A 144,179-nucleotide genomic window follows, 5' to 3' on the forward strand; every position below is an offset into this window, starting at 1 on the left:
TTATTAATTAGGATCCAATAAGTGTGTGGAATGAGGTACAAACAACGAAAATGGGGAGGAGCATTGAAGAAGGGAAAACACATAAAATTTTTATCCATATTATTACTACAGTAAAAACCTCCTTTTTACTTGTTTTCTTATCTCAAATCTTCCCTACAAATCCAAAGTTCAAGTAAAATTTTCTAGTTATTAATCATATCCAAAGGTATACTAAACCTTTTGATCATTTATGAAGTGCAACTCATGGGGGATAATAGTTTTTTAGAGATAGCAAGAGGACCGTCCTTCTTATATCATCAGAAGAGGAAAAGGATGTTGAATGGAAACCCAAGGTGTGACCGAATGAATGTTACCTATGCACGAACCTAGAGTTGTCAAAGTTTCCATGGTCACATCAAAGCTCAAGAGTGCCCATAGATACCACAATAGAATTCTTTCAGGTAGCTAGTCAGAGAGTTTAAAAAAATTGTGGAGAGATTGTGAATATTTGTATTCCAATGGACAAGGAGTCATACCACCAAAATACAATCAGTAGCTACAAACTAGTACAAACCATTTGATCTCTTGCGATGAAGGAAACTCTTAAATTTAACTACAAACCTAAATCTAATCATCATTGTCACAAAGGGATAAGTGCATTTTTGTAAGAAGATTTGTAGCCTAATAGTTTGAAAGGAGATGTGTGTTTTCCTTTAATCTAGTATGTACAATGATATTAAATAATTTTCCCAAGTTGCTACATCCAAGATAGAGGTTTTCTATACAAAAGACATTTTTGTGGTCTTAAAAGGTGAGACCTCTATTTGAATATATCAAGGCCATATTCGGAAGTGATTCTAATGCATTTGAAGGATGGACATTATAAATTGATAAAGAAAACATAAGGTGTATTGAGCATTGATATTATTGGTTGAATGTTTCTTTATGTCGGAGATAGGCCCAGCAGTGACAATCATAATCATGCTTCTTTACAACTCTCCTTCCTCTCAATCTCGAAAAGCAAGGAGATGATGCCACTTTTTACATGAAGACCATCCACAATATTTTCCATGTTGTCACTTATTCCTTGTTGAAAATGCCAAGAGAACGTGGAAATCTTCTTACTAGAACGAGTCTTGCTAGTGAACATGTGCCTTTTGTTATAAGAAGGGAATTGCAATATAGAGTAGGATCCTTACTAAACACTACGAGATCTAACTAGAACTATTATCGACTAGATGGTTTAGCAAAAATGGAAGAAACCCCCCCTCTCCATGCTCATTTTGTGGTAAAGATGTGTTCTGCTAAATCACATCCATACCAGTCTAAACACAAAACAAGGGGGAGGCCATTTCAAGGTAGTAGACTCTAATAAAATAGAGAAAAATAGTCTAAGGATTTGTCTCACATTGCTTAAGTGGTGAGTACTTTAGTGTTTTAAATATAAGGGAACACTTAATGCAAATGTCTAAAGCACTTTTCCTTATATGACAAATGAGACACATTACATGCATAAGCCCTACCCTAGTTTGATGCCTAAAGAAATTTTGAACAACATGCCTCATGAGGTGGATCCAAAATGACCAATCAGACAAATAAAATAGAGACACATGTCATACAAATGGGTAAATCACAAGGCACCACCTATAGCAGACCTTGAGGAGGTCACATTGTAGTTTCAATATGGACGCTCTAGATGTTGACACATGGCAAGATCTGATGACTGGCATTTCTATGGAAATTGAAGATCTACACTAGTTAAAAAAAGTGGGGAAGTGTCATGCTACCATGTGGTAGTTAGCAATGACATGGAAGATTCTAGGATCAATTCACTAGATGCTAACACATGTTAGATTTAATGACTGATGCTTTTGCAAAAGATGAAAATGCTGGTCAGATAAGGAATTTGGGGAAGCGCAAAAGCACTATGTGGCAATGGGTCTAGGTGGTGGATAATATAGCACATAGAAGATTTGACAAATTAGAAGATGCCAGATGGAAGTGATGTGGTGGGGCACCTAGTAAGTGATGATGTGGCATAGTGACCATGCATAGAAGATCAAATGAGAAGCTACCACATGGTAATATGTTAGGTGACAAGTGGCAAACTAGTGGACCAATTAGAGGGTGCCACATGGTGCCCAAATGGCAATGACAATATAGAAATAGATGAATCACATCATGCCACATGTCAGGTCAGTCAACCCAAGTTGACCTGAATTGGAAAATAAAGGGAAAATGAAAAATGAAAAAAAAGGTAACTTTTAATTATTTTCCTATAAAAATACGTGTATAGACAATTTTAAATAAACTCTAGTTTATATGATAAAGTTTTAACCTTAGGTGCATAATTAAATTTTTGAAATAATGTAGACTTGAGAGTTAAGATAGGAGCCTAATCTTCAAATGGACATTTTGGGCATCCCCAATATGCCAATATAGGACTATCATATATTATCAAAAGCTCTTGGAACAAGCTTTGCTGATTTGGAGTTTATTTTTTCATAGGAATCCATATGTTTGAGTTATTTAGATTTTTGTCCCAAGTACTCATTTTTCAACCACATTCAAGTATAGCAGTTTAAATTTGATTTTGGAAAAATGGTGAATTGGCTGTGTGCCAAAGGCAGTAAGGATGCAATTAGTGATAAATTTTTCACTTTCACATCATTTAGTAGAAGATTTTATCAAAATTTTAGATGCATACCTAATTTTTTTGTCAATATAGTGTTTGTGATCAGTTAGAAAAGAAATTTTGAGTTTGTTGAGACAATATGAGATTCCTTTCAAATTTTGATTATAGAAAGATGAGAGATGTTTTATAACAAAAAAAATGGAGAGTCAAGTGAACACATGTCCCTTTTATATTAGATCCAACTTCTTCTACCTTTCTTATATCTTTCTCTTTCTCTCTCATTGTAATGTTGGTTACAATTTCTTGGAGAAGGTTCCAATTTGTCTATGATACCACCTAGTTGGTTCTCGTTCTTCGAGATTCTTCACTACTATGATACCACAAGGATGGTTCTAATTTGGTTGAGATTTTTGTCATGACTAGGTTTCCACAATTTCTTTAGCATTTTTCTATGTTATGAACAACAATTGTAATCTCTTAAAAGAAAACAAATTATACACTCATTTGTTTCATGTAATTTGAGTCTAGCACACATTTGATATATTGATTTCAAGGAGATTAATAGAAAGATTTATTGAAAGTTTCAATCTAAACTTTGTCTCCATCTTCATGGGTTTGTAATTTTCTATTGATATATGTATAAGTTAATTATTGTCGAATTCCAACTTGGCTTTGAAATTGTATGCCACTACATCTTTTGCTCTTGGGTCAAGGGCTTGAGTAAATTCCTTAACATGCATTGAAAAAATAACATGGATCATGGAAGGATCTAATAAGTATGAATTTCCTTTTGAAGTTAGATTTATGTTTACAAGGTCAATGGATAGATTAGATATCTGAATATATCACTAGTACATTTGACCCTATTTTTCGACCAAAATTTTTGACCATCTATTAAAATGTTTTAGATTGGTAAAAATATGGAAGAAAAAACATCTTTTCTTTTTTAATCCATTCTCGTTTTGGTCAAAATTTTGACCAACACGGGCTTCATAATGTTAAACTGAAAAAGGGATTTCGCTATTTCATTGTTATGCATTTGCCTGCACGCGGGAGCTGCATGCAAAAATGGTTTTTTCTCTTTTGAATGACTCAAAAAGATTTGTCCTCACTGTGAAACATCGGTAGATGCTCTTTGTAAGTTTCTCTTGTCTTCATTCATCCATTTTCGTTTTGATCTAAGATCAATTGGTGGAGTATTGAGGAAGAATGACTTGCTATAACAGTGGAAGCCATGGGCGTGCCCTAGTTTGTCATTTTTTAAGCTTCAAACTTCTATTTCTTCCAATGAACTGATAGATGTCTTTAAACTTTAGGGAGGAAGAATGTAACATTATATTTTTCAAAGTTTGTTTTCTTTTTGTTAACTCCTGTTTGAATATTGGTGCTCGAAGACCACAATTTGGGTTTGAAAGACTTACCTCGAATCAAATCCATCATGGCCATGAGTAGGAGCCAAGTCTAAGACACCTTACTACATGCCCTTGGATATTCAGATGCCACTGAATGTAAGAGATTGTGGATAGGAAAGTATCCAAGTCCCACCGAGTATATACTTCCAGAATTACCTATATATATTTATATTTATCAAAGAAATACAAAATATATAGTAAATAAAATTTGGGTAAATTAAACACACTGCATTGCAAATGATAACAGAGCACATTTATTTTTCTATCAGTAATGGATACTGTGTGTTTACTTGCAAAATGACAACTAAGAAACTCAACAAAAGAAGGAAAAGATTGGATGCAAAAGATGAATAATTTTACAAGTAATATATCCTGTGAAGTGCACTATAATGAGACATGTCTATTCAAACACCCCACCCTTTCTGAAACTGTTGTAGTTGCACCTCTCTATTCTTATTGAAAACCATAACATCATTAAAATATGAACCAAGGTAAGGACCAAAAATATCATTCATGTAGTTCATTTATATTCTTAAATTTAAAATGATACCATAACACATATAATTAATATCAGCCATATTGTGTGGTCAATTTGCTTCCTTCACATTCTCTTCGTGAATTGTGTGTTTGCAAACATTCTCTTCTAAGACTCTATTGAAGAAAATATTAACCATTTTGATGGAATTCAAAACAACCTTATTTCTCAGAAGATGGCACTTAACCTCAACGGTTAGCTTAGCAAGTGTTGACAAATCCATTAAGAATAATCATAAGCAATACTCATATATTGACAACATCCCACACTCAAAGTCAAGTTCAATTTCTTAAAAAAATGAAAACAACTTCAATTCTCAGAAGATACCTTTTAACCTTTATGGTTAGCTTATCAAGTGTTAGCAAATCCATTAAGAATAACTATAAGCAATGGTTATATATTCGCAACATTTTACAAACAAAGGCTATCGCATTTTCTTAAAAAAAAAAAAATCTTCTTATTTTATTATATCTAAAGAAAGATTATACACACTTAGGTGCAATATGAACTCTTTGAGAGAAATAGATTACCTGTGATAGTAATCAATCACTCAGCTTTACACATGATCATGTATAAATAAGCCTATATGTAGTTATCTTGCAGTTAGAACAACAATAACTACATCCAACTGTCTTTATCAGCATCATCGTTTGTAACATTTTGTCATTTGAACACTCATTTTACTAGTTAATCATTTGAAAATTTTGTCTGTGGATTAGTATCAATACATTAGATAGAATGAGTGCATTAATTGATTCAGTAAGGCAGCTGGCTCTAAGCAATTGGAGCTGAAATTATTCATGCCACATGTTGCTGCCACTTTGATGTACTATTATCACCAACTGTGCAAGTTGGATAACTAAGACGAGCGTATAGCCATTATATTTCTAAGTGGTCTTTGGATTGAGAAATAGGTGATTGAAATTCATATTTGAGCTCTAAAATTTGACTTTTAAATTTGTCAATTCATTCTGTATGTATCTTTGTGTGAGGGGACTGCTATCCTTGGCTCCAAAAACTTGAACAAAAAGAGATCAACTTGTTCCTAAAAGACTATTTCTATTATCTGTTCAGTATTGGTTAATGATTCATTCCATGACCTATCATTAAATTTTCCAATTTAGGGGATATCTCCTACAAGAGCAGAGGTAACAAAGTAGTGCTCATTAAATCCAAATTTAATGTCTAGGTTGTATAGGCATATCCATGTAACTAGTACATTTGACCCTATTTTTCAACCTAAATTTTCAACCATCTATTAAAATGTTTTAAATTGGTCAGAATATGAAAGAAAAATATCTTTTTTTTTTAAAATCCATGCCTATGTTGGTTGAAATTTTGACCAACATGAGCTTAACATGAGAAAACGAGGTTTCGGATTGGATGTTATTTAGCTCAAATTTGCCCACGCCAAAATCTCTCTTCTGATTATGCTATTGGGGGGTCGACTTATCAAGACCTTATTCGAGTGTATGATATGAGCTAACTCATCTTGGAGACAATAAGCTTCCCTCTTCCACTTAGCAGTGGCAACCATCGAATAATTTTAACACGAAGCACGTGGGAGCTGCACAAGTACAAGAATTGGTGAATGTGATTGACTGTATTTTGGGGTTCTTAGCATGTGAATGAAGGCCATTAATGTTCAAATGATGATGAATGGAAATGAGTTCTTTTTCTCACACTTGCAGATGGATATATGGATTTTAGATTTCAAAGTGGTGATTTTTGTGCAGAGCATTTATGATTGATTTCCCATCTTGACAGTATGGAATCACAAGGTTATGGATATCAAGAAATCTATCATCCAAAGGAGTTTGAGGTTCATCGAGAGGCTTATGAGTTTCATGGAGAATGGATTTCTAACTGAAATTATTGCGGTTAGAGTTGGAGACAGAGGATGCAAGAACATTGCCACTAGCGAAGATAGGATTTCACCAACCAATGGGGTGTGATGAATCCGGTCCTTCCTCAGCTCATCAGGGACCAGAGTAACCCTGATCTCTTTCTTTTTATCATTATAATTAGTAAATAAAATCATCTATTTCTATTACTAATTATTCTTGGACTAATTATCTTGGAGTTCTTTTGCAATGCTGTATTGATATGTGGGTTTTGTTTTCACCCTATCAGTGGATCTATCACTTAATTATTACAAATTGTAAACCCATGACATTGAAAATTACAATAAATGAGCCCCAAATATTCACTATCTATGATATATATCTAGGACATCAAGGATTTATTGAGGGTTCTAAAATTTATTGTAACTAATAGGAAGGCATAATGAGTGGCTGAATGTTTCTCTTGGACCTGAAAAAATACTTGATACCTATATCTTGTTCAAGTTTTCAATAGCTATACTCATTCTAATTTTTTTCTCAGCTTTAAGTTTTTAAACAATCTTTAGAGATTAGATAGATTTGTTCAATTATGTAATAGTAAGTTTAACTTGGAGTGTCTGGTTATTGCTTTCCATGGGAGATCAATTGTACATTGTGAATGAAGCTGCTTCACAGGCTTCTTGTTATATGTCTCAAAATTCAATATAGTGGCAGCGTTAAATGTTTTGTATAGTAAATAATACTTCATACATTCACTTGTATGATAACCTAGTGTCTATATACTGTGTAGGTGATTTTATCCCGCAACGAAGACCCTCTAGTTGTTAGAATAATGGATTACAGGTAATCTCTGGTAATATATTGTTTTAAAAAGACAAATGTTCTTTTGCATTTTATTTGATGAAAATAAGATCTACTATAAAGTATGGATTTAATGACGACAGATATCCATATTGGTTCTCTATAATGATAGCATTTGAAATTGATATATCTATTTCTTATAGTTCCCAACATAGTCAGAGATACTTTAGGCACTCATCTTTCTATTGTCATTGTTGGCTGTACTTTTGACTAGACTTCTATTTATCTGTTGGTCATTCATAAACATCAATACAATTTCTTTCTTTCTATTAAATTATGAATTGTTATTGTTGTTACTTGCCCAAGGTAAAGTAACAATAAAACAAGGACAATTAAGGTCCATACAATTAAAATGGCACAATAATATGTCTTCCATAACTTATTGTTTGTATATGGTTTTGTTAAAAGTTAGGAAATTGATGAGAATGTGGCTAAGAAAAGAGATGTACAATTATATGAAAAGTGCTTTACCTAAACAGGTTAGAGGAAAGATTTAATATATAATCTTTTATAGATCAGTGATGTCCAAATCTATTAGTAACACATAATTTACATTTGGATGCAGATTATGTACCATAGTGATTGAAATTTCATGTTTTAATAAACTTTTCACAGTTCTACATCTTGAAAGCTGAGGCAAGATGGTTAAAACATATGTTAAGCACTATTATTCATTTTATTTGGTGAATTCCCAATGAGAAATAAGAGAAGCTAAAAATGATGATTGGAAGGGGTGGAATCCATTGCTGGTCCTCAAGACCAAGTCCACATACCATGCATCAAAACAAGTAAAAGCTTGGGAATAACTCTATTTAAATGCTACACCCACATATTCAAGTTTCCTAATCTTAGCTCAGTCAAAATGTGAAAAGAATAAAATTAGTAGATTTCATTTTCAACATTCCATATTCAAGCATCCCATCTTGAGTTCCATCCATCATAAAAAAGAAGAATGGGTAGAACTCAGATCAAAATTGATATTTTGAACTAAAGATCATCTGTTAATTGACAGCCTATGGGATTTCTGTTAAGTGTAGTTAAACAAGGATATGAAAACATTACATTCTGCTGCAAAATCTGGGATTCGATAGTAGACAGCCCAAAATTATTTTTCCATTTTATTGTTTTTAGGCCTTGATGATAAACTTTGCAATTTGCATAGCAAAAACAAGGCTATTATAAAACCAAAAGGCAAGTGATTCTTAGGGCTATTCTATATATATTTCTTATTTTGTGTGGGTGGGTAGTTAGTGTTTAGGACATGTTGATTATTTATTGGCTAACTAATCATTCTCTATTGAAGATAGTTTGCAAAACTCATGCATATCTTTAATTTTTACTTTTAAAATCAATACAAAACTTCTTAACTTCATCGATTTATCAATCCAAAAAAAACAAGGAAAAACCTAAAATAGAAAATATTCATTTAGCAAATGACTTATACATAATGATTACAAGGTCTAATTTTGAATTTAGAGTATGTGATAGATAAGTTGAAAATGAGGCAGATGGCATGATCTTTTACTTTCAATCCGTCAAGTCGATTTGAATTTCATTCTCTACTCTTTCATTTTCTCTTTTTTTATTTGCTTGGTTGACATTGATATCCCTTATTACTATCATCTCCATCAGTGCTATGAGATTTTTTGCTATCTCCAAAGCCTTTCTTATCTTGTCTTCCTGGAATTCTCTGGCCCACTTGTTGGAGTGTTTTATCAGCAAATCTGGTAAATGCTAAACACAACCCTAAATAAGCTCTCTGAAGCAATCGATCATTTCATTTCCCAAGCCAGTGATTACAATGTTACCATCCTTAGAATTATTATCATCTTCCAATTCAAAGATGTAAGAATCCAAGATAGGGATATAGACAAAATGTCAGCTTTTGTTTAGTGCATGTTTCTTATAGTATCCATGCTTTTCTTTTTCATCTCTCTAGAGGAACATAGTTGTTATTGCAATTGGGACAAATAACAGTATGTATAATATCGTTATTACAATTACGATCATGCAAATTAGAAGTAGGACTCCAAGGCATCTGACCACATACCCAAGACACACTGCAAGATAGTCAACCACATATCCATCTACACCGGTCAACAATTCAATCACAGGTCTTGCGATTCATTCACAAGATCCTGTGATTCATTCTAAGGCTCCTACGACTCATTTGGAGGCTCTTGCAATTCATTCATAGGCTCCCATTTTGCTCCCATTTGTGCAACCATTCATCTAGGCATTTCCACATTTCCAGAATCAAGATGAATGGCCAAATGAATACGAGAATGAATCCTGAAAGTGTCACATAGGAAACATTATCTCCAATTTTACACTCTGAGTTTTTCATCTCCTTCTCTAATTCTTCTTTCTCTTCCTTGAGGAAATAAAAAAGGTGTTGACTCATTGTAGTCCATTGAGCATCTCCTCTTGCATGCTGCTCAATTTTCTTTTCTAACCATCTCATGTGCTTGTCACTTCCAAAATCATCTCAAAAGCTTCAAAGTTACATGAACCAAACATATCCATTAGTTGAATGGCTATGTTCTCAGGGAATTCCACAAATTCTAACAGATCTTGTATTTCTTTATAAGCTTTCATCATATCCTCTAGACCAACATCTGTCTTCAAATCCCACTCAAACTTTGTCAGTAGCCTCACCATGATATCGATTAAGGCCACTGAGATGCCATCTTAAATGACCAATTGGAATTCTGAAGCTGATGTAGAAAACTTCCACCTTTTCCACCAACATTTAATACCTTGAACAATTCCTAGCTCTCTCAGATTTCTTGATAAACTTCTTTCATGCAAGGCTTTCTTTGGTTATAACATTTCAAATGATATTTCCATAAACGGTAGAATTTTATCACTTATTTTATCACTGCTTTTGGTAGAATTTTGGTCTTCATTAGAATGTTTTTGAAATCACTTTTGTGCTATTAAATTGCTTCAAAGACCTCTTTTTGATCTTGAAATAGCAGTGGGGATCTCTTCTAAGTGGTAGATGAATTAGGGCATTTATTGCCACTTAATGAGCACTTGAACTGATATTCTTAGTTTTATTGTGTTTTGAACCATGGGCAAGATGTATGCAATTGCAACGGTATCTTATTTGATCAATCAGTTTATCTAATTTAATTGGAATTCAATTTTTGTTGTGGAAAATTAATTGGGGTCATGCAATACTTGAAATCTTGCCAGTGAGAAGTTTTGAATCTGATATTAAGGGCTGATATTACTGGTAGTCAGTAACATGGGGAGGCTATTTTTGGTACAGCTAAAGGGGCGCATTTATGTCTGCAAGTCCTACAATAGTCATCTTGCAAATATTGATGAGGTTGTCTCTAAGGTAGGCAACTTGTACTTGTAGCTTGGATTTTGCATAGGAATCACATTAATCTAAATTTTATTTGGGCTTTAGTCAGGTCAAATGGAGGGGCATTCAAGACTTCTTTAAAGTGGATGACTATGCTTTTGATTTCTTATGTGTCTAAGTTGTCAAGTATATTGTTTGAAATAAGCCCATGCATTCATTGATTCTGGACTTTCACATTTGCTGAGGTTATTTTACTTGTGTGTTTTTAAAGCATCTTAATGCAACCTCCACAACTAGTCATTGAACTAAGACATATCTTCCTCATGTATGTTGATATTAAGGACAAAGGGACCTACATGGCAAATAGTCATTTAAAGACTTTTTGACATTTTTTTCGTAGGGGAGTAGTGAATGGTATAATCCTCCCATGCTGAGATTTTCACTGTCTAGCCACTTGTCCTATTGACAAAGCATTTTGGGACATGTGATGCTCTATATGTTATCCTTGTTATTTAATTTTGACCAATGTAGGATTTAATTCAACGACAATCCAATTATATATTTGTGTCAAGTAATTGAAGGCTTCTACCAGTATTAATGGTTACATTTCATTTAGAAATTTGATTGTATTACTATGAGTTTTCATTTCAGAAATTTCATTTTTCCACATATATTTTGCAAATAACTACAAGAAAAGGGGTTACAATTAGCACACAAGCACCTTTAGTCATCTGGTAGTAGGAGGAAAGGATGTATAATCCATTACATTTACAATTTCACCCTCTTTCTTGGGTTATATATTATATTCATGGGTCAATGGGTTTGACTCAAAAAATGTACAGTTGAATCGTGATAGCAATATCACAATTTGGCTTGCTGTGGAAAATATCTTAGGCTTATCTATTGATGAGCTCAAGGGGCTTTCTAATGAATGGTTCATAAGGCACAACACTTGTTGTAGGTTTTGCAAATGGGATTCCAAGTAGAGTGGTTTAAACCATGGAGGAAACTCCATAGTTAAGCCTTCTTGAGCTGGAGTAGTACTGGAATGGCTGAGCCTTTGAGCAAGTCATGGTGCTTCATCTTTGTGAGCACTCCCTCGATGCAATGAATGCAAAGTGTTCATTCACTCTCATGAGAAATGAGTCTGTGTGAACTACTATGCATGAATCATGGTTCAATGATTTTGCCTCAAAAACTACACTGTTGAATCTTGATAGAAATATCAGAATTTGACTTGATGTGGAAAATATCTCCTACTTATCAATGATTTATGTGTCTTAAGTTTTAACATATTACTTCAATAATAAATACACCTTCAAAGTTCAGAATTCAGACAATTCTTCTTTTCATCTTCCTACAACTTTTTTTTAACTTTTTCTATCTCTAGTCCCTTGTGGACATTAATATAATTTTCTTTTCTTTCTATACACAAGGTCTAGTTTAACTATTTTCTTTTAAGATTTTATCCTGAAGTTCATTTGGTAATGCTAAACTGTATCGATCTTTAAGCTTCCTTTGGAACTCAATGATTTCTTTTTTGAGGGTGATTTCTATTTACTTGTTCTGCCCACAATTTCCATCGTCTTCTTTCTCATGGGACATGACAATATTGTAGACATAATCTTCTTGGTTAATTGGAATGTGCCTTCTGATCCATGCCATGGAGGATCAAATTTAAGTCCTTTGTATGATGGTAACTTATAAAGTGGCTATAAACCCTAGATGTAATTCCTTCAAACAAAGAGTAGCACAAGAAATTTATTAAGTTTTGTCATAATCTGTACAATATTTATTAATTATTGTGCATTATAGTCTTTATTAATTATTGTGCATTATGGAATATGTGTAAATAGTATTGCATCTGGTCCAATTGAAGGTATTCCTAGAATGGACATACTTTCACCCAAGGAATTCCTAGGTGATCTTTAGAAAAACCAACATCTTTATAAAGAAGGAGAAAAATGGGATGTTTCTATGGTGATCATCTATTTGGCATCTGACACTGGTTAGTATCTCTTGAACCTATCTAATAATCAATATTCAAATCTACAACTCTGGCCTCATGTTGATATTTGCCTACAAGTCTACAAAATAATGTTTGAATAATATAAGAGGGCATTTGTTGATTTCAAAGTACATCATTTCAAAGTATATCTCTTAAAACTAGCTGACAATGGTCAAAGCTCTTGGTGCATAGCAACAAGAGTATAGCCACCGATTGTTCTTATTCCTTAGGGGTGCCTGTATCAAGTAGCTCTGCTATAGTCACGATGCAACCATCAGTATTGGAAATCACTATTCTTCCATCTTCAATGGTAGCTAGATTATATAAGATGCTAATGCAAATTTCTATAAAATCAACTTCACAGACAGTGAAGAGATGAACAATCTTGGAAACGACATCTACTGACACCATTCTAGACTAATTTTCAGCATTTGTGGATAAATGATATAACGAGTTTAGAGCATCTTGTCTACATTGGTAGGAGTTTGAGCTTAGTATTTTAATTAGGCAAGGAATAGCTCCCAAGGAACCAATGCTTGCCTTATTGTCATCCCAACTAGATAGCGCTAGTAAAACTGCCAATGCTACTTCAACTACTTTCGAATTGAGAAGATTCAATAACAATGGTACTACACCTGAAGATAGAATTGATGCCTTGTTCCTAAAAAATAAAAATTTCAAGAACACTGTAAGAAATTTTTCATAGATATTACATAAATACATTTAAATAATTGATTGCTAAAGATGGTTGAATGAAATGCCAAAAACTGTTTAAACATTTCAGATTAAAATTGTCTACCTATTATTGTTCCAAGTTATTTTGAGAAGTGCCAATGCCCCTACTTCTTGAGCCTTTGTATCTAGTGCATCTATAGAAGACTGCAAAAAATTCACAAGAGAAGAAATAAAATGGTTGGCACCCATATAAGAGCAAGAACCATCATCCTTACATAATAATGCAACTTCATGTGCAGCTGCACACTGTACTCCTAAACTTGATGAATTAAGGTTTGCAAGCAACCTTTCATACTTTTCAGTACTCTTCTTTTCTAGATTTTGAGTGTCCACCATATTGTAAGTCAAAGAAGGGTCTATACCACTGATTTGTATCAATTTTCCTTGTATAGATAAAATTGTGGACTCAAAGGAGATGTTATGTTCTAAAGTGGGAGTTGATAAAGCACCAACATCTCCCCACCAAAATTTGCAACTTGGTCATCGTCTAATGATCCCACCTTGACTCTTTTCAACCAACCATCAACAACACTTTTCTTGGAATCTGACCACTCCTATCTCCAGTATATCAGAGGAAAAGAAGTTGGGGGAGGTGGTTCTGGAACTCTGATACCATTTTTCTCACACCAACTCCCAATTAATCCCTTCACACAGTAGTTAGGATAATTTTTGCTATGTTTTTGGGCATGTATCATTACCCTCACTGAACCATTTCTCTATGCATACTCTTTCATATGTTTGACCAGAGAAAATGATCACAGGATCTGACATTAACTATAAGGAAATTGGACATCTAAATTCTTCAGGAACTGCTGGCAACATTCCCATGGAACTTCTAAGAGTTTCCTTGGAACCCAATTTGAGTGACTGGATTTTAGAATCATCCTAGCCCCTCCTCCTTCTATTAACATGAGCTTCATCCAAAGAACTACTGACTGTAGGAGAACATGGATCGGAGTACTGAGAATCAGCATCATCCATACATTCATTTGTGAAAATCTTGTTGTATTTTCTCAGGATGTGTAGGAGGTATAAAATAATTGATTCTTTTCTCTTGTCATCCTCACAACGAGATTTATCAAGTTGCTTCCTCAAACTTCTCTTCTCCATTGAAATTGTTTTAGGAGATACTATTCCCAACCTTGTAGTTTCTTGATGGAAAGCTTCTAGTTCTGATATATGATTTAGACCACTGACATCCTTGTCCTACTGCAACAATGTTATAAGATCCCTATTGATTTCCTTTTCTGTGGGTTCAAGAGCAAATGTTGCTTGTTCAAGCTCCTTGAAAATTTTAGTAATCTACACAAAAATATGACCTTTGGTATATATTAAATTAATAAATACTAAACAATATACCATTGCGTAGGATTTTGACTGCACTTTCTAAAAAGAACAAGTATAACACATTATGATAAAGTTAAAGTTTATCTTTCCGATCACATTTAATATATATTGGAACAAACCACTTGAACAATAGAATTAAAACATAGACTTACCAACAAAAGGAAAACTACAACGCATAGAATTTACCAAAATATTTCACTTATTCATCAACATTATTTTATTCATAGCATAAAATTTCTCTATTTTGAAAAATGTTAATTTAATTTTTTATTTAAGGCTGAGTCATTTTGCTTTTGGCCTAGTATTATTGAAGTAAATGCTAAAAATCACTATAGAAATACAACCCAATCTATTAAGAAATATAACCTGTACCATACCCACATAGAACTGTTCTTTCTTTCTTGAATATTTTAAGCTACTAAGTCTTTTAGGTCTCAAACATGAGTGATTTTGATGTGTATTGTGCACAGTGTTAAATAGGTTGTACACTTCACATCCAAGTATCCAGCTACTGAGATCATCACAAAAATGGAGGAGCATGAAAAGCCTCTTGGTTTCAATGTTAAAAGAAGAGATTACAAGGTTATGTTTTTTCCCTAAGATTCTTAATTTTAGTATAGTCTTATTAGTTGATTTGGTGATATCTGATCTTGGCCATATTAACCAACCTATCTTATCCGTCCAGGTCAAATATTTTTCTTTTAACAAACATTCTGTAGTACCAATTTCATGCTCACATTTCCTTTTGAAGGATGATTTTGTGATGTGGTGAGCTTGACAAGAAACTTTGGTTGAAATGGTAGTCTTCCAGCAAAAAATTGGTGGGATCAGTATGAGAATGGTTGCATTTGTCAGTTTTTGACTCTATTAGCAGCATGCAGTGAAGGATAAAGTATCTACATGGGATATCAAAAGACCCTTGTGATTAAAAACTTGAATATTTATATTCACTGGAAATGGTTTCTTCAACTATTTTGAACTCTTTAAGGATCCAAGCACAAGCTCAGGTCACAACTGCCCAAAAATTTAATGCATTGAGCTCGAGTAGCATTTTTTTGAAATGATATTATTGCTTTTAAAAAAAAAGTTGAGATTGAACTGAATCTACCTAGTCTAAGGTAATTAAGACAGCAGAAGTAGCACTCCATATTGATTTAGTAATTGGTTCATTAACCAAATCACTTCTTCTCATGATGTTGATGTGTATTGACTGCTCTTCAACTTCTTCCATGTATGATGCAGATTGATATCTTAGCTACTAGTGATAATAGTTATGAATGATGATTTATCCATAGTTGTGATTCTCTAATACGAGTACTTTCCTTCATCTAGGAATGATTGCTCAATACTAGATGTCATGCTGAGGATCCTTCACCGTTTGATCATGGATAATCTTGTGATGGTTATTGCTTTAAAATTTACATGATGACTAGTCAAAGAGTTCAAAGGGCCTTGGGAGAGAAAAGAAGAAACTTGTATCCATTCATAACACCATAATGATACACTTGAATATTGATGCCAATTTAAATTCACTCATTTTGTATTTCACTAGTAGGAGTAAAAGATAATATTGCATTGCTATTTACATTGCTTGTTTAAATTATTTGTCAGTGTACTGGTTTCATTGTTCTACATTTCTGAGTGCCATGATATGTTCTTTTGATACTTATTTTGTGCAGACAATGGCTTCCTATTTAGTATTTGATGTAGTTGCAACATATTACCTTTACATGACATATGTACACCCTTTTATCTTTTCTTTAGCAACAATAATCCCTATGCCCCTTGATGAAGTTTTACACAAAGGCAGTGGAACTCTTTGTGAAATGTTGCTTATAGTTTAGGTGACTAATCTTTCAATGGCTTGAAATCTTTTATAAATTGTTCCAATCTAATTTAGGGTCACTTAAATCTATCAAGGTTTTGGAATATTCACACATCTAGAAAACTGAAATTCAATAATGTATACTTTTAAAGCTTTTTTGTAAATGAAATGGCTATTGAAATAATTACATTCCTGGTTGTTCCCTACTATTTTGGTACAACATTGGTTAAATCCAAGCTAGATCTTATTAAGTGTTATAATGCATAAATTCTTTCTTCAAGTCCTGGATTTTCATTCTAGAAAAATATGTTTATTTTCTTTAGCGATTTCATCTTTTTTGTTCATAGGTTTTTTGAAAGGTGCTTTGAGGCTTAAACATGATTATTAGTGCTTTGGTGATTATAATATAGGGTTTTAATGATATTATTGTTGGATTTTTATTAATGGATGAACCTTTGCAGGCATTCAAGGCAAACATCATTTGTTCCAACAAGCGTCAATCTGAACCAAAAGAGTTTTACAATGGGCATCTACTTGAGAGTGAAACATATATTGGGGGCCATGTTGAATGTCTTGAAAGTGGTGTCTTCCACTCTTATCTTCCTACAAAATTTTTTCTTGAACCTTCAGCTTATCAGGTGCCTTTCTGGTCAAAATTTCTTTTGAAAGAATATATTTTGTAGGAATTTTTCATTGAGTACTATGTTATCAAATTCTTCATTGGCAAGCCCAAAGTCTGGTCCCATTCTTGCAAAAGTCTAGTCCTTATCATATTCTTGCTAAAGTTTTTCCAAATTCTATTAAACAAACCCAACACAAATTTTGTAGATAATGCTTTGTCATATAAGACTTAGCTTTGCAATGTGTTTGTAACATCTGGCTCTGAATTTTTTGGTTCTTTGGTGTCTGCTGATTGGTGTAGGTATTGTTAAATGAGCATTGTGGAAGCAAGTATAGTATTTAGGGAATATACATCTAGAATAACAACCGTTGTTGGGGCAAAGAATGGTTCAAGTATTATAAGCAATGTGCTTTACTACTTGGCTACAAGGAATGTTGATTGGGGTGTTAGTTATTTCTTCAATATAGGAAATGTTAACAGTAACCGTGCTAGGATCTGTACAATGCTGGAGCTAGAAAGTTCATAGTAGCAGTGTTGTCGATCTTGGGATGTTCACCTTAAAATAGAACATTTCTTGCTATGGTAGGGAGGCCATGCAATGTAAGAATAAATGATGCATCACCCTACTTCAATAGAAACTAGGCACCTGCTCTCTCCAACTTGGAGAGCTCACTGCCAGGATCAACTATTGTTTACTCAAACATCCATGACATTGCAGTGGATGTTATTTCTTATCTATGACATCTATACAAGTTTTTCACCATATAGCTTGGATGGACCAGAAGATTCATCACTAAAACCTTGTAGTTCTGATTCTGATTGTGGATGTTCTCAAGTAAATCAGAATTCTGCTTCTTACCAGTGTAATCCTTCCAAACTTTGAAATTTCATATCAAACCAAACATTGAACTGATTAAAAATCCAACCTTGCTGATTGTGTGAATGTGTTCCATAAAGATAGAGGTTTCACACATCACATATCCTTTTGTTATTCATTGATTACACAATCAATAAAAAAGTTAACTAAAATCTCTACATTTCATGTTATATCCATTTGCAGCATGTGCCTCATGGCTATGTTTTGGTGATGGGCGATAACTGGAACAACAACTGTGACCCTCATGTTTGGTAAGTAGAGTGGAAGCTTAAGTTTCTAATAGACTGTGTGCCACCTATATTTGTATATCTAACTTTTAAATGGACTGACTCTGATTTGTCTTATTTTAAAATAGGGGATCTCTTCCTGTCAAGAACATTCGAGGAAGATATGTAATGTGTTATCTGCGACCGTCACAATTGGGATCTGACATATACAGACATCATTAGAAATTTAGAGGCACAAGATTTGCCAGGATGTTACTAGATAATAACTTTTATAACAACATGAATTTCTTTTTGTGGAGAAAATCCTAGTAGTATTCATCCATCATATGCAACCTTCGAATATTGGCAGGGACCTTGGTGGACAGAAAACTAGTGGTTGTGAGTATGTGTCATTGGAGTATCAATTCCTAACTGGGGTAAAGCTTCTTAGGAAAATGTTGTCTATAGTAAAATGAGCAACTACAGACTCTACAAACTCACTTCTCAGTTACATAATTTGGTGGTTGTAATTTCCTTATGTTTTTTATTACGAGATACTACTTGAATTCTTCACAATTCAATAAATATAGAAATAGTTTCTTGTATTAAAGTAATATTTGAATGATTCTTAATTCCAAATCCATATACAGTATGGTTCAGATCAAAATAATTATGATTGCATAACAATCAAGATGATATATATTTTCTATTTCTAATATACAGGAAATTACATGCAATGATTGAGGAAATTCTCAATACCTTGTACTATTCATTGTGTCTGATATACAAGTAAGAATTTGCAAATATGCAGGTCGTCTCTAATATAACTTTATATTTATGCTCTAAATATTGTGATAAGTTTTCTGATATGACAATATAAATATACTCAAAGATGATGCCATTTCTGATGGTAGACTTTATATGCCTGGACTGAATGGGTGCCAAAGGCAATATGCTCTCTTACAGAGTGATCATTGTGAGATACAAATATAATAAGTTCTTCCAATCATCCTGAGTTGAATGATAGAACTACCTTTTTATAGCTTTCATTAGAAATGATTGGTCATGTTGTAAATGACATGAGTTATATCTCTTTTCAATCGCACCCTTTCATAATAATCTCTAATCACTTCTCTTATGATCTAGATTGGTTTGTTCACAATAAGCACTAGGTGGGGGTGACTTGGTGAGCTGACCTAGGGGGTGGACTTGGTGAGCAAACATAAAGAATCCACTTCGTGAGCATACTTGAATTGTCAGCTTGGCGAGCTGACTAGGGGAGTTGGCCTGGTGAGCTAACATGGCGAGTCGACTTAAAGTGGCGAGTTGGTGGGGCAAGTGGGGGTGACTTGGTGAGCTGACCTAGAGAGTTGGCCTAGGGAGCAAACTTGGTGAGCAAACTTAGACAGTCGACTTGGTGAGCTTACTTCAATTGTCATCTTGGGGAGCTAACTTGGGGAGCCGACCTGGCAATCTAACATGGTGAGTGGGCTTAAAGTGGCAACTTGGTGGGGCAAGTTGGCGAGTCGACTTAGTGAGGCTATTTAGAGATGCGACATGGCAAGCTGACTTGGTGAGCAAGCTCCATGAGCGGACCTAAAGACTGACCTTGATGAGGCACTTTGGTGGGGTAACTTGATGACCGAACTCAAAGAGTCAACTTGGTGAGCATACTTGAATAGTCGACTTGGTGGGGAAAGTTGGTGAGCCAACTTAGCGAGTCCACTTGGTGACGTGAGAGGTGAGTCAACTTGGTGTGACGACTTGGCAAGCTGACTTGGTGAGTAGACTTAAAGACTGACCTTGATGAGCAAACTTCAAGAGTCAACTTTGTGAGCATACTCGAACAATCAACTTGGTAACATGACTTGGTGGGCTGGCTTGGTGAGCCGACTTGGCATGCATACTTGAATAGTAAACTTGGTGAGCTGACTGAAAGAGTCAACTCATTGAGGTGACTGGGTGGGAGTGACTTGGTGAGCTGACCTAAAGAGTTGACCTAGGGGATGGGCTTGGTGAGAAAACTTAAAGAGTCAACTTGGTGAGCGCACTTGAATTATCAGTTTGGGGAGTAGGCTTGGGGACTTGGTGGGACATGTGGGTGAGCAAACTTGGTGAGGTGACTTGGTGACATGAATTGGTGGGCTAGCTTGGCGAGTTGACCTTAAAGAGTTAACTTTGTGAGTGTACTCGAACAATCAACTTGGTGACATGACTTGGTGGGCTTGGCGAGCCAACCTGGTGTGTGTACTTGAACAATAGACTTGGTGAGCTGACTTAAAGAGTCAACTTGTTGAGGTGACTCAGTGGGGGTGACTTGGTGGGCTAACCTAGAGAGTTGACCTAGGGGCAGACTTGGTGAGCAAACTTAAAGAGTTGATTTGGTGAGCATACTTGAATTGTCAGCTTGGCGAGCTGGCTATGGGAGTCGGCCTAGCAAGCTGATATGGTGAGTCGACTTAAAGTGGTGACTTGGTGGTGCAAGTTGGTGAGCTAACTTATTGAGGCCACTTGGTGAGGTGACTTTACGAAGTGACTTGGAGAGCTGACCTACTAAGTGTACTTAAAGACTAACCCTGATGAGGCACTTTGGTTGGGTGACTTGATGAGAAAACTTAAAGTGTCAACTTGGCATGCCGACGAAGTGAGTTTATATGGTGAGCAAGCTTAGAGAAGCAACTCTATAGGGAAAATTTGTAAGCACATTGAGTGAGCCCACTTACTAGGGCAAGGTGGTAAAACCACTGGGTGAGTCAACTTCATGAGCTGACTTAATGAGTCAACTCGTTGAGGTGACTAGGTGGGGATGACTTGGTGAGCTGACCTAGAGAGTTGGCCTAGGGGTCAGACTTGGTGAGCAAACTTAGAGAGTCAACTTGGTGAGTGTACTTCAATTGTTAGCTTGGCGAGCTAACTTGGGGAGTTGGCCTGGCATTCTAACATTGTGAGTGGGCTTAAAGTGGCAACTTGGTGGGGCAATTTGGCAAGCCGACTTTGTTAAGCTCATAATGGTTTTTGACACTTGAGTGCCAACACACTTAACCACATTCCACATTGGAGCTGAGTACACCATGCATGCTGAGCCACAATAGATGTCGAGTTAGGAGTGATTACAAGTGCTGAGTCTTAACAAGTGCCGAGTGATTACAAGTGCCAAGTGTTAACAAGTGCCAAGTAACATAAGGTGCCGAGCTATTCAGGAAACAACATGTGTCGAGTATCAACAATACTTCAAGAGTTGAGTAACTCAGTATATCAGAATAAGAGTTTGTAATTGCACAAACTATGATTCAAACAATTTTTACAGCCGACATAAGGTAAATCTTGAAGGATTTAATGATGAAATCGAATCTTTTATTTTTCCTATGCAATCAACATGCAGCCAATAAGAAAAATGATGAAGGCATGCAACCAATAGAACAAGTGAAAATAATAAGCAAAAAATGAAGATTGAATATGGATCGTAGATCCATACCTAACCCTAAATCCTCAAATGTCTTTATAAGGAAGACCAAATTTCATTGTAAAATATATGAGTGTATATAAAAGGTTGCATAGGGAAATTTATTTTCAAAAGTGAAGGTTATCAAAACACAAAGGATCAAGATCAGAGAAAGCAAAAAAGGTGCCTGAATTCAGCAATCAAGGATTGTAATTTATCAGGTTCATTATACCTAATACTTTCTAGCAATTGTATTAGAATGAAAATCCTATGGTGATAGGTTATCTTAACAGCTACTTCACAAATCCTTTATTGAGGTGATTAAATCCCTTAACAGGGTGACACTTCATGTTAAGTGTTTGTAAATCCTCTAACCAAGTCACTATTAATACAGTGTAAAGCCTTTAACAGGGCAGACCATCAGAAGTGGTTGAACAATATTGCTGCAGTAATTTTTGTGGGTATCATCCCCACCCCAATTTTACCTTCTTATTCCTAGAGGGTTTCTAAGTTACCAAATTCCAGTGTTATGAGTTGTTGATGCATGTGTTTAGTTTCATGTTTATTTGATGTATTTACATGCATGCAATTTACTTTTAGTTAAAAGTTTTATTGGCTAAAGTGTGATACTTATGATTCACCCACCTCCCCCCCCCCCCTCTCATAAGTACTCTTTCCATATTTGAATATTCCAACAATGGGTATCAGAGCTAATCCAGGTTCTCACAAGGAAAATCCTAACAGCTTGGAGGAAAAGATCTAAAGATGGAAGCTTTCAAACTTGGAAAGATTATTGAAAATCAAGTGATAGATGTGCAACTTGCTCTGCATAGCTTGGAGCAATTTAGAAACAAGTTGAAAAACTCATTAAAAAAAAGGAAGGATCTAGCCATAGCTGAAAATGATATACACTACAAGGAGATTGATACCACCAACATATTTTCTAATGGACATACACAAGAGTTTGATGCAGCAATAGAAAAACTGATGGAGAAAAAAAAAATTAAAGTAGAAGAGATAAGATCTCTCAAGATCGAACATGAGTCACAGGCTATAATGATATGTGAAATCACTGAACACAAGAAGAGAGCAGTTGAAGATAAAGTGATGATGGAAAATGACAAAAGAAATCTTACAAAAAGACTTGAAGAAAAATGTACTGAATTGACAAGGATCTCAAACATGCAGATAGATACACTTGCCCAAATGATGAACCTTCATCATGAACTCAATGTGAAAGATATTGAGATCTCTACTTTGAAAATGCAAAATGAATTGAACAAAGAAAAAGAGGTAGCAGAGAATCTCAACAAGTCAAGGGAAGCCATCAAGTATTTTGAACAGTTGCTGAAATCCCCAAAATCTACCCATGATACATCAGGATTAGGATACAATAGCACTGAAGTTGGAGAATCATCAAAGAGTGCTGAACAAAGAAGTGATAAAGGTAAGAATTCAAAACCCACTTGTCATTAATGTAATAAGAAGGGGCATACAGCTAATGTGTGTAGGAGTAGAAGATTCAATCAATCAAACACACCCAGAAATAAGAATTTCTATCACAAGTGCAACATGCAAGGACATATGACACAAAATTGTAGATCAAATGTCAAAAGGACTCAGAAATTTGATGGACATTGTTATAATTGCAAAAAGTATGGATATAGGGCATTTGAGTGAATATCAAAACCTATGTGGACATCAAATCATCCAGCAAAAATAGAAGGGAATGAAAGTCATTATCATTGGGATTACAACACCAAGTATAGTTGTCATTATTGCCAAGAATATGGTCATATACCACAAAGCTGCATAAGAACACATTTCAGAGGAAACTACAAAAGATGGCTGAATCAAACTACATGTTTCAGTTGTTTGAAAAGTGGTCATATCAGCAGAAACTATCCTACAAGATCAAAGGCACCCAAGACTAAAGAAAACAAAGGAAAAAAAAAAAGATTGATGTCAAATAGATAAGGGGGCAAATGAACAAGACTTGGAAAAAGAAAGATGAGTGCAAAACATCAAGTGGAGGGATCACTTCACCCAATGGGTCAAGTGATCACACTTCATCAAACTAAGCATGAGAAGTACACAGGACTGATATACAAAGCTATATCACACATCAGTCCTAAGACAAAGAAGATAAGCAAAGTATAAATCTACATGAAACAAGATGTCAAGACAAAAAACTAAATGTTGTTGCCGAGCTGACTTTGGATACCGAGTTAAAACTCCAACAGATGTTGAGCTCCTAATAGTGACAGAGCTGATAACTAATGCCGAGTTGGATAACTCCAATGGAAACCAAGTAAAGTGGAAATATAGTGGAAGCCGAGTTAGGTTAAAATTTCTTCAGAAGCCGAGTTGGCAGTTGAGCATTTAATGTGATGGAAATAGGGTATATTATTGTAATTTCAATCAGTTTTACTCATCGCGATCAAGAAGAAAAGAAGAAGAAAGAGAGCTGAGCAACTTCATAGCAGGAATCCAACATTTCAAGCAGATTGCAACCTCATCCAACACGTTTTTCATCGATCTTGGGGTATTTTCATTTGTGCTGAGCTACGTAGTTTCGTATCCTTTCGATTGTAAAAACCCTAATTTTCATAAATGGCATCAAGTTCGAAGAAAACCAAGGTAAAAGAGTCTTTAGAAGTTTAGTTAGTTTCAAATGAGGTCAAGAAACCTAATTTTTGTCCTATTCCTAAAGTTGCCTACAAAAATGACCCAGCTGGAGCTCTCTCCCAAATTCCCCAAAAAGTTATAATGGTTCAAGACGTAAGAAAATGCTACAATTGTAAGATAGGTACTCTAGGAGACATGGAAATAAGACAAGCCTATGAGAAACTGTGTGTAGATGGAGTTTTGAAAGAAGAATTCAAAATCGTTGAAAGAAAGGCTTTGACTTGAGTTTTAAGTTTTCCCACCGTATTCAAAACAGAATGGATTAGACTTGTACTAAGCAAAATTCATGGTGGAAATTTGTGGTTAGAAGATATTCCCATCAAATTGACCAAAGAAATTATACATAGAGTAACAGGGTACCCAACCCTAGATTGGTACAAAACCCTGAGAAGTGAATCAAAGGAGGCTATTGAAAAGAATACTGGTGCCCAATAGAACAAAAGAGGAATGAAAATTCACACCATAAAGGATCCTCTAGTTGAGTTTGCTATTAGAGTCATTGCCCATAAATTCTATCAATCCAGTAGACTCAACAGTGTACCATGTATTGCAGTGGATGTGGGCTACAAATTGGTGAAAAATGATCATACTTATGATCTTGTTGAACTGCAACTACAACAGATCAATGAAAACTTAGCTGCCATAAGAAGAACAAAGGGCACTCAATGCAAATTTGGAGCAATCCTAGTTTGCATATTCTTTTATGTTTAGAATGAGTTTCCTTCTTTTGGCAAAGTGGCATGGAGGAATGACAGAACCATCATTGCACAAATCAATGAATATATAGAGCAAATGGGAGAAAATTTTGATGCTTTGATGACAAGCTATTTTGAGGATTTCAAGAAATCCATGAAGCAAAGATCAAGGATACCAGCTTCCTTAGTAGAAAAATATACTAATGATATATCTTTCTTAGTTGACATTGATTTTACCTATATTCAAGCAGTGATACCAAGGGTAAGATGGCTAAGGCCATTTAGATATGAAATTAATATTGATGAGACATCTATAGCAATAACTGCATTATTAGCAGAAGAAACAGATAAAAGTGCTCCACATTTTGGAACTTATGATGTGGTAAGATCAAAGATAAACATGGAATTAAAAACTTTTTCCACATTGAAGAAGAAAGACAAATTATTAAAGAAGAGTAAGAAGAAATTTGGCAAAGAAATTGAGGCTGAGGCAGAAGAAGAAGAAGATGATAGTGATGATGAAGATGAGCAAGAACAAGGGCCAATGGAATTAACAAAAGGTCTTGGAGAAGACAAGGAGGAAGGTGCAGAGGAAGAAGAAGCCAAGGAAGCATCGACTGAAGTTGAGCCAAAGAAGAGAAAGGAAACATAACAGCCTCTAGCCAAGCCCAGATCAAAGAAAGTTGCCACGCCATCACCTCAAAAGCCAACTACATGAGCATCAACAAGGGCCTCCACTCAAAAGGCCAAAGAGGAGGTTACAAAGAAGAAACAGGTCAAGGAAACACATGAAGAGCTAAGGAAAAGAAGAAGATATGTGGCTCAACCTGACACTAATGAAGAAGACCAATTTGAAAAGGTAAACCATTCTTCAGTTGATATCTTATGTAAAAAGATTGGAAATGGTGACTTGAGTAATTTAAATAAAGTTGATTTTAGTAAATTTACAAAAGAAGAACAAAATAAGATAGAAGAAATAGTGTATGGAATGATGGCACAGTTCAAGTACACTCCACTTGAACTAGATGGTCAATCGCCAAAAGAACTGTCAAAAATTGTAGAAGACAGATGGCATTTTTTCTTAAAAATGGAAAAGGAGATGAGAGAATCAACCCTAGCAAGTGTATTGCTGGATTTGACTAGGGAACAAGTAAAGAATGTAGTCAAAAGACATAATAATAGGTTTACACCTAAATACAGGGCATTCTTCATACTCCAAAATAGGATGGAAGAAATTGTTCAAAGAACAATGAAATCATGGAAGAACTTGTACAAAAGGATTGAAGACTTTCTTGAAGAAGAATACAAGGAAGAAGTTGTTGTACCAATAGAGGAGAGGAGAAAAAGGAAAGAAGATGAAGAAAAGAAAAGAGAAGAAGAAAGGAAAGAAGAAGAACAAGAGAAAAGAGAAGAAGAGAAGAGGGAAGAAGAAAAGATAGATGGAAAGGAGGAACAGACACAAAAATAGGATACAATGGCAACAGCTGAGCAAGAGCAACAACCAGATCAGAGTGTGCAAGACACACAATTGCCACCCCCTAGCCCTCCTCAAGCATCCATCTCACCTGAAAACACTATAACTATTACTGATGTTCCTGATACTTCTAGTCAGAATATCAATCCATTAACTATAGAAGATCTGAAAAGAATTCTTGGCTAATCTACACAACAAGCAATATTATGTACAGATCCAGTATTGGTCAGTATAGATGAATTGCAAAAACTAGTAGAAAGTACAGTCAAAGATAAGGTGAATCCACAAGAACCACCTTCTATCATCTCTACAACTACTAGTAGTCAATTTCAAATACCAACAAGCATAGTTGATGCTGCAAGACAGAAGCCAAGTGCAGCTGTAGAAAAAGAAATAGAAAAAACAGGACAGACTATTACATGTGATCCTACAACACAAACACAAGGTGCACTTCCCAAGCTTACAATAATTGATCATGGTAGACAGAAGGAGGAGGAAATAGTGAAAACCCCTAAATAATAGGAGGCAATACAAACATTAATAAATTTTCCTACCTCGGGAACTCATTCACACCAACTATTGAAAATATATGTACCATCATCTAGTACTACCAGAGTTGGAAAGGTACTTCATTATGGAGACCCTGAATTAGATGAAGAGATAATCATACCAAGCTATGACTCAAAATCAATAACCATTGATCAAATCAATGAGGTGCAAGAAGCACTAAATAGGAGGAAAAGATAGGAAATACTCAGGAAGGAGTATAAACAAAACCAAACACTATATGAGATTAAGGACATCTTTATGGATGCCTTTAGTTTGCAATCACTAGATGAGTCAAAGCATATCATGGAGTGACTAACAGATATTGTTGACTAGGTGAAAAATGAAGACCTAGAAACAAATGCAAAACTTATGGAATGGTCAGAAATAAAATTTCAAGAGAAAGTGAATGAGAAAATATCAAGTCAAATCACACTTTCACAAGTTGAATTGGCAAAGCTTATTGACAAAGTGAAAAAGGTACTTGAGAATATATTCTCATTGTACAAAAATTTGTGTGATTTTTCTTACTTCACACAAAAAACAAGCCAAAAGATACTGAGCTTGGAAAGAAATTTAAACATTTCTAGCATGCAACTACCAAATGATCCAGCTCAAAGTGAGAAGCATTTTGCTCAATCGCTTCACACTCACAAAGAAATAGCTATATTAACAGCAGATGACGCTAATATCAAGGCCAAATTAATATAGCTCCAATCCTCCATTACCCCACATTTAGAGATACTCCATAAAGAGCAAGTATATGCCGAAATTGTTCTCAAGAAAGACCCAAATCTTTCCACATCAGATGGACTTATTCATCTTGCTGCCGAGATTGCCATCCAGCATAAGTCACTGGAAATTGCTTTGAACAATTGGGGTGCAGCTCTCAAAATGATTATGGAGGTAAACAATACATTTTTGGCTAAATATGGTCTTAACCCTTAAACATTCTTTGACATAAGTGTCAAAAAGGGGGAGAAAATAGACATATTAGGGGGAGTTACTACAGAGATGAATTAATGGGGGAGAAAATAGACAAAGGAGAAAAGGAGGAGCTTGATATACAGATAAGGCACAATCAACTTAGGGGGAGTTACAAAATTTTTGAGGTATATATTGTAAGATTGTGAGTTACAAATTTTAATCAAGTTTTCTTTAAACTCTGTACATACCAATCAGAAAAGGTCAGTTAAGTGTTTTTGTCACTCATGTCAAAGGGGGAGATTGTTAACCTCATAATGGTTTTTGACACTTGAGTGCCAACACACTTAACCATATTCCACATTGGAGCCGAGTACACCATGCATTCTGAGCCACAATAGATGCCGAGTTAGGAGTGATTACAAGTGCTAAGTGTTAACAAGTGTCGAGTGTTAACAAGTGCCGAGTGATTACAAGTGCCGAGTGTTAACAAGTGCCAAGTAACATAAGGTGCCGAGTGATACCATTTTGTTTAGGTGCCAAGCTATTCAGGAAACAACATGTGCCAAGTATCAACAATACTTCAGGAGCCAAGTAACTCAGTATATCAGCATAAGAGTTTGTAATTGCACAAACTATGATGCAAACAATTTTTACATCCGACATAAGGTAAATCTCGAAGGATTTAATGATGAGATCAAATCTTTTATTTTTCCTATGCAATCAACATGCAGCCAATAAGAAAAATGATGAAGGCATGCAACCAATAGAAGAAGTGCAAATAATAGGTGAAAAATGAAGATTGAATATGGATCATAGATCCATACCTAACCCTAAATCCTCAAATGTCTTTATAAGGAAGACAAAATTTCATTATAAAATATATAAGTGGATGTACAAGGTTGCACAGGGAAATTTATTTTTAGAAACGAAGGTTATCAGATCACAAAGGATCAAGATCAGAGAAAGCGAAAAAGGTGCCTAAATTCAGCAATCAAGGATTGTAATTTATCAGGTTCATTATACCTAATACTTTCTAGCAATTGTATTAGAATGAAAATCCTATGGTGATAGGTTAGCTTAATAGCTACTTCACAAATCCTTTATTTAGGTGATTAAATCCCTTAACAGGGTGACACTTCATGTTAAGTGTTTGTAAATCCTCTAACCAAGTAACTATTAATACAGTGTAAAGCCTTTAACAGGGCAGGCCTTTAATAGGGCAAACCATCAGAAATGGTTGAACAATATTACTGTAGTAATTTTTGTGGGTATGATCCCCACCCCAATTTTACCTTCTTATTCCTGGAGGGTTTTTGGGTTACCAAATTCCAGTGTTATGAGTTGTTGATGCATGTGTTTAGTTTCATGTTTATTTGATGTATTTACATGCATGCAATTTACTTTTAGTTAAAATTTTTATTGGCTACAGTGTGATACTTATGATTCACCCCCCACTCTCATAAGTACTCTTTCCATATTTGAATATTCCAACAGACTTAGCGAGGCCACTTAGAGACATGACATGGCGAGCTAACTTGGTGAGCAAGCTCGATGAGCGAACCTAAAGATTGACTTTAATGAGGCACTTTGGTGGGGTGACTTGATGACCAAACTCAAAGAGTCAACTTGGCAAGCATACTTGCACTAGTGCATTCGAGTTCATTTTTTGACCTTCATTGATCAAATTTTTGACCCAATTTTTGACCAAATTTGACCAACCCATTGGTCAAAATTTATCTGGTCAAAATTTTGACCAAGTCACTAGTACATGATTTGTCTCAATCATATAACTAATTATATATTTTTCATATTAGTTACTATTATTTTTTTTTAGGCATTCTATAAAATAGTTCACATGCCTTGCATATGATATAACATTTTGCATGCATCCTGCAATCTCTCTCATCTAGCTAATGATGGATTGCGTAGACTGATCTAAAACCATGATGTTAAAAAACACACAATCAAATCCAAAATGAACTTGCACTACAAATGGATTGTGGAAATCTGATATTGGTAAAATTGCATGCATGTCTACTAGGACAATCACAATTTAAATATATATTTGTCCTAGTAGACATGCATTCAAAAGTAACAATATCAGATTTCCACAATCCATTTGTAATGCAAGTTTGTTTTGGATTTGATTGTGTGTGTTTTTTAGCATCATGATTTCAGATCACTCTCTGTAATCCATCATCAGCCAAATGAGAGAGTGCAGGATGCATGCAAAATGTCATATCATATGCAAGGTATGTGACTGTTTTATAGAATGCCTGAAAAAAAATTTACACCCCTGTTGGTAGAAATTTCTACCTTCATTGGTCGAAATTTCTACCTTCATTGGTCAAAATTTTTGACCTTCATTGGTCAAAATTTCTACCTTCATTGGTCAAAATTTTTGACCTTCATTGATCAAAATTTCTACCTTTATTGGTCGAATTTTTTTCGTTCATTGGTCAAAATTTCTACCTTTATTGGTCAAAATTTTCTACCTTCATTGGTCAAAATTTTGACCAATTCCTGGCAGAACTTGCACCATGGCTATGGAGGTTTTTTGACTAGAAAAATTCTGACCAATGGGTTGGTTGAAGTTGGTCCAAGTTTGGTCAAAAATTGGGTCAAAATTTTGACCAATAATGGTCGAAAAATGGTCTCAAATGTACTAGTGTATGAGTATGTCTTGGGTATCCATGTGTATGTTTTGACTTAGCTTATACCTAATGGATAAGGGACTCATCAACTCTGATATTGCATGTGTTTGTTGTTCATACCTTGGGTTGTGCTGATATTCAACAACATTAATCAAAATCTTTTCCCTTTCATGTTGAAGAGCTTAAAAGTGTTACCCTTACTTAGCTTATGTAGTTTATATGTCATGATTCTAGCTATTTCATGTCTATGTTGTCTGAATAAGTGTTAGAAGATTAAGGGTATTATCTACTTTCTTAGATTCAAGTGCATGCTTTAACACCAGTACAATATAAATGAATCTAAGGTACACCCTCCTAGGTTTTGCAAAGCCTAAATTAGAAGAAGGGTTTTGCCTTATATTTGGCCCCAATGTCTAAATGAGTATGTTATAGATGGGAAGTAGTTGCCCATAGATGTATTCTTTTCTCATTGGATATTTTGAAACATGACATTTTAAATCACCAACAAAATGGTGACTCTTTTGGGGAGTCTATGAATAAATTCACTGTGAAAAGTCTTGGAATCTTAGGTATAAATTTCATTTTCCACATCTGTAATATAGACAAACCTTGAGAATTTAAAAAAGATTCAGTACAATAGGAACAATTTTCTATAGCAGCAAGGCCATGAAGTGTTTTTCATTCCTTTTTTTTAGATTCATGTCTCCCAGTAATGTTTTATACATTTTTCAGCAATAGATATGAGAGTTAAACGTAAATTGCATTGTTACTGGTGTCTTCATCATCAATCAGTTCAACCAGATTTTGTTTTCAAAGCACTTTTTTAAAATCATATTCAAGAATGAACATGATTTGTTCTCTTTTTTAAGTTTGTAAATCTACAAGAGTGGTTTGATGATTTGTGTTTTTTCCATAATCTAAAAGTCTTGTTTAGATTTGTCAAGTGACAAATTATGTTTTATTTCTCACATTTGTGAATGGTGACTCTAAATCTCTAGACTAGTTTTCCTAGTTGATGAATTTTAGTTTATATGGGTAGATCTAAAGCTCTTAATAGTGGTTCTTCAAAAAGAAGTACAAGTTCATGATAAGCTTTAAAGTTTCAAGTATGTAATTTGTTGTTCTAAGAATTTAAATGTGAAGAAGTGAATCACAATAGTGATTCCATTTTTCCTCTTCAAGGAGGTGGCAAATCTATATGTTTTGATGAATGGTGTGATGAAATTAAGTTTGCACCTGTACCAAATTATCAGATAAAGTTTAACATCAACACTTGAAAGTGTTTCAATTTTCATGTTTTCTTTCCATTGGAGTTAAATGTTAGAAATGGTTGCCTCTATTAAGAGATTCTCAATAGTAGGATAATGAGGTAGAGAGTTTGTTTCAAAATGGAACCTAATCTCAGATCTAAGGTTATTCTACCAAGTTATGAAAGTGTAGTTGAAGATATTGTAGAGATAAGAAAAAGAACTCCACAATCAAATTTTCATATTCATAAGAAATATGGTAGGAAGTTTTCAAGGTCTCAGAGATAATCATATTTATATAAAGTTCAAATCAACACTCATAGAATTGCATGTGTCTTTAAGACCTAAGGAATCCTCATGGCCTATTACTTTCCTAGATGTCATTATGCCTAATTCAGTTAACTAGATAGCACATTTGAGAATACAAAAGATTTTTCATGTTGAAGGTCTTTTCAAGAAATTTGGGAGTGATTTAAGTAGCAATGAATTATGTACTGAATCCTCTAATAGAAAATATGAATGTGTTGAAAGTAATAGCGATTCTAGTGAATCTATAGATAATGACAATGTGTATTGTGATTATGGAGATATGTATTCTAGATCTACTAAATTAGATGATTTTTGTCGATGAGATGAGGATCGTTATTTGACTAAAAATGAATCATGTGATAGTATGTGTGAGAGTGTAGAAAGTTCTAACAGCAGTATGGATAACTCTTTTTGTGATGAAAATGAAAATGATACACCTAGTGAAGAGGTATTGTGGAAAGAAGAGGTAATATGTTGTAGTCATGATTCTGACTTTTTAGATTGTCATACTAATAGTACTACTACTATAAGTTCTTTTGAACAACTAGATTATGATCAGAGCTAGGAGGAACAGACTTCTAATGAAGTCTCATTGAGTGTTGATAAAATTTCAAAAATACTAGCTCATGATCTTGAAAGGTATGCAAACATTTCTGATGGGGACAAGAGCCCAAGTACAGAATGGACACAAAAAGAAAGGGAAAATTTTATTAACCATGAAAATATGCTAGTACACTTAGTGTAGAGAAACAGACTCCAAAACATGCCCTATGGGCTTACAATAGCATAAATCTGGAGATAATTTCTTCTCCCAATACCTTCTCTCAAACTCCACTTTGAACTACATTTTACAATGCCAGAAATGTCCTTAAATAGACTCCAAAGGGTTAAGGATTAGGAATAAATTTTAGAAAGTGCTATTTGGCATCCACCAACCAAATAGAAGGCTCCAAAAGCCACATTAGAAGTCAGCGTAAAATTAGAAGAATCCAAAAATGGTAACCAAACTTTCGGGAGGCATAACGTCTGAACCGTAGCTCTGATTGACAAACTGTTTACATTTTTGAAAACCTCTCAAAGTGATCTATAGCCCTATAGATAATATTTGTTCATCCCCCATTTTTCAGCCCTATGTGAGGTCATTCAATGACCTAAACTTGACTTTGAAGCATTCTTAGGAGGTCTCCAAAAATTGAAAAACTGCGATAACTTTCAAACCGTGCAACCTTTTGACCTGATTCTTTTTTTAGAATATTCTAAATTATAATTTGAATCCTCCCTCCAATTTACACCCTCTAATCCACCATAATTATGGCTCAATTACATGGTCCTATTTTTCTAGCATTTACATGTATCCCAAGGTGCTCAAATACTCTAACCTAGAACACTAATAGTGGTACTGTGAGAGTTGGAACCTTTATTTGACCCAAATGGGTATCCAGAAATGAAAACACATGAAACAAAAACTAAGTCTAAGTACATTTTTTTTGGCAACACAAGATTGCCCTTATACCTCTAGATGCTCCTGCATCAGACACCTAGGGTAGATTGAAAAGTGACCCTATCACTTTATGGATGGTAGAGGAAATCCCAAATGGGAAACCTCAGCTGCTAATATCCAAGTTAGTCCTTGATTAGTCGACCTTTCCACTTAACCAAATACTCTTCATACTGCCTATTTTTGGTACTCCTACCCACACAATGATCCATAATGTTTTCTATCTCCTCCTTCTTAGAAGCAAGAATTGGACATGGCTCTAACATCAGCTCCTCATCTACACCATCATCATGATACTCTATCAAGTCTGCAATGTTGAACATAGGAGAAATGTGAATTCCATCTGGCAACTCCACCTCATATGTATTTTCTGAGTCATGTTTCTTCAAAATTTTGCAAGGGCCAAATTTCTTCATCTTTAGCTTGTTGTAAGTACCGGCTAGAAATCTCTCCTTTATTAAGTGTACCATGACTAGATCCCCTACTTGGAACTCCTTATGTATTCTCCTTTGATTAGCCCTAACTTTATACTATTAGTTCATCTTGATAATGTGTGCCTAGACCTCCTCATGTTGGTGCTTGATATGTTTAGCAAACTCTTCTACTTCAACACTTGTCCTCTCCCCTTGCTCCATCTTCCTCAATTCTATTGCAGTCCTTGGGCTACTTCCATATACAATTTGGAATGGTGATTTACCAGTACTCCTATTTATAGAGTTATTGTAAGAAAATTTCTCTTGTGGTAGAATCAAATCCCATCCTTTGGGCTTATCCCCAACTAAACATCTCAACAAATTGCCTAGATTCTATTTACTACTTTTGTCTGGCTGTTAGTCTACGGATGATGTGTGGAACTAAATTTCAAGTCTATTCTCAACTTCTTCCATAATGTTCTCCAAAAATACCCCAAAAATTTAGTGTCTCTATCAGAATCTATACTCTTTGGGAGGCCATGTAGTTTTACCACCTCTCTGAAAAACAAGTTTGCAATATGGACAATATCATGAGTTTTATGGCATGGAATGAAATGTGCCATTTTGGAGAACCTATCAACCACCACAAATACTGAGTCATTACCCCTTTGTGTCCTCAGCAATCCAAGAACAAAATCCATACTTATGTCCTCCCATGGCTTTGATGGAACATGCAATGGTTGATAAAGTCCAGTATTATGACTAAATCCCTTGGCCACTTGACAAATCTGACAACTTTGTACAAACTTCTTCGCATCCGGTGAAATTTGAGGCCAAAAATAATGTTCTCTAAGAATGGCAATGGTCTTATCTTGACCAAAATGTACTACCATCCCTCCACTGTGTTTCTCCTTAATCATATTTTCTCTCATGGAACTCCTTGGAATACACAATTGACTACCCTTGAACAATATACCATCCTAAATCAGATAGTCTAACCACTTAGTTCTATCTATAGAAATAGGTGCTTTACAAGCTTTCCATGCTTTAGCAAAATCAAAATCCTCAAGGTATAGATTCTTGAGTTCAGCAAACCCAACTACTTCAAATTGCATTATTGTAAGCAACAACTTTCTCCTACTTAATGCATCTACAACCTTGTTAGATTTTTCATTTCTATGCTTCAACACAAATGTATAGCTCTACAAGAACTCTACCCACTACATATGCCTCTAATTCAATTTACCTTGGCTATTTAGATACTATAATGCCTGGTGATCAGTATATAAAAAAAATTCCTTTGGCAATAAATAATGCCTCCATTTCTTTAAGGCCTGAACTATTGCATAGAACTCTTGATCATAAATAGAATACTTCTTTTTTGCATCATTCAATTTTTCACTAAAATATGCAATAGGCTTACCTTCTTGGCTTAATATAGCTCCAATAGTGCTGCCACTAGCATCACAATCCACTTGGAACACCTTTCTAAAATTTGAAAGTGCCAATAGAGGTTGTTCTATCACCTTCTTCTTCAGCAATTCAAAACTTCTCACAGCTGCCATAGTCCATTTGAACTCTTTTCTATCCCCTCTTATTGTGTCAGTTAGGGGTGCACATATGCCATTGAAATTCTTAAGGAACTTCTTGTAAAAACTAACCAAACCATGAAACGATCTCACCTCAAAAGCAAACCTTGGAGTAGGCCATTCCAATATGGATTTTACCTTCTCTGGATCCATTTTGAGACCTTCAGGTGATACAACAAACCCCAAGTAGACTAACTCTTTTTTAGAAAAGCTACACTTCTTTAGATTAATTAATAGTTTCTCTTCCCTTAACCTTTCAAGGACACTATGAATATGCAATAAATTTTCTTCTAAAGTCTTGCTGAAAATTAAAATATCATCCAAGTAGACAATAACAATTTTTTCCAAGAACTTCTTAAGTACCTCATTCATAACCTGCATGAAGGTGCTTGGGGCATTCGTCAATCCAAAGGGCATGACTAGCCACTCATAAAGACCCTCCTTGGTCTTGAAGGAATTTTTCCACTCATCTCCTCAAATCAATATCTGATGATAGCCACTCTTGAGATCTATCTTTGTGAAGTACTGAGATCCACTCAAGCAGTCCATAAGATCACCCATTCTTGGCAAAGGAAATCAATACTTGATGGTTATCCTATTTATAGCTCAAGAGTTCGTACACATTCTCCACTCTCCATCTTTTTTTGGTGCTAGTAGTGTAGGTACTGCACATGGACTCAGGCTCTCTCGAATCAAACCCTTCTTCAATAGCTCCTAAACCTGTCTATTTAGCTCCTCAGTTTTAGTTGGAGTCATCCTATGAGCCACCTTGTTAGGCAAACTAGCTCTAGGGATTAAATCTATCTAATGACTGATTTTCCTTACTGGTGGTAGTCCTTCTAGAACATTATCAGAAATGATATCTCCAAACTTACTTAATAAATTTGAAACTTCAAATGGTATTTCACTACTGCCTTCCTTATCTTTTCTAGGAATCAAAGCATATCACATACACTAATGTTTCATGCCATCTAAAAATGTGCTTCCATCAACAAGACAGATCCTAGCACTACTGCATACCTTTTCACCTTCCTTTACCATGGGCTTCAGTTTGTGGAAAACTCCATCCTTTGTTAGAGAGTATGTGTTTGCATGACCATCATGTACTACATGCCTGTCAAACTACCATGGTCTTCCCAACAATAGATGGCAGACATCCATTGGAATAATATCATAGAGAACTTCATCATGGTAACTCCCAATTTTGAACTTCACTAAACATTGTTCACTTACCAGGACCTTATGATCATCTTTCACCCAAGTGATTCGATAGGGCTAGGGGTGTTTCTCCCTTTTGAGCTTCAACTTAGAGACCATCTCTTCTGACACTAGGTTGTTAGTGCTACCACCATCAATGATCACATCACAACATTTATTCTCACATTTGCACATGGTATGAAATAGACTCCTCCTTTGTCCTGGTTCAATTTCCCCACTTAGTAGAACCCTATCATTTACTAAAGTCTCTCCTCTTTCTACATCCTCTGAATGTGATGACTATGCATCCTCATCCACATGAGCAACCCTAGCTTGTCCCTCAGTTCTCCTATTTGTTCTTCCTTGTCATTGAGGCCATTCAAAGGCATGATGGCCTTATTCATTGCAATGGAAAAAGGTGCCACAAAAACCTCCTCTTCCTGAACCTTGTCCACATCCTCTACCTCTTCCTCTCTAATCTCCAAAGTTTTGATCATGGGAGTGATTGAAATCCTTGTTCCTCTGGTTCTTGCTAGTACCCACATCTTCATTTTTCCTTTGGGTCTCATTTCGACCTCTAGATGACCCACCACTACCCCTTCCTCCTTGACCACACCCTCTTTGTCTCCCTTCAAACTTTTTATTTAGTTTCTCTTCAACTCATAGGGAAAACTAGTATGCCTCTTCAATGTTCATCATTCTTACCAGACTTAATTCCTCCTAGATGCTAGGTCGTAACCCACTGATATAATGAGCAACCTTCTCCTTATTTTCTTCTACATGACCAGCTCTAATTAGAAGTCGATAAAACTCCTCTGTATATTCCTAGACTAATTTTCCTGCTTGTTTTAACCCATGTATCTTCCTAAACAAATCAAGCTCGTAGTCAATAGGAATGAATTGCTTCTTTAGTTCGTCCAACATGTGATCCCACCTTGTGATCTTCTCCTTTCATCTTCTATTTCTCTTCAATTAAACCTCTTGCCCCCAAATTTTGGCATGGCCTTTTAGTTTGGCCTTTGCAAACTTAACCCTATCTGGATCCCTGATATCCTCATACTCAAAGTACTCTTCCAGTTCATTAATCTGGTCGATCAACTCATTTGGTTTCAAATTTTTGAAAAATACACCCACACCAATTGTAGGTCTTTTCCAAACTTAGTAATGGCCCTAAAGGCCTCTCCTCTACCTGATTCTAAACTCCCCCTTCAACTTCCCCTTCTAGTCTGATTTCTTCTTCTTCATTGTCATCCTCACTTTCACCACCTGCAGTAACATTTGTTCCTCTATGGAGCTCCTCCTGCAACACTTGAACCTACCTTTGGAGGGCTCTAACCTCCTCAAGATTAATAGCTCTGACCCTTCCACCATGTTCTCTTCATGCAGGAATCTTCTTAATTCAAACCCACAACCACACAGTCTGGGTGCAAACTGCCTCACAGTCAATGCTCTATCTACACACTCAGGAAAACCCACACTGGTACCACTTGATGGGGACAAGAACCCAAGCATAGAATGGACACAATAGGAAAGGGAAAATTTTATGAATGCTAGTACACTTAGTGCAGAGAAACAAACTCCAAAACATGCCCTATGGGCTTACAATAGCATTAATCTAGAGATAATTTCTTCTCCCAGTACCTTTTCTCAAACTCCACTCTGAACTACCTTTTACAATGCTAGAAATGTCCTTAAATAGACTCCAAAGGGTTAAGGATTAGGAATACATTCTAGAAAGTTCTAGTTGGCATCCACTGACCAAATAGAAGACTCCATAAGCCACGTTAGAAGTCGGCGCAAAATTAGAAGAATCCAAAAATGGTAACCGAACTTTCGAGAGGCATAACTTTTGAACCATAGCTTCGATTGATGAACCATTTACCTCTTTGGAAATCTCTCAAAGTCCTCTATAGCGCTATGGACTAGCTTTTCTCGTCCCCCATTTTTCAGCCCTGTACAAGGTCATTTAATGCCCTGAACCTAACTTTGAAGCATTCTTAGGAGGTCTCCAAAAATTGAAAAACTATGATAACTTTCAAACTGTGCAACCTTTTGACCTGATTCTTTTTCTAGAATATTCTAAATTACAATTTTAATCCTCCCTCCAATTTACACCTTCTAATCCACCATAATTATGGCTCAATTACATAGTCTTATTTTTTGACATTTACACGTATCCCAAGGTGCTCAAATACTATAACCTAGAACAGTCATAGTGGAACTGTGAGAGTTAGAACCTTTATTTGACCCAAATGGGTATCTAGAAATGAAAACACATGAAATAGAAACTAAGTCTAAGTACATTTTTTTTGGTGACACAGGATTGCCCATATACCTCTGGATGCTCCTACATCAATTTCTTTAGTTGCTCATGTTGTCCATTGTTATGTTTCATCTGAAGATGAAGTCCTTTCCCCAAGGTTTGATGCTGAAAGTGATATAAAATCAAAATACTCTTTGTCAAGTTTTGGAGGTGTATATGATATTATTTTAAGTGTCAATACACATGATGACTTTTCTTATGAGGAGAATACCATTAGGGAGAAATTTCATACTATTTCATATTCTTGTCATGCTAATAATGTTGAAGTTGTTTTTTATTGGCCATATGACAAAGAGGAAAAGACTAGAAATGGTAAATTTTATATTGAGTTCTCCATATGTGTTGATGAGTTTTATAAGTTCAAAGTCTACTCTAATGAGTTGTTCGATGGAGATTATAATCAGCATATTTTATGTTTACACTTTCATGAAAATTTATTGAACTTGGTGACTAATCCATTATTGAAGTGTGAAGGAGTTCTAGCATGTGTGCAATCTAATCTAATGAGTATTATGACTGTTAATGATGAGAAATCAGATTTGAAATGTTCTTTACACCCAATTACACAAAGTGAGTTGCAATCTTTTGATACATGCAACTTTTTGAATGAAGTAAAATATGAAGCCTTCATGTTTCTAGTTGATAGCATGCATCAGTCATTTATAGATGATAGTTTTCATATTTTTTCTATTTCATGTGAGCATGCTAATTTGATTTCTCATAGTAAGCATGATGTAGAAATAAATGCTGATTTGTATATGCATTATGATAGTGAAGGAAGTTAATTTTCTTTTCCAAATCAACTAATGGAGAATGTTGATTATGTTGGTGAAACTAATGCAAGAGATTCTTTTAGGTTACCTCATGAAAATGCAGATGAAAATCAAATATATGACAGATGCAAGAAGTTTTGATGAGTTTCAGTGGCCCAAGGCCATCATTTGTATATTTTAGGAGTAGTTATTTTTTCTTTCAATAAATTTGTTTGAGAGAAATCTTTGTTGTTAGGTGTGTGGTATTCTTCTTCTATTGATTTTGAATCCTTTCCATGCTTGCAAGGGACATGCATCCCAGATAGAGCCACTAATGAGACTTAAAATTGCACTCATAGTTTGAGTACCATTCACACCTTGCATATCTTCCTTTTTTCCTTCAGGGTGGCTTCCACTAACTCTAGATCTAGGTCGATCACCATATTTCTAGAGAGAATCAGGTGTATAGATGTTGTACCTTAGCAAAGGAAGAATTTGAGATCCATTTCCTTTTCAGATGCCCCATATACTACGAGATTAGAGGGAGATTTTATTATCCATTTTGGTACATAGTTCAACATTGCATTAAGCTCTATCTCTATTATTCCTTATAGCTCCAAGACCATACTTTATAGCTATCATTTCCTAGGAGTCTAACCCAAGCACAACTTATTACGACCTTCTTCTCACCCTTAGGTCTGGCTCAGGGTGTGAAGCAACCATGCAATTCCCCTAACATGGGCCATTCCAGATCTATGAGACCCCATAGGGGACCTCTTCACTAGAAACACTCATCTTGTAGCACTTAGCCTCACCATAGGGCCTCTAGTAGATGCTAACCATATCACTTGTTGTTGGACATTTTATGTTTAAGGATGGATACCTAATCTTCTCCCTAATGTCTATTGCTTTCTTCTTCATTTATTTTACTTGTTCTTTATTGGACACCATTTTGTGCTCCGTTTGTTAGTTATCTTCTTAGTGTAAGTTTCTAGTTCCATAGACCCAAGTTGAGGTCTTATTTTGGACACTAATAAAATCATCTTATCTTGTCTATCTTATCTAAGCTTTTGAGCCCCTATAAGCACATTTAATGCATTTTCATCTGGCTATCCCATTGAGTCTATGAAGTGTTTAATGTTTCTAACACCTTCCATATAGTATATGCATGCATCTTGTATTGATAAATTATCATTCTAAGTCATTCTATGAAGTTATGTTTTGAGAAATGTCTAAATCTTCTTTTTTCGTAAGTGTCAAACAATGATAGGAGGCATAGTTTACAATTGAATATATTATACCCAGTAATGTTTCATGACTCGCCACTTTGGAAGTATTTATTATGCATATCAAAGAACTTATGTTTTATATTTCAAGTCATTTTGATATTTTTGGACCAAGTTTTTAATCCCTCAAAGTTGATTGTTTACTGTTGTCATGTTGATGTAAATTGTTCAAAATTATGGGAGGCCCTATTTGACTAGTTATAACTTTGACCCAATTGATCAAAATGAGAAAATTCATTTTGCATTGCATTGTAGAGGTTAGACACTTTTTTTTTTTCTAGTTTTGAGATTATGATGAATCTATTTGCTCAATTTTTGAACGCGATTCTAGTTACAATTTGTGAAGTTTTACCAGTGTCATAAAATGTAGATTGATCAGTATCCTCAAGATTTCATAACTCTAAATCCACTATTTCCTAAACCAAAAAAAATATACCATCATGTTCTAACCTAAAAATTCTTTAAGTATTATAGTTTGCAAATATTGATGAATTTGTCTACATACTTTCCCAGGTTCATTCCTTTTGTGAAAATTATTGTTTTGCCACTGTTCCCAATTCCACAATTCTAAGTACTACACTTTGACCACTTGCAAAATTTTCCTAGTTATTCATCACTAGCAAAAATCATATATTTATACTCTCCTTGTGACAGTGAACTAATGCCCCAATTTTTGTGTCCCCAAGTGTCTGTTTGACCTATATTTGAAGCTTAAATAGAATGCATTTTATAGTTTTTTGACATGTTTGTTTGCAAGCAATTTTCAAAAAGAAAATTTGATGGTTAATATCTTTTGACCCCAAAGTCATCAAGAGAAAAAATCTGACAGGGTGCAAGACTGTGGAACAAAGAATTAGTTTATTTGATTTTAGGGCTCAATTAGGTGTTTCTATTAGTTTTTAAGTTCAGTCAGATGACCCCTTCGCACAAAAGTTATAGTTTATAGAAATGTTAAAATAAGTTTTTAATGATTGTTTCTGATCTAGATTGAACCCAATCAATTTAGGAGCTCAAATTAGTGGGTTCCAAGAATTAGGTGTTTTAGTTCAATTTTTTTTAGATGAATCCACTTTGGGGCCCAACTAATTCCATCAAATCAACAAAATGCTATGGAGGACAAAATATCCAAAAAGGTTAAATGACTATGATCACCAATTTTGCATTCATTTTACACATATTAGCATTAATTAGGATCCAATGGGTGTGTGTAATGAGCTACAAGCAATGAAAATGGGGAGGAGCATTGAAGTAGAAAAAGAACATAATATTTGTTTCCATATTATTACTAAAGTAAAAACCTCCTTTTAAATTGTTTTCTTATCTAAAATATTCCATACAAATCCAAAGTTCAAGTAAAATTTCTAGTTATCACCTATTCAGAGGTGTACTAATGGGTGATAATAGTTTTTTAGTGATAGCAAGAGGATCATCCTTCTTGCATCATCAAAGAGGAAAATGACATTGAGTAGAAACCCAAGGCATGACCAAATGAATGTTACCTATGCATGAAACTAGAGTTGTCAAAGTTTCCATTCTCACTTAAAAGCTCAAGAGGGCCTATAGATACCACTATAGAACTCTTTCAGGTAGCTTGTTAGAGAGTTTCAAAAATGTGTGGATAGATTGTGAATATTTGTATTCTAATGGATAGGGAGTCATACCACCAAAATATAGTCATTATATGAAAACTAGTACAAACCATCCGATCTCCTATGATGAAAGAGACTCTTAAATTTAACTACAAACTGAAATCTAATCACCACTATCACCAAGGGATAAGTGTGTTTCTGCAAAAGATTTCTAGCCTAATGGTTTGAAAGGAGGCATATTTTTTCATTTAATCTCATGTATACAATGATATTAAATAATTTACCCAAGTTTCTATATTCAAGGCAGAGGTTCCTATAAAAAAGATGTTTTTTTTGTCTTAAAAGGTGAGACCTTTGTTTGAAAGTAGCATGGCCATATTCGGAAGTGATGTTGATGTGTTTGAAGGATGGACATTATAAACCAATAAAGAAAACATAACGTGTATTGAGAACTGATATTATTGGTTGAGTGTAGCTTTGTGTCAAAGTCAGGCCCAATAGTAATAGTCATAATCATGCTTCTTTACAAATCTCCTTCCTCTTGAGTTTGAAATGCAAGGAGATGATACTGCATTTTGCATGAACAACACCCACAATATTTTCCATGTCATCTTTTTTTCCTCATAAAAAATGCCAAGAGAATGTGAAAATATACTTATTAGAATGAGTCTTTCTAGTGAACATGTGTCATTAATTATGAGAAGGGAATTACAACACAAAGCATGATCCTTGCTGAATGCTAGGAGATCTACTTGGAATTGTGATCTATTAGAGTAAATAATTAATTTACTAATTATTTATTCTATTTACTTAATATTACTTAGGTAAATGCATTTATTAATTAGTTCTAGTCTAGGAGTTTGTTATAAATTTTTGACAATACGAGAGTTTGTTCTCTCCTAAGTCATACTTATCTGCTCACCTTGTTCGAGGACTTTCCACCTTATGTGGATGTATGCTTAGTTGTCAACCTTATCTCCTACCTCATTCCAGCTTGTTCTACAAGCTTCCATGAGGCCTTTTTATTTGGTCTCTCACTCATTGTAAATTCATTCCATTTTCACATACCAATTCTAATTTCCTATTGTGAAATATTCTCTTATGTGGTATTTGCTTCAAGCACTTTGCTCCCTAGGTTTCTCTTCAGCAAGCTATTTGCATTGTAGGTGATCTTGGGCATCTTTGGAGTTGGATTCCATCAACTTCAACATGGTATCAAACCCTCCCTCTTGCTACTTCGTTGAAAATTTTTTGAAGCTGTGATTTGGAGTCACAAACTCTAGTTTGTTTGTGCATTTTTCTTCAAATCAGGAGAACAGCAAATTTTTGGAGCACATTGAGCCCAAACGGACACTGTCATTGGATCTGAAAGGTCATTTCCAATTAGGATTCATATAAAACTTTTCATGTTTGGCTACAAGCATTTTTCTCAAAAAAATTTAGCCTCCCAGGTAGCTGTCATATGGATGCAAAAAATAAATAAATAAATAAAAATTTAAAAACTGTGCGCTGCCACAGCCTGCAATAGTTGTGTCGTCGGTGGGCCACCTACCATCCACGCCCCCAACTTCCTCCACTCTATTTTTTAGTGCCACTCCAGGGTATAGTCAGTGTCGCTCCCATCCAGTCACCAGCCCAGTCACATTTTGCAGCACAATTGGCAGCTAGTGGGGGTGACACGTGGCCTAAGTGTCATGTCGCACCTTGCCACATGGACCTACCATGTCACCCCTACCATGTCAAATTTTTCCATGTGGCATGCCACGTGCCATTTTTTTTGCTATGATATTCATTTAGCCATCAATTTTGATCCAGCAAAATGCTGATGTTAGCATGATGTCAACACTACATCAGCATACCTTGCTTGCACATTTCTAGGGTTAGTTTTTCACCTACCTTCAATTTTTTGGCCATAACTTGAGCATACGAAGGTATTTTTTTGATCCAAAAGAAGTGTCAAAAAGCTAGTTTTGAAATGGAGACATTGGTGTAGGTATTTTAGGTTTTGATGCATTTTTGTTGCCCAATTTTCTAGTTGAAGTCCAAAGTTCTATTTTTGACTCTAGCATGCATATCTTTTGCATCCCATGCCCATTTTTTGGAAAATTTATATTTTTGGAAAGTTGGTTCTGTGTACTTTTTAGAAATGTAGTCCTTTTTCTTAGTTTTTGGCCCATCCTATTTCTATCATATTTTTAGCATTTTTTCTATATGGTGGATATCTTGAGCATTTTAGGCCCGAGGATCATTTTCCTAGCATGTTTTCTTTTTTTTTGGGCTATACTTTATTTTTTGCAGCTTGTTTTTGGTTTTGATCATTGTAGCTATCATTTTGAAGCACTTTTATGTATCGCACTGAGATAAAGTGTCACATTGTTTTGAGTCAATTGTACATGCATTATTTTCATAGAGCACCATGGGGGGGATAGTTGTTTGCTATTTTAGGCATTCTCCCTTTGTCAAGTGAGTTTCCCTTCCATGACATTAGCCCCATGTAGTGTCAGTGTGACCGTGTCTTTATAGGTGTCTATAGCTCTTCCTCTCTAGTCATTCTTGGTTCGTCTGCAGGAGACTTTGGCCCACCTTCTTAGTTGCCTATCATCTCACCCCATCTGCATTAAGAGGGGTTATGTTTTTGTTCTAATGCATCCTTGTTTCAATGGTTTGATAGTGTGAACTATGTATTTAGTGGTTGATCCTATATACAAGGTGATTGCAATGGCTGGCTACCTATGCATTTTGGTGAGATGGATCATCTACCATATAGACATGTTCAATTCGTGCCTCCTTCTTCCATGGAGGTTCTTCAAATCAATAGTTTTCTTTCTGGTGGTAGATTTGTGGCTTCTTCATGCTTTAGTGATGCTCTTCATGATCATTCCTTGTTCCTATTTTAGGGGACATTTCCCTAGTTGGAGGCTTCTTCAGTTCTTCACTAGGTTACCTCTTTTTGGGAGAGGATTTTTCCCACATGGTTTTCTCTCTTTCCCGCTTTCAGAGGTTGCATCCTTTGCATTTGTACATGGGTACCTAACATGGCCTCATTACTGGGACCCATTCTGTATTTCTTAGTTTTGTGAGCTTAAGACATTTCCCTAAGTTGCACTTAACAGGGGGTGTTAGATTAAATAATTAATTTACTAATTATTTATTCTATTTACTTAAGCTTACTTAGATAAATGTATTTATTAATTAGTTGTAGTCTAGGAGTTTGTTATAAGTTGCTGACAATACAAGAGTTTGTTCTCTCCTAAGTCATACTTATCCTCTCACCTTGTTTGAGGACTTTCCACCTTATGTGGATGTATGCTTAGTTATCAATCTTATCTCCTACCTCATTCCATCTTGTTCTGCAAGCTTCCATGAGGCCTTTTTTTTTGGTCTCTCACTCATTGTAAATTCATCCCATTTTCAAATAGCAATTCTAATTTCCTATTGTGAAATATTCTCTTGTGCGGCATTTGCTTCAAGCTCTTTGCTCTGTAGGTTTCTCTTCAGCAAGTTATTTGCATTGCAAGTGATCTTGGGCATTTTCAAAGTTGGATTTCATCAACTCCAACATGATCGACTAGATGGTTTAGCACAAATGGAAGAAAATGCTCCTCCTCATGCTCATTTTGTGGTAAAGATGTATTTTGCTAAATGGGTCAGGACAAGAAGTTGGGTCTCACTTTTGGCCAAAATGTGGAAGTGTTTTTCCTATTTTTGAAATATATTCTCAATTGATGCCAAAATTTGAGTCATTCAGAGATTAAATATAAAAAAACTTTAGAAATAAAAATTATAGTGCTTGGGATCTTCTTTCTTAATATGTAATTTATTTGTATACCCATATGATGGATTAATTTTTTTGGTATGGATCTTTAAAAACCATTTTTTCAAAATGCCTATTTTAGGACCATACCATGCTCGTGTACGGACACCATAATTTGACACAACTAAATGAATTTTTGTGAATCCTTTTAAATGAAGTTACCTAACACACCAAAAATTGATGAGAATAATTTTTAAAAATTTTTTAATGAATAATTTTTTATTAATTTTTAATTGACAATTTAGCTAATTTCTAAAACCTCTCATGTATGAATGCCATAATTTAATCAAAATTTTATTTTTTTTATTTTTTTGAACTTTAAAAGAATTGTGTGAGGATTGATGACATGTAGATTAATTTACAGAATATGAAAAATTTAAAATGTTACTAAAGTTTTAGTGAATGTCACTATTTCATGTTTAAGAGATACTTTTGATTAATAAATAATGGAAAAACAACAAATGAACTCATAGCACTATAAAATTTACATTAATAAGAATATTAAGACCTATAATGGGCTTTTTTATTGTCTAAAATTCAATGGAGACAACCATATAGAAATTATGACAATCCCTAAAATTGTAGATTAAATGCCTTAGTAAAAAATTGGTTCATAAAAGGCATAGGCTTCATGGGACCAAGCCTATGCCATATCTTTCCCCAAGGTAAAACCCCATGAAATTTTGCACTCATTCTAAATTTCTACCCATGTCTCTAGAATCAAGCATCCAATTTGCAATTCAAAAATTAGGTGCTTGATTTGGATTTAAACTTGTTAACCAAATTGGGCACCTGATATTTAAACAATCAAGTACCCAATTGTTTAAAAATCAAGTGTCCGATTTATAATTGGGTGCCTGATTGTTCAAAAATCAAGTACCCGATTGTTTAAAAATTTGGTACCCAGTTTTGATCTACCTATTGGGGTCCAAAAGATGCCCCATAGACCATTTTTAAATGATTGCAATGATTGAATGATAGTTTCAAACTGCAATAGTGAATTTATGTCATAGTTATTCTATTTTTCTTGTCTTCTTCTATAATTTGCAATCTATTTATTCAAATTCAAAACTAGTTCAAACATAGGATCAAAACAATGAAGAAAGAAGAAAATAAAAGTTATGGAAAATGAGGAGATTGCAAAAAATAAAGAGAATGAAGCATAACATCAATGTGAGAGAAGACAAAGAATTAGAGATTTAAGTAATGTTTCAAAGGAGAAAAACATTAAGGATACCACAATGGATGAAGAAGCTGAAGAAGAGAATTCAATACAAGGAGATTCATGTGCACATTCTAATCAAATATTCAATATACATGTGTCTCCAAACCCTCAAATTTTTTCTTATGATGAAATTGGTGATTTTTTAGAAGTAGGTTACAATTTAAATAATTTAGATTTTCTTCATGAGAATAGATTGCCAAATGATCATGCACAACAAACTCTAATGGAAATGCATGCCCCAAAAGAAATGCCAAGAAAAAATAAAAATGAGATTCAAACTCCAAATAAAAATGAAAATGAAATGCCAATTGAAAATAACAATTTTATGAATGTAGACATGGAAACACCAATTACTAAACAAACATGTCAAAATGATACTAAAGTTCTTGAACATAATTTTCATTTTCCTAATGATGTGTTGGATAATCTTAAGGGACTGGCTTCATGGAGACAAATTAGGACACATGCTAATAGATTATATAGACATTTATTTTATAATAAGAAATTTGGGTTTCAATATCAGTTGATGTTGCAACTAATTAAAATGTCTAAAATGCAAAAAGTAAGAAAAATGTTGGGAATGTAAACCCAAGAATAAAAATGAGTCTTTAAAACAAGTTGTATCCATTTTATCTAGTGCATTTGATGTTATCGAAAAGAGAAGTCACTCTAAAGATAAGAATGCAACATGATGAGCAATAAAATAGTAACATAAGTAGATATCTTAATATAAATTGTAAGACTTTAGAAAGAACTATAAAGAGAAGGGTTAATTTTGAATGTGATCCAACAAATATTTTGTGGACTTGTAGTGATAGACTCTTGAGATGTGATATAAAACTTACTAGTGAAGTCAAAAGTTTGGTTGAAAATTTTTGGCATGATAATACAAGAGTATCACCTAATTCAAGAGATGTTCTTAATTTGATAGTTGGCTTAAAAATATGTGATCAACATCCTAGACACCTTTTGGACATGACTCAAATTGAATTATTCAGAAAATTTGTAGATGGTAAGGTGTTAAGTATTACGATTAGTCAAAGGTCTTTTTAAAAGTGTAAACCATGATATGTAAGGATTAACAAGGAAAGAATCAAATGTTTTTTGTAAAACACATGTTCAATTTCATTACCATTATGATTTATTTTGATGTATAAGTGGTACCATGCATAGTAAAGAAATGTTGCAGGAATGTGGTATAAAAATACCACCTCAAACTATAAAGGATTTCATATCAGGTTTGTTTTGTAAGCCACCTAATGATCAATACTTTCTTTTCAATGCATGATTTTCTAGTACATGTGATATTTTTGGTAATCTTTCTTTTTTATATCAATTTTTGAATGAAAATTCTTTGACTACTTTTGGACAATAATTAGTTGATGTAAAAAGATTCAAAACTATTGAATATCCATTGAAGGATGGGAAGATTGGAAAAATGAGTGATCAAATTATAGATAAAGCTATTTTTCATGCATTTATGGATGAGTTTAAGAGTGTGATCATACCAAAATATGTTAAACACTCTTAATATGCTAGATAGCTTGATGGAAAATTTTGCATATGTAAGAATTCATTTCCAATTGGTATTATACTTTCAGTTGTTGACTTTGCAATGAACTACACACTTGTACCACAAGATGAGGTACAATCACAATATTACAATTCAGTGCAAGTAACAATTTATGTTCATATAGTTTAGAGGCATGCACCTAATAATACAAAGGAGGATCAAAAAATATTGAGAGAGTACCATTTCTATATGAGTGATAATAAACTTCATTCATCTAAGTTTTTCCAATACTATTTCAAGGTCTTTTATGATAATTTAAAAGAGAGATAAATTCAAATGACACAATATTGGATATGGTTAGATAATTGTACAAGATAATTCAAGAATGCTATAATGTTCTATTGGTTGAGTAGGACACATAGGTGAACTAATATCCAATGCGTGTGGAGTTTTCTTGAGGTTGGACATGGTAAAGGAGAACATGATGGTGCTAGTGCATGCATGAAGAGAGCCCTTAGTAGAGAGCAATTAAAATCTAAGAAAAAAGCCAAATTCAAAAATGTACATGAGATTGCCAAATAGTGTAACAAATATTTGTACACAAGATCAAGTCAGAACTATTTGATCAAACATTCTTCTACCCAGTTGAAGAGAAGAATATCCTTTCAAGATATGACTATGATACAATTAGTAGGTCAGCTAAATTGCATTCATTTAGGAGGTCAGATTCTAACAATTGGACTATATGGACTAGGGAGCTTGCTTATTTTTGTTAGTTTCTCTTGTAGGTGAATGGGAAGAATGTGATAATATAGAATGGGTTAAAGAGTGACAACAAAAATCATTAGCACCTACTGACACACATTTTCAAGATGATATAGGAAATGAAGGCTAGAATATTATTTTTGAATGAGAAGACTATGATCATATTTTAGACCTCATACAACCTGGTATGCATATTTAAATTAAATTTTGTTGTGATCATGCTTCAATTTATATTATTTATTTATGTACATGTCATCAATATAATTCAAGTACATGTCTTTAATATATTATTTATATATGTACACTTGTGATTAAAGTGTTTATGTACTTTATCATGTAGGACATGTTTATGCTCTTATTGCACCTAATGATAATGATGAAAAGACTAAGTATTGGCTAGCTAGATGTGTGAAAACTAAGAATAATTTGATATTTCATTAAATAGTTGATGATGGTTTTGAGTATCCAATAGGGTCTATAGTTGTACCTAGCACCTGGCTACATACATACCTAACAAGAAGAAATGGCTTACCAACATTTGAAGACTATGAATCTGAAAAAAAGATTTTACACTATGCTCATTTGGTTGTGGTAACAAATATCAAATTAGACAAATACAAAGGGAGACCCGACAATAAGGTATTATGGACTATTTCAATGGATGAACACGAAACAATCAGAGATGCATTGCAAAAGAGAGAGGATGCAAATGGTACAGTGGGATGAGTATATTTAAATCAAACACGTGTAAGTTTTTTCTTTATTGTGCTATTTTTATATATGTACTTATATAATTTAATTACATGTATGTATGTTTTGTTAATAGAAAATTAGAGAACTTATATATACCTCTTATTCAGGTCACAATTACAATTTATTCAAATTTAAATGTCAATGTAGATCAAACATCAACATCTTGTGCAATTACACATAGTTAGTACATAAAAGTTACACATATTTACATAGTTCAAATTTTAGCTCATATTAATTTATGCTTAATTATTAGCATGTGTTTTTGTTTTACAATTTTATTTTGCAAGACCTCATTTAAAGAAATGTATTGAGCCAATTTTATATTTTGAGTTCACTTCTATTTATGGCATTGACATTATCTTACATATATAATGAAACATGTTGTAAACATTTAAAAACAAGAGTTTACTTCTATTTGAAAGTTAAAGGTGTGCACTTGATATTATAAATTAATTGTCAATTCAAGTAATGACCTCCTTTTTTTCCATTACTTTTACATTCAAACATGTTTAAATTAATGTTTCTATATAAATTATTAAAATTATTGTTCATGTACCATATACTTACAAAATGTGTCATAACATGAATAAAATATGTCACAATAAAGAAAATGGTTCATACTTACAATATGATAACATAATAATCTATACTACATACACTAGCATGATAAGAAGTTGTAAAGAAATAGTACATGGTCTAACATGTCATAACATGATATATGAAGTCAAAAAATACATATAATACAATTAACTATCCTAATACAAAGTGTATCAAAATAAACAATGTGTGATAAAAACACAATCCAAAGGTGTCAAAAAGACTTAATCTATCTAATCTATAGTCCTCTTTAGTCCATGCGAAGAGGACTCAAATGGGTCATCCTATGTAACATGAGTTGTCTCATCATGTGGGACACTCTGTGGGGTAGATAGATCATCCTATATAACATAAGGTGTCTCATCATGTACATGCTTAATTGAAATGGTTTTCAAAATCTACCTTGAAAATAAATTAAATATTTGTGCCACATAATAAAAATAACACCACATGAGATGGGTGTCCCTCTATAATGAGAGGAGGTGCACTATAAAAGCTACCAAATGTGGCAGTGGTGAGGTCCTATAATTTACAATACATACATTTTTAAAATTTGATAACTTAGAGCATAATGAACTATGTATGTACATAAATCACTTGGTACTAACCTCAAAGGATGATGTAGGTACCTCCATTTGGCTTAGTCATGTACTCTCAGCAATACTCATGGTGACATAGTCCTAAAATTATCAATACATAAAAGTTGAGTCAAAATTATATATACATGAATTACAAAGTATGTAAACAAAAAGGTACACAATTTACACTACATTTTATATCAACTATAAAAACATGTATATATATCATACCTAAGCAATAGCCAATGTCACAGATGTGTCTAAAGATAAGCTACCACAATGACTATTAGCATGTCTAACATGGTCAAAAGATGGAGTCAAAAATAAACTATACCAAGGCCTATATGGATAAGTATGATCCATCTCCTGTTTGTAAAACCAAAACATATAAATTATATATGAATCAAAGTTGAAGATTATAAGTTAATAAAAATGTTTGCATAAAAATAGTAGAAAGTATTTGTCTTGATTCAAAAGTTCATATTGTATGTAGTTGAGGTTATGCCTCAATGGTCAATGGATCAGGACCTGTATAAACATCAAACTATGTAGCAGATGACAATCCCTACAAAACTAGATAAAAAGAACATATGAGCACATGTTATTAAATTCAAGTTCTAATGTACATTATTTACAGTGTAATTCAAAGTGCATACCATATGAGGGATGTTAACATCTATAGGTCTTGAAGAAAGACTATACTGCCTCCTAGGAGGAACAATATCATTTATCCTCTATTATTTCAAAATCAACATAAATTAATTTGGTTAATACAATTACACATGTATGTAGAAAGTAAATAATTATGTACTTTATTTAAATTTTAATTAAAATTTTACCTAATGCTCCTGACTAACTCTGTGTTATCCCTACAAAAAGTCGACAAAAGATGACACATCAATATCATCACTACCATCACCCTGGGTAGCATATGCATCATCATCAAAATCAGCACGCTCAACATAATGGTCATCATGTGCCACATGAACATTGCTCTATGGGCCTCTACATATATCTCCACAACTAGTACAAATGTGTCCAAGTGGATGAATATCTCTCACCCATGTCCATTGGTCTACTAAATTTCCCAAAAGGGCACTCAATGAGGTAAGAGTAGATGAAGCTACTCGATGATGGTGTGGCTCTGGGACAACTAGTGTAGGAAGAGGTACAAGAGGCTAAGGTCACATGTGATTCCTCATATTATCTCCTAGCTTTTCCCTAGGCCTATCTTGAGGCATCCCTCTACCAACCCCTTGAAATGATCTAGTATCAAAATAATTAGGTTTCAAACCCAATTCAAATTCAGCCCATAGCTTCCTAAGGTAGTACATGGGCACCTCTTGATTTGTGTGTGGTGGATGGTCAAATACCATCCACCATTTCTCCCAAAAGTGTGTTGATATACGTGGATGCATGCAACATCTAATAGAAATACAAGGCTTCTTCTCGCTAATCTCAAGACCCATCTTAGGGTTTATAAAATATCTTGTAAAATGTAGTTTATTTATTTTGAGCTTATGGATCTCTTTATAGGATATGCCATCAAAATTAAAGCCACACATGTTTTTCCTCCATAATCTAAAGTTATCGATATCACAATCCAAATACTCAATAGAGTGAACAATGCCTCACACACTATCTGCAAGGCAAAGTAGAGGGGGGTGGGGGGGATGGCCTCACACCTAATGGTCTCAACATCATGCATGAAGTCATAAATATTATGCCTCATGCTCTTCCTTAGATCCTCTATAGTAGGTGTTGGAGGAGGACTACGTGGTCATGGAGGTGGGGGTGGAGGTGAAGCTGGAGATAGAGGGTCAGAGGCAAAGGCTGGGGTGGGGGAGGGGGAGGGGGTGGGGATGTGTCCATCAACTATAATTTTCATATATGTTTAAACAACATAAAAAATCAAAAAATTAATATTTAATAAAATAAATCTAAAATATCAATTATATAAATGCACAAATCTTTAAAACCATATAAATTAAATAAATAAAGTTAAATAGTAAGTAAACTTTAATATTAACAATAATTGAACATTACACCAAATTTAAGCCTAATCATAAAATAATACTCCAACAAACTATAATAATAAATCAACTTAAATGTGAATTCTAAAAATATCTTATATAAATATGTTTATGTTTATGCCTTACCAAATTTGTACAATTAAGGTTCAATATTAAAATAATTAGGATTGAATGTATATAAATAAGATTGTGGTTTGGGTTAGGATTTAGGGTTATCCAAATGACTAGAGTAATTACCATTATAATTGAGGCACAAAATATAAGATTTCGAATTGGCATTATGATTGGGGCTACTCTTTTGTGGTTAAAATGAAGGATTTTCCTTAATGCTAAGTCTGTGCATCTTGAATGAGATTCGCTCATCACTGCTAATTCTATGTAATTTATAATATCACACAATTATTTTTTTAGAAAATGGTTAAGACCAATCACAAAGATAATGATAAAATCTTACACAGGTATTTACATTTTCCATATACACCAAAAGGTAATGGAAGTTGAAATGTCCTAGAAAAAGGGTTGAAAAAAGAGTCATAAGAAACAACATGGACTAAGAAAGCATGGCATACCATCTTAGAAGTATAGATGGTGATCAATATCATTACTCAAAAGTGGAGATAATATGGTGATACCACTAAATGGAAGAGGGAGGTTTTATGACATTTTATTTCCCTTAGTGGCCATATCCAAAAGTGGAAGGGCAGTATGCATTGGTAATGTAAAGATGGAAATGACAAATTCATTTTTTTTATTGTTATGGAAAACATGGCTTTATAAAAATAATATAAATTTTCCTTTCCTTTCTAGTAGTGATACTCTACACTTAAGGTGTCATCATATGGAAATGTTGATTAGGATTACTCATATAAGAGAAAAAAAAAATGCTTTTCTTAGGGGTGATTTTGGAGAATAGTATATTAAAAAGGTTTATTTTTGGACATGACCTAGTAATACATACAATGCTTGTGAACACTATCATTGCCACATTTTTATTACTCCTATTAGATCTTAGTAAACCAAAGGAAATGACATGTGCTCTATGAATTAAACTATCAAAAGGATTTCTCAAGAGGTTTAATGGATGTTAAAGAACTATCAAGTGATATGTAGAAAACAAAAGGAGGTTAAATTTTTTTCTCTTCTCAACTAGGTGATGTTTCAAGAATTAAATAGAGGTGTCCATGGTGGTAAGATTTGGTGTCCATGCAAAACTTAATATGGAAGGAACATGCACATCAAAAACTCAATATGTAAAGCACATGCACAACCTACTCTTTTCATAGAGCCTTTTTACATTTTACCACATCATTGAATTATTTCTTAATATCAACTAAAGAGGTCCACAAAATACCATTAATAAAATGCACATAAATAATTACACACGAAGATAAATAAATAATCATAACAAGAATAATAAAAGATTGAGATAGTTATTTCTGAGAATCTCTCACTCATTGGATATCTTTTAAGATTCAACTAAAATAAAAAGATATCTATTATTAGGGTCCATGAGGCCTATCAACTCTAAATGCCACCTAAACTTATGTATGCTCAAAGGGTTTTTCAAGGTAGTTGTACAATATTCACCTAAGTGTCAACTTTCTCCAATTTTACATTTCTATCTCTACCATGTATTGTGTGAGAAAAATGGTATTGGATGTCCATGTGTTTTTCTTTCTTATGGAAGATTAGATTTTTTGTCAAATTTATGACACTCTAGCTATTACAATAGACAATTATATGTTTTCAAACATAGGATTAAGATTACTTCCCATTATGGACCTAAGCACTATTATGGTTACCTAGTTAGGGATCGAGTGCTAGGTTTAAGATTTGAAGTTACAATTAGAATAAGGGTTTAACATTTAGGATTAAGTTTATTAAAGATTAGGGTTAGGTTTCTCAATTTTAATTATATAAATTGGTTAAAATTTTAATCAATGTTAGGGTTAGGCTTAGAATTATGGTGAGAGTGAGATTTTACATCAAGGTCAATACTATGTTTATGGTTAGTGTGTAGTTTTATTTAAAATGATATCGTCATCAAATTATTGAAAATTTTGTTGTAAAATTTATCTAACTAAATAATGAAATGATAAATGGATATGATGGTCTAGATAATTTGGAGTAGGGGATTAAAAATTACATTTGATTTGGACCCTGAAACATTAAGTTTATTGAAAATCACAAATAGAATTTAAGATCTCATCTACATTTAAATGTCATATGTAATTAGGGCTAAGGTTGTGTTAAGGATAAATGGTTATGTATGATTGTTTAGGATTAGAGATTTAGTCAATGTTAGGATTAAGAGTTGAGCTTATGATTAGACTTACATGAATCTAGGGTTTAGAGTTAAAATTGTGGTTTTAAGGTAAGGGAGCACATTAAATTATTTAGGTTATGATTAGGTTACTCGGTTAGACTTAGGAGTATAGCTAGTTCTACTTTCTTTGTTATATGGTTTACAAACTAATTTATAATTAATTACTATTTAGTTGAAATAAATATAAAATATCAATGTAATTACATGTTTAAACAATTAATTTACATATATCTAATCATTCAACATTGTAAATTTTATTAAATACATCAAAACATGTAAAGATAAAACTATTAACAATGGAACTTTACAATTTTATATATTAAAAGTTAAAAAAATACAACAAATTGATGGAATTATAAAGTGTAAAATTGAAAACCATGAAATAAAATTGTGCAAAACAAAGTAGAATACCTAGTACATCAAAAAAGAGCAATAGGGGGTCTATAGAAATCTAAAAATGGGCTCCTATTTCTATGCTGAAATTGGGATCCCATTTTGCACTAAGTAAAAATGGCCAAAAACCCAAAAAAAGTGGGTTTTGTATTTTTCTTAGAATTGGGTACTTGATTTCTTTACATTTGGGTACCTAATTTTTTAAAAGTGCTTTGGGCACCTAATCCTATTCAAAAATTGGGAACCCAATTGTTTGAATATGGATTGGGTACCCAAACCATAATGGGTACCCAATTTGTTCAAATTGGGTACCCGTTTCTGGAAAGGTCTTGTTCCATGGAATTGACTTCCACAGAATTGCAACCCAAGTTTGTGCTCTTACCCAAATCATATGCATGCCAATTTTCTCGCAAAATAAGGGGGAGGTCATTTCAAGGTAGTAGACTCTTGTAAAATAGAGGAAAATAGTCTAAGCATTTGTGCCACATTGTTTAAGTGGTAAGTACTTTAGTGTTTTAAATATAATGGCATACTCAAAGAAAATGTCTAAAGTGCTTTGCTTTATGATAAATAAGACACATTACATGTGTGGGCCCTAGCCTAGTTTGACGCCTAAAGAAATTTTGAACAATGTGTCCCATGAGGTGGATGATGAAGTGGATCCATAATGACCAACTAGATGAATCATAAAGAGACGCATGTCATCCAAACAGGTGAATCACAAGGCCACACCTAGCATAAATTTTGAGGAGGTTAGATTGGAGTTTTAAGATTAACACTCTAGATTCTGACACATGGCAAGATCTGACTGTTGGCACTTCCATGGAAATTTAAGATGCATACCAATTAATGAAAGAGGGGAAGTGACATGCTACCACATGGTAGTCAATGATGATGTGTCTTATTCCATCAGTATTTCACCAGATGTTGACACATGTTAGATCTAATAGCTAGCACTTCTCTAGAAGATGAAGATGCTCAGAAGATAAGGAATGTGCCAAAGCATGGAGGCATCACTTGGTAGTGGGTCTAGGTGGTGGATGACATGACATAGAAAAGAAATGACAAATCAAGAGATGCCAAATGGTAGTGACATGGTGGGGTGCCCAGTAAGTGATGATGTGACATAATGACCATGCATAGAAGATCCAATGAGAAGCTACCATGTGGTAGTGTGTTAGGAGACAAGTGATAGGCTGGTGGACGAATCAAAGGGTGTCACCTAGCACCTAAGTGGTGGCGACAATGAAAAACCTAATGAATCACATCATGCCATGTATTGGTTGACCCAAATTGGAAAATAGAGGGAAAATTCAAGTGTAGAAAAACGTAATTTTTAATTATTTTCCTCTGAGAATATGTGCATGTAATTTTAAATAAAATCTAGTTTATATGATAAAGTCTTAACCTTAGGTGCAGAATTAAATTTTTGAAACAATGTAGAGCTTAGATTTAAGATAGGAGTTTGATCTTCAAATGGACATTTTGAGCATCTCTAATATACCGATATAGGACTATAGTATACCATTGAAAATATCTTGGAACAAGATTTCTTGATTTAGAGTTTTTTTTTTTTTTTTTATAAACACTAGAAATCATATGTTTGAGTTATTCATAGTTTTGTCCCAGGTACTTATTTTTCAACCACATTCAAGTATAGTAGTTCAGATTTGATTTTTGGCAAAATGGTGAACTAGATGTGTGCCAAAGGTAGTAAGGATGTAGTTAGTGATGGTTTTTTCACTTTCACATCAATTTAGTAGAAGATTTTATTAGCATTTCAGATGCATACTAGATTTTTTTTTTAGGATGGAATTTCTCATCAGTTAGAAAAGATATTTTGAGTTTGTTGAGATACAATGATGAGATTCCTTTCATATTTTGGTTGTAGAAAGATGAGAGATACTTTACAACAATACGGATGGAGATTCAACTAGACGTTTGTCACTTTTAGATCAGATCTAGCTTCTTCTTCCTTTCCTATATCTTTCTCTTTCTCTCTCATTGTAATTTTGGTTCTAGTTAGTCTGTGATACCACCTGGTTGGTTCTAGTACTTCGACATTTTTTACTACTTTGATGCCAAACGAATGGTTCTAGTTTGGTTGAAATTTCTATCATGACTAGATTTCCACCATTTTTTTAGTATTTTTCTCTATTATAAACAACAATTATAATCTCTTATAAGAAGATAGATTATACCATCATTTGTTGTGTATATTTTGAGTCCGGCATACATTTGATGTATTGATTTATAAGGAGATTAATAGAAAGATTTATTGAAAGTTTCAATCTAAACTTTGTCTCCATCTTCATGGGCTTGTAATTTTGTATTGATATATGTATATGGTACATATTGTCTAGTTGCAACTTGGCTTCGAAGTTGTATACCATTGCATGTTTACTATTGGGTCAAGGGCTTGAGTAAATTGCTTAATATGCATTGATAGAATTGCAAGGATCATGGGAGGATCTTATAAGTATGAATTTCATTTTCAAGATAGATTTTTGTTTACAAGGTGAATGGATAGATCGGATATTTGAATATATGAGTTTATCTTGGGTATCCATGTGTATGCTTTGACTTAGCTTATGCCCAATGGATAAGGGACTGATCAGCTAGGAGATTGCATGTCTTTTTTGTTCATACCTTGGGTTGTGCTAATATTAAACATCATTAATCAGAATATTTTCCCTTTCATGTTGAAGAGTTGAAAAGTGTTACCCTCACTTAGCTTATCTAGTTCATATGTCATGATTCTAGCTATTTCATGTCTATTTTGTCTAAATAAGTGTTAAAAGATCAAGGGTATTATCTTCTATGTTATATTCAAGTGTATGCTTTAACACTAGTACCATATACATGAATCTAAGGTACACCCTCCTAGGTTTTGCAGAGTCTAAAGTAGAAGAAGGGTCTCACCTTATAGGGTGCCTTGGTGTCTAAATGAGTATGTTGTAGATGGAAAGTAGATGTCCCTACATGTATTCTTTTCTCATTGAGGATTTTGAAACATGACATTTTAAAACACCAACACCATCTACCTTCAAACAATTGTCATGGGATCTATCCTTTTGCAAACCTTCCACAATCCCAAGAACAAAGATGCAAGCATTGTCCCCAGACCACCATTGCACCATTTTTTTCTCACCACATGATTCAAATTCACCATTGCTATTCTCCACCTAGCTAAAATCACTGTGGATACTTTCCCACACATAAATATCTATATATAGTATAATTATAAATAAATTATGAGCTCAATACTACATACTTGGAATTGGGGGCTCATTTCTAATACAATAATTAATGTAGATATGATCTCACCACTTCAAACATTCAAACACATGCCTACTACCAAAGTAAAAAGATACATAAAAGAAGTTGTACATGTAAGACTCAATTCTTAGGAAATCAATATGAGGACAAGGTGGTAGAGTGATTTTTTCATATTAAATAAATATAGCCAAGGTAATATGGCATCACATCTTGGTAAAAATAATTCTTATATCTATAGGCATGCATACAATGGAATGTCCAAGATATTATTTAGCTCACTATGATTGGAAGAGAGTGTGATAAAAGAATAATACAAGATTACCACATTTATGGCTAAAATAATAGGCCGCTATGCAGTAGGAAAATGGAAGCAATGCAAATAGTTACACCACTTCTCCTTTTCAATTTTACACATTCAAAAAGAAGATGTCCCAATAGGTTAGGATGGATCCAAGAACTAAATGGTTCAATTATCTTTCACTAAATATGAAAAATTAAAATAGTAAATTATTATAAGAAAATAATATTATATTAGGAAAGATCTATATGCACCTAGAAACAAAATAGGAAATACGGTACATTAGGTCTAAATAATGGACAAACAAAATCTTAGAAATACTTGTAACTATAAATATAAGATCCTAAAGTTGTAACCTCTCTTCTAGTAAAATATGAGCTAGATTTATGAATTATAGGGAATTTGAAATGTTTTATACCTAGGTACATGAAATTTGAAATATTCTATACCCTATCGCTCTTCTTGAAACTTGTAGGGATGTTTTGACAACTGCTGGCATATCTAGAAAATTTCTAGTAGCTCTATAACCTACTTCTGTAGATAAAAAATTTGGGAAGAAGGTTTGATAATTCCCAATTTACCTAAATCAAACACCTATTTAGGAATAAACATTGACTCTAAATAAAATAAAATAAAGATTGCTTCCATATAAAAGCAACTAGATATAGTAAATATAGTATATGATACCTTGTAAACGAAAACACTTATTTGAATATGATCAAATATGATGATGCGATATCTTTAGATTAATGCAAAATCTCAAAAGAAAATCATGAAAGAAAAATAGGTCATCAAATAATTTTTGTAACTTACTATAATGCTTTATTGAGGGGTAAAGAAACAGACTTGAAGAGGTAGGTGTATATATTTCTTTCTTGATAGAATCTTCTTCTTTTTTTGTCTCCAATGGGGAAGGAAGCTAGATATATGAAAATAAATCACCTTTATTTTTATAAGGATTGTTATACCTTTAATTCTTTAGCATGATTTTTTATAGCTCTTAAACTTTATTATCTTCCTTCACTTGATAGATCGATTATGAATTCTTGATAATTAATTGGAATGATTGATAATATTGACTATTTTTACTAAAATGAGTAGAGTTATGGTGTTTATATAGCCTTTACAATATTTTAGGGATTAAAACTCAAGAAGATTGACCATGATAAATCTACCATAAAAACCATGGCATTTCCCTCTTATCCAAGCTTTTCCCAAAAAGTGCAGCTATAAAACATTTGAAATATTATATACCTATGAAAATCCACCCATCTTTGAATTATATATAGGGAAATAGAGATGCAAGATACTTAAATACAACTAATTATTAGGCCATGATAGACAAAAGTACCACAAATGGTGATATAAACCATAGGAAATGAAATGAATTAAGGGTTTGGAGAAAAATAAAGAATTATGCCTAGAAATAAGATCTAACTTTTGTTTTAAACAAAATTAAAATGGGAGAAGACCTATATCCTAATTTAGGTGTTCATTAAGTGCCAAAAGAGTTCCTTTTATATAAAATATAATAAGGTGGATGCAAAATAATCCTTAAATTGTACATTAATTAGATACTTATAATTTATGATGGTAAATTTATCCCCCACTTCAGTGAGATTATAAGACAACCTTATTATTATAGTGAAATAATATGAGATAGAAGATAAAGAGAGTAGAAAAATAAAGAAAAATAGATGATCATGGGGGAGCTACAAAGAGATAAGGCAACATTAAGTTTTAATGATGAAAGTCCCCAAATGAAGGATCCTAAATCATACTTATATGCACAAAGGAATATATTAATAAATAAATAAAGATAAAGAACTAAAAAATATGTGTTACTACCAAAATATAACTCTCAATTAACTAGTAGAGTTAACTACAATTGAAAAATATCAACCACTAATATCATGTTTGGAAATATATCACAAGAGTATAAGTGACTACATGGAAATAAAAAGAGTGTGACCAAATAAAAAATGACATTCTATGATCTAACCCACAAGAATAGCTATGAGAGAGGGGGGGCAAAGACAATACATTAATAATTATAGGGTACACTTTAGGGTTATAAGTGGTCCTAACATATCATAAGGGGACATAACAACCTAGGACCCTTTAGGACCCATTGTAACTTCTTAGGACACATTAGCTTCTCTTAGGACTATTTAGAACATTAAAAACATTAATCATTAGAGAATACTAATGTTTTCTAATGTGTCTTAATGTATTCTAATATTTTCTAATAACTTTAATGGGTCTTAAGTGATCATAAGATCCATTAGGAGCCATTGTGGCCCATTGGAACCTATTCATGCCCATTAATAAACATTAAGATCCCTTAAAACATATTAATCATTATATGAGAACTTCAAATCTCTAATATTTCCTAATTAGTCCTAATTTCTTCTAAGGTACTTTATTTTGGAAAGTTTTCTAAGGTAAGTAATGGGAACACTATGCATAGTTAAGGCCTCTTATGATAAAGATAGTGTTTTAAAAAATTAGCATGAAGAAATTGACTAATTATGATAGAGGAAAATAGGTAACAATTATATTGTGATTGTTAGTGAGCTCCACTTGAAGAAAATGGAAGCCTGTAATTTTGGGATATGATGGAATAAAGAGTTTATATGATATAATTAAGGTTTCTAGTGTATTTTTCCTTGTTAGAGTACCTAACCCTATTAGGAGTTATATTAAAACATGAGCTCATAACTGTACAATAATATACAAATTTACAAATGGTACAAAGAAAAATCAAAGGATTGTTGTACCAATATCATAAATATATGATTGGTCCCTTGTTGTTCCCTGAATATGTATGTATGTATGTATTTAATCGACTCCTAATAGGATCAAAAGCTTTTGCAAAGTAATTTTTTAGATCGGTTCATTTTGTGGGTACCATCACCTTTAAGGTTTTACCTTAGCCAGAGTTTTCCTTGTTAACAAAATATTGTATTATGAGTTTTTTGGGGGTATGTTCTTTATTTCTTTTTAATTTACTAACCTATGCCTATTTAATGTTTATTTTTTAAACCCATAATAGGGAAAAAATTGTTGAAATACTAATTAAACCCCCTCTCATTATTTCCTATTCATAACACTTTAATGGGTTGTAAGTGGTCATGGTGTCCTTTAAGGCTCATCAAAACCTCTTAAGACCCATTATGATACATTAGAACGCCTTAGAGAATATTAATGATTGTGTCTTAAGGGGTGTTTAAGGAAAAATAGGACCTATTATAGTACATTAGTAAGTTGTACATTAGGACTGATTACAACCCTTTCAAACACATTAACCATCATAGGACACACCAATGTGTCCTAAGCGGTTCTAATATCTTATAAGGGGTCATAATTTAAGTGGTCTGAGGATCCACTAAGACCTATTTAGACCCACTCAAATGCACAAGAACCAATTAGAAAATATTAGAAACCATTAATACCTCTTAGATAACCTTAAGGGTCACATGAGACACTAGTGAGTTATAATGTATCCTAATGATTCCAAATGGGTTCTAATTTGTTCTAAGTGATCCTTTTACCCCTTAGGACCCATTAGGACACCTTCTATTAGGAGGTATCCAAACATAAAAGAAATAATTGGGACCCATATAAACACATTAACCATTATAGGACAAACCAAAGTGTCCTAAGGAGTTACAATGGGCCCTCATTGGTTAGAATAAACCCCAATGTGTTCTATCAAGTTTTAGGTGGTCCTAATGTATCATAAGGGGTAATAATGGGTCCTAAGTGGTCCTAGGACCCTTCAAGACCTATTTGGATCCCTTAGAACACATGAACGATTGTAAGACACAAAAATGAGATGTAAATGACATAATATATCATAAGGTGTCATGATGTATTTTAAATCATACTTCAAACCATTATAGATCATTACAATCTCTTAGGACATAGTAAGACCAATTAGGAAACAATGTAATTTATTAATACCCGTTAGAACTCATTAAGGGGAACATGAAAAATTTTAAAAGTTTTTTAAGGGCCTTAAAGATCATAGGATACATTAATGTATCCTAGTGTATGTTAATAGGTCTAAAGGAGTTGTAAGGGGTCCTAAAATACATTAATGTGTCTTAAGATCTCTAGTTACCCCTTATCATACATCTTATGGTTCCTATAAGTCCAAAGGGACCATAAGGGATCTTAGGACTCTTTAAAATACACTAATGTATCTAGTAAGGAGTCCTAAGGGGTCATAGAACAAATGCATGTGTCTTATTACTCCTTAAGAAGACTTACCATACATTAGTATATAGTAAGGGGTCCTAAGGGGTCATGAGTGGTCCTATGATATATTAATGTGTTTGGGGGACCTTTATGACCCTTTAGGATCCCATAACATGCACTTAAGTATGGTGAGGGATATTAATGGGTTGTAAGAGGTTGTAAGGGGTTGAAAGGAACATTAATGTGGTATAGGACCCCTTAAGATCTCTTCGAGATACTTACCATGCATGATAAGGGGTCTTAAGGGGATTTTGGATAGATTAATGCATTTTAGGACCCCTTATAATCCCTTGCCATATTTTAATATATGATAAGGGGTTCATGATGTCTTAAGGGAATCTAGTTAAAATTAATGTATCTTAAGACTATTAGAAAGGATAGGGTTGTTGTTGTACTAAATGATGACCTATTAATGCTTGATACAACCAATAGTCTTATAGAACCATAGGAGGTGGTTAAGCCATGTCATAAATCCTACAAGGGACACTAGCCCACTACCAAAAATCCCCCTCCTAGCATCACTCACTATGGCATGTAGGGTTTGAACCTATGGCCAAGCTTTGATACCAATTTTTAGAAAGGACAAGGTTTTCATTGCACCAAAAGATTGACCTGTTAATTCTTGATACAACCAATAGTCTTATAGAACCATAGGAGGTAGTCAAGCCATGTCATAAATCTTTCAAGGGACACTAGCCCACTACCAACATAGATGCCTTAAGATTTATTAGCACTATCTTCTATAAATATTAGGGTTCTTGTAGTCTATTAAGGAGCCTTAGGATCTCTAGAAACCATTAGGACTCCTTACTATACTCTAATGTATGGTGATGTGGCTTGGGAAGTTGTAATGAGTCTTAAGGAGTTTTAAGGTGCATTATTGTTTTGTAGGACACATTAAGACACCTTACCATACACTGATGTATGGTAAGGTGTCCTATAATACATTAATGTGTCTTGGTACTCCTTAAGAACCCTTAGTATGCATTGGTCTTAAGGTGTCAAGAGACACATTTATGTATTCTAAGAACACTTAAGACCCATTACAATACATTAGTGTAGATTAAGGGGTATTAGGCTTATTTATGACCCCATGAGACCATTTAGGAACAATAAGATGGATGGTAAGGAATAGAGAGGAGGGGGGATGGTATTGGGCTTGTTTATGACCCATTTAGACCCTTTAGGAACAATAAGATGAATGGTAAGGAAGAGAGAGAGAGAGAGAGAGAGAGAGAGAGAGAGAGAGAGAGAGAGAGAATGCACTATAGAATGCACATGTTATGTAATCCATTGTATTTTGATAAAGAACACACACGCATATACAATATATTTGTGTGTGTGTGTGTGTGTGTGTGTGTGTGTGTGTGTATAAACACACATATTATATATATGTATACATACATACATACATATATATAATATGTGTGTTTATATATATATATATATATATATATATATATATATATATATATATATATATATATATATATCTGTGTGTGTGTTGGAATTCTTACAAAATAACTAAGAAGGGGGGGGGGAGGTAAATCAATTATTCAAGGTATAGATGTACAAATAAAACTTTTCATAATTTAGTGAACCCATAAAAAATTCATACCTATGCATGCATTCATTGTATATCAACTAAAGCTTATATGTTACTATCAAATCAACTTGCAGAAATGTAAAGCATGAAACACAACACATTTGACACAATGATTTAACATGGAAACCCAATTTGGGAAAAACCACCAGTAACGTGCTACTCCTTTCTCACTTTTCTAAAGTGATGCCATATTAAAGGCCAACCCTATTAAAGGTTACAATACACACTGTTAAATGTGACTGTTAAGGGATTTTAATCACCCTACTAAAATTGAGCCTTGTTAGAGGACTTTAGGCCATTCACTTGGAATGCCACCTTGTTAAAGGATTTTTCAATGAGTATTAATTAAACCTTACTCCAAAAGATTTACCCTAGACTGATACAATTTTTAGAAAGTAATAGTAGAGTTTTGATCTGATGCAACTTACAATCTTACTTGCAGATTACAAATCTCTATTTAGCCCTCAAATCTACTTGGATTCTAATCTTTGTAGCTCTAAAAAATTGCTCACCCTTCAAGCATTCATCCTCTTAAGCCTTCTTGCTCAGTATGCCATTGTAGACTTCTTCACTTCAATCATCTGATGAAGCAAAACCACTTTCCTTCTCCTTATCAGATTTTCACATCAAACTCTCTAAATCTTTGCTTCATGACCAAAAAATCCTATATATAGGAAATTAGAAAATTTTCTCTCTCATTATCCATCATCAAAATTAGGGTTTTTGATGGATTAGGTAAGATACAATGTATCTACCACATATCTTGTCTTCTCTAGAAACTTCTCTTAGAATCCATCTGAATTCACCTTCAAAATGGTTTACATAAGATTATGTGCCACCAGTTCATCAATCTTATCTTCCTCCTGATTCACAAGTTCCAAGAAAAAAACTTGTTAGCTTTCATTTGGCAAATCTTTGATCTTTTTCATAATGCAATAGCTTGACATTATCAATCTTTTGATACTCAACACATACTGCATTACTTGGCATCAACTATAGAATCACTCAGCATCAACTGGATTTTACTGGTGCTCAGCATCAAATGAAAGTTACTTGACATTTACTAACTTGCTAGACATCCACTAGAATTTTCTTTCACTCAACTCCAATTGACTTTTTGATTGGCTTGAACTAACTTTTCTCAACACCTACTATTCACTTGGTCAAGATTGGCAAATGAACTTTGTTTAACTTTATTCTTCTAAAATTTCTAAGTGTAGCCAGTCATTTTGTAACCTCAAGTAGATCATCAATACATTATGTTATCATTGTCTTAACTAATTCTCTTACTTCATTACATAATCATAACTCAACCTTTCCTCTAGGTGCTTTTGTTACATCTTGTTGAACAAATCCTCCTCATGAATCAACTAAGTGATAGTACTTGAAACATATAAGAAATTGTCTTACTATCAAATAGAAGGTTTTGCATCAATGACAAAACAATGATTGAAACACACAATCTTCTTTAACAATCTTTTTAATCAAATAATCTTTTCAATCAAATATCAACAATCTCCCTCCGTGGCATTAATGGCAAACCAAACTACTCAACCAAGTGAAACAAATGATGAACATCTTGTTCCATCAAACTAACTAGGTTAAAATAGTAAGACAATACCAAAAGGAAAACTTGCATATGAAATTTATCCCTCTATCAATAACTTCCATCTTCTAATTAGGTTACAAAATATAACTCCCTCTAAGTTCCTTCTATATCTTTTCTCTTTCATACTGAGTAGAATATCTCCTTGTTTCTTTCTTTTAATCTTCTAATGGTGTATTCTCTCCATTATTCCTCTTGCACTTGATAAGTTTAATGTACTTTCTCCCTCTTTGACAACAATGCCAAAGATGTATACTCAACACTTGAAATCTTTAATATATGTAGATATAGGCTTTTGTAGGTTATTAAATGTTATCTGAAATGTAACTTTTCTGATTTTGTATGATATTTCCAACCTTTAATCAGAGCTTTAAGATCAAACAACTGATATCACAAAGATCCACCAAATTTCTCAAGAAACCCCAAATCGGGTATGTCGAAAATAGTGCCAAAAAGCTTCACAGCTTCACCTGTTATTAATAAATCTGAAAGTAGAAATTTTTATAGAAATTTGATCAGAATAACAGCCTATAAAATGTCATTTCCAAATCTATATAGCCTTTACAAAACAGCTCACAAATGTAGGACAAAAACTATGCTCATCGGGCTCTCGAAATTAACACAAAAATGCCCGGAAACACCACAAAAACACTAATAAACTATCTCAGAAGTTTAATCACGTCCCAATACATATATTCAGCTCTATTTTAATAGCTTAAAGTCTGAAATATAGCAGCAACCAAAACTGATATGAAATGCTCAACTGAAAACACCAAACTCATGCAAAAAACCACACCCAAAAACCCACAAATCTACACTGTTCAGCACAAAGGCAAACTCTGTATGAGCATGCACATGGAATGGCTTCAAACTACCATCCTTAGCCTTCCTAGAAACTTGCAAACTCCCATTCTTGGGTCTCCCTGGAAACCTACAAACTCCCGTTCTTGGGTCTCCTTCTCCACAGGTTTGGCAGCCTCTGAAGAATAACAAAGAATGAGCAAAAATCAAGTTCTGGAATGAGCCCAAAATGCCTCCAAACTCCTTAAAAGAGGGCATAACCATAACTCACATCCAAGAGAGGTTAATGAAACATATTTTAATAATAATTTCATTTATTAGTCCAACGGTTTCCAAAGATTAACCCCCCCTTTTTTCGAAATTTCACTTTCTTGGGCCTGCCTGTCTTAGCAAAGATTTTTTTTTTATTATTATTTGAAAAGGGGACATGACAAGTTCTCGCCTCCCTAAAAATTTCTTTTCCTCAAGCAATGGCTAAACAATAAACCAATCAATCCACCTGGATCCCAAATGTAGTCATGAACTATACTACTAACAATTAACACAGGCTCCTGCAATATCCTCTGCAATATGACCAAGAGGAATCCATAATCAAACTGACAATTATAGCTCAACCAAACTCCAAAATCACCACCACCATAGTCAAAGACCCATGAGACACAAACTCTTAGAACATCAGAACCCAAGTAAAGTGGACAAATCAAACTGCCAACACAATAAATACCATCAACGCATCCCACTGGCCTATACGAAATGTACAATCCAACTCTGCAACAATGGTGAATGCTCGCATATGAAACTATACCAAGTATGGAGAATCCACACACTGTACAACTCCTGCAATCAACACAACTCTGTAGATCATCGGCCACTGTCTCATAACCATAACTCCCATGCACCCCTGATGGTGAAAAGCCATCACAAGATGAACAACAAGAAATGGAACCCAAACCAAATTTTTCTACCATCAACTCCTCAACACAAGGATCAATTGATAACTGATGTACATACCCTGCTGAAGCATCACTCCAAAACTCCTGCTCTAAGTCATGTATTATCAAGCTATCAACTGCAGGACCTATCACCATGTCGTGCCCATCACAACTCTCATCCCAAGGCATCAAACTATTCCATAACTGATGATAAGCACTAGAAACCAAAGTACATCTCTGTATCATAATCTCATTAACATGGTCATCAAAGGTAAATTGATGAGCGTACCTCACAGTGTAATGCCGATAGAATGCACCAATCTCAGTCAGTGGCTCAGACTGTAATCCAGATGAAACTAACTTCAATTGATCATTAACCATGTTGGAATTGACTACTATCTCTAAAGATATCACCAAGGGAGTAGTATTACTAGCAGGAACCATGCCAACTGTCGACTCACCAACATCACACATGCTCTTTGATACATCTCTAGTCTCTGTGCCATCAGTACTAGAGGCCACTACCATGTCAGGCATACAACAATCTGCTACAAAACCCAACTCAACTGAACCTGACTCTAGTGGGAATGAACCTGATATGCCAATGTTAGTATCAAGGATGGATGCATCCCCATCTCCATTGTCTCTGACAATCTCAGCCATGGACATCCTCGGATCACCAAACACCATAGCTTGTGACTGTATAGAATCAGGTAAAGACTGTAGCCACTCTAACTCCATGGTCAACTTAGCCAAATGAAATTGTGACTCCTTGAGAGCCAACTGTGTACTCTCAAGAATCTTAGAAGTCACCTCAAGTTGCTCAGTAAGCTCACTCACCTCATCTTCCTTGGCCAACAATTCATCATATGCTGTACTGCCCCACTCCATAAGATAATCTCTGTCAGCTACTAACTGCATATAATTCTATCTCAAAATTTGAATAGCCTCCCATAAAGAGTGGATCTCTGTCAAGGAAAGATAACTACCTTCCTACTCATCAGTAGTAGGAGAACCCCATCCATAAACTGCTAAAAACTGAGGAGAAGCATCAAAATGCTAGCAAGTGATAGCAATGTCTCGGTCACTAACTCTTAACTGATTAGGCACATGATGGCACTGGCTTGACTGTCTCCTACAAACCTCCTCTGATGCACTATCTAAAGGAGTATCCTCAAAGTCACTAGTATCTAGAGTATTACAATCCATACCCTGTGAATTAAATCTAAAGCTCATATCAACATACGGAGTATCAAAAACATTAGCACTGCTGTCCAACTCCTCTGTACCCATGGAAACTAAGTCTTCAAAACTGCCCACTACATCCTCCTGGATGTCATCAATGCCAATATGATCCTGGGACTCATCTGTACACACTGCCAAATATGAAATATCATCAACACATTCTAGCAAGTATGGTCGACTAGATATATGAACAAAGCCCAACACCGGTGTATAAAAACTAATACCAACATCGAATAAGCTCCTGGCACAAGAAAAGACAACACTGTGCAATCTGCTAATCAAATCCATGGTAGCACCCAAACAATCACTGCTACCAAAAAGTGTTAATGATTTACAGTCAACTGAACCCCAAATTCCAATATAAGAATCTCGAGTCCATATCTGTAAACTAGAATTAGCTGGTAACTCAAGCAAAATCCTAACTTGAGTAATATGACTAATACCAACTAACTCCACATACCTGTCATGATGAGATAATGTAGTGACAATACTATCTTCACACACCTTCAGCTGGCGGGATAAATCATGTGAAGTACTACTAGCCTCAACCTCATGTGACGAAGCATCTAACTATGTCTGGTACTCTCTCTCAGAAAAGTCATGAATGCTCAATCTCTGCTCATCTACACTAGGTATCTCACCATCATGCACAAAAACATCCTCATAATCATCATCCTTGAGGTCAAATCTATCTATCACTCTTTGACTAAAATCATCAAATGTAGTTACCTGATCATGACCTTGAGTAGTCATTCCATGATACCACCAATCATAGGCTGCATCTTCCAAGTGTAGACTTGCAATTTGAACAACATCACTCTCCTTCATGGGGTTAAGTGTGAAGAAGGTCTGTAATTTTTGTAGCCATGCTCTAGCTGAAATTTTATTTGTTCCATCAAAAGTAGGTGCTATAAACTTGCTTATTTTATTTTTGAGCTCTCTTCCACTTATGTCATGCTCCCTTCTGTACTCTTTCTTGGGCATCAAAGTGTTCATCATATCCACACATTCTCTAAAAGGAACTGAACTATGAAAGTCATCATCTAAGCCATTATAAGTAGCTCTTAATGTAATCAAGTTACCTGTAACCTCTTCCATAGGATTAATGGCTGGATTTGGTACTGGTGGCTCATTTGCAGGCAAGAAAATAGTTTTGGTTGATTTAGATGGTGTGGATTTCAGATTTCTTGGCTCCTCTGAAGTGCTCCCTTTCTCATTAATAGATGCAACTCCTTGTAGTTTTTCTGTCAATATTCGCAAAGCCTCTCTAGTTCTGCCAAACTATCTACTGTTTACTTCTGAGTATTTTGGATGTCTTGGAAGAATTTCTTTGCCATCTCATCTGGATCAGCCATACTTTTCCCTTCCTTGGATTTTTTACTTTGACTTTCAACTGGAGGTTTGATCAAAATTTTTTTATTCTTTTCTCGCTGCAAATATCTTTTTTCTCTTTCACTTAGTTGCATGCAATCATAAATTTTGACATGCAGCTGATTAGAAGCAACATGCAACCACCAAATTCACCAAGAACTAACATGCATATGATTAGAAGTAGAATGCAAACATAAATTTTGACATGCAAGATTTGGGTAGTTATCAAAACTGACATGCAAGATCTAGGTAGTTGTCAAAACTAACATGCAAGATCTGGGTAGTTGTCAAAACTGACATGCAAGATCTGGGTAGTTGTCAAAACTGACATGCAAACTTCTATAACCACCAAATTCACCAAGAACTAACATGAAAATGAGTAGAAGTATAATGTAACCATAAATTTTAACATGTATCTGATTAGAAGAAACATGCAACCATAAATTATGACATGCAAAATCTGGGTAGTTGTCAAAACTGACATGCAAGATCTGGGTAGTTGTCAAAACTGACCTGCAACTTCTACAAACCCTCAGGCTAGCAAGATCATGGCTCTAATACCACTGAAATGTCCCTTTTTTGATTTTGTATGATATTTCCAACCTTTAATCAGATCTTTAAGATCAAACAACTGATATCACAAAGATCCACCAAATTTTTCAAGAAACCCAAAATTGGGTATGTCGAAAATAGTGCCAAAAAGCTTCACAGCTTCACCTGTTATTAATAAATCTAAAAGTAGACATTTTTACAAAAATTTGAGCAGCATAAAAGCCTATAAAATTTTATTTCCAGATCTATATAGCCTTTACAAAACAGCTCACAAACGTAGGACAAAAACTATGCTCATCGGGCTCCCGAAATTAACACAAAAATGCTCAGAAACACCACAAAAACACTAATAAACTATCTCAAAAGTTTAATCACATTCCAATACATATATTCAGCTCTATTTTAACAGCTTAAAGTCTAAAATACATCAGCAACCAAAAATGATATGAAATGCTCAACTGAAAACACCAAACTCATGCAAAAAACCACACCCAAAAACCCACAAATCTACACTGTTCAGCACAAGGGCAAACTCTGTATGAGCATGCACATGGAATGGCTTCAAAATCCCATCCTTAGCCTTCCTAGAAACCTACAAACTCCCATTCTTGGGTCTCCCTGGAAACCTGCAAACTCCCGTTCTTGGGTCTCCTTCTCCACAGGTTTGGCAATCTCTGAAGAATAACAAAGAATGAGCAAAAATCAAGTTCTGGAATGAGCCCAAAATGCCTCCAAACTCCTTAAAAGAGGGCATAACCATAAATCACATCCAAGAGAGGTTAATGAAACATATTTTAATAATAATTTCATTTATTAGTCCAACGGTTTCCAAAGATTAACCCCCCCTTTTTCTGAAACTTCACTTTCTTGGGCCTGCCTGTCTTAGCAAAGATTATTATTTTTTTATTATTTGAAAAGGGGACATGACATTATCCCTCTATTACCTTGCTTGTGACTGATTTGTAATTCTAGTTCTGTAATTACTTTAGGCAATTCCTAAAGTAAGATCCACTGCATCAATTTGTATAAAATGAATGTTAGCTTGTTTGATGCAGGGCACTCCCTCTTTCTTTTACATAGCCTTTTATAAGGGTATCACCACTATTTTACCTCTTAAATACTCATAAGCATCCTTAGGTAATTCTTTTGTGAAGATATCAACAATTTGCTCCTTTGTGTTAATATACTCCATCTTCACCTCTTTATCTTTAACCAATTCCCTTACATAATGTTACTTGATTGAAATGTGCTTTGTCTTTGTATGCATCACAAGATTCTTTGATATATTGATAGCACTTGTATTATCACAATAAAGTGTCACTAGTTCTGTGATTTCTTCCTTCATTCCCTTAAATAGTTGTTTGATCCATACAATGATTGTGTAGTTCATAGCAATAGCAACATACTCTGCTTCAAAAGTAGATTGGGAAGTACAACTTTTCTTCTTGCTAGTCCATGTAACAAGTCTTTTGCCTAAGAAGAATTCTCTTCCACTGGTGCTCTTTCTATCATCAATATTTCCAGCCCAATCACAATCAATGTAGACTATTAATTCAAACTTTTAATTCTTCTTATAGTATAAACCAAACTCTTTTTTTCCTTTCAAATATCTCATTATCCTTTTCACAACCATCAAGTGATTTTCTTTGGGATTAGTAGAGAATCTTGCAACTATCCCTACATCTAATGCAATATCAGATCTATTGTGTGCTACATATTGCTATTTTCTAATCATGGGTATGTATAATGTTTGATTTCCCTTAGCTGAATCATCATTCTTTGATATCTTGAGTGTTGTCACCATAGGTGTACTTACTAGTTTGGAATTATTTAGTCCAAATATCTTCAATATCTCTTTGACATATTTTGATTGAGTGATATATACACCATATTTCATCTGATATACTTGCAATCCCACAAAGATTTTTATCTCACCAAACATTGACATTTCAAATTCTTGCTTCATCTAATTTGCAAAATCCTTACACAAAGCATATTTTCCTCCAAATATGATATCATCAAAAAATATTTCAAATAATAATATACCTTTTTCTTTATCTTTCTTCATGTACAAATTGTTGTTATCATCTGTCCTTTCAAATCTAGTCTTCACAAGATAAGTATGAAGTCTCTCATGTCATGCTCTTAGTGCTTGCTTCAATCCATATAGGGCTTTGTGCAGTCTACATACTATGTTCTTTTTATTTTTATCAATAAAAAATTCTGGTTATTCTATGTAGACTTCTTCTAGTATGCCATTCAGAAATGTAGACTTGACATCCATCTGATAAATTTTGAAGTCTTTGTATGCAACATAAGCAAGTAGAATTCTCACTCTTTCCATTCTTGTAACAAGGGAAAATGTTTCACCATAGTCAATTCCTTCTTCTTTTGCATACCCTCTGCAAACTAGTCTTGCTTTATTTCTTGTCACTTCACCATTCCAATCTAACTTTTTTCTAAATACCCTTTTTGTGCCAATCACATTCTTGTATTTTGGTCTAGGAACTAGACTTCATGTCTTGTTCTTCTCTATCTGCTAAATTTCTTCTTCCATAGCCTTGCACCAGTCATCATCTTCTAATGCATCTTTCACTATCCTAGGTTCCTTCATGCTTAAAAAACATGGTTCAATTCTAAATCTATTTCTTGTCATTTGTCTTGCATCTTTGTCTCCAATGATTTGATCTACAAGATGATGTCTTTTGACATATTTGGATAGTCTAGGCTTAGTTCTTCTAACTACATTATTTCTCTCAGCTTCAGTGTCACTGTGTACATCTATGCTAAGTGTTTCAGCACCTCTTTCATGTGTGTTAATCTCAAAATTAGATTGTGCATTTTCCTCATTTTGCAACTTGACATCTGAATGCAACTTAGCATTCATAGGTTGTGACTCAATAGTTATTGAGACTTGTTGTTGGTTTGTAGCATGATTTGTAGCATCTTCTTTAGCACACATTCCTTCATTATAGTATACAAATGATTTGTATTTTTTTGGTCCCTTTGTAGTTTTAGCCTCATGTACTTCTATAAACTCATCAAATTTCACATTTGCACTTTCCACAATTTTATTGGTGTTAGTATTTAAACATTTGTAACCTTTACTTCTTGTGGAGTAACCAAGGAATATACCTTCTTCACTTTTTGCATCAAACTTTCCACTCCTAACATCTTTAAGAATCTAGCATTTACTTCCAAATACCTTAAACTACTTCATATTAGGTGGATATCCATACCATAGTTCAAAAGTGTTGAATGAGTACCTTTCTTGACTTGCACATGGTTTAAGATATATACAATAGTACTTACAACTTCTCTCTAGTATTTTAGATACCCATTATAGATCTGTTTCTTCTTTTAGCAATACCATTTTGTGGAGGGGTCCTAAGTGTAGATGTCTATCTTTTGATTCCTCTATCATTACAAAACATTTCAAACTCATTTGAAATGAATTATCCTCCTCTACTTGATCTCAAGCATTTCAGACTCTTACCTATTTCTATTTCAACTCTTGCCAAGTACCACTTAAGCATTTGAAAAGCATCTAATTTTTATTTTAGAAACATGACTATCATCATCCTAGACTAATTGTCAACAAATAGCATTATGTACTTATCTCTTTTGTATCATTTCACTTCAATAGGCCCACACAAATCAGTATGAACAATTTCAAGTATTTCCTTAGAGGTATAAGCTTTACTTTTAAAGCTTGACATTGTCATCTTGCCAAGCTAACATTGTTTGCATATTATATTATCTTATTTCTTCAACTTAAGAAAGGTTCTAACTCTTTTCATGTTACTGATACTAATTAGATTATCAAAATTAACATGGTATCATATCTTGTGCCAAAGCCATACATCATCAAATTTTGCAATAAGACAAGTAGCATCTTCTATATCCAGATAGAACAAATTACTTCTAGTTTGATCACCTTTTCCAATCAAGCTTTAATTTGTGTCATATATCTTGGAAAATTTATTTTCAAACTCAACTTTGCATCCCAAATTGTTCAATTTAGACACACTTAACAAGTTATAATTCAATCCTTCAACATAATAAGCATTGTCACATGAAATCTTGTCTATAAGCTTGATAGACCCTTTTCCTTTTATCAAACATGGTGCATCATGACCAAACTTTACACTATTTCCATCATAACAAGTTAAGGTAATGAACTTACTTTTCTCTCCAATCATGTGATGTGAGCATCCACTATTGATCCATTTTTTATTCTTGTTCACACAAGTCATAAGTGCAGTTGCCTCATCCTCATCAAATTTATCCTTCATTGAAACATTTACCACTTCGTCATCATCTTCATTAGAGTCATGTTCATTAGCAATGTATTATGACTTCTTACCTTTGTCTCCATAGTCTCTTCCATCATCTTCTCTTCTATTTTTATGCTTATTTCCTTCTTTATAGTTCTTCTTCTATGTACAACTTGTAGCAATATAACCAACTTCATTACAATTGAAACAAATGACCTTTGAACTTGCCTTTTCCTCTATGAAATCTTCTAGCTAGTAATGCTTCCAATTGTTCAATGTCTTCCCAATCTATGTTACTATCACTGGATGCATACTTCATCTTTCTTTTCTTCTTCTTCTTCTTCTTCTTCTTCTTCTTCTTCTTCTTCTTTTGCTTTACCTCCTCATAATTCTTTAATAACAATTTTTCTTTAAAAGCCAATTCAATACTCTCTAGTTTGTAGTTGTCAAAATTAGATAGCTCAAAAGCAGTGAGTCTTCCTACCAAACATTCAAGGGTTATATCATTTCCTGGTATACATCTTAACTCTTGGATTGTAGATACTCTAATGGCATAAATAGGCAATAATGTCCTCAAGAATTTACTTAGCACAATATCATCATCTATTTTACTAGTTGCACCTTTTATTGCACTAAAAACTCTTTTTATCCTAGCAACATATTAAGCAATATTCTCAGCTTCTTCCATTCTCATGTCATCAAACTTACCTCTGAGGCTCTCCAACTTGGCTCTTTGAACATTCTTATCTCCTCCATAGATGGTGTCTAGGGCATCCCACATCTTCTTTTCATTATTACGGGCTTTGATATCATCAAATTCAACATAGCTTAGGGTAGAGGCAATCTCCAACATTGCTTGATTGTGTTCTTTCTTTGTGTTCATATCTTTAGTAGTTAGGGCTCCTATTAGATCAGCATGCTCTATTGAAATTCAAGATTGTGCATAATATCTTAATCCTCCAAGGTGTAGCTTCATCAAACTTTTCCATGAAAAAAAGTTATCTCTATTGAGCTTGGGTACCTCTCTTTATGACATCTTGATCTTTGTGCTTCTAGTACCTTAAACTAATACTCTTAAGTAGATGGCTCTGATACCAATTATTGGAATTCTTTTAGAATAATTGAGGGAAGGGGGGGGAGTTGAATTAGTTATTCAAGGTCTAGATGTACAAATAAAACTTTTCACAATTTAGTGAACCCATAAAACATTCATGCATATGCATACATTCATTGTGTATCAACTAAAGCTTATATGTTACTGTCAAATCAACTTGCAAAAATATAAAGCATGAAACAAAACACATCCATCAACACATTTGACACAATTATTTAATGTGGAAACCTAATTTTGGAAAAACCACCAGTAACATGCTACTCCTTTTTCACTCTTCTAAAGTGATGCCCTATTAAAGGCTAACCCTATTAAGGGTTACAATACACACTATTAAATGTACTTGGTTAAGGGATTTTAGTCACCCTGCTAAAAGTGAGCCTTGTTAGAGGACTTTAGGCCTTTCACTTGGAATACAACCCTATTAAAGGATTTTCCAATGACTGTTAAGTCAACCTTACTCCAAAGGATTTACCCTAGGCTGATACAATTTTTAGAAATTAATAGTAGAGATTTGATCTAATACAACTTATAGCCTTACTTGTAGATTATAGATCTCTATTTAGTCCTCAACTTTGCTTGGCTTCCAATCTTTGCAGCTCTGACAGCTTGTTCACCCTTCAAGCATTTATTGTCTTAAGCCTTCTTGCTTAGTATGTCATTGCAGACTTCTTCACTTGGGTCACTTGATGAAGCAAAACCCCTTTCCTTTTCCTTATCAGATTTTCACATCAAACTCTCTAACTCTTTGTTTCATGATCAGACATTCTTATAAATAAGAAATTAAAAAAATTTCTTGCTCATTATGCATCATCAAAATTAGGTTTTTTGATGGATTAGGTAAGATACAATGTATCTACCCCATATCTTGTCTTCTCTAGAAACTTCTCTTAGAATCCATTTGAATTCACCTTTAAAATGGTTTACATAAGATTTTGTGCCACTAGCTCATCAATCTTATCTTCCTCCTAATTCACAAGTTCTAAGAAAACAAACTTGTTGGCTTTTATTTGGAAAATCTTGAATCTTTGTCATAATGCAACAACTTAGCATTATCAATCTTCTGATGCTCAGCACATACTTCATTACTCAACATCAATTGTAAAATCACTTGGCGTCAACTGGATTTTACTAGTGCTTGGCATCAATTGAAAATTAGTAATAATCTTTTAAATTGCTCGACATCCACTAGAATTTGCTTTTACTCAACTCCAACTAACTTTTTGCTCAACTTGAACTAACTTTGCTCAGAACCTACTATCCACTTGGTCAAGCTTGGCAAGTGAACTTTGTTTAACTTTATTCTTCTATAAGTGTAGCTAGTCATTTTGTAACCTTAAGTAGATCATCAATATTATGTTATCACTGTCTTAACTGATTCTTGTACTTCATTACATAATCATAACTCAAGCTTTCCTCTAGGTACTTTTTTATCATCTTGTTGATCAAATCCTCCTCATCAATCAACTAATAGATACTACTAGAAACATATAAGCAATTTTCTTACTAGAAAATAGTAGGTTTGACATCAATGACAAAACAATGATTAAAACGCACAGTCTTCTTCAACAATCTTTCTAATTAAATGATCTTTTCAATTAGATATCAATAATATATAGCATGCACATGCTTTTAGGTTTGTACACTATTAAATTCATTAGAATTTGGAAAACCTAAGGCATGGGTTTTCCTTGAAGCTCCAACTCAAAGGCTTGGAGGACTCAAAAAGGTCTAAGTTGTGTTTTCCAAAAAAATACAAACAATCAATATTTTTGCATGTGGCATCCATTAGGTTTAAGTTCACGATTAAATAATAATAAAATGAGGTTACATGATATTATAGATCTCTCTGTTAGCTATCTATCATATAATTTATTTACCTTTTATATCTAATTTATTTTGAACATATGCCTATTTTTTGTCAATAACTAATGTATAGTATTTCAGAGTTAGATTTTGGCTCATTCATCAAATTTTGTAACAAGTTAGATTTTTAGAACTAGACTCCATTTTATAGACTTTAACAAAAAACCAAGTTTTGATTTTTGATTATTTTTCAATAATTTTCAAGAGGCCACATAAAAATTTCATGTTTTCAAGATGTGTCCATTTATAATATTCGTGAAAAAATAAAAAAATTGTGAAAATAAGAAGAAAAATCCAAGATAAACTAGGCGGTGTTAGATAACTTATGATTGTAGTGATTAAATTTTTTGAAAAAGGAAAAAAATCAATATTTTAAGGGGAGCACATCTAACACTATGTTATGTTTTCACTTGGGAAATAGGACCACATTGTGTGCTCCCCTATTTAATGGGCCTTAAGCTTCACAATTTTGATTTTTTTAAAATTTTTTAGAACTAGATTTAGAGAATTAAAACTTTTGTTTTTATCATGGATCATAGTATATAAATGTGCATGCATATATTGGATTAGGACAATGAAATAGGGCAATACATAAGATTTGTTAGAAACTAAAATTGAAACAATTGTTATGTTGTCATTAATTTCAAACCATACTAATAAGACATTTTCTAACAGTGTAGAGTTCCATATGAATTGATTGATGAAGAGGATTTGAAAATAAGAGATAACAAGGTGAACTAGTGAAGTTGAGTAAAGAGGAGTAAGTATGATGAAATTTCAATGGGTACTTGAATCAGTTAGTCTTTGACAATATAATGTGATGTTTGATCATTATATAAAGTGAAGAAGATAGATGAGTTGAAGTAGGGAAGAGATAAATGATGAGAGACAAGAAGTTGAGTAAAAAACTTAGCTTGACCAAGAAATAATTTACAAGAGAAATGAACAATTTGAAGAAGAATATTAAGGAACTTAAGAATTAGCCAAGTAAATAGAAGTAGCCAAGTGATAGTTATGGCCAAATAAGTTGAAGAATAAAATTGTAGTTTTGACCTATCGTAGTGAAGGCTAAGTGAGCTAGTGTGAGTCAAGTGAGATAGAATCGTATTGATCAAGCCACCCAGTGTTGATTGAGCTGAAGAACATAATGATGACCATGTGTCTTCAAAATAATAGTTTGTTAAAGAATTGAGTTTTGAGGCTGACATAGTTGAATTTATGAATTGGTCAAAATGTGTACATGATAAGGATTGATGAGCTAGCATATTTAATGCATAAAATGAGTTTGATATGGGATATAAGGAAAGGATTTAAAGTGAAGTTTCTAGAAGTTTCAAGAAATGATAAGAAGGAAAAAATGATGGACAAATTCAATGAATCTAATCAAACCCTAAGTTATACAATGATTTTCAAGTGGAACAAGATCAAAGATGACTATTTAAGGAGGCGTAAGAGATGGTTTATGGTTGTCGAATGGTAAATTTATGTAGAACCTATGAAAACCAAAGTACTAGAGTATAAGTGAAAAGATTGGTTAAGTACAACTTCTTGAAGGGTTTTTAAGGGGATCAAAGATGAGTATATGATGAAGTAAAGTAAATGAACCAAGAACAATTCAAAAGGAGATCTAAATTTACAAAGTGAGTTGTATTTTATCAAATCAAACCTAATTTTTACTTTTTAACCATTATGGAAATTAAATCTTTTAATCATGGTTGACATAACTATCATATTATAAATCCTTTAATCAAGGTTACAATCTAATGGAATGTTCTAAATACCTCTAACCAAGCCACTCCAAACAAGGTGACTCATATCATTTAATAAGGTCACACTTAACATTTTCTTTTGTAAACATTATCAAGGTTGGATCTTAACCAAGCTCACTTCAAAAGAGTGAAAAGTGGTAGCATGTTACTTGGGGATTTCTCCCAAATTGGGTTTCCATGTTAAATCCTAGCATCATATTTGTGTGAATTTTTTTTTTGATGCATATTATTTAATATTGTTTATTTTTACTATTGATCATATACTAAATAGAGATCTTGTGATGCGATGAATAATTTAAGTTATTGAGGTACTTTTATATTATCCAAGTGATTTTATGAGTTTGAATAAGTTTTTTAAAGTTGTTAAAAGTTGATTTGGTACATTTGGACCCAAGGATAATTGATTCAATCCTCCCTCCCCCCACCCACCCCCATTTATTCTATCATTATAATTATTATCCATCATATACTAAATAGATATCTTGTGATGCGATGAATAATTTAAGTTATTGAGGTACTACTATATTATCCAAGTGATTTTATGAGTTTGAATAAGTTTTTTAAAGTTGTTAAAAGTTTATTTGGTACATTTGGACCCAAGGACAATTGATTCAATCCTCTCCCCCCCCCTCACCCCCATTTATTTTATCATTCTAAGAATTAGTATCAGAGCTTTGGTGCTTGTATGGAATGTTTCAAGGGACTTAAGCTACAAATCAAGATGTGCAAGAGATAGGTCCCTAGGTAGAACAAAGAGAACATCCAAGCATGGAAAAGACTAATGATATTGCATATATTCGGAGTTGGAGATTCCGCATTATATTGATTGGATGATGAGTACATTGAAGTTCCTAGACCCATGACTATTGAGAAATCAAAGAGAAGTAGGAGCATAATCAAACTATGATACTAGCATCTTTCCTAAGTTATGCTAAGTTTGATGATGTGAAGAGTTGCACCATTGCAAAGAAGATGTGGGATAAGTTGGCACAAATTCATGCAGTAGACAAAAATGTGTTAAAGGCTATACCAGAAAGTTTAAAAGGCAAGTTTGATGACATGAGATTAAAAGAAGGAGAAATTTTTTCATGGTATTGTGGCCAAATCAAGGTAGTAGCGAATGCAATTAGAGGTGTTGGAGTAAACATATCTAATGAGTCTGTGATCAACAAGGTATTGAGGTCTTTAGTTCCTATCTATGCAACTAGAGTATCTACAATTAAGAAACTAAGATGTATACCTAGTAATTATTTGACCTTGGATAGTCTAATTGGTAGACTTGCTTCATTTGAATTCTCAAATTTTGATAAGTATACATTTTCTATTGTTGAATGTACTTTAAATTCTCAACTAACCCTTGATGGATGTAAAAGAAAAGAAAAATTCAAAGAGCAAGCTTGTGGATAGTGATAGTGAATCAGATGATGAGTTTAATGATCTAGAAGCATTATTGGCAAGAAGGCTACTGAGAGGAAAAGGAAATTAAAAATTTAAACCTTCTATTATCTATTTTACATGTAAAAAAGTTGGTCATATTTCTACAAGATGTCCTAGGGTGATCCCATAATAATGGGTTCCACTTTTTGATCAACTTGACACTGAAATCAATATTTTTGAAACAAACCTCCCATTTTGGTGACTATATCTCTAAAACTATTAAGAATTTGAAGATTACATAAACTAGTTATTACTTTCCTACTTTGAAACCATTTTTTTAAAGTTAAAATTTATTTAAGTAAAAAATTTCATGTCCCCCAAAAACTGGTACATATGAAAAATCAATGGTTTTAAAGAGTGACAAACATTTTGACATGCATTTTTTTTTCTACAAATGATAACGAGGTAATTATTTTGATGTTGGATTTGCAACATCAATATCTAAAGGATACATTTTGTTTGATTCAATTTGGTTGCATATTATATAGTTTACGAAGATTTGAAGTGACATTAATCGTAATTCAGACATATGTTCATTTTGACAAGCATAAGTTGAACTCAATATATCATAAATCAAATTTTATTTTTTCAATAGAAAGCTAACTCAATAAACTATTTCCTAGAGATTTTTCAAAAGAAAAAGACCTAATTTACAATTTTTTTTGAAGTATTGAAGTCAGTCAATGTTCAATCATTAATCAACCTATAGTGAGTTAAACTCATATTTGAAAGTCTTAATGAATATAATACCTATTAAAATTATACTCATTGGAAAGCTTTCTCTAAGCAATATAATTTGAATTTTTTAGATTTATAGTATGAGTTCATTTGATCCTAGTTTCAAGGGTCAAAAGGCCATTTTTTCTTTTTATTTTAAAAAAGAACTAAGTTTTTAAAAAAGACATGCTTGTGCAAACATCGTGTTCACACGAACATGATTTATATGTTCACATGAACATATATTCATATGAACATATCTATCAAATATTATAGTGGCTATTTTTTAATATTGACATGTTCTCATGAACAATTTGATGTTCTCCTAAACATATCTATGTATAATATTATTGAAAGGGCTCTCTAAAAAGTGAAATTTGAAGTGAAAATTGCTGAATTTTAAGGGTTCACGTGAACATATACAACTATGTTCACATGAACCCCAAATGGCATTGGATTCACACGAACCTTCTTTTTGGGTTCATGTGAACATACCGAGTTTGTGTGAAGTTGAAAAATAATTATTTTTTTTGGAACAACCAATGTTGTTCATGCCACAAAAGTGGCACCCATTATTATAGGCTCAACCCTAATAATGACGAAAAGGAAGAAAGGAAAGACAACAAATATTGATGAAGGAAAGACAAAAGAGGCAAGTAAGTTAATAAAGACTAAAAATGAAAAGGTAAGAAATCTTGTTACACTAATGAAGAAGATGGTTCTGATAGTAATTATGATGAACATGATGAAGAAGTTGTTAATGTTGTAATGAAAGATGAAGACAATGAAGATGAAAAACTAGAGAAAATGGATTAATCTCACATGTGAGTAAGAATAATAAATGGATAATTGATAATGGTTGCTCAAATCATATGACTAGTGATGTACATAAGTCTAAAAAGATAGAACATTACAATAGTAGTTGTCTTAAGTTTAAAAATGATGCTCGATGACATGTGAAAGGTAAAGGAACAAGTATATTGAATTATAAGATCAGATGCAATAATGCATATTGGTTTGAAGGATTAAAATATAATCTATTAAGTGTTGCATAGTTGAATAGTCCAGGATACTGAGTTGAATTAAAAAATAATAAGGAAAAGATCTATGATGCCATTGGTGAACTAATTGGAAATGGAAAGAAAACAAGATGTACCTTTTTCTATCTAGACCTATCTAATGACACATGTCTATTTGCACAATTTGAAGATGTTTGGTTATGGCATAAGAGGTTGTATCATATGAATTTTGATAATTTGCTAAGCATTAGTAAGATGGAAAGTGTTGGAGGATTACCAAGATTGAGTAAACCTGATAAAGTGATGTGCTAACAATGTCAAATGGGAAAAATAATTAAGTCCAGTTTCAAGAAGCAATACCTATTCTTCTAAGGATATTTTGGAGCTGGTTCATACTAATTTATGTTGTCCTATTCTAGTGAAAAGCTATTATAATGAAAAGTATTATATTATTATTTTTGATGATTTCTCATCAATGATAACTGTGATGTTTCTAAAAGAAAATATGATGCTTTTCAAATGTCTAAGTGGTATTTGGCTAGAGGAAATGGAAACTAGTAAGAGTCTGAAGTGCTTGAGATTAGACTGAGGTGGTGAATTCATAGCTAAGGAGTTCAATACATTCTACAATGACAAAGGAATCAAAAGATAAATGTCAATATCGAGGACTCCATCACAAAATGGCATAGTTAAAAGAATGTATAGATCAATCATGGACTGTGCGAGAACACTGATGATGGAAAAGTATGTATCACTAAAGTATTGGAAGGAAGTTGTAAGTAGTTTTTTTTATACACTAAATTGAGTTTAAGTCAAGAAAGCTACAAATAAAACCCTTTTTGAACTATGGTATGGTTATGCACCTAATGTCAAATATTTCAAAGTTCTTGGAAGAAATTGTTAAATATTGAAGCATGCAAGGAAGGAGAAACTTGATACAAAAAGTGAGGAAGGTATATTCCTATGATATTCCACTAAAAGAAAGGCATACAAGTGTTAGAGTAAAAGGTTAATTTAATTTAATTTACTAAACAACCTTTACTCCCTTCTTAAGATTTCTCTTTATGCACTTGCATTTTCATTTAATAATTAATTGGCAATTAGTAAATGTCATTTACCTCTTAGGGTTTCCCTTTTAGATTTTTGATATCCTTCATAAAGATTGATCAGTTGTAAATTCATTCATTTTTCTTTGCACAAGTAAATTCAATCTTCTTGTTTGTAAAGAAAACCGTTCTCTCTATGCCTTTCTTACTTCCTTGTAATAGCTTATTTGCATGTGGGATATCTAGGGATCTATGAATTTTTTTATCATCAAAATCTGCATGGTATCAAAGCCTTGCCTGCAACTATCTTTTCTTTTTTAAAGTAAAAGAAGAATGATGGTTTGACATAACACATCTAGCATTTTTTTTTAATTTTCCATGAAAATATGGAGATATCTTATTTTTGGAGTACTATGAGGCCAAAAGACCTCACGGTTGGACCCAGAAGGCATCAAACCCCCCATTTTCATATAAAATTTGTCAATTTTGGACAATTTTGAATGGGGAGGCAAAAAAATATTGCATGATAGTTGTACAACCTTTACACACACTCTGAGATGGAGAAAATAGCAAAAATTATTTAAAAATTTATATTTTTGACATTTTTTGACCGTTAGTGGTTTAAAAACTATGGATGTTATCAAAACTACTAGTGGTCCTAGAAAAGTGTTGCAATCACTGCAAATAGTCACATTAACCATTGTGACCTTTAGCCTATAAGCTGCTCTAGCTTCATCATGGTTCTGCCAAGTTGCCACTACTGCTCAGCTAGTATGCGCTTTTTCCACCTCTCCTCCACCCAAGCATCACCACTGGGCCACCTCCACCCCTCCACACCCAACCCATGGTCACGTGGGGGGTTTGAGGGCCAATTTTTTAGTCCCTTAGCAAGTTTTTTGGTGTTTTTATTTTTTTCCCTTGTAGAGGCCCTGCCAATGCTTTTGCTCTAACTTGAGTATATGAGGATCTTTTTTCAATCCAAAAGAAGCATTAGAAAGATGATTCAAGGATTGAGATAATGGTGTAGGTATTTTTTGTATTTTTTCTAGTTTGGTACTTATTTTGAACTTAAATTCTAATTATGTCTTTAATCATCTAAGGGGCATAACTTGTTCATTATAGCTCTAATTTTTTATCTAGAAAAAGTGTTGGAAAGCTCTTCTTGAGACCTATCTATATTATGTGCTACTTTCATCATAATTTATAAAGTTTACATGTTATTCTCAAAATTAATCCTTTTTTCTCTCTTCTTGTTTATGCATTCCTTCTAGCAGCTGGGGTTCAACTTTTGATATTGTGTGGGTTGTTTTGTATCATTGTTTTTGTTATTTACATCAATAAAGAAGTTTTTTTTTTCAAAAAATAATCCAACACCTTCTAAAATAATTTCCAAGACCTCTTCTTGTCTATAACTTTTGACCCCTCATAACTATCACACATGGAAGACCTTGATGACATTACTTCTTCGATCAAAAAAGGGTTGTGGTCTTGTTTAGTTGCAGTGCAGCCAGTTTTGCAGAGGCATTTTGAGGTCATGTAGTACATGAACAAGATGGATGAGGCAATGGGGTTGATTCTTTTACTGGTATCTGATAGTCTACAGTTTCATCTTGATGGGTGTAATACCCCTCTAGCTATGTGGACCAATCTTGATGGCTTTTTTGGTACTATGAATGAGTTTAGGGCACTTTAAATTGAGGTGTATCTTACCTCTCTTGTACCAGATTCTTTTCCATCCATGGAGGACTACTTAATGAAGTTCAAACAACAGAGATCTTTATTGCAAGGTTGTGGAAAAACCAAGACTAACACTAAGTGCATCTACTTGATTCTTTCTAAGATTTGTGTAAACTTTCAAATTTTTGCTTCTACCTTCTATTCCACCAAAGACGCTTTTGGTAATAGATTACCATGCCATCCTTTGAGGTTTTTTTTTATTGTTTGACTAAAGAGAAAGCTAAGTACTCTCAGTTGGATTCTCTCATAGGCTCACAGACTTATGCACTGCTAGCTTGACCATCTTCTAGGATGAAGGAGAAGACACAGAAATCATATTCTATAGGAATATTAGATTGATTCTAGCCCTCACAATTCATCAAGGCTACCTCCTCCTAAATGGGGTAAACCAAATCTAGAAAGACCAAAGTGTGCTTAATGTAATAAGACCAATCATAATGAGCCATGTTTCTATGAGAAGAAGTTAGATAGCTATGCCAAATGGGTTTTAGATTTGACAGCTCTCCTTCAGAAGAGAAACATTGACATTCCTTCTTCTTATCATAGATCTTCTTCATCATTATCATTTCATTCAAATGGTAAAGATAAAGTAATGGATCATGCACTATGTGCAACTACTACTCCACCCTCTTCTATATGGTTACTAAATTTAGGTGCTTCACACCATATGGTATCTTCTCAAAAAAAATTCTCTTCTTTTGAGGCTTCTCCTACTCCACACATTTTGATGGGGAATAAAACTTTTATGACTCTATGTGGGAAATGTTCCATTGGCATTGATGATGGTACATTTCATAATGTAATTTGTGTTCCATCTTTGTGTTAGAAGCATTAATTCTAATGATATTCCTATCGGGAGTGTTGTAGAAACATGATTAGATCATTATCATGATGATATGTTACATGCATGACTGTGTTTGTCATTGATGTCAACATAGTAATTTTCTATGATATCTAATAGAAGAACAACAAAAAGATCAAGTTTGTATGAACATATCATTGAGTACTTTTAGTAGTAGGGTTAAAGGGAGATACTACTAAGTGTCTAGTATATGAAACTAACCACAGAAGCATAAGATATTAAGTTTGGAAGAATTTATTAACATTTTAGTGAAGACTATTCTAAGATAGATTTTGCAAAGGCATGCTCTAGAAAACTTGTTATATCTCTTCAAAAAGTTGTTATTTTGAGAAGCTAGAGTTAAAGATGGGAAGAAGACATTCTAGGGATGACATAGCTAAGCTCACTCATCATAATGATACATATATGGAAAGATATTCAAGTTACAAGGTCAAATATTAATGTTACCATTGAGTGTAGCATGTTCTTAATGTGGTCCTATAATAATTAATTGAGAATGTGCAATAGCTAACTCAGGGAATTGTGTTATGGATTTGGTATAAAGGAAGGACATTTTCCTATATCATGGATGGGGAAAGTGAATGATTGTAAGGAGCACAAAGAGTAGAATGCAAAGTTAAGTAGAGTAGAGTGAAGGTGAAGAAAACTTCATTACTGAGGTTTTATTATGTGATCCAATGTTTGATACTTGGATCTAAGATTTGTGACCTAGTTTAGAAGATCAAACGATGATTGGTTTAGTTGACAGGATAGAGGAAAGAAGTTACAGTACAATACATACAATTATTTTATAAGGAATAGTTGACAGATCAGTTGGATAGTGAGTTCAATGATCTTACCCCAAAATTTGTTTAGAAAGTGTGTCCTTCTATCTATTACAACTCCTAACATGGTTGGCACAACTCCTAATAGGGTTGGAATCCTCTGATAAGGGCTCAAAGTCTCCTAACAAGGACTCATACATACTAAATGTTGTAATAGACTCCTATCAAGGTCCATCCTCTAATAAGATATATTTATATTAGTACATCATCATGTGGGCATCATTCCCGCTAGGGTTTTCCCTCTAATCAAGGGTTTCCCTAGTTAACATATCTGGTGTAATTGTGTATGTGCATCTTTGTATGATTTTTGTTTACTTTTATTGAATGTTTAAGATTATTTAAGGTGGATAAATGTTTTAATTATTAGATAATTGATTCCCCCCACACCCCCAATTATCTTGGTGGACTATTGTTTCTAACAATTGGTATCAGAGCATCAATTCCTTGAAGATAAAGTTTAAAAACTTTAGGAGATCCATGGTAAACATATTCAAAAAGGATAGTCTAAAGTTCGATGGAACAAATTATGATGGATGGAAGAAAAAAATGAAGACATGTCTATTGTGTATCAATCCAGGATATTGGATTTTGAAAAAATTAGAAAAGACAATCGTTGCTGAAAAATATTTGGAAACTTGTATAAAGGAAGAAAGGGAACTCTTCATGTGTGACATGAGAGCTAGAGAAGCACTATTGTCTGCACTTCTTGAAATTGAGTACAACCAGGTAAAGTCACTTGTTACCTCTCATATGATTTGGAAAGATTTGGAAAATAGTTATAAAGGCGATGAATATTATAAGAAATTAATTTAAAAAGTTGGATTTGTGCATTTCAACATGCTAAAATGATGGTAGATGAATCTATAAGGAGATATGTAGGCAGGATATTAGAAATTACTAGAGGTATTAAATCTCAAGGATGAACCGAAGAACATGATGAGGTGATATGGAAGATACTAAAGAGCTTAACACCACCATTTAAGCTAGCATATCAAATGATACAGTTGTTGATCTCTTGTACCAAAGATTTCACAAAGGAAACATTACTTGGAAGACTTGAAGTAGTTGAGAATGAGGTTAGACAATCTAGAGAATTGACTAGAATAGAAATAGCTTTTAGAACCTTGAATATTTGATCCTAATTTATCAAAGAGCACAAGTGCTAGAGGAGACTTTCCTAATAGTAGTAGATTTGATGAGGACAGAAAGATACAAGGAGGAGTAGCCCTTCTGGTAAGAAGAGAAAAGGATTGTAAGAAAATTTTGAATGTTGGACTTGTAATGAATTTGGTCATTATGCATCTAAGTGTCCTAAAAGAGAGAAAAAAGTATAAAGGGAATTTCAAACCTAGAAGAGATAGAGAATATTTGTATGCAAATGAAGAAGATGATTCTGATAAATAAGAAAAAAGTGCTAGTGATGATGAAATTGGATTTGCAACTATTAAAGAAGAAAGTCCAAAGAAAATGGCATTGGTATCATAGGTTGAAAATAAATCTAATTAGATAATTAATAGTAATTGTCCACATCATATGACTAGTGATATGAAAAAATTTGTTAACTTTAAAAGTCATGATGGAGGCATTGTTAGAGTTGGAAATAATGTAGCATGCCAAGTTAAAGGTATTGGATCTATAACTCTTGATGGTAACACTGAGGATATATATTTTGTTGATGGTTTGAAGCACAATCTTTTGAGTGTTAGAAAGCTAGTGGATAAAGGTTATTAGTTATAGTTCATTGAGAAGACATGCATGATTAGAGACAAAGATGGAAAGGTAATTGGAACAGGAACTAGGTCTAGAAGTAATGTATTTCAGTTGAATCCTACTCAAAATGACATGTTTGGTTGCAAAAGTAGATGACAATTGGTTATGGAATAAGATTTTTTGTCATATAAACCTTGATATCATTATGAATACTATTACTATGTTTGTAGTTAGAGATTTTCCTAAGATTGTAAAGCCTACTAACACAATTTGCAAGGAGTGTGTATTGGAAAAGCATAACAAAACATTTTTTCCCAACAAGAAGTTTACTACTACAACAAAATTGAAGATAATACATATAGATCTTAGTGGTCCTAGAAGACTAAATGATTCTATGGTCAAAGGTATTTCATGGTTTTAGTTGATGAATTTTTTAGAATGATGTGGGTTGCATTTCTTAAAGAAAAATTGGAGGCATTTGATAAGTTCAAGATATTCAAAAATAGAGTTGAGAATGAATCAGGTATGAAGATTAAATGTTTAAAATTGGATAGAGGATGAGAATTTACTTCAAATGAGTTTAATAGTTTTTGTGAAGCTAATGGAATCAAAAGATAGTTATCAGCTTTGAGAAACCTTGAATAGAATGACATTGTAGAGAGAAGAAATAGATTAGTGATAGAAGCTAGAATAGCTATGTTAGCTAAGAATGATGTATCCAAGATATTTTTGAGAGAAGTTGTGAATAAAACAATCTACACTATGAACAGAGTGCAAGGAAAGACACAAAAAACCCCTTTATGAACTATGGTTTGTTCACTCACCTACACTCAAGTATTTTAGATTTTTTGGTAGCAAGTGTTATATCAAAGAGATGATGATATTAGTAAGTTTGATCCTAGAAGTGATGAAGGTATGTTTGTTGGTTATTCATTGAAAATAAAAGCTTATAGATGTTATAATCTAAGAACTAAGAATATTATGAAAAAGTGCAAATGTGAGAGTTGATGAGAAATTTAGGATACAAGAAAGAATAGTTGATTACAACTTAGATTATGAGAATGTTGTTACTAAACCAAGGAATGCTAAAGTATTCTTGGAGACTTCAACAAAGCTAAGACTTGAGATAACAACTTGTACTTTAGGTAAGAGTATGAAAAAGAATCATCCACACATGCAAATCATCAAAAATAGAGATAAAGGTGTAACGAAAAGAAGTAGAATCAATGAAGAACTATGTTTGATATCCCAAGTTGAACCAAAGAATTCAGATGAAGCATGTAAAGATGACTATTGGAAACAAGTTATGAAAGAAGAATCAAATAAAATAGTAAATAATGAGACATGGAAATTGGTCCCCTAACCAAAAAACAAGAATGTGATAGGAACAAAATGGGTATTTAGGAATAAGATGAATGAACAAGGTGACGTTGCAAGGAACAAAACAAGACTAGTATGTAAAGGGTACTCACAGTAAGAAGGAATAAACTATGATGAGACCTATGCTCCTATGGTAAGAATGGAAGAAGTAAGGTTATTCTAAGCATGTGCAACATATAAGAAATCCAAAGTATATCAGATGGATGTCAGGTTAGCATTTTTTAATGGAGAACTTGAAGAAGAGATATACATAGAACAACCTGAAGGTTGTCCTTTGATAGATGACAAGGACATAGTATGTAGATTGAAGAAAGAATTGTATAGCTTGAAAAAAGCACCAAAAACCTAGTATGCAAGGTTGGACAAGCATTTGAAAAAGCTTGGATATAACAAAGGTATGGCAGATAGTAATCTATATTGGACAGAAATTGATGATGGATTGATATACTTGGTAATATTTTTTGATGATATCATGTTTGGAGGAAATGATGGTGAAAGTGATAAGTTTGAAAAAGAAATGAAGAAGGAATTTGAAATGAGTATGATAGGAGAAATGAAATATTTTCTAGGATTAAAAATTGTGCAGGACAAAGAAGGAATCTTTATTTCCCAGACTAAGTATTTAAAAGATTTACTCAAAAGGTTTGGTTTTGAAATATGTAAACCCATTGGAACACCTATGTTAACTAGACATAGTTTTCTACAAAGAATTATACATCTACTATTGAATAAAAGAAGTAGATCTATGATCGGAGGTTTGCAATATCTGACTCACACAAGACTAGCTATAGAAAATGTAGGTAGAATTGTTGCAAGATTTCAAGTTGACCCTAGAGAAGCACATTATGCAAAAATCAAAAGCATATTTAGATACCTAAAAGGAACACTAGAGTTTGAATAATGGTATAATAGATCTAATGATTTCACTATATATGCTTATATTGATGCTAATTGGGCATGTAGTATGGATGGCAGAAAGAGCACTAGTGGTGGAGCCTTCTTTCTTGGGGGAGGATTAGTTTCTTGGCTAAGCAAGAAATGGGACTATACCTCATAAAGTACAACAAAAGCATAATATGTTCTAGTATCAAACAATTGAGATCAAGTTGTTTGGATGAAGTAGATACTAAAGGATATAAGGATAGAAATCAATGAACCTATTGTCATACATTGTGACAACACAAGCACAATAAATATGTCTTAAAATCTAGTGTTGCATTCTAAGACTAAGAAAACTTCTATCAAGTATCACATGTTGAGAGAAAAATTTGTAGAAAATAAGATTAGAGTAGAGTATGTAGGCCCTAAAGAACAAATTGAAAATATTTTCACTAAGCCTCTTCCCAAAGAGACTTTTGAGTATTTGTGAGGTATGCTAGGGGTTATACCCCTTCCTACATTAGAATAGATGATGAAGAGTGCATCAATCTAGTGTAATAGAGCACTATTGCCTATATAGATTGAATTTTGATGCTTCTTATATGAGGGAGTATCTATGATGGACAAAGTCATCTAGGACTCTTGGTGGATGGTGTTTTAATAGTGTCTTTGGACACTTGAGCAGATCAGAGATAGTTGTTTTAGAGATTGTTGGTTGCTAAAACCTTTGACATTGATGTCAATGGGGGAGAAGTTTACCATGAAAAATAGCTTAGAAATAGTAAGATAATTTAGCATGAAAAAAAAGTTGGAAAAGCATAGCATGTAAGAATGATTGATGAAGAGGATTTGAAAAGAAAGGTTAATAGTCTTTTGTAGTTGGTATTCTTGGAACTAGATTTTTTCATCTATTTTTCCATCAATGCCAAAGGCAGATATTGTTGGAAGCATGAATTATGATGATATTCCTATAGGGGAATATTGTAGAAACATGATTAGATTATTATCATATGATATGTTACATTCATGATTGTATTTTTCATTGATGTCAACATAGCAATTTTTTGTGGTATTTGACAAAAGAATAGTAGAGAGATCAAGTTGGTATGGATAGATCATTGAGTACTTTTAGTAGTGAGGTTAAAGGGACATACTACTAAGTGTCTAGTATATGCAACTAATATCAAAAGTATTAGATATTAAGTTTGGAAGAAGTTATGCAAGTTTCAGTGAAGACTATTTTGAGATAGAGTTTCCAAAGGCATGTTCTAATAAACTTGTTATATCTCTTAGTAGAGTTGTTATTCTAAGAATTTAAAGTTAAAGATTTGAAGAATACATTCTATAGATGATGTATCTAAGCTTTCTCTCAGCATAATGATACATTTATGGAAAGATATTCAGGTTACAAGGTAGAAGATTAATATTATTTTTAAGTGTAATGTGTTCTTAATGTGGTCCTATAAGAATTAATTGAGAAGGTGTAATAGCCAACTTAAGGAATTGTGTTATGGATTAAGTATAAAGGAATGAAATTTTCCTTTATCATGGATGGGGAAAGTGAATTATTGTAACAACACAAAGAATGTAATGAAAAATTAAACAGAGAAGAGAGAAGGTGAAGGAAAATTCATTGTTGATGTTTTACTGTGTGATCCAAAGTTTGATACTTGGATCCAAGGTTCATGACCTGGTCTACAAGGTTAGACAGTGATTGGTTCAATTGACAGGATAGAGTAAAGAAGTTAAAGTATAGTACATACAGTTATTCTACAAGGAATAGTTGAGAGATCAATTGGATAGTGGTTCCTTTTGCCTTCTACAACTCCTATCAGGGTTGGCACAACTCCTAATAGGGTTGGAATTTTCTAAGAAGGATTCAAAGTCTCCTAACAAGGACTCATATGTACTAAATTTTGTAATAGAATCCTAACAAGATCGATCCTCTAACAAAGAATATTTATATTAGTACATCATCTTGTGGGCATCATTCCCATTGGGGTTTTCCCTTTGACCAAGGGTTTCCCTAGTTAACATATCTAGTGTAATTATGAATGCCCATCTTTATATGGTTGATGTTTACTTTGGTTGAATGGTTAAGATTATTTAAGGTGGGTAAATGTTTTAATTATTTGATAATTAATTCACCCCCCAATTATCTTGGTGGACTATTATTTCTAACACTTTGTGCTCTAACCTTCTCTCTAGTTTTCAAATTACACACAATGGGATAGGGAAGATAGATGAGTTTGCACAACATTCAGTGTAGATTAGAGATAGTGAGAAAAACAATATTATTGCTATTGGGGTTGTTGATCATTCTTCTTGAAAATGCTCATGCTCTTATCTTGGTCCACCATATCTACTATTAGAGACTCACTCTCCTTTACATGAGACTACTAATGTGAAGTCATTTCACTTGAACTTTTGTATTTTTTCTAAGACCATTGTTATGACTTCTACACCTCCATCTCATATTCAAATTCCATCTACTACACATGATTTCTCTTCAATATTTCCTACCATTATAGCTCTAGTCATCGATCCACCTACCATAGTTGCCAAGGATATATTAGAGGATGCACATCTCCTCTTAGATGATAGATTCAACACACCTATTATCCCACCTCCATTAGAGATTCTATTTTAGGATTCTCATGCATTCTCCTTTGAGCATTAACTAGGCCTTCAAGCTTCACCTTACATTTAGGGTTTTCACCCTCCTCATCTACTACATTTTTTTCTTTCAAATTGGAGCCATATTGGTATGTTCATTGACATAGGAGTTCTACCATTCTAGGGGTACTATGGAGTCTCAAGCTTCTATCATGGGGTCTTTTATTGTACTTATGTTCTTTAGACAGTCTCTTGAGATTTGATCTTTTGTGCATTCTTTTCTATCTCTTTTTGGAGTATAGTTTTCCCCAATATGTTTTCTCTATTTCTTCATTTTGTAGAGATTTGGTTGTGATTAAGCACCTCATCAAGCCTTGTTTCTAGGATCCAAGTTTTCTTTCAGCATTGTATTATAATTTCCTTTCTTTTTATGTATTATTTGTAGCTGGATTGTTTCTCATCTTAAGGGGGGGTGGTAGAGTAAAAGGTTAATTTAATTGAATTTATTAAATAACCTTTACTCCCTTCTCAATATTTCCCTTTGTGCAATTGAATTTCCATTTAATAATTAATTAGTAATTATTAAATGTCATTTACTTTTTAGGGTTTCATTTTTAGGTTTTAAATCTCCTTCATAAAGTTTCATCAATTGTAAATTTATTCATTTTGTTTTGCACAAGTAAATTCAATGTTCTTGTTTCTTGAGAAAACCCTTCTCTCACTTCCTTTCTGACTTCCTTGTAATAGGTTATTTGCATGTAGGATATCTAGGGATCTAACACTAACAAAATTATAGAAAGTACAAATGTTAGAGTTGATAAATTTACAGAGAAGAATGAAGAAGAATTCAGGAACAATACTAAAGATTGGAAAAAAATTGTATACATATATGAATGAGAACTAAGTACCTTACCTGAAGTAGAGAAGGAGACTATCAAGAATCAACAAACTAATTGTTGAGCATCAACAAAAAAGCTCTTCTAAGCCTTAGTAAGTTTTTGAGAATCAAGTTTTAGGATTTAAGTCATAGAGAGAGATGAGACTGAACACTAGAAAGAGGAAGTTGAATTATAGTAGGAGACACATGAAGAAGTTGAGAAATTTGAATCAAGTGAATTACTATAAGGAGAAACAATACATGAACCTATCTCAGTAAAATATGTGAGAAGACATCATACACCAGATAAAATCATTGGACACAAAGATTCAAGAATCATGAAAGAGATAAGTTGAAGAATGGCACATGTTTAAAATGCAAGTTTGAGCTAAGAACAATTAAGCATGCACTAGAGAATGAAAATTGGATTAAAGAAATGAATGAACAAGATATGGACATTAGTACCAAGATCAAAGGATACAAATGTGATTCTAAAAAAGAGTATATTTAGAAAAAAGTTGAATGATAAATGTGAAGTCACAAGAAACAAAGAAAGATTAGTTTTTTAGAGATATGCACAAGGAGAAGAAATTGACTATGGAGAGAAATTTTCCCCAATTTCACGATTGGAAGGAGCAAGAATATTACTTGCATAAACTACTTGCAAATGTTAAAAAGTGTTAAATATATGTGAAATCTACATTTCTAAATGGAATCTTAGAAGAAATCTACATCCACAACCTAAAGGATATGTTGAGCCTAGAAAGAAGAATATAGTATGTAAGTTGTGCAAAGAATTTTATGGTTTAAAACAAGCCCCTAGAGAATGGTTTGAAGGGTTACGTATTTATTTGGTAAAAATTAGTTTTGTAAGAACTAATGACAATAGCAATATGTATTTGAAGAGTGAATCTGAGAGTAAGATATTTCTAGATGAAATATTTGGTGATGATATCATATTTGGAGGACATGATTTATTATCCAAATCATTTACTAATGAAACGAAGAAAGAATTTAGGATGTCAATGTTTGGAGAGATTAAATTCTTTGTTGGTTTGTAAGTCTATCAAATAAAAGAAGATATTTACGTTACACAATCAAAGTATATCAAGGAGAAATTCAAGACCTTTGGAATGGGAGATTCAAGACCAGTTGGAACATTCATGGCTATGGGACATAAACTTTCAAAGAATGACAATTCTACTAAAATGAATTGGGCATTGTACTAGTCAATGATTAGAAAATCACAATATGTTGTTCATAGTAGTCCTAACCTTGCATAAGATTTTAGTGTTGTTGCTATATTATTTTTTCTAATCCTAAGGAGAATCAACTAATGGGTATGAAAAAGATATTGAGATATCTACAAGCTATGAAAGACTATGATTTGTACTATAAGAAGAATGAGAAGCTCAAGCGCAGAGTCTACATAGATGTTGATTGGACTAGAAACATTGGTGATAGATATAGTATAGTTGGAGGTACTTTATTTCTATGAAATAAGCTAATTTCATGGACAAGTAAGAAGCAAAACTATATTTCTCAATCCATAGTAGAGACTAGGTATGTTTGTTGTAGTAGTTAATTATTCAAAAATCATGTGAATCAAGAAATTGTTGGAAGGTATGAAGGAAGATATTACTAAAATTGTAGTGATATATTGTGATAACACAAGTTCTATTAATGATGCAAGCAAAGGGGTGAATAACTAGGGCCAATGGCTCACCCAGTTATCCAAACCACCCTGCAAGAGTTAACATAGTAGGAAACACCATAAAAGGAACAACACCAAAGAGAGAGAGAAAAAAAATGTCTTTATTGATTCATCAAATATTCAACTTACATACCCAGCCCCAAGGCCTTTTGGGTAATGACCAATTACAAATAGATTCAAATCTAGACAACCAACTTCTAGTTTGCATCTTCTACTCAATACTCTAAGTTTTGACTACTATTCTTCTTGACTTACCACTTAACTAAACTCTAAACTCAAACCTAGACCTCTTTAAATACTCACCAAAATGGCTTACAAAAGATTCTAGAACATAGAAAGCCACAAGTCAGCTAATAATAGATATAAACCAAAATTAAATACAAGTAGAGTCGTCCCAAACTAGAATCAGATGCTAGATAACTCAGCAAATGAAGACCATGCAAAAAATTGACACTCAACACATACATGAGCTCAGCTTCCACACGAGCTCAGCATCCAAAGGAATCACTCGGTAGCAACTATGATTTGGCAACACTCAGCAACTAAGGAAAATCACTTAGTAACCAAAGGCACTTAGCAACCAAAGGATTCACTCAACATCCAAAGGAATTCACATGGGAACCAAAGGAACTCAGAAATCAAAGGAATGACTCGGCAGCAACTAAATGCTCAGTATCTACTAAGAACTTGGCATCAACAGACAAAAAGAACAAAGTGTAGTTTTTAAAGAAACCTAGGATGCTCCTACATTAGACAACCAGGGTTGGAGAAAATGATTCTCCTAAATCATGCAAGTTTCACAACCTAAGTTGAATCCAACTCATATTGAGAAATCCATGTAGCATCTTCAATTCAATTGGTTTATTCTTCCATTTTACTAAATACTCATAGTAATCTTTTCCTCTTGTACTCTTCCCAACTCTCTAGTCCAATATCTATTCAACTTCTTCAAACTGCTTCTTAGGATAATCATTAGGCACAACCATTTTATCATCTAACTCATGATACTTGTATAAATCAACAACATTAAATATAGGAGATATATCCATGTCATTAGGTAACTCCACTTCATATGCATCACCACTATCAAACTTCTTCAAGATCTTACAAGGTCCAAATTTCTTCATCTTCAACTTACTATATGTACCAATAGGAAATCTTCCCTTCTTCAAATGAACCATCACCTCATCACCAACTTGAAAATTATGGTGTCTTCTAAACTGATCAGCATTCTCCTTGTACTTTTGATTACTTTTTTCCAACCTCAACTTCACTTCCTTATGCAAAGACTCCATAAAATCAGAAAATTCTTCTCTTATGGCACTTCTCTTTTTCTCACCAGCAACATCTCTCAAATTTGATATACATCTAGGATGCATTCCAGTAACAATCTCAAAAGGTGTCTTCTCTGTACTCCTATTCATAGAATTATTATATGCAAATTTAGCTTGTGCTAATAGCATCTCCCAATTACTTGATTTATTCCCAACTAAACATCTCAGAAAATTGCCCAAGCTTCTATTCACAACCTCTATCTATCCATCTATTTTTGGATGGAATGTAAAACTAAAATTTAGCTTAGTACCCATCTTTCTCCACAAAATCTTCCAAAAATAACCAACTTACTATCTCTATTTGAAATAATACTTCTTGGTAATCCATGCAATCTCACAATCTCTTTAATGAAAAGTTCATCAATATGCTTAGCATCTGATGTCTTCTTACATGGTATGAAATGAGCCATCTTAGAAAAATTTTCCACTACAACAAATATAGAATCATACCCTTTTACTATTTTAGGCAACCCAAGAACAAGATCCATACTGACATCAGTCCAATGTTTCTTAGAAACAGTAATAGATGTATACAAACTAGTATTCTAAATCACTCCCTTTATAACTTGACAAACTCCACAAATCTTCACAAATTTCTAAACATCCTTATACATTTGTGGCCAATAATACTTCTCTTTTAGCAAACTCAATGTCTTATCAATTCCAAAATGTCTAGCTAATTGACCACTATGCTTTTCCTTAATCAGATTTAACCTCATAGAACTTCTAGGAATACACAATTGAATACCTTTGAACAACATACCTTCTTGAATGAAATATTCATCATAATTACTTATGTTATCTATTAGATTTGGCTCTCTACACTCTCTTGATGCCTCAGAAAAAATAGGATCAACATCATACAACTCTTTCATTTCATCAAAACCAAGAACTTCAAACTTCATTTCAGTCAACAAAGAACATCTTCTACTCAATGCATCAACAACTTTGTTAGTAACTCCACTCTTATGCTTGATCACAAATGTAAAACTCTACAAGTACTCAACCCACTTCATATGTCTTTCATTCAATTTATTTTGACTTCCCAAGTATTGTAAAGCTTTATGATCAGTGTACAACACAAACTCCTTAGGAATCAAATAATGTCTCCACTTCTTCAATGCTTGAACAATGGTATAAAATTCTTGATCATACACAAAATACTTCCTTTTAGCATCATTCAAATTTTCACTAAAGAAAGCAACTGGCTTACCTTCTTGACTTAATATAGCTCCTATTGCATTGCCACTTGTGTCACATTCAACTTGAAATACTTTGTTTAAATCAAGCAAAGTCAATATAAGTAACTTAGCAACCTTTTGTTTCAAAGTCTCAAAACTCTTATCAGCTCCATGTTTCCACTTGAATTCCTTTTTATCTCCCCTCATTGTCTCAGTCATAGCATTACAAACAACACTAAAATTCTTTATAAACTTTCCATAAAAACTAACCAAATCATGAAATGATCTTACCTCACCTACATTCTTAGGTGTAGGCCATTCCAAAATTTCTGTAACTAAAATCCATCTTCAATCTCACATTCTTTAGGTGTAGGCCATTTCAAAATCCATCTTCAATCCATCAACTAAAATCACAAATCCCAAATACACAATCTCCTCTTGCATGAAAGAACACTTTTTTAGATTAATCAAAAACTTTTCCCCTTTCAACCTCTGCAATACTTGTCTAATATGCTCAAGATGTTCTTCCTTAGTCTTATGAAATATTAGAATATCATCAAACTAAACGATCACAAACTTACCCAAGAATCTTTTTAGAACTTCATTCATCAACCTCATGAAAGTACTAGGTGCATTCATCAAACCAGAAGGCATAACCAACCATTCATACAAACCATCTTTTGTCTTGAATGTAATCTTCCATTCATCACCATATTTGATTCCAATCTGATGATAGCCAGTCTTCATAAGAATCTTGGTAAAATACTTTGTTACACTCAAACAATCCATTATGCCATCCATCCTTGGCATAGGAAATCTATACTCCATTGTTATCCTATTAATGGCTCTAGAATCAATACACATTCTCCATTCTCCATTATTTTTAGGTGTAGGTATAACACATGGACTCAAGATTTCTCTAATCAAACCTTTCTGCAACAACTCATGCACTTGTCTATTAAGCTCTTCATTCTCTGTAGGTGTCAATTGATATGGTGTATTTTTTAGCAAACTAGCTCTAGGAATTAGATCCATATAATGACTTATACTCTTATTGGAGTTAAACCATTAGGAATATCATCAACAACAATCTCTTTATACTCATTCATCAATTCTACAATTTCCTTTGGTACTTAGCTTCCATTAGTTTCTATTGTCACTTGTCCACCACTAACTGGTACTCGGCTAATACTATTTGCTAGCACACAACTTGGTACTCTAGGAATTATAGAAAAACAAACTTGGTTCATTCTTATTTCCTTTTGAAATTATTTTCCATTCACCATACAAACTTTCACTGTACCACTTTCATTGTAGTACAATTCACCTCATCTAAACTTTCAATCAAAGGAAACAATATTTTCTTCTTCCCACTTACCCAAAGAGTATATTGATTCAATCTTCCATCATGTATAGCATATCTATCATATTTCCAAGGTCTACCCAACAAAATATGACAAAAATCCATGGGCATAATGTTACACAAAACTTCATCAAACTAATGCCCAATTTTGAACTTCACAAGGCATTGCTCACTTACCAATATCGTATGCTCATCTTTGATCCATGAAACATGATAAGGTTTGGGATGTTTTAGCTTCTACAACTGCAACTTGGTAACTAGCTCTTCTAATGCCAGATTTGTAGAACTTCCACTATCAATGATCACTTTGTAACATTTTCTAGCCATCTTACATCTTGTCTCGAAAAGACTTCTCCTTAAAACAACTTCCACATCACTTCCCTTATTACATAAGGTTCTTCTCACCATCATATTTTCTGCAACCTTAGGTCCACTTGGTGAGCCTTCATCATCTCTTTGAGTCAAAATTTCTATTTCCTTACCCACTTTCAAAGGATCTACATTCAAAAGATCTATGTCCCTCTTTACCACATCTGAAACAATTACCATGAGATCCACCTCTAGAATAGGAATTACCTCTTCCTCGATAAGAATTGATGCCTGCTTGATAAGAATTACCACTTTTTCATTTCTTTTTGCCTTTGTCATCATTCTTCCATTCAGATTTTCCTTTATCGTACATAGAACTATCAGATCTTCCACTTTCTCCATAAGATCTACCTCTACTTCTTTGTCTTTGTTCATGCTTCTTTGTCAAGATCTCTTCAGCTTTCAAGGCATATTGATATGCTTCTTCTACACTTTCCAACTTCACAAAACTTATTTCATCTTGAATTTTAGATCTCAATTCATTAATGTACCTTGCAATTTACTAAACATCATCATCTACATGTCTAGATTTGATGTCCAATCTATAGAATTCCTTAGTATATTCTTTCACAATCATGTCCTTTTATTTCAAATTTTGCATCTTTCTTAATAGGCTAACTTGGTAATCAGTAGGAAGTAATTTGTTCTTTACCTTGTTCATCATCTCTGGCCAAGTTCTGATCTACTCCTTTCCTCCCCTTTGTCTATCAATTTGCAAGCTCTCCCACCATAGTGATGCATTATCTTTCAACCTAGTAACTACAATATTCACCTTTCTATTATCAAGAGTATTTTCATACTCAAATAAATTCTCCATATTAAATATCCAATCCAACACAGCAATGGTATCCAATTCTCTATCATAAGAAACAACTTCCACAACAGGCTTTGAATTTTCTCTAATTAATACTCTCAATAATCTAGCTTCATCTCGGTCTTCTTAAGGTTCTTGATTAGGGTTTGGTGCTACTACTTCATCATCACTTACATCATCAAGATGTGCTCCTCTCCTTTGGGTTATCTCCACAACATCTAATCTGGCTACAATTTGTCTCAACTGATCCAATATAGCATCATCAACATTTCTTCTACCACGAACCATCTTTACAAATTAGGTTCCTACAAGATCGTAACCCTCTGCAAGTTATAGGTCAAATCCATAGATCTTCCACCCTACAACCAAATCTGAATTAGGGTTCTACACAATCCAATTTCCATAAGGATGAACCTCAAGCTCTAATACCAACTGACATAGGGAAAGGGGTGAATAACTAGGGCCAATGGCTTTCCCAACTATCCAAACCACCCTACAAGAGTTAACATAGTGGAAAACACCACACAAGGAACAACACTAAGGAGAGAGAGAACAAGAATGTCTTTATTGATCCATTAAATATTTAGCATACATACCTAGCTATAAGGCCTTTTGGGTTACAACAAATTACAAATAGATTCAAATCTAGACAACCAACTTCAAGTTTACATCTTCTACTTGACCCTCTAAGTTTTGACTACTATTATTCTTGACTTACCCCTTAACTAAACTCTAAACTCAAACCTAGACCTCTTTAAATACTCACCAAAATAGCTTATAGAAGATTCTAGAACATAGAAAGCCACAAGTCAGCCCATTATAGATATAAACCAAAATTAAATACAAGCAGAGTCAACAAAAACTAGAACCAAACATAGATAACTTGGCAAATGAAGACCACATAGAAAACTAACACTCAATACCCACACGAGCTCAGCATCCAAAGGAATCACTCAGAAGAAACTATGACTTGGTAATGCTTCACAACCAAGGAAAATCACTCAGAAACCAAAGGCACTCAGAAACTAAAGAATTCACTTGGCATCCAAAGGAATTCACTCAGCAGTAAAAGGAATGACTCGGTAGCAACTGAATGCTTGACATCCACTAAGAACTAGACACCAACAGATAGAAAGAAAAAAGTGCAGGATTGCAAGAAACCTAGGATGCTCCTAGATCAATAAACATATCTAAGAATCCTCTGATGAATACAAAGACCAAGTATATTTCCATTAAGTATAATTATTTGAGGGAATTAGTGAAAAACAAAGAAGTAAGGATGGAATATGTGAACACAAAGGAGAAGATAGATGATATATTCACTAAGTCATAACCTAAGAATGAATTTGTGTATCTAAGAGGTAATTTAGGGGTCATTCCATTATCTAAGGAAAAATAAGAAGTGTTATGATCAAAATATTTTATAGATTGATGCAGATGGTTACACCTTAGGAATTTCATAAAGCTGTGAAAAGATAGATAGAAGTATGAGAAGATAAATCTACAAATAAGCACACGGTGATATAGTTAGAGATAAAGATGAAAGAGGGAGTGATAATTTTAAAGATCATCTAGAACAATGATTAGGAAAATGATATGTATGAAATGGATGATGCTTGTGGCATTGTTGTCATAGAGGGAGAAATGTAGGTAGTTACCATCCAATATTAAGAGGGAGAATATGGTATGAGATGAGCCAAGTTACCATCCACTTACAATTGGTGTATGTGAGAAAAATTAAAATGGGAGCTAGTACAATTGGTGTCAACATAAATCTACAATTGGTATCATAGAGGGAGAAGTGTAATGAGTGCATGGATGATAATCCAAATGAAACTAAGGATATGAATGAAGATCTAACGTGTACTACTGCAGGACATACAAGTCACAAATCTAGTCAATTCTTTGTCATTTGCATGGTAACTAAAGGTGTTTCCATCAATGCCAAAGAGGGAGATTATTGGAAACTAAAATTAGAATAATTATTATATTTTCATTGATGTCAAACCTTATTGGTAAAATATTTTCTAGCAATGTGAGCCATATTAGTTGATTGATGAAGAGGACTTGAAAAGAAGAGATAAAAAGGTGAACTAGTAATATTGTTGAGTAAAGAGGAGTAAGTATGATGGAATTACAATGAGAACTTGAATTAGTTAGTCTTTGATAAGATATGTGTTATTTTATTATTATATAAAGTGAAGAAGATAGACGAGTTGAAGTATGGAAGAGATGATTGATAAAAGATAAAAAGTTGAAAAAAAAAACTTAGCTTAATTGAGTCACAATTTAAAAGGGCAATAAAGAAGTTAATGTAAAAGAGTAAGGAAATTAAGAGTTAGATTAGTAAACAATATTAGCCTAGTGATAGTTGTGGCAAAACAAGTTGAAGAAGAAAATTATAGTATTGACAGAGCATAGTGAAGGTTGAGCAAGCTAGTGTAAGCTGAGTGAGACAAAACAATATTGACTGAGATACCTAGTGTTGACCGAGCTAAAGAACATAGTGATGATGGTGTATCATCATAATAATATTTTATGAAAGAATTTCAATTTTTGAGACCAACATAGTTGAATTTACAAATTGGTCAAAATGCACAAATGATAAGGATTGATGAGCTAGAATATTTAATATACAATTAGAGTTTATTAAATGATAAAAGGAAATGATTTAAACAAAACTTAGTAGAAGTTTCAAGAAAGTAGAAGAAGGAAAACATAGTGGAAAAATTTAATGAATCTAATCAAATCCTAAGATATACGATGATATTTAAGCAGAAAAAGATCAAAGCTACCTATTTAACGAGGTGTGAAAGATGTTTTAAGGTTATTGATTGGTGAATTTGTGGAGAACCTATGGAGAATAAAGTAGTAGAGTAAAAATGAGAAGATTGGTGAAGTGTGATTGCTTGAAGGGTTGCCAAGTAGGTCAAAGATGGATTATATGATGAAGTCCAATAAATGAACTAGGAATGAGCTAAATGGAGATCTATATTTACAAAGTGAGTTGTATTTATTAGGTCAAACCTAATTGTTACTTTCTAACCATTATGATAGTAAAATCTTTTAATCAAGGTTAACTTAATAGTCATATTGTATATCCTTTAATCAAGGTGACATTCTAATGAAATAATCTAAAGACCTCTAACTAGGTCACTCCTAATAGGGTGATTTAAATTCTTTAACAAGATCACACATAACAATGTGTTTTGTAACCTTTAACAGGGTTGGCTCTTAACTAAGCTCACTTCAGAAGAGTGAAAATTTGTAGCATGTTACTTGGTGGTTTTTCTCTAATTGGGTTTCCATGTTAAATCTTAGTGTTATATTTGTGTGAATTTTGTTTTGATGATGCATGTTATTTATTGCTCTTTATTTCTATTATTTGACATATACTAAATATAGATCTAGTGATCTAATGAGTAAGTTAATTTTCTGAGGTGTTTTTGAATTGGTGAATGCATCATGTTGTGGTGCCAAAAAGATGACACACAACTCAAATTTTAAAAATTCTAAAAGAATGTACACACTATAGTGCAAAAGTGCTTTGGCTTGGGCTCTACAAGAATTAGGCTTGTGGAGCCCAAACCAAAGTGCATACACATTATAGCACATGCACACTTTTTAAAAATTCTATATATGGGTTGCAAACCTATAGTCTATTCCATTTTCTCTTGTTTCTTTTGTTGGTGCCTTCTTTCCCCTTAATAGTTCATACATGGTTTGTAGAGGTTAAAGAATGTCCTCACTCTCCTTAAAATGCCTCCTCATCATCGAAGATCAAGATCAAGATCATCAAGTATGTTTTCTACTCTTGTTTTTGCATTTTTTTGTATATTTTGCTATTTTTTCGTATTTTTTTAGGTTTTCTTCAAATTTGTTTATTTATTTAAAATGTAATTGGTTTCTTATTAAGAAATGTGAATAATAAACCACCAAATCCCCAACCTGATTAACAAAATTAAAATGAAAACCCTCCATAATAAAAGTAGGAACTTCTACAACCTCCACTGATTAAAAGATCTCCTCCTAGAACCTAAGACAATATAATGACTGAAATAGAAAGATGGAAAAATGAATTAGAAGCAGTCATTGGTAGGTTGAAAGCTTGTGAGAAAACTAATCCTATGAGAGTACAATTTGCATCCTCCCCTAAGTCCATTATGAACCATGTAGCTTATGTTAGTGGTCAGTTGGATATTTGGCATGTTAAGAGAGAAGAAAAAAGAAGATATTATGAAAACAAATTATCCTATAAAGATGTAAGAAAAATGGACATATTGAAAGGTAGCATATGTGCATTTTTTAAATGTCCTAAAGAAAAAGACACTATTAATCATACAACTAAAAGGTTCCCCATGTTGGAATTACAAGTAGAAAGAGTAAACTTCTAAGAGGGGCTGGGTGAATCACTAAATTTTTTCTTGGACCCATAAAACTTTTACTATTCATTCATCACATGCATTCAATATGTAAACTAAAATAACTTGTAAATAATATGCATCTAAATCATTTAGTGAAAGGTCTACCTTGTTAAAGGCTTACAAAGATTTTTAGGTCTCACCTTGTTAGAGGACTTCAACTTAAAATCAAGTAAGTGCCCTATTAGAGGATTTCATACGAACTATTACGACTACTCTGCTTAAGAGATTTGACTAAAATCACCTATTAGAATGTCTCAGCATAGATCCTATGATTGGAACTTGCTTTCTTGATGATGGATCACCTCTACACAATGTCCAATTGATCCTTCATGGTCAAATGTCTCAATTTTGTATCCTTCTCTCTATCCTCTATTCTTCTCTAATTGATTCTACAATTCATTCTTACTTCTAAGTCACCTTGAATGCTCTAAAAACTATCTTATTCACTTCTCCAATTTGAATATTCACCCATAAAGAGTTTAGGGATTTTTCCTCCTTAAGAAGACTTAGGTGGCTTACGGTTAGGTATGAATCTGTGGCTAAGATTCATCCATATTGCCACTTAAACCTTTCCATTTTCTGATTGGCTGCATGTAATTACATAGGGAATCCAAATATAGATTCATCCTTATCTCCAAAAGATTTTATTCTATCCTTAAATCAATTTTAAAATGGTTTACATAGTTGTTTGTGATATTACAAAAAAATATGTCAAAACTATGTCGCTCAGCATATGAAGTCATTGATGCTCGACATGCACTATATTTCTACTCTAACTCAACACCTGCACTACTCAGCATCCATTATTTAATTGACTCTTGAATCACTTGGCATGACCTATGTGCTTGGCACCTATGTGACTCAACACCTAAGTGACTCGGCACATGAGTGGCTTGGCACTCATTGCGACTCAGCATGGTCTAATATTTACATGTTGTGCTCGGCATGTATTACTAGTTTGGAATGAACTAAGTAAATGGCTTAAGTAAGTTGACACTCACTTGTCAAAACTAATCTAAGATCAACAATCTCCCCCTTTGGCATGAGTGTCAAGAAAACTTGAATATACATAATCAACTTGAATCTTCTCAAGTATAACATATCCATGACTCAACTTATATACAAAACTTAAAATTTTCAAAATTCTTCAATAACCTATATACCTCAAAACTGATAACTCCCCTTAAGTTAATTTATTTATTTTGTATCCAAAATCTATGCTCCTTTCTAACTTCAATGCACTATTAGATATTGTTCCATCTGATATATGCTCTGTCTTAGCTAATATCTATATCTATTTGCTTTCTTTCTTCAATGATGTATCTCCAAAAATGTATATCACCCCAATGATATAACTCTGCTATTATACTTCCTCTTTGTTATTTTTCTCCCTTTTATTCATACTCCCCCAAATATGTTTCTCATATTATATCTCTTCCTTTCTTTTATTTCCCTTGTATTATATCTCCCCCATGTTATATTTATCCTATTGCCCTTATTTACCTCTCTCTTTTTGACACTTATGTCAAATGGGCTATACACATATAGTGTGTTTGTCCAAAAAGGATTTATGGAAATCCACTATGATTTTGAGGGTTGCATCCCAATTGTCACATGCAACGTCCAATGACTTGATTTGGATTGCAAGCTCGGTAGCAAGGTGCACTAGGCCATCTAGAGTAGAAAGATTGGGGTCTTTCTTCAGTAGAGTCTTAGCATAACCTAGTTCATTGTGCAGTATCTCCATGTGTGAGGTTAGGGATGCCTATATACATGTCAATTTGGCTCTTATGCTAGCCACATCTGCTATCAGTACAACTAATTGACTTTGAGTTTGAAGCAATGTTCTAAAATGTTTCTCACTTTAAGAGAGGTTCTAACATAGCTTAGTACCTAATATGTTGAGGTTTCTCTCTAAACTCAAAATATAGCTCCTAGTCTCTTGAGTGAAGAGTGTAGGATCACATAGCTTTTTGTATAATGAGAACATATTCTCAAGTAAGTTCTTCACCTCTTCAACCTTAGTTGCCAATGCAACTTGACTTAGTGCTATCTCACTAGATATTTCTCTCATTTACCTTACCTTGAAATTATTGATCTCAAATTGGTTTTGACAAGTGAGAGTCAACACACTTAAACCATTTACGTAGTTCATGCCAAACTAGTAATACATGCCAAGAACAACATGTAAATATTAGACCATGCCATATTACAATGAGTGTCAAGTCACTCATGTGCTAAGTCACTTAGGTGTTGAGCAGATAGACCATGCCGATTGATTCAAGTGTCAAGTAAAAAGTAGATGCCAAGTAGTGCAGGTGTCAAGTTAGAGAATAAATATAGTGCATTTTGAGCATTAGTGACTTCATATGTCAAGTGACATAGTTTTGACATACTTGTTTGTAATGGCACAAACAACTATGTAAACCATTTTTAAGCTGACTTAAGGATAGAATATGATATTTTGGAGATAAGGATGAATCTATATTCAGATTCTCTATGCAATTACATGAAGCCAATTAGAAAATTGAAAGGTTTAAGTGGAAATATGGATGAATCTTAGTTATAGTTTCATACTTAACCCTAAGCCACCTAAGTCTTCTTAAGGAGGATGAAGCCCTAAACTCTTTATGGGTGATTGATCAAATTGGAGAAGCAAACAAGATAGTTTGCAGAGCATTCAAGGTGACTTAGAAGCAAGAATGAATTGTAGAATCAATTAGAGAAGAACAAAGGATAGAGAGAAGGATATGGCATTGAAACATCTGATCATAAAGGATCAATTAGACATTATGTAGAGGTGACCTGTCATCAGGCAAGTGAGTGTCAATCATAGAATCTATGTTGAGACATTCTAATAGGTGATTTTAGTCAAATCTCTTATGTAGAGTGGTCCTAATATGCTATATGAAATATTTTAATAGGGTGCTTACATGATTGTAAGTTGAAGTCCTCTAACAAAGTGCATTTCTAACAGGATTTTGAAATCCTCTAACAAGGTGAGACCTAACAGCCTTTGTAACCCTTTAATAGGGTAGACCTTTCATAGGGTAGACCATGATTCATGGTCAAAACATTGTAACCTTAATTGGATACACTTTACAACTACAGTTCTGAAGATTTTTGGGTGTCATCCCCACCCTAGTTTTACCTTCTCACTTGAAAGGTTTCTGGGTAATCATATCTAGTGTTATATGTATCATTACTTACATGTTATTTCAGTTTACATATTAAATGCATATGATGAATGAATGGGGAAGGTTTTATGGGTCCAAGTTTAAACTACTAATTCAACCCCCACCCTCAAAAGTTTATACTATCTACTTGTAATTTCAACAATTGGTATCAGAGCCTTGTGCTCTGAAAGCAAAGCTTTGTAGCTCTGAGGAAAGATCTTGAAATGGAAATCTACAAGTTGGGAAAGACTATTGAAAACCAAGAGTTGAAATACATCTCATACTACATTAACTGAATGAGGTAAGCAAGGAACTAAAGAAATCCTTGAAGAGAAGGAAAGAAATTTCTATTGTAGAGAATGACACACAATACAAAGAGATAGACACTAGCAAGTTATTTGCAAATGGAGACTCAAATAAATTTGATGTAGTAGTTGCAAATATAATGGAAAAGAATAGAATTCAAGCTAAGGAAATCAGAAATCTCAAGTTAGAGCAAGAATCAAAGCCATACTAGTATGTGATGTGGTTGAACAGAAGAAGAAAGCCATAGAAGACAAAGCCATGATTGAAGAAGAAAAAAGATCTTTGGCTAATAGAGTGGAAGAGAAGTCAATAGAACTAACCAAGATATCCAACATGCAATTGGATACATTAAGTCAAATGATGAATGTCAACTATGAACTAAATGTCAAGGACATTGCGATAACTACATTGAAGTTGTAGAATGACATAAAAAGAGAAAAGGAATTTGATGACAATTTCAATAAACCAAATGAAGCCATCAATTATTGAGATCCCCTATATCCAATAATGATACATTGGGATTGGGCTACTGAAGTACTAAAGAAGGAGAATCATCCAAAGTTGCTCAAGAAAGGACTATCAAAGGTAAGAACACCAAACCTACTTGTCATAATTGTGGTAAGAAAGGACATACTACTAATGTGTGTAGGAGCAAGAATAAAAATTAGAATGTCAAGCCTAAGAACATGACTCATTGTCATAAGTGCAACAAGCAAGGCCATCAGGCACATGAATGTAGAACCAGGACCATGTATGAACAAAGATTTGAAGGATATTTCTATAGTTGTCAAAAGTATGGACATAAAGATTTTGATTGTAGATCCAAATCCATTTGGTCATCAAACAAGTCAACAAAGGTAAGAAACAATGGGAACTTTCATAATTGGGATTATAATAGAAGATATAGTTGTCATTATTGTCAAGAATATGGACATGTTCCTAAGAATTGTATCAGGACACATTTTAGTGGTAACTACAAAAGGTGGTTGAGTCAAACTACATGTTTTAGTTGTTTTAAGATTGGTCACATCAATAAGCATTGTCCAACTAGGTCAAAGGCACTAAGTTGTGAATTTGATAAAGGCAAAGACAAGGAAAATGTTGAACACGTCAGAGATGAGATGAACAAGACATGGAAAATGAAAGATGACTACAACACATCAAATGGAGAAGGGATCACTTCACCCAATGGGTCAGGTGATCACATCTCATCAAACTAGGCAATCAAGAGGTTTGTGGAACTGATATTCAAGTGTTATATCATACATCAGTTCCAAAGGAAATAGTACTGAAAAAACTACATTAGCATGAATAAAGATGCAAGATGTTGAAAATTCAAGTTAAATCTTTAAATTTCTCATGTTGTTGTCAAGCATGAAATATTTCCTCTGTATGCCAAGTGGAATGCTAATTGATGTCAAGCTATCAGTCTAGAAAGTTGATGTCAAGCTCATAGTAGCTACTGAGTGATGAAAATATCAATGGATGCCAAGTGAACCCAAGATTTGGCTAATGCTGAGCTTAAAGTTGTGTAAGCACTTAATATTAAATGCAAGGTTTTTGAAGGGTATATGATTGATTTTTTTTTCTCATTATTCAGCATTTTAAATTTGAGCAAGAGCAAGAAGAGCAAAAGGTGATTCAAAAACCTATTCAAAGCATTTGGAAAGATTTTTGCAATGATCTCACACTAGTTCATTGAATTTCACAAGGTATTTATCAAAAGCCAAGCTATGTAGTTTACTTATGTATAAACCCTAGATTGACAGAGTGGCATTGTTGTGGTTCCACAACACACACCCCATTCTCTACTAAGAATGGGGAACCCCTACTCTTTTTTTCTGGTCCCCGAACTCACAATTCAGGATCTAGAAAATTCAAATAGTTGAAAGAGTAAAAACTTGAAAAATATAAAAAACCAAAAAATATGAAAACTTGAAAAATTCATAAAAAATATAAAATTTGAAAAAATATTATTTTTAAAAATGCCCCTCATGCGCACCTTCATCACCATGTGCGCACACCACTAACCATTGCACACCATGCCAGACACCCACCTGCATGCACCATGCATCCTGTACATGCTTTCTTGTCACGTGTACTTCCAAAAACCCTGCTCCTCTGTGCACTCGTCCACTCTACACTGCATGTGCACCTCCATTTCAGGTGCACCCACTCTGTGCCATGTGCCATCACTTCGCGTGCACACCACGCCTCCTATTCACCTCTTGTGTGTCATGCAACCCCATGTCATGCGCACCTCCCAAATACATGAACTTTTGCTAAAAGAAATAGCATATCATGTGCACCTATGAGGTGCATCATGTAAGCTATTTTTATTTTTTTTGTGCTTTCTAAGGTTAAAATTAAGGATTTATTTGGTGTTTTTGAGTAACTAGTTTTTAGGGGTTTTGTTCTAGTGTCATTAGGGTCTTTCTTAATTAAGTATTTTTCAACTCTACGGACTAATATTTCTTCTTTGTGTAGGTACAAAAGGCATCCTTAACTTGTTGGGGTCATAACTTTTGACCTAGAGCTCAAAATTCAAAACCGCATAGACTGTTGGAAAGAAGAACTGAAGATCTAATTTCTATCCCTAAAACAAGAGCCTTTGGTTGTCCAATTTTAAGGACCAATACAAGTTTCAACCTAACATTTTGAGTAGAAAACCTCCAAAAAAAGCCATTTAAAAAATGCCCAAAAAATCTTGTGAAAAAATATGAAAAAGTTTCAAACATTTGATCATTTTGGATAATTTGGATCACTTGGTTTCTTGCTATGAAGGATAGGGTAGTTAGAGAGAAGACAAAGGTTGGACACATGAAGTAGAATAGGTTCCTCATTTTATGTAATTATTAATGACAAGATTCAACGCAGCTGCCTTGAGATTTTAGATTGAAGAAGCAAAAGGAGTTCAAGTTTATGAAAGTGATTGGCTATAAAGATGGTATAAATCATCAAAAAGGGGAAAAGAATGTACACAAAAAGTGATCTAAAACCCCATTCGAGAAAAACCCAAAAACCATTTTCAAAATTGAGAACTTTCATTTTTTGGCGAATTGAGATTCCAAGGTGCATAGGTGTGCAGCTCCATAGGTGTGCAAGTCCACAAGTGTGTAGGTACATAGGTCTATAGCTCTGCAATTTAGAGGTACACCAATAGTTAACTGCTAGTTCCCAAAATAGCACTTTCTGTGCATGGGAAACACATTTTGACGGTAGTTTAACTTACACACATGCCTAGTAAAGGACTAGCTTCCAATTTTGGCACCTCCAAACACTCCTACTTCGACTGAAGGCTTCCTCGTATTTTCTCTCTCATATTTTCTTTTTTTTGACATGTAAAGGGCTCATGCATCCAATTAATGAATAAAATATGGATGGAATCCCTCTAAGCACTAGGTTAACTATTAGATTGTATATATTTAGTTTGTTTTAATGTTCTAAAAGCATTTTATTGCATATAGATATCGCTCACTCTTAATATAAATTGAGGACACAATTTCTTATAAATACCCCATTGTAATAAGTAACAAGGGCTACCATTATTATGCAATAAAATTATGCTTTTGGTACTCGCATTTGGAGTGTAGTGATTCTTGCCTAAATGTGTCATTGTTTTTGTAAATTTTGTTCATGAGATTGTGATTGAGCCAAAGGTTTATCGCATTGTTTCCAGTTGTGTGATATTTTAGTTCTGGTGTTTGCTATAGATTTATGAATTATGTTGATGTATCGAGTTTGAGAAGAAATCACCAAATTGTGCCTACATAATTCTTTGTCTTGTATGACCACACTTTCTATGGCCTTTCAATTTGATAAAGAGTAAAATATCATTTGGTTATTGAAATTTTCCATCGACAATTGCATCAATGGAATCTAGGAAGCATTGCTCCTATTTTCATTGGTTACCTACTGATCTCTTTTAAAGCTTAACTCACAGTGTGTTGCTTTTTTAAGCTCATGTCCATTATGATTTCAACTCCATGTTATTTTCTTTGAATTTCATGTTATTTGTTCTAATGTTCTTGTTATTTCTTTATTAATCCCCTTCTTAGAATAGGAACTCATTTTAGTTGCATTGTTAGAATTGCATTCATTGAAAAATAGAAAATACAAAAACATTATTCTTTTCTGTGTTATTTTTAGATAGCAAATAGATTTTACTTCATTCCAAGATCATAATAGAACTAGCAAATGACTCCTTGTGAAAAAACACATTTATCTTCAACTGAGTGGATTTTGGTACATCGCAAGACAAATATTAAACCTTGGAGTTCATCCCAAAAGATTAGCTTTTCAAGAGAGGAATTGCCCAATGGATTCTTGTCATTGACCTTGTGTATAACGATTGCCCAACAAGCACCTAGTTCAAAAAGTGTTGAAGGAAAGGAAGTTTTGAATGTTTAGCTTGTCAGTAATGAAGTTAAACAACCTATATTTAAGGCTATTCTTGACATTGCCTATAAACAAGATCCTTTTGGTGCATTGTCAATGATCATGCCAAATGTAATTATGGTGCAAGATGTGAGGAAGTGCTACAACTAAAAGATAGGAGGTATAGGAGACATGGAGATAAGAGATGCATTTAATAGATTATGTGAGAATGGTTTTTTGAAGGAAGAATTCAAAATAGTTGAGAAAAGGGGTTTAACATGAGCCCTAGATTTTCCCATTTTGTTTAAAACTGAGTGGATACAAATTTTTCTATGTAGAATTCATGATAGTTATTTATGGCTAGAGGAAGGACCAATCAAAATAACTAGGAGAATAATTTATAGGGTTATTGCTACCCAACCCTAGATTGGAAAAAGACACTTAGAAGTGACTCCAAGGAAGTAAATGAAAAGAATATAGGAGAAAAATGGAATAAAGAGAGGGATGATAGTAGATACTATTGTTGATCCATTATTAAACTTTTTTGTAAGGGTAATCTCACATAAGATCTATCAATATAGAAAATTGAATAGTATACCTTGTATTGTTGTGGATGTAGGCTACAATATTGTAAAGAAAGATCATACATATGATCTAGAAAAACTTCAACTACGAATAACTAATGGAGAATCTTTGAGCTATTTGAAAAACCAAGAGTGCACAATGCAAGTCTGGCTCAATATTGGTTTGTATACTCTTTTATGTACAAAATACATTTCCCTCTTTTGGTACTATAGGATGGAAAAAAAGAAAATTAGTTGTGGTGTAGATCAATGAATACATTGAGCATATGGGAGAAAACTTTAAAACGTTGATGACAAGTTATTTTGAAGATTTTAAGAAATCAATGAAGGAAAGAATGAGGATACCAATTTCTCTAGTTGAATAACATTATAATGAAATATGTTTCTATGTTGATACTAATTACATTTTTGTACAAGCTACCACACAAAGGGTGAGATGGTTAAGACCACTTAGGTATTAAATTAATATTGATGAAACCTTAGCAGCCATCACAACACTACTAGTAGAAGAAATAAATAAAAGTGCAAAGATATTTGGCAACTATGAGATGGTAAACTCAAAGATTGCCATGGAGTTGAAAATAGCCTCCACACTCAAGAAGATAGATAAGCTAGTTAAGAAGATGAAAGCCAAATTTGGAGGAGAAAAGGAGGAAGAAAAAGAAGAAGAAGAAGAAGAAGAGGATGAAGAGGAAGAAGAAACACAAATTGAATCACCTCATCCATTGACCCAAGGCATGGGAGAAGACAAGGCAGAGGAGGAAACTAAAAGTGCTAAGGGAGAAGAAGCCAAGGAAGCACCTACTCCTACCGAGCCAAAGAAGAGAAAGGCTAAGGTATAGCCAGTGGAAAAGGAAAAGAAGGTTGTCATACCTAGCCTAGCCAAATCCACTACCCCTACCACCAGAGCTAACACATGTGATATAACTCAGAAGGCCAAGGAAAAGATGAAGCAAATAGAGCAAGGTAGCCAAGTGCAAAAGAAACAAAGAAGAAAAAATGTGGCACAACTTGTTTTAGATGAAGAGAGGATAGAATCAGATAAGAATGACCAATTTAAAGTAGTAAGTCATAATCCTCTATTTGATCTTGAAAACTTACGTGAAAATATCAAAAGCAATGCAGATTTATCTAGTTTGAAACATATTGATTTTGATAAATTGTGAAAAGAAGAGAAGAGTCAAGTGGAAGAGCCATTATATGCCATGATGTCTAAGTTTAAGAAAACTCCTCTAGAATTTTCCAACACAATACCAAAAAATTTATATGATATTGTTGAGAAAAAATGGCATTATTTTCTAAACATAGAAAAACATATCAGGGAAACCACATTAGCCCAAGTAATGCCAAAATTGGCAAAGGGACAAATTTATAAGGCTATAAAGAGATATGCAATAAGGTTTACACCTAAATATAGAGCCTTCAACATTCTTCAGAATGAAATTGAAGATGTGATCAAGAAATCAACTCAAAAATGGAAACTTATCTATGGGTTGACCACTGTCAAGCAAGGAGAAGTTGACCTGATGATAAAAATAATGACAAGGATGATGAAAATGATGATGACAAGGAAGATGATAAGCAAGACAACATAGTTGGGGAAGAGATAGAAAAGCAAGATGATGACAAGGCAACAACTGAGCAACAACAAGATGAATAAAGTGTATAGGACACACAAGTGCCGATTGTTAGTCCTCCCCATGACACAACCAAGACTTCTAAAACCATAATTATTAAGGATTTTTTTTATGCTTTAGCTCAAAACATCAATCCACTTACTATAGAATATTTGAAAAATATTCTAGACCAATCTACACTCCAAAAAAAAAATTGTGAAAATCTAGTTTTGGTCACTGTAGAAGAATTGCAAAAGGTAGTAACTAAGGTTACAAGAGAGAAGGTGAATCCACAAGAACAAACTTCAATCATCCCTTCAGTTACTAATGTATAACCTTCAATTAAAACAATAGTAGATACATATACTAAGGTTGATACAAGTGTTAAAGTTTCTATCATCGAGAAGAAAGCAGAAGAGAAAGATGCTTCAGGACAATAGCAAGAAATAAGATAGATAGATTCATCTATACCTACAACACAAGAACAAGGTGTTATTCAAGTCATAGTGATAGATTAGGGAAAGCCTAAATAGCATGAGCAAACACCTAAGGTGAAGGAACAAGAATCCATTCAAGCACTAGTAACTCTACCAACATCTAGCACTCCTTCTACACAAGCTCTTCAAAAGTCAAGCACAAAAGCCATTCCAAGCCCCAGTTTGTCAAAGGTTGATAAGGTAATTGACTATGGAGAAATAAGCCTTGATGAAGCAATTGAAATTCAAAAATTTGACTATAACACTATGACATTGGAGCAAATAGGTATTTCACAGCAAGCCTTAGAGAAGAAGAAGCATCAAGAAATTCTTAGGAGTGAACATGGGTAGAAGCAAGCACTCCAAGATATTAAAGACATCTTTCTAGATGCATTTAATCTTCCAACTCCTAAAGACACCAAGACACTGATTGACCAACTGATAGATATAGTGCAAAAGGTTAGTAATGAAGACCATGATACAACTGAAAAAAATTTAGAATGGTCAGAAAAGAAGTTTCAAGGAAAGGTAAATGAGAAAATATCTAGTGAGATAGCACTAACTCAAGTTGCATTGGAAAAAAAGGTTGAGGATGTGAAGAAGGTACTTGAAAATATATTCTCATTGTACATAAAGCTATGTAATCCTACAATCTTCACTCAAGAGACTAGGAGTCATATTTTGAATTTGGAGAGAAACCTGAACATATTAGGTACTAAGCTACCTTAGAACCTAACTCAAAGTGAGAAGCATTTCATAACATTGCTTTAGACACAAATTCAAAATTAGTTGTATTGAGACTAGATGAGGCTAGAATAAGAGCTAAATTAACATGTATACAAGCATCTCTCACTCCACACATGGAGATATTGCACAAGGAACTAGGTTATGCCAAGACTCTATTGAAGAAAGACCCCAATCTTTCTACTTTAGATGGCCTAGTGCACCTTCCTGCTGAGCTTGCAATCCAAAACAAGTCATTGGATGTTGCATGTGACAACTAAGATGTAGCTTTCAAAATCATAATGGATACCCATAAATCCTTTTTGGACAAGCACACTATACATGTATGACCCACTTGACATAAGTGTCAAAAAAGGGGATAAATACCATATGGGGGAGAAATATAACATAGGGGAGATATAATATAGGGGGAGAATAAAAGAAAGAAAGAGATATAGAAACATATTTGGGGGAGTATGAACAAAAGGAAGAGAATGAAAAAGTAAGAAAATAGATAGAGATATCAGCTAAGATAGAGCATATCATATGAAATAGTATCAAATACAATACATTGAAGTCAAAGAGTATAAATAGAGACAACATTTATGTAGAGAGGAGCATAGATTTTGGATAAAAAATAGACACATTAACTCAAGGGGATTTATCAATTTTGAGGTATATAGGTTATTGCAAAATTTTTCAAATTTTGAAGTTTTGTATATAAGCCAAGTCATGGATAAGTTATGCTTGAGAAGATGAAGTTGATTATGTATATTCAAGTTTTTTTGACACTCATGTCAAAGGGGGAGATTGTTAATCTCATATTAGTTTTGACAAGTGAGTGTCAATATACTTAAACTATTTACTTAGTTCATGTTGAACTAGTAATACATGTTGAGCACAGCATGTAAATATTAGACTATGTTGAGTTACAATGAGTGTTGTGTCACTCATGTACTGAATCACTTAGGTGCTGAGTAGATATACCATACCAAGTGATTTGGGTGTTGAGTAAATAGTGGATGTTGAGTAGTGCAGGTGTTGAGTCAGAGAAGAATCTTAGCTATAGATTCATACCTAACCCTAAGCCACCTATGTCTTCTTAAGGAGGACAAAGCCCTAAACTCTTTATGGGTGATTGATCAAATTGGAGAACTAAACAAGATAGTTCGCAAAGCATTCAAGGTGACTTAGAAGCAAGAGTGAATTGTAGAATTAGTTAGAGAGGAATAGAGGATAGAGATAAGGATACAACATTGAGACATCTGATCGTAAAGGATCATTGGATATTGTGTAGAGGTGATCAGTCATCGGGCAAGCAAGTGCCAATCACAAGATCTATGCTAAGACATTCTAACATGTGATTTCAATCAAATCTCTTAAGTAGAGTATTCCTAATAGGTTGTATGAAATTATTTAATAGGTTGCTTACTAGATTGTAAGTTGAAGTCCTCTAACAAGGTACACTTCTAATAGGGTGTTGAAATCCTCTAACAAGGTGAGACCTAATAGTCTTTGTAAGCCTTTAATAGGGTAGACCTTTCACAGAGTAGACCATAATTCATTGTTAAAACATTGTAACCTTAATTAGATACACTTTACAATTGTAGTAGTGAAGATTTGTGGGTGTCATTCCCACTGCAATTTTACCTTCTCACTTGGAAGGTTTCTGAGTAATCATATCTAGTGTTATATGTGTGATTGCTTACATGTTTTAGATGCATATGCTTTACATGTTATTTCAGTTTACATATTGAATCCATATAATAAATGAATGGTGAAAGTTTTATGAGTTAAACTACTAATTCACCCACCACCCCCCACCACCCCCCCCCCCCCCCCCCCCAACAAAAAATTTTTACTCTCTCTACTTGTAATTCCAATAGAAACTTCTTTTCTAGTCATTCTAAAAGTTTTGCAATTGTATCAAGGTCCTGATTACTGACCTTTTCCACTATATTTGTGAGGTATTCTATAAGTGCCTTGGTCTCTTCAAGAGTTGGCAAATTAAATGCATTTAAAAATATGTCTTTAATATCTTGGAGCACTTGCTTTTTCCTATGTTCTCTTTTGAGCATTTCTTGATGCTTTTTCTTCTCTAAGGCTTGTTGCAAAATGCATATTTGCTCCAATGTCATAGTGTCATAGTCAAACTTTGGAATCATAATTTCTTCATCAAGGCTTATGTCTCCATAGTTAATTACCTTATCAACCTTTGATGAGGTAGGGCTTGGCACTGAGATTTGCAATGGAATGGATTCCTTGCTCAGCTTCTGAAGAACTTATGTAGGAGTGTCGAATGTTGGTAGAGTTACCAATGCTTGAATAACTTCTTGTTCCTTCACCTTAGGTGTTTTATCACTTTTTTTAGGCTTGCTTTGATCTATCACTATGACTTTAATTACACCCTTTTCTTGTGCTTTAGGTACAAATGAATTTATTTGTCCTATTTTTTGTTGTCCTATAATAGTATCTTTCTCTTCTAGTTGTTTCTTCTCAATAGCATCAACTTTGATACTTGTGTCAACCTTAGTAGATGTGTTTACTATTATTTGAACTAAATTTTGTACACTAGGAACTAAAGGGATAATATAAGGTGGTTCTTGTGGATTCACCTTGTCCTTGGTGACCTTAGTTACTACTTTTTTCAATTCTTCTACACTAACCAAAACTAGATTTTCATTGAGTTTTTCTTGGAGTGTAAATTGGCCTAGAATCTTCTTCATGTCTTCTATAGTAAGTGGATTAATGTTCTGAGATAAATCAATAGAAACATCCTTTATAGTTAAAATCTCATTTGTCACAATTGTCTCATGAGGGGGTCTAACACCCAACACTTGTGTCTTACACACTCTGTTTATTTTTTTGTTGTTCAGTTGTTGCCTTTCCATCATCTTTCTTTTCTATTTCCTCCCCAACTATATTATCTTTACTATTATCTTTCTTATCATCGTCTTCATTTTCACCATCATTTTCATCATCCTTATCATCTTTTTTATCCTCAAAAGGGTCAGCTTCTCCCTATTTCACAGTGGTCAACCCATAAATAAGTTTCCATATTTGGGTTGATTTCTTGACCACATCTTCAATGTTATTTTGAAGGATGTTGAAGGTTCTATATTTAGGTGTAAACCTAACTACATATCTCTTGATAGCCTTAGCAATCTATCCCTTTGTTAGCTCTAGCATCACTTGAGCTAATGTGGTTTCCCTAATCTTTTTCTTCAAATTCAAACAATAATGCCACTTTTTCTCAACAATATCATATAAACCTTTTCATATTGTGTTGGAAAATTCTAGTGGAGTGTTTTTAAACTTGGGCATCATAGCATATAATGACTCTTCCACTTGATTTTTCTCCTCTTTTCCAAGTTTATCAAAATCAATATGTTTTAAACTACATAAATCTACATTACTTCTAACATTTTTACATAAGTTTTCAAGATCAGATAGAGGATTATGACCTACCACTTCAAATTGGTTATTCTCATCTAATTTTTTCCTCTCTTCATTTGAATCTAGCTATTCCACATGTTTTCTTCTTTGTTTCTTTTGCACTTGGCCACCTTGCTCTATTTGCTTGGTCTTTTCCTTAGCCTTCTGAGTTGATGCACGTGTACTTGATCTAGTGGTAGGAGCAATGGGCTTGACTGGGCTAGGTTTCACAATCTTCTTTGCTTTTGCCACTGGTTATGCCTTAGCCTTCCTCTTCTTTGGCCTAGTAGGGGTAGGTGCTTCCTCGGCTTCTTCTCCCTTGACACCTTCAATTTCCTCCTCAGCCCAATCCTCTCCCATGCCTTGAGTCAGTGCAAGAGGTTCTTGTGTTTCTTTTTATTCTTTCTCTTCATCCTCTTCTTCATCTTCCTCTTCTTCATCTACTCCTCCAAATTTTTCTTTCAACTTCTTAACCAACTTATCTTTCTTCTTCAGTGTGGAGGTATTTTTCAACTACATGATAATCTTTGATTTTACCATCTCATAGTTGCCAAATATTTTTGCACTTTTATCTATTTCTTTTGCTAGGATTGTTATGATGGTTTCTAAGGCTTCATCAACTTTAATTTCATACCCAAGTGTTCATAACCATATTACCCTTGGTGTGCCAGCTTGCACAAAGTTGTAATTAGTATTAACAAGAAAACATGTCATTGTAGTGTTGTTCAACTAGAGAAACTGGTATCCTTATTCTTTTCTTCATTGATTTCTTTGAATATTCAAAGTAACTTTTCATCAAGATTTCAAAGTTTTCTACCATCTGTTCAATGAACTCATTGATTTGCACTACAATTGACCTAGTGGTCTTCCATCCTATAGTACCAAAAGTAGGAAATATATTTTGTACATAAAAGAATATGTAAACTAGTATTAAGCCAAATTTGCATTGTGCACTCTTGGTTTTCCAAATAGCTCTAAGATTCTCCATCAGTTATTGTAATTATAACTCTACTAGATCATATGTATGATCTTTCTTCACAATCTTGTAGCCAACATCTATAGCTATATAGGACACACTATTTTATCTACTGGATTGATAGAATTTGTGAGAGATTACCCTTACAAAAAAGTATAGCAATGGATCTATGATGGTATCTATAGTCATATCTCTCTTATTCCAAACTACACTAGTGTTCTTCTCAGTTACTTCCTTAGAGTCACTTTTGAGTGTCTTTGGGTGATCTAGGATTGGATAGCCAGTAACCATATGAATTATTCTCTTGGTGATCTTAATAGATCCTCCCTCTAGCCATAAATAGCCATCGTGAATTTTTCTTAGAATAATTTGTATCTACTTAGTCTTAAACACATTAGGAAAATCTAGGGCTCATGTTAAATCCTTTTTCTCAACTATTTTGAATTCCTCCTTCAAAACATGATTCTTACATAATCTATTATATGCATCTATTATCTCCATGTCTCCTATACTTCCTATTTTACAATTGTAACAGTTCCTCGCATCTTGAATCATAATTACATTTGGCAGGACCATTGACAAAGTGCTAGAAGGATCTTATTTATAGGAAATGTCACAAATGGATTTGAATATTAGTTGTTTCACTTCATTGTTGACAAGATGAACATTCAAAACCTCCTTCCCTTATACTTTTTTGAACTAGATGGCATTCTGTCAAACTAGGGTTTACATAAAAGTAAACTACAAAGCTCGGGTTATGATAAATACCTTGTGAAATCTATATGTTGGTGTGAGATCATTGCTAAAATCTCTGCAAATGCTTTGGACAAGTTTTTGAATTGCCTTCTACTCTGTTTGCTCTTTCTTGAATTTAGAATGATGAATAATGAGTAGAAATTGATCATACACCTTTTGAAAACATTGCATTTAATGTTAGGTGCTTACATAGATATAAGCTCGGTATCAACCAATTTCAGGATCACTTGGCATCTATTGATATTTCCATCACTTGGAAACTACTATGAACTCAACATCAACTAGCCACACTGCTAGCTCGACATCAACTATCATTTCACTCAATATACATAGGAAACATTTTGTGCTTGGCAACAAGATGAAAACCTTAAAGATTTAACTTTGAATTTTCAACAACATCTTGCATCTTTATTCATGCTAATGCAGTCTTTTCAGTACTATCTCCTCTAGAATTGATGTATGTTATAACACTTGAATATCAGTCCCACATACCTCTCAATTGCCTAGTTTGATGAGGAGTGATCACTTGACCCATTGGGTGAAGTGATCCCTTCTCCATTTGATGTGCTACAATCATCCTTCTTTTTCCATGTCTCTTTCATCTCATCTATGATGTGTTCAACATATGCCTTGCCTTTTCCTTTATCAAATTTACAACTTGGTGCCTTTGACCTAGTTGGAAAATGTTTACTGATGTGACCAATCTTGAAACAAATAAAATATGTATAGTTTGACTTAACCACCTTTTGCAGTTACCATTTAAGTGTGTACTAATACAGTTCTTAGGAACATGTCCATATTGTTGACAATAATGATAGCTATATCTTGTATTATAATCCCAATTACAAAATTTTCCATAGCTTCTTACCTTTGTTGATGACCACATGGTTTTGGATCTACATTCAAAAGCTATATGTCCATACTTCCAATAGTGGTAGCAATATCCTTCAAATATTTTTTAATGCATGGTCCTAGCTCTGCATTCATGTGCTTGATGGCCTTTCTTGTTGCACTTATAACAATGCGTCATGTTCTTAGGCTTGATATTCTTATTTGTATTCATGCTCCTACACATATTAGTAGTATTTCCTTTCTTACCACAATTATGACAAGTAGCTTTTGAGTTCTTACCTTCGATGTTCCTTTCTTTAGCAACTTTGGATGATTCTCCTTCTTCGATGCTTTTGTAGCCCAATCCTAATTTATCATTGTTGCATCTCAAGGATCTCAATAATTACTCAAAGTATTTGATGGCATCATTTAGCTTGTTGAGATGTTTAGAAAATTCCTTTTCTCTTTTTAGATCATTTTGCAATTGTTCATTTTGCAACTTCAATGTAATTATTTCAATGTCCTTGACATTTAGTTCATAGTTGGAATTCATCATTGGACTTAGAGTATCCAATTCTATGTTGGAAATCTTGGCTAGTTATGTTGAATTTTCTTCCAATCTATTGGCTAGAATGCTTTTGTCTTCTTCAACAATGGCTTTCTCTTCTATAGTTTTCTTCTTTTGTTTTGTCACCTCACATAGTAGTATAGCTTGTGATTCTTGTTCTAGCTTGAGATTTTTGATTTCCTTAGCTTGGACTCTATTCATTTCCATTCGATCTACAACTGCTACATAAAATTCATTGGTGTCTCCATCTACAAATAAATCAGTAGTGTCTATCTCTTTGCATAGTGTGTCATTCTCCACAATAGAAATTTCTCTCCTTATCTTCAAGGATTTCTTTAGTTCTTCCTTTGCTTCATTCAGTTGATGTAGTATGAGATGTATTTCAATCTCTTGGCTTTCAATAGTCTTTCCCAACTTGTAGATTTTCATTTTAAGATCTTCCCTCAAAGTTACAAAGCTTCTCTTTCAAAGAACAAGGCTCTGATACCAATTTTTGGAATTATAATTAGAAAGTGAAAAGTTCTAAGAGGGGGTGGGGGTGAATTAGTAGTGTAAACTTGGACCCATATAACTTTTACCATTCATTCATCATATGCATTCAATATATAAATTGAAATAACATGTAAAACAGATGCATCTAAATCATGTAAACAATCGCACACATAACACTTGATATGATCACCCAGAAACCCTCCGAGTGAGAAGATAAAATTGGGTTGGGGATGAGACCCACAAATCTTCACTGTTGTAGTTCTAGAGTGTATCCAATTAAGGTTAAAATTTTTTGACCATGAATCATGGTCTACCTTGTGAAAGGTTTTCCCTGTTAAAGGCTTACAGAGAGCCTTAGGTCTTGCCGTGTTAGAGGATTTCAACACCCTGTTAGAAGTGTTCCTTGTTAGAGGACTTCAACTTACAATCAAGTAAGAACCTTGTTAGAGGATTTCATATAGCCTATTAGGACTAGTCTACTTGAGAGATTTGATTGAAATCACCTATTAGAATGTCTCAGCATAGATCTTGTGATTGGCACTTGCTTGCCTGATAACAAATCACCTCTACACAATGTCCAATTGATCCTTCATGATTAGATGTCTCAATGATGTATTCTTCTATCTATCCTCTATTCTTGTCTAACTAATTATGCAATTCATTCTGATGTAGGAGCATCCAAAGGTATAAGGGCAATCCTGTGTCACCCAAAAAAAATGTACTTAGACTTAGTTTTTGTTTCATGTCTTTACATTTTTGGATACCCATTTGGGTCAAATAAAGGTTCCAACTCTCATAGTTCCACTATTAGTGCATTTGAAAATCCTAAAAAAATAGGAGCATGCAATTTGGCCATCATTTTGGTGACCTAGAAGGTGAAAATTGACCATATGAATGTAATTGTGATTTAGAGCATTCCAAAAAATCAGGTCAAAAGGCCCCACGGTTTGAAAGTTATTGCAGTTTTTCAAGTTTTGGAGACCCCCTAAGAATGCTTCAAAGTCAGGTTAGGGGCATTAAATGACCTCAAAAAGGGCCAAAAAATGGGGGACAAGAAAAGCTTGTCCATAGGGCTATAGAGCGCTTTGAGAGCTTTCGAAAAATGTAAATGGTTCGTCAATCGGAGCTACGGTTCAAAAGTTATGTCTCCCGAAAGTTCGGTTACCGTTTTTGGATTCTTCTAGAATTGCACCGACTTCTAATGCAGCTTTCGAAACCTTCTATTTGGTCGGTGGATGCCTACTAGCACTTTCTAGAATGTACTCCTAGTCCTTAACCCTCTGGGGTCTATTTAAGGAGATTTCTGGCATTGTAAAAGGCAGTTCGGAGTGGAGTTTGAGAGGAGGTGCTAAAAGGAGAAATATTCTCCAGATTTATGCTATTGTAAGCCCTTAGGGCAAGTTTTGAAGTTTATTTTCTCTGTACTATTAGTACTAGCTTATTTTCTCAGTTAATATAATTTTCCTTTCTGTTGGTTCCATTTTGTTCTTGGCTTGTGTCCCCATCAAGTGGTATCAGAGCGGGTTTTCCTGAGGGTGTAGACAGAGCGCCAACTGTGAGGCAGTTTGCACCAGGACTGTGTGGTTGTGGGTTCGAGTTAGAAGATGCCTCCATGAAGAGAGCATGGCGGAAGGGCTAGAGCTATTGATCCTAAGGAGGTTAGAGCCCTCCAGAGGTAGGTACAAGCATTGCAAGAGGAGTTTCGTAGAGGAGCAAATGTTGTCGTAGGTGACAATAGTGAGGATGACAATGAAGAGGAAGTAATGGGACCAGAAGAGGAAGTCAATGGGGAAGTTCTGAATCCTATAGAGGAAAGGATTTTTAGGGCCATTACTAAGTTTGGGAAAAGACCTACAATTGAAGTGGGTATATTTTCAGGAAATCTGAAACCAAATGAGTTGATCGATTCGATCAATGAACTAGAAGAATACTTTGAGTATGAGGATATAAGGGACCCAGATAGGGTTAAGTTTGCAAAGGCCAAACTGAAAGGCCATGCCAAAATTTGGTGGCAAGAGGTTCAACTGGAAAGACTTAGAAGAGGAAAGGAGAAGATCACAAGATGGGATTGCATGGTGGACAAATTGAAGAAGCAGTTCATTCCTGTGGACTACGAGCTTGATCTATTTAAGAAGATGCATGGGTTAAAGCAAGCAAGAAGAACAGTCCAAGAATATACAGAGGAGTTTTACTGACCCTTGATTAGAGCGGGGCACGCAGAAGCAAATAAGGAGAAGGTTGCTCGTTATATCAGTGGGTTGCGACCTAGCATCCAGGAGGAATTAAGTCTAGTAAGAATGACCAGTGTTGAAGAAGCATACCAGTTTGCCCTATGAGTTGAAGAGAAGCTAAGTAAAAGGTTTGAAGGAAGAAAAAGAGGGTGCGGTCAAGGAGGAAGGGGAAGCGGTAGATCATCTGGAGGCCGCAATGAAACCCAAAAGAAAAATGAAGATGTGGGTACTAGCAGAAACCAAAGGAATGAGGGTTTCAACTGCTCCCATGATCAAGACTTTGGAAATCAAAGAGGAAGAGGTAGAGGACGTGGAAAAGGAAGAGGAGGCTTTTGTGGTACCTATTTCCATTGCAATGAAGAAGTTCATCGTGCCTTTGAATGCCCTCAACGACAAGGAAGGACAGATAGGAGAGCTGAGGGCCAAGCTAGGGTTGCTCATGTGGATGAGGATACACAATCATCACATTTAGAGGATGCAAAAAGAGGAGAGACCTTGGTAAATGAAAGAGTCCTACTAAGTGGTGAGAATGAACTAGGACAACGGAAGAGTTTTTTTCGTACCAGATGCAAGTGTGAGGATAAATGTTGTGATGTGATCATTGATGGTGGTAGCACTGATAACTTGGTATCAGAAGAGATGGTCTCTAAGCTGAAGCTCAAGAGGGAGAAACATCCCCAGCCCTATCGGATTTCTTGGGTAAAAGATGATCATAAGGTCCTGGTAAGTGAACAATGTTTAGTAAAATTCAAAATTGGGAGTTACCATGATGAAGTTCTCTGTGACGTTATTTCGATGGATGTTTGCCATCTATTGTTGGGTAGACCATGGCAGTTTGATAAACATGCAATATATGATGGACATGCAAACACATACTCTCTGACAAAGGATGGAGTTCGCCACAAATTGAAGCCCATAAAAAAGGAAAGTGAAAAGGTATGTAGCAGTGTTAGGATTTGTCTTGTTGATGGAAGGAAGTTTTTAGATGGCATGAAACATCAGCATATGTGCTATGCTTTGATTCCTAGGAAAGATAAAGAAGGTATTAGTGAAATACCATTTGAAGTTTCAGATTTACTAGGGGAATTTGGAGATATTATCTCTAATAATGTTCCAGATGGATTGCCACCAGTAAGGTAAATCAGTCATCAGATAGATCTGATTCCAAGAGCTAGTTTGCCTAACAAGGCTGCTCACAGGATGACTCCTTCTGAAATAGAGGAGCTAAATAGACAGGTTCAGGAGCTGTTGAGGAAGGGCTTGATTCGAGAGAGCCTGAGTCCATGTGCAGTACCTACAATACTCACACCAAAGAAGGATGGAGAGTGGAGGATGTGTACAGATTCTTGAGCTATAAATAGGATAACCATCAAATACTAGTTTCCTTTGCCAAGGATGGATGATCTTATGGACTGCTTGAGTGGAGCTCAGTACTTCACAAAGATAGATCTAAAGAGTGGCTATCATCAGATACAGATTCGAGAAGGAGATGAGTGGAAAATAGCCTTTAAGACCAAGGAGGGTCTTTATGAGTGGTTAGTCATGCCCTTTGGATTGACGAATGCCCCAAGCACCTTCATGCGGCTCATGAATGAGGTACTTAAGAAGTTCTTGGGAAAATTTGTTATTGTCTATTTGGATGATATTTTAATTTTCAGCAAGACTTTGGAAGAACATTTACTGCATATTCGTAGTGTCCTTGAAAGGCTAAGGGAAGAGAAACTGTTAATTAATCTAAAGAACTGTGTCTTTGCAAAAAGGGAGTTAGTCTATTTGGGATTTGTTATATCACCTGAAGGCCTCAAAATGGATCCAGAGAAGGTAAAATCCATCTTGGAATGGCCTACTCCAAGGTCTACTACTGAGGTAAGATCATTTCATGGTATGGTTAGTTTTTACAAGAAGTTTATTAAGAATTTCAGTGGCATATGTGCACCCCTAACTGATATAATAAGAGGGGATAGAAAAGAGTTCAAATGGACTGCAACAGCTACGAGAAGTTTTGAATTGCTAAAGAAGAAGGTGAAAGAACAGCCTGTGTTGGCACTTCCAGATTTTAGAAAAGTGTTCCAGGTGGATTGTGATGCTAGTGGCAGTGCTATTGGGGCTGTATTAATGGAAGAAGGTAAGCCTATTGCATATTTTAGTGAGAAATTGAATGATGCAAAGAAGAAGTATTCTGTTTATGATCAAGAGTTCTATAAAATAGTTCAGGCCTTAAAGAAATTGAGGCACTATTTATTGCCAAAGGAATTTGTTTTGTATACTGATCATTAGGCATTACAGTACCTAAATAGCCAAGGTAAATTGAATCAGAGGCATATGAAGTGGGTAGAATTCTTGCAGAGTTATACATTTGTGTTGAAGCATAGAAGTGGAAAATCTAACAGGGTTGCAGATGCACTAAGTAGGAGATAGTCACTACTTACAGTAATGCAGGTTGAAGTAGTTGGGTTTGATGAACTCAAGATTTTGTACCCCGTGGACCCTGATTTTGCTGAAGCATGGAAAGCTTGTAAAGAACCTGTTGCTGTAGATAGAACCAAGTGGTTAGACTATTTGATTCAGGATGGCATGTTGTTCAAAGCTAGTCAATTGTGCATTCCAAGGAGTTCCATGAGGGAAAATCTGATTAAGGAGAAACATAGTGGAGGGATGCCAGGACATTTTGGTTGGGATAAGACCATTGCCATTCTTAGAGAACATTATTTTTGGCCTCAAAATACACAGGATGTGAAGAAGTTTGTACAGAGTTGCCAGGTTTGTCAAGTTGCCAAGGGGTTTAGTCAAAATACTGGCCTATATCAGCCATTTCCTATTCCATCAAGGCCATGGGAGGACATAAGTATGGATTTTGTTCTTGGATTGCCAAGGAAACAAAGGGGTAATGACTCAGTATTTGTGGTGGTTGATAGATTCTCCAAAATGGCACATTTCATTCCATGCCACAAAACTCATGATGTTGTCCATATTGCAGACTTGTTTTTAAAAGAGGTGGTAAGACTACATGGTCTTCCAAGGAGTATAGTTTCTAATAGAGATACTAAATTTGTGGGGTATTTCTGGAGGACATTGTGGAAGAAGTTGAGAACAGACTTGAAATTCAGCTCCACGCATCACCCACAGACTGATCGCCAAACAGAAGTGGTAAATAGAAGTCTGGGAAATTTTTTGAGATGTTTAGTTGGAGATAAGCCCAAGGGATGGGATTTGATTCTACCACAGGCAAAGTTTGCTTATAATAACTCTGTAAATAGGAGTACTAGAAAATCACCATTTCAAATTGTATATGGGAATATCCCAAGGACTGCACCAGAATTGAGGAAGATAGAACAAGGGAAGAGGGCAAGTGCTGAAGCTGAGGAATTTGCTGAACGCATCAAGTGTCTACATGAGGAGGTTCAAGCACACATTGTCAAGATGAATCAAGAGTATAAAGCTAGGGCTGATCAAAGGAGAAGACATAAGGAATTCCAAGTAGGGGATCTATTCATGGTGCACTTACAAAAAGAAAGATTTCCAGTTGGTACTTACAACAAGCTGAAAATGAAGAAATTTGGCCCCTGCAAAGTTTTGAGGAAACATGATTCAAGAAATGCATATGAAGTGGAGCTGCCAGATGGTATTCAGATTTCTCCCATTTTCAACATTGCAGATTTAACAGAGTATCATGATGATGGTGCAGATGAGGAGTTGGTTTTAGAGCCATGTCCAATTCCTGCTTCTAAGAAGGAGGAGATAGAAGACATTCTAGATCATCGTGTGGGTAGGAGTACTAGAAACAGGCAGTATGAAGAGTATTTGGTCAAATCGAAAGGGCGGTCGATCGAGGACTCAACTTGGATTTCAGCAGTTGAGGTTTCCCATTTGGGATTTCCTCTACCATCCATAAAGTGACAGGGTCACTTTTCAATCTACCCTGGGTGTCTGATGCAGGAGCATCTAGAGGTATAAGGGCAATCCTGTGTCACCCAAAAAAATGTACTTAGACCTAGTTTTTGTTTCATGTCTTTACATTTTTGGATACCCATTTGGGTCAAATAAAGGTTCCAACTCTCACAGTTCCACTATCAGTGCATTTGAAAATCCCAAAAAAATAGGAGCATGCAATTTGGCCATCATTTTGGTGACCTAGAAGGTGTGAATTGACCAAATGAATTTAATTGTGATTTAGAGAATTCCAAAAAAAGAATCAGGTCAAAAGGCCGCACGGTTTGAAAGTTATTACAGTTTTTCAGGTTTTGGAGACCCCATAAGAATGCTTCAAAGTCAGGTTAGGGGCATTAAATGACCTTAAAAAGGGCCAAAAAAATGGGGGACAAGTGAAGCTTGTCCATAGGTCTATAGAGCACTTTGAGAGCTTTCCAAAAATGTAAACGGTTTGTCAATCGGAGCTACGGTTCAAAAGTTATGTCTTCCAAAAGTTTAGTTACCGTTTCTAGATTCTTCTAGAATTGCACCGACTTCTAACACACCTTCCAGAACCTTCTATTTGGTCGGTGGATGCCTACTAGCACTTTCTAGAATATACTCCTAGTCCTTAACCTTCTGGGGTCTATTTAAGGAGATTTTTGGCATTGTAAAAGGTAGTTCAGAGTGGAGTTTGAGAGGAGGTGCTAAAAGGAGAAATATTCTCCAGATTTATGCCATTGTAAGCCCTTAGGGCAAGTTTTGAAGTTTATTTTCTCTATACTATTGGTACTAGCTTATTTTCTCAGTTAATATAATTTTCCTTTCTGTTGGTTCCATTTTGTTCTTGGCTTGTGTCCCCATCACATTCTTACTTCTAAGTCACCTTGAATACTCTACAAACTATCTTGTTCACTTCTCCAATTCGATCACTCACCCACAAAGAGTTTAGGGCTTCATCCTCCTTAAGAAGACTTAGGTGTCTTAGGGTTTGGTATGAATCTATGGCTAAGATTCATCCATATTGTTTCTTAAACCTTCCCATTTTTCTATTGGATGCATGTAATTACATATGGAATCCAAATATATATTCATCCTTATCTCTAAAATCTTGTGTTTTATCCTTAAGTCTACTTAAAAATGGTTTACATAGTTGTTTGTGACATTGCAAACAAATATGTCAAAACAGTGTCACTCAGCACATGAATTCACTAATGCTTGACATACACTATATTTTTGCTCTGACTCAACACCTGCACTACTCAACATCCACTATTTACTTGGGTCATGAATCACTCAACATGGTTTATCTCCTTGACACCTAAGTGACTCAGCTCATGAGTGACTCGACAATCATTGGAACTCAACACGGTCTAATATTTACATATTGTGCTCAACATGTATTACTAATTCAACATGAACTAAGTAAATGGCTTAAGTGTGTTGACACTCACTTATCAAAACCATTCTAAGATCAGCACCCCACCCACTAGTGCATACATGATGATATTAGAAATAAATTTTGGGATAGATGGTAGATGGTCTTTGATGCATTTTCCTATAATAATCATGAGGTTATAATGTATTTATTAAAGAAATTATATTATGAATTTTTCCTTTGGGAGATCCCCAATTATTTTAACATGTTAGATTCTCAGGATAGAGGTGGGGGTTCACCATTTGAGAGTTTGAGGGAATTTTATGATCCTAATGTAATTAGGGCACCTGTTGTAAAGCCAGAGGTAAGCATGTCATTATTCCTTTAGTTTTCAAGGAACATGTATAGATCAATACTCTAGGGACTATCAATGCTTTGACACAGACCCTCATTCATTGAGCCTAATCCATTACTTAAGGAGGATCCTTCTTTTCATCAATGTCACATGTTAATATCATGTAGATCCTTATACATGTTTGACAGCCATGTTGGAGACACCATGGGTAATGGGCTAGTCACTGATGAGTTCTTGATGACAAATTTGGCATTGACACACAGGTAAATTACAATTATAATAAAATAATTTGATCATATTTTGTATGTATAGTAAATGAATAATTAATTAGCATATCTTGATGTTGATCACAATTTAAGATAAGAATGTTGATGGCCCTAACACAGATTCCCCTACCCTATTTTATGTCTCGTCAATGAGTTGAGAGGTATGTATTGATTTAATTATTTAAATTAATACATATATTGATTAAGTAATCATATGAAGGATTCTCAAGTAAAAAATTTCCATGTGCATTAGTTCTCTACTAGACCATTGACATTCACAAGGGACTCTGAGCCTAGGCATGATATGTGCTTAAAAGAAATACATTTATTTTATGTTTATTTAATTCAATATAGTATATTATATAAAAGCATGTAAATTGTATTAATTTATTTTTAGTTTTTGACATTCGAGACTCCTCCCCATCTTCGCTAGTCCATCGATCAAGGAGTTGTTTCCATGATGAATAGTTTAGAGCCATTGACTAAGGTATGAAAGAGTTTACATAGTTTTAATTTTTATTTATAATAGTTAGTATTGAAATTTCAAATGGTATTTATAAGTATTATCGAGTGATTATATTAATTGAATTATTGTAGGGCCTTGTTACCACTGATCATCTGCAAGCCTTTGAGGTGGATGTACAAAGTGACTATTTGATGGTAGTAAGACAATAATTAATTTTGTGTGTACATATATTTAATTTCAATGTATAATAATTGTTTATTCATATATACTTTGTTTGTATCAACTCCAGTTAGAGAGGAGCCTAAACAAGAGGACAAGTGAGCATGTGAGGAAGACCCCATCATCCCCATCATCTCCCTCCATGCAAGATTGAAGACCTCTAGGGATTTGTTTCCTTCCCCTAATGGAAGGAGAAGATATAGGGATAGACACACATGTATAGACATTAGTGGACATATATCTTGGATTTTATGTTAGTGGACATACTTGACATACACTTGATATATATGTGACATTTTATATTTGATGTATGACATATATTTGACGCATGAAATTATTAGACTTACAACTTTGATGCATCAGTTTGTTCATGTATGCCATTGTTGGTTATCATAATATATTTCTTGTTTTCTTGTTTACATTTTAAGTATTTCATGTATTTTATTTTAATGTAATTTGCATCCAAAATAAGGGTAGAAATCATTATAATAACCTCTGATAGTATCTTTTGACACATGTGAATAAAGCTATGATATTAATTTGTATTTAAATTGTACAAGTTATGAGTACTTTTGATTATGAGCAACTTATTGGTGTTTTTGTTGGGATGAGAATAGTGAAATTTGAATTCTTATTACTATTATACAATTAACATTGAAGTTTGAGTCTTGAGTTGGATGCATTATATAAATGTCTAAGCTTGAATCTTATTGTCATCATAAATATTTGAAGAGTTTATATTATATGCTTTATCTTCAAAACACGAGAAGACTTAAAATAAAGCTTTTAATATATTCATGGAATTGTTGGAAATATTCAAGATATGATAGGTTACTGAGAGGGGAGGGGTGAATTAGTAACTTCAAAACTTTAAAAAATTCAATACTTTAACCATATATACTATTCACCATTTATTCATCTAATCTACTGCATATATGAGAGATCAAACATTCATAATACATGTACAGAGTGATTTGGTAACCCAGAAACCTTCAAAAGAGAAAGTAAAACTAGGGTGGGGATGATACCCACAAAACTTTGTTACTGCAGTATGAAGTTGGCCCATTAAGGCTTACATTGACCACTTTTGGTGATCTACCCTACTAGGAGCACAAAGGACTGCTATTTCCACCTTGTTAGAGGATTTTACAAACATACACTAAAGTATGCACTCTATTAGGAGATTTATACAAAGACTATTAAGTCTACCCTATTAAAGGATTTACAAAACTAATTCACTTGTTAGGATGAAATAGTGGATATACTTACAACTTGAGTTCTAATTAGAACCTTGAAGTATAGATCACCTTTTGTGACTGATGAATCTTTACTGCTCCTTGTAGACCTTGTTGAATATGCTACTCTTCTACTAATTCACTTTCATTCTTCTCAAAGCATTGCATGTCTATCTTGATACTTACTTGCATCCCTTGTAAATGATATAATACATTACATATGTATCATTCCAATAATTACAATTGTAAGGTCGGCCAAAACACAAGTGAACAAAATATTACTGAGTTGGCCAAACAGTAAAATAACTCGGCTTCACTGAACTGACTTAGTGACCTTTTGATACTTAGTGTCCACTGCATTACTTGGCATCGTCATGCACTCGGTAGAAGTGAAGGCTCGGTCCATACTAATCACTTGACATAGTTTTGAACTTGGTAACCATTGGAGACTCGGTAGATATAGTATCACTCATTAAGAATTGAAACCTTCATTTACCTTGCTTTCACTTGGTAAACACTTACACTTTCATTACTCAGTAAACACTGGGCTTCCATCACTCAATAAACATTATGAAGTTTGATGAACACTATATGCTTAGTAGATACTTCTAGGCTACACACCCACTCGGTAGCTTCATGAATGCTCGGTATGAACTTACTTGACTACACACTCACTCGGTAGCTTAAGGAATGCTCGATATGAATTACTTAAGTGATGAATCAACAAGGTAACCACTGAATGCTTGGTATAGACTATAGACTAAGTGATGAACTTGGTAATCATTCATAATCGAGTAAGTGTTGTCACTAATGACAAATACAATATAATTCCAATAGAAATTTGATATCAATATTCCTTACTTATCCATCTCTTCGAGAGCTTCATTCATGTAAACTCATTATATGTGCTCTTCTTATGATTCCTATAGCTATAGTTGTTGTAGTTTTTCTTGGATATCTTTTGTCTATCATTATTGTAGTGCAAGGCACCTAACAACCTTTGTTTTGGATTTGTTTGTATTATTGTTTCTTTGAGGCATGTTGTGACTCTAGCCAAGTTAGGATGGTGTTTTGGTGTTCTTAGATCAAGTTGGTTTCACTAAGGCTTGTTTAAGTATGTGCAAGCTAATAAATACTAGGAGGGACACTAGGTGGTCAAAGTGGGTCAAATTTTGAAAAATGATGCTATGGATGTGGACCCTTGAAACCTTGTTGCTCAAGTCCTCAATAGACTAATGTTGAAAACAAATTGTATGTTGAATCCATAACTTCTTGCATGGAGAAATAATCATGACATTGGACTTCTTATCTATAGTAAATGCAACACTATCTATGAAATGCTTGAGTAGAAGAAGTATCAATTAGATAACTTAGAAGAATGTCAAACATAATCTTCATGAGAGCAGCCAAAGAGTAAACTACATTAAAAGTTGAAGTTTTACCTTGCATTAAGTTAGTTCATATTTGTATCTTTTTCATTCTTCCAAGTATCAAAACACAATATTTAGTGACTTTTAGGGTCAATTATATTTGGTGTACCTAAGAAGGTTCAGGTGGTCAATGGGATGGGATGAGTTTGGGACTATGGTTTACCCAACCACTCAAAGCTAACAGAGTAGATAGTTTGATCCTACAATGAATGGTTAGGGAGATTCACTAGTTGGCAACTTTGTACTAGCCAACACTACAAGTTTCAACATCACTTGAAATGGGGTGGAAAAATCAAAACATAATTCAATTTCCAATAAGAGATAGAGGTTATTGTAGGTGTTGACAACATGATACTATAGCATGTTAAATTGCATCCATACATCACATGAGCTCTGAGATATTCCCTATCAAAGATCGCTTCCCTATGGCATTTAGTGACTCTTAGGGTCAATTATGTTTGGCATGCCCAAGAATGTTTGAGCAGTCAACAAGATAGGATGATTTTGGGACTAGTGTAACCTAGCCACTTGGAGCTAACAAAATAGATAGTTCAATCCCATGATAAACAATTATACAAATTCATCAGTTAGCAAGTTTGTACTGACCGACAATACAAGTTTCAACATCACTTGAGATGGGGTCACAAAATCAAAATAGAATCCAATCTCTAAAAAGTGAGAGAGGTTATTGTAAGTCTTAATAAAAAAATTCTATCGTACCTAGAATTACATCCCTATCTCACACAAGCTCAAAGATATGCCCTATTGGTCTGAATTATTGCATAATAGAAGTTCTTTGTCTAGGAATAGAAAATTCAGATTCTCTCCTTTAATGGTGAGTAGGGTTCCTAGCTAAGTCATCCTTCTATTAAGCCTTTTAAAAATTATGTGAAAACCCTACATTTCTTTCCATTTGTAAAATGTCAGGCACGAAATGTTTGAATTTTCAAATCGGGTGAATATTTTGTTCCCTTTATATCTTTTGTGCCTCGACCTACTTTTCCTCTCAAATTCCCTAACCATCTAATCTAAATAAATTGACCATTATCATTTCCTTGCTATGAAAACATGGGCACTCTTTATGTATAGCGAGGTAGCGAGTGCCAGAAAGTTATAAAATGGTACCGCAAAATGAAGATATGGTGGTCAAAGAATTGTTTTCTAGCTGATTTCTCAATCACATACACCTTGAAAGTACTGTCAGAGCTAGAAAAGGGACCCAATTAGAAATAGTCAAAAGTTAGCACCGGCATGAGGATTTTTCTAATACCTCGCTACCTCACTATCGAAAAACTTGAACATCTCACTGTTACCAAAGTAGTGAAGCGTCATAAAATACAAGACATAGTGGCCTCAAAATTTATCAGTAACCATGATTTGTCTAGGCGGCATGACAATAATAACTACTGTTGTCAGAAGCAGTTGGTAGGAGCAATAATGATTTGATGGGTCCTTGTATTTAACAGCATTGAGATTTATTAGAGTTGCCAGAGCTCACTACCTTGCTATCAAAAAAATTTGATATCTCGCCCATTAGCAAAGTAGCGAGGCACCGTAAAATCAACAGCTGATGGGACTTCAAATGATGCAGATGGTGACTAGAACTAAAGTAAAGTCTTGTTGGAGGCCAGTAGTGTGGAATCTCCTATGTCATCAATACTCTAGACCCATGCCCCACTGATCAAGTGTACAAGAGATTATGATCGTTAGATCAAAGTGAAATCAACAGTCCTCACCATCTCACTTTGGAAAGTTGCAAGTTGTTTAGTCTATGTGACATAGCAAGCATGGAGCCCACCACCTTTCAGGAAACTTCGTGCAGTTTCTCCACCTTTGATTTAATCTTAGATCAACAGTTGTGGTTGTCTCACCATGAAGATTTTCTAGGAGGATACGTATAGCGAGGTAGTGAATGAGGGCCCACCACTATCTTTCTAAGTAGTACAGTAACATATCATCTACAAGATCAAGATCAGATTGATGGTTGTCATTGCTTCACTATGGCAAGGCGCTCATTCTTTATGTATAGCAAAGTAGTGACCTACTAACACATGTCCTCAATCACTAGAGGGTCCAGAAAAAAATGCCATCAAGGAAAGAGCTATGTATGTGGGTAATTTTTATTGGATCGATTGACCATCTAGTCAACTACAATGCCTAGTTGTATTTCTCCTTATCCCATGATTGTAGCATTTTTAAAAGATCGACGGTGTAGATTTAAATGCAAAATATGGTGCCACTCTATGTATTAATTAGACATGAAAGCTTTGCATGTGAGGAAAAATAAAGTATAATATAGAAGATTTCATTAGTTTCACCTTACACGAACAAAGATTTTAAGCTATTCCTGAGCAAGAGCAATTACTGAAGAAAATCATGCTGAAGTTTGGCGAGTTTATGAAGCAGTTTGTTCATGAAAAAAATCTGCATGAATACAGAGGGAAATGAGGATGAAATTCAAGTAAGTAAATCTATTGTAATCTCTGTAGGTGTTTGAGTTCTATAAAGTATAGTCAAAGATGCCTCCAAAGAAGGGATTTTCAGGTCAAGTAAATTATTTGGATAGAAATGTACATGATGACTTGCTTGAGTTGTTGCCTGAGTCTACTATAGAGACAGTGTGAGTTAAAAGGTTGACCTCATTAAACCCTAGGTTGAGGATAGTTGATGGATTGTATGACAAGGGTAATTGGGTACGGGATGCTCAAACTTTGCAAACCGGTTTAAATTTGTTCAAGAAATGGTTTGCAGAAAGGAAATTGTTTGCCCCACATGCTAATATATGGAATTTTTACCTAGGAAAGCTAGTTGTTCCTAGTGTATTCATGGATTATGACCTCCTTGAGGTGGTGGCAAAGATTTATGATCAAGCCACTAGGGTAGTGAGAAGAGTAGATGGTGAAATTCTAATCACCATCAGTCCAGAAGAGATTAGGGAAGTTTTCCATTTGGGACCTCTCACTAGGCATCATGTGCCCATTGATTTGATAGAATTAGAAAAGGAATATATGTCAAAGAAGGACATAGTTAGACAAGGTACACTAAAGGCCCACATTGGCAGAATTGGAACCCTACCAGCAATAACATCATCCTCTAAAGAATCTTTTAAGAAATCATGCTTCAATGCCAGGGTAGTAGAGATATATAGGACCCTGTGCAAAGTTTTTGGAGAGGATGAAGAAGACTTTATCCCTATGAATTTTATGTATATGATCTCTCAAATCTCCTCATTTGGTGTGGAAATAATTTTTTATTTTTCTTCTTATCTGGATGATGAGATTCACATTGGATTGGTGGGAATTGCAAAGGGTAAGGTTGAAAAGGTTTGGGGCCAATATTCCCTATTAATGCACATTTTTATATTTAGGGGGGCTACATACTTTGGTAAATAAATGGTTTTGAACAAAGAAGAAGAGGGGGAAGCACTGCTAGTTCAATTATGGAGTGCAGATATGACTAGAGAGGCAAAAAATGCTAGTTTTGTTAGATTTGATAGGCACTTTGCCTCTAAACTAAGATGCCTCATATTGAGTGACAATCCCAGAATTCCTAAGGTACTAATGCACCTTTTTAGGCCTATGGACAAACCTCATGGTCTAAAAGTTTCACATAATTGGGGAGATGCCATCCCATATTCAGTTTCAACTATCATCGGAGTTTATGGATTCAGAGGGACACCCCATGTACTACCTTACCAAGTGCCCTTAAAAGTAGGAGTGGCTGAATTTTTTTGGTGGTTGGGAGGAGTGGAAGAAGCTTTTTTGCACAAAAGGGGAACATGATCAATTTTTCCCACTTGCATAGTAGCCCACCAATTTGTAATAACCAAGGAAGGGTGGGTCTTCCTCTAAAAAAAATTGGATTAGTATAAAATGGCAGTATCTCACTCTCATTTTTGTTATGCAGAAGATTTATTTAATCCTACTCTTAGGCATAGAATCAAGCTTCATCTAGTTTAGCATGAATTTTATTTCCCTGAAGATGTAATAAGGAATGAGTACTCTCTATAAGAGCAAGAAACAAAGAAAGAAAAATGGAGAGTTTATTCAAAAGTTTTGAATTTTATTAATTGTTTTGATAAAGATTACAACCCTCTTAGTAATGTTGTGACTACTGTAGATAGAATAAATAAGCTTATGAGTACATTCCCCAAAAGAATGAAGGTAATGAATGAGAAGAAACAACATTTCATTGATTCTTTTCTAGATAAAGCTAGGGAAATGATGAGAAGATTGGGTTTCACTCCCAATATAGGGGCAAGCCCATTAATTGTGCAAAGGAGGTTAATATATACTGTCATTCAGGATCAAAGGCCCATTGTGAATAAAGGAAAATAGATAGTTGAATCTACTAGTGTTTTTTTTGAAGAAATGCTACTTGAACCTTCTCCTAAGAGAAGAAAGATAATAAGGGAAGAGCAATCACATGATGAAAGTTACTCACCTTCCCAAATCACTATGAGAATTGAGGAGGAGCTACTCACTGATGAGAAAATTGAACAAATTGGATCACAAGGGGGAGTCTTTGTTACCCAGGCAGAGATTGATGAAGGGAAACCCCAGGAGCCTCTTGTGCCAAGTTTTGTGTTAATTATAGCAGATTTCAGGGGAAGGGAATTAGACCCTATTTTAGAACAAGCCAGTTATTAATTTTTTTCTGATGATAGTTTTGTAAGGTCTAGGGCTTTCCATCAGTTTGCCTAGAGATAAAACATGCACATTTTTGAGAAAATATGTAAAAATATGAAAGCAGAACATCCAAAACTAGATGAAGCCTCCATTCAGGATAAAATAAAGGAATAAATGATACAAGAGTTCCAGAATATAACCCTTGAAGAGGGGAGATAGATGGTAAAGGCTACAAATATTTATTATTGCCCAATTGGGACATTGTCGATGCCTTGATTTTTAATTCTGTGTCAAATAATTTGGGATTGCAAGATCTAAATAAAAAGGAGTTCTTGGGAACTATATTTAGTAATGACCAAGTTGCTCTTGTTATGTGGTCCTTAAGAAGAGGATCTAGGGCTACTCCATCATAGCCTGATGATTTAGGACTAACAAGGAGTATCATTGTGAGGAGAGTTGCCGATACCTCACATGTATAGGTAGCCCACATGAATGTGGATTATTCTCAATTTTCCTTGGCTACTACAGAAAGGGAAGAAAAGGAAATGACTAAGTTGCAGAGCAAGTATGAAACAGTGGTGGATTCCTATAATAAAGAGGTGAAAAGGAGAATTGAGCTTGAGAACAAGCTATTCGGAAGATCCACTAGGCCAAGAATAACATACCCTCACCCCCCAGTTGAACCCTTCAAATCCACCCCCCTCATAAAAATACCAGATACACCCCAAAAGCCATAGTACTACACTACTAAGGATTTTGAAGAAGAAAAAGGTAAACTATGGGCCTTACATGTAGAATTGGAATCCAAATATGAACATAAACTAAGAAAAGCTCTCACATATTTGGGGGACAAAGTTGAATGGCTACTAATTTATGATCAATTGGCCAAGGTAATCAGTATCTGGGAGGATTTGAAAGCCAGTGATGAGGCTTTAATGCCTATTGTGAATAAATGGGTAACAAGGGAGAAAGAAATAACATTTTTGTGTTTCTCTATTATAGATGATTCTTTTTATCAAATTGAAAAAACATTTCATATTGTTTATGATCTTTCTGATTTTGATAATAAAAGGATTCATTTACAAAAAATAATAGTAGGCTACTTGAACAAGTACAAGAGTCAAAAATTTAGTTTGTTTCATTGTGCCTTAGATAAAAAGAATAATTTGAAAAGCAAAGATGAATGGGCAAAGGAACTTGATGATTTATTCTATTTAAGAATGAATGAAGTCATTAATGAAATAGGGCATGCATGGTGGGCTACCATAATAGAATAAATGATGAAGACCCAAATATTCTTTGATTCTTTAAAAAAATAATTCATTGCTATTAATAATGAAGCTGAATATGTGCTAGAAAGATAGAAGGATATTTTGCAATTTAATTGGCCAGATGACACATTATTTGACAAGTGCATGGTAGAAATGGCTCCTAGTGAATAGTTTGATGAAGGTGACAATGACAGTGATGAAGTGCAAGGTGAGGAAATCCAAATTATTGACAACATCCCTACTCAGGCCCAACTAGAAGAAGAAGACAAGAATAATCTATCACTTTAAGTTGTAGACCTGGGACCACAGGGTGCTGATATAACTAAAGAAAGGGAAAAGGTACATGTTGTTCCCACCATACAAGATAA

At 34.0% G+C, this 144,179-nt stretch overlaps 1 pseudogene; it reads right to left on the minus strand.

Annotated features, from left to right (window-relative positions):
• Positions 1-12,728: 12,728 nt before the first annotated feature.
• On the minus strand, positions 12,729-113,782 carry LOC149561051 (U-box domain-containing protein 45-like; annotated as a pseudogene).
• Positions 113,783-144,179: the final 30,397 nt, after the last annotated feature.

This window comes from Cupressus sempervirens, chromosome 4 (genome assembly GCF_028749045.1).
Source record: "Cupressus sempervirens isolate cs-2001-9-10 chromosome 4, ASM2874904v1, whole genome shotgun sequence".
Lineage (NCBI taxonomy): Eukaryota > Viridiplantae > Streptophyta > Pinopsida > Cupressales > Cupressaceae > Cupressus > Cupressus sempervirens.